At 36.4% G+C, this 121,896-nt stretch overlaps 6 protein-coding genes across 8 annotated transcripts; 4 read left to right on the top strand and 2 right to left on the bottom strand.

Annotated features, from left to right (window-relative positions):
• Positions 1-306: 306 nt before the first annotated feature.
• On the top strand, positions 307-25,673 carry LOC129449895 (immunoglobulin-like and fibronectin type III domain-containing protein 1). Its single transcript, XM_073870961.1, has 23 exons — positions 307-379; positions 7,126-7,201; positions 7,873-7,995; positions 8,702-8,841; positions 8,956-9,055; positions 9,201-9,224; positions 9,613-9,664; positions 9,792-9,981; positions 10,155-10,268; positions 12,273-12,441; positions 13,266-13,603; positions 13,647-13,908; positions 13,987-14,111; positions 14,193-14,334; positions 14,448-14,741; positions 16,063-16,362; positions 16,441-16,620; positions 16,913-17,041; positions 17,122-17,201; positions 18,961-19,153; positions 19,241-19,534; positions 19,612-19,932; positions 25,335-25,673. The coding sequence occupies exons 2-23, from the start codon at positions 7,168-7,170 to the stop codon at positions 25,337-25,339; spliced, it is 3,609 nt and encodes a 1,202-aa protein (XP_073727062.1). The 5' UTR covers positions 307-379; positions 7,126-7,167; the 3' UTR covers positions 25,340-25,673.
• A 5,041-nt stretch (positions 25,674-30,714) lies between these two features.
• Positions 30,715-47,676, top strand: LOC129449894 (immunoglobulin-like and fibronectin type III domain-containing protein 1). Its single transcript, XM_073870420.1, has 24 exons — positions 30,715-30,956; positions 31,348-31,470; positions 31,773-31,912; positions 32,093-32,192; positions 32,313-32,336; positions 33,312-33,357; positions 33,496-33,682; positions 33,792-33,906; positions 35,557-35,724; positions 35,820-36,092; positions 36,294-38,381; positions 38,508-38,632; positions 38,743-38,884; positions 38,964-39,257; positions 40,583-40,879; positions 41,012-41,191; positions 41,276-41,404; positions 41,492-41,799; position 41,838; positions 41,886-41,971; positions 42,831-43,023; positions 44,236-44,532; positions 47,212-47,538; positions 47,654-47,676. The coding sequence occupies exons 1-24, from the start codon at positions 30,929-30,931 to the stop codon at positions 47,656-47,658; spliced, it is 5,676 nt and encodes a 1,891-aa protein (XP_073726521.1). The 5' UTR covers positions 30,715-30,928; the 3' UTR covers positions 47,659-47,676.
• Positions 47,677-48,455: 779 nt separating this feature from the next.
• On the top strand, positions 48,456-54,165 carry LOC129449896 (uncharacterized). Its single transcript, XM_055212196.2, has 4 exons — positions 48,456-48,925; positions 51,316-51,794; positions 52,250-52,397; positions 52,493-54,165. The coding sequence occupies exons 1-4, from the start codon at positions 48,665-48,667 to the stop codon at positions 53,465-53,467; spliced, it is 1,863 nt and encodes a 620-aa protein (XP_055068171.2). The 5' UTR covers positions 48,456-48,664; the 3' UTR covers positions 53,468-54,165.
• A 1,375-nt stretch (positions 54,166-55,540) lies between these two features.
• On the top strand, positions 55,541-59,501 carry tarbp2 (TAR (HIV) RNA binding protein 2). Of its 2 annotated transcripts, XR_012370760.1 has the most exons (8): positions 55,541-55,785; positions 56,648-56,963; positions 57,085-57,150; positions 57,320-57,437; positions 57,539-57,666; positions 57,749-57,950; positions 58,474-58,684; positions 58,761-59,501. XR_012370760.1 is itself a non-coding variant. In XM_073870417.1 (7 exons), exons 1-7 carry the CDS (start codon positions 55,733-55,735, stop codon positions 58,629-58,631), a joined length of 1,041 nt encoding a protein of 346 aa, XP_073726518.1. In that variant the 5' UTR covers positions 55,541-55,732; the 3' UTR covers positions 58,632-59,501. The 2 variants fall into 2 exon arrangements, 1 of the variants encoding a protein (XP_073726518.1); XM_073870417.1 differs by having other exon boundaries at positions 58,474-59,501.
• Positions 59,502-61,978: 2,477 nt separating this feature from the next.
• Positions 61,979-78,263, bottom strand: tespa1 (thymocyte expressed, positive selection associated 1). Of its 2 annotated transcripts, none has more exons than XM_055213342.2 (11): positions 77,343-78,263; positions 76,530-76,673; positions 72,990-73,032; positions 70,640-70,680; positions 69,925-69,978; positions 69,284-69,323; positions 67,074-67,169; positions 66,751-66,959; positions 65,702-66,669; positions 65,071-65,155; positions 61,979-62,203 (listed from the first exon to the last, which is right to left on the bottom strand). In XM_055213342.2, the coding sequence occupies exons 2-11, from the start codon at positions 76,660-76,662 to the stop codon at positions 62,067-62,069; spliced, it is 1,806 nt and encodes a 601-aa protein (XP_055069317.2). In that variant the 5' UTR covers positions 76,663-76,673; positions 77,343-78,263; the 3' UTR covers positions 61,979-62,066. The 2 variants fall into 2 exon arrangements, with proteins under 2 accessions (XP_055069317.2, XP_055069315.2); XM_055213340.2 differs by lacking the exon at positions 77,343-78,263 and adding an exon at positions 76,981-77,155.
• A 3,262-nt stretch (positions 78,264-81,525) lies between these two features.
• oxtrb (oxytocin receptor b) lies at positions 81,526-87,262 on the bottom strand. Its single transcript, XM_055213702.2, has 2 exons — positions 86,207-87,262; positions 81,526-82,864 (listed from the first exon to the last, which is right to left on the bottom strand). The coding sequence occupies exons 1-2, from the start codon at positions 87,123-87,125 to the stop codon at positions 82,638-82,640; spliced, it is 1,146 nt and encodes a 381-aa protein (XP_055069677.2). The 5' UTR covers positions 87,126-87,262; the 3' UTR covers positions 81,526-82,637.
• Between the last annotated feature and the right edge of the window lie 34,634 nt (positions 87,263-121,896).

Raw genomic sequence — 121,896 nt, 5'->3', positions numbered from 1 at the left:
ATTAAATATAATTATAAAAATGAATAATATATGTTAAATAAATCACATCAACATCATCACATGTAATGATCCGTTTTTACACTATATTCATAACTCTATACATGACAGCATCAACTTAACAGATAAATAGGAATTATTATCAAAATTATTTCAGTCCAGAATCGATTTCATCCTACAGTATTTGTAATGACTTACAATTAATAAAATTATGAATATGAAATATGAATATGTGTTTTATGGGCTTGACTCCCTCCCTCGAGCTACCCAAATAAAAGCTATAATGTGACAGCCGATTGATTCGACTGCATTCAGTCCACCAATGTTCTTCAGAGAACAAGCAGGATTGAGACCGAATCCGAAGGTGTGGTTCGATTTAAAGGTGAGTTTCTCTATTTCCTTTGAAAAGCAGAATACAAATTTGAACATAAATAAATAATGATTTTCATTGGACGAGGCTTGATATTGAGCACACAATATTAACACTTAAAACTGAAAAGTCAAGAAGTAAGGGTAGAAAAGGCAAATACACGAATGTGCTATGACACACCTACTAACTAATATGTGACCCTGGACCACAAAACCAGTCATAAGTCGCACAGGTATATGTGTATGGGTCAAAATTATCAATTTTTCTTTTATGCCAAAAATCATTTCCTACTGTAAATAAATAAAAAATGAATTTATTATTTGTAATATGTGTTGGTAAGGACTTAATTTAGACAACTTTAAAGGTGATTTCTCAATATTTTGATTTTTTGCACCCTCAGATTCCAATATTTGTATCACAACCAAATATTGTCCTATCCTAACAAACCATACATCACTACTGATATGAAAGTTTATTTGTTCAGCTTTCAGATTATCTATAAATCTCAATTTCAAAATATTGACCCTTATGACTGGTTTTGTGGTCCAGGGTCACTAGTGCTTCACAATATATTTTTTATTAATATGTGTGTTCCTTGGGTTTGAACCCACGACACACTAGTGCAATACCGCTGTGCTATTTAGGAGCATTTATTGGTTGTAATATATTTCACTCATCACTAAAATATGTTATGAATGAATGTGTTGTTTTTGGCATTTTTAACATTATTTAAAAGTACAGTGGAGAGCTTCAGGAAGCATAAAAGAGAGAAAAGAACAAGCTTGACCTCACTGCCCTACTAATAGCAGCAATAAATTGATGTTTTTTAGATAAATAAGTATTTTTGTCTTGTTTATTAAGTAAAAACATCTTTGAAACAACATTTAGCAAAACATGCTTTCGGAGATTACAAATTAAGGTTATTGTTCTTAGCCCACCGGCAATTTGTTTTTCTTGTTTTCAGCATAAATCTAAAGAACATCTCGTGCGATTTATCATTAAGACAAACCTTCTTCTCAATGAGGTGAGAAAGATAAACAACTTAAGATAACATTCTCTTTTAAAACAAGCAATTTTGCCATGTTTTAAAGATGTTTAGATATTTTTACTAAAGAAACAAGACCAAATCAACATAATGAATAATAAAATGTGACCCTGCCTGAAAGCCTTTGTAATTGACTTCTACATAAACTCATCCTATATAATGTAAAGAACATTTTGTAAAAATATAACTTTGAAATCATTGATTGAAATCAAACTTTGTTGATCCTAATCTCATGGTAAGATTATGCAACACTATCTCGTGGCAATTTGTAAGTATACGACCACATTCTTTGCCTTGACCCCTGTGATGTTGGGGTTAAGGGTGGGGTTTCATTATTGTTTCTTTATGATAATAAGTGATGCACCGATGTATCGGACGATTTTGATGAATTTGAAGCCATTGGCATATCGGCAATAGCACGACAAGGGCCGATACCGATTATTTATTAATGAACTGCGTGAAGGCAATAAATTGCATGTCTGTTGCATAATCCAGCATTTAAAAAATAATAATTATCAAAATAATTAAATACCTCCCAAAACAAAATAAAATCTGTACAAATTATTATTTGTCAGATGTGCGATGGAAGGGGGTAAATTCCGTAGTTAATCACGTGAGAGATTATTCATTCATGTGAGCCATGTTTGCGGTCTGGACTTTTTTCAAAATCTCAGAAAAAGACCAAAAATGGCCAAAATTTTATCTTACTTTGTGCCTCTCTTAATGTGTTGGTCAGTTGAATGTTAAATAGATCCAATCCATGTTCAGTAAATATAATTTGATGCAGAAATAAACTAGCTAATAGGCCAACTGTATAGTATTGCATAGAAGTGATTAAAGGGATAGTTCACCCAAAAATGAAAATAATGTCATTAATGACTCACCCTCATGTCGTTCCAAACTCGTAAGATCTCCATTCATCTTTTGAACACAGTTTATGTTTTATATTTAGTCCGAGAGCTTGTTGACCCTTCATTGAAAATCTACGTACGGTTTACTGTCCATGTCCAGAAAGGTAATAAAACATCATCAATGCTGAATAAAGTCGTAATTTTTGTAATTTTTGTACCAAAATGTATTTTCAATGCTTCAACACATTCTAACTGACCCACTGATGTCACATGGACTACTTTGATGATGTTTTTATTACCTTTCTGGACATGGACAGTATACTGTGCATAGATTTTCAATGAAGGGTCAACAAGCTCTCGGACTAAATATAAAACATCTCTGTGTTTCAAAGATGAACGGAGATCTTACGAGTTTGGAACGACATGAGGGTGAGTCATTTATGACATTATATTCATTTTTGGGTGAACTATCCCTTTAACCTCTAAGACCTACTTTTTTATGTTTGCACCATAATACTTAATTCTGTGTAATTGGATCTTGTTGTACACAAACATGGACAAATACACTGCTTCATGTTCTTAGAAAAATATTTGGTTATTATATTTATTGGTTGTTCCTAACCACAAAATAGCTGGAAGAAATCTGAAAAAAGATCAACCAAATCCCAGGTATTAGGAGGTTAATATCGGTATCGGCCAATAGTTGTCCGTTTAAATCTGTGTTTGTATCGCACCCCCCCCCCAAAAAAATATCATATCGGTGCATCCCTAATGATAATCGTATTTTTTTTTCAAGATTAACTTTGTATGAATTCATACGTATTAGCCAATAAGTAAAATATCTACAAATTCTCGTGAGATCAGGCTTGATTATGAGACCTGTATTTCACAGACAGGGTTATATATTATTTTATTACACGGCTCTCTGGAATGCTTGATTCTGATTGGTCAATTGAGACATTTGCAGGTTCGTTCTTTTCAAATAATAACCGCTCCAAGTAATAACGCATAGCCGGACTACACGTAAGTTTAAAATCCCTCCGCGCCAACAAAGATTACTGTTTGGCGCCATCTTGTGACAAACACTGGACAACCACAATTTAGAATGGAACATTTTGACATTAATTTTAACATGTACGGAAAAAACAAAACATTTAAACAGTGGATAGAAGAACGAACAACGACAAGACACAGAGAGCTTACTGAGACTGAACTTGACAAAAATCCTGGACAAAAAAAGCCCCTTCAATGTGATACAAGACCCTCCGCTTCGCGTCGGATCCTGATCACACTGTCGGGGCTTATTTCCCAATAACTACCGGCTGCCTCTACATTATCCCTTACTTGTAGTGTCCTAATGTAAGCTGGCCTTAACCTTTTGTATAGCTAAAATGTGGTGAAAGAGTAAAAGAGCAAGACAGATCAAGAGAAGATTTTGAAAAGACTTTTGTATGGATTGACTTTGAATCTCTCAAGATCAATTGACAAATGTCCAGGAAAAAAAGAGCAATCTTAAAGGAGGAATGAGAGACGCATCATAGCAGGCTTTTACTGGAGGGCCATCGCTCGAGCCGATGAAGGTTGTTTCAAATATTTTTCAGCAAAACACATTTACTAAGCATAAGAACGAACGTGTCAGATCTTTCCGGTATTGATGTATACGGCTGACGGATTATTACAAGTATTCAGGCTCACAAGCAATCTAAATAGAAGAGTTGCCATGGCAATCACATAATGTTGTTTTGTTCGTCTGCGATCTGTCAAACGTTGGATAACAGTTTCTTTCCCCTTTGGCCTTGTAAAAGCATTACTGAGGAGCCTGCGAATCTAAGAATGTCATTAAGACTTTTACTGCCAGTCTAGTGTTACTCCATGGGTGATATGTATCAAATCCAATTCTTAATATATCTTTATTGGCTAACTTTTTGAAGGTCACAATCACACGTGTCTTTTCCCATTAACAGAGTTCATTAAGAGCGAGACAGATGAGTTTAGGAACACCTTTAATTACACTTCAGGAGAGGTGAATATTTTGCACCCGCTCTTTGTGATTTGAGATCTCGTCTAACCTGATTGAAAGTCAAGATTATTCGAGAAATGTAGGCAGTTATATCGCACTGAATGATGAAGGGCACATCAAGTGCTTTATCGATAATAATCAGTTACAGCACGATCTCTGTAAATGTAACACTTACCCTTAATACTCGAGAGACATCAGACATTTAGAGATACTGCCATTCATACGGTGCTCTTTACATTGGCAAGAAATCCTGGCTGTTGATCTGCTCCGATACGTAATGTGCTATATGTAATTCATTATTCCAACACCAAATATTATGATTGTTGTATTTAGTCTATTAGTTGATGCATTGTTTAATTGTAACACTTTACAGTAAGGTTGTATTTGTTAATGCATTTATAAGTTCATGGTAATTTCAGACAATACTACACTCTCAAATAATGGTACAAATTCTGTCACTGGGATGGTACCTTTTAAAAAGGTCCTAATATGTATCATTTTGGAACAGAATTGTACCTTTCAAGTACTAGGATGTACCTCTAAAGTACCAATATGTACATTTGATGTACCAATATGTACCTTTTAGGTAAAACAGTGTACTTTTTGAAAAGTTACCAACCCAATGACAACTTTTGTACCTTCTTATACCTTTTTTCTGAGAGTGTTATACTTTTTTAAAATTTTAAGATGTAACTGTTAATATTAGTTATTACAATGCACTCTAAAATGCTTGATTCCGACTGAATAATAATGCAGGCAGCCTGTTTTTATCACAAAATAAAAGCCTTTGCTTCGTGTCCTCATCACACTGGCTTATTTCTGCAATAACAACCGGCAGGGGCGTCATGCACCAATTTTTTTAAGGGGGCACAGTGTGCACAGCTCACAGAAATTTGTGCATACACAGACATCAAACGAAATATTATAGAGCTTTCAGTCTTTTCCATGACACTTACATTTCTAACAATCTGAGCGCCACAGCCTTCATGCAAAAACCTCCAAAATAAAAGTGTGGACTAACTTATCAAATACTATTCAATTGGAATAATTACATATTGGCATCATATTTACATCTGAAAGGCATGTTTTGTTTATTTACGTTTTGTTTAATGACTTGTTTAATTGTGTCATGATAATGCACAACAACTGCATTATCCTATGAAATTAATGTAATTTTAAATCTATAAAGTATATAAACAACGAAAATGACATAAGCTATAGCCACGTGATTGAGTTTAATGTTCATAATGATTAAAAAAATATGTTTAGATAAAATTATTAGAGGAACGGATTTTTGCATCAAATTTTCCCTCATATGTGAGCATGTGTGATTCCGCGCCCCCGTGAACTCTGGCGAACTTTGGCGTTGTACAGTACCAAGATGAATCTAGAAATCTCTACTAATATAACGTCGAGACTGTCACATTTTAAACCATACATTTTGGAAATGTTGTGAGCGTTTCGTACACGTTTTAATTCCTCAGATAGCAAAATGCAGCAGCAACAGCAAAGAGCTTGTGAGCACGCTCAGATGCTGATGACGTCTGCGACTGCGCTGAGTCTGACTGCAGCGCCTAGCTGCCGCCAGAATAAAGTAATGTAACACGATTAAAACACTATCAAAATCTCTGAAAAGTGACAAGAATGCAGCACAGAATTAATTATATTTTGCATATTAAACAGATTTAAAGACAAGTAACAGATTAATGGACGCTTCTTTGATTTTGAGGTTGCATGCAAAATCAATTTGGCTAAAAAAAAAACAGTTTGAATGGGCATGACGCCTCTGACAACCGGCTGCCTATACATTATCCTTTATTTAATCCATGAAACTAACATTAACAAATGTATTGGCATTAACAAAAATTAGTAATGCAGCAATGTTAATGAATGCATTTACTAATGTTAACAAATACAACCTTATTGTAAATATAAATGCAATATGATCTCATAGTCACAAAAATTTATTAATTTATTTGTGTCCATGGCACAAAATTGAGCTTTTTTCATGCCTCCAGCACAAATGTCTTTTTCATATTAAATAGTTTCTATAAATGAAGAGTTTCGTTGCAAAACGAGATAACCACCGTTTTTTTAATTGTTCAGAAATCTTGTTTTTTGGTTGTGCATTCCAATTAATATCAATTCAACTGCAGTTGGTTTGTTTTGATTTAAACCTTCATAACTTAAAAAATACAGCTAAGTAGCACCATAAAACAAAATAATAACATGATAACATAATAATAAACATGTTTTGACAAAAATGTTAAAAAATGGATTTATCTCGTTTTGCAACGAAACTCTTCAAATAGTTTTTCGTGTCCCTGGCACGACTTTCTTTTTTGTGTCATTTTATATATTGTTTTCTCATTTCCCCCCTATTTTTAAATCATTGTCGCTTGGGGTTGTGGTTAGATTTGGGGTTTGGATTAGGATGTACTTTTATGTATTAGTTTCTACATGTTTTTCATCCGCTTTTAAAACTATTCTTGCCTGGAGTTGGGGTTAGAGTTGGGGTTTGGGTAAGGATGACTAAAAGTGTAACAGAAAGTGATTTTAACCCCAACCCCAAGCGACAATGGCAAGAAAGTGGGAAAAATCTATGAGAAAACAATACATAAAATTACACGAAACAGAAAGTCGTGCAACGGACATGAAAAACTATTTATAGAAATTTGTGAGTGACATGAAAAGGGCTGAGTTTTGTGCCATGGACACAAATAAATTAATCAAATTTTGCGTGTCTATAACACGACTTTCTGTGAGATCAAGTCTGGATAAATGACACCTTATATCAAAAATAAGTTTGTCTGTATTGTTTACTAAACTTTGTTTTTCACAGACATCTTCTTGACTACTGGAAGAAAGGTAAAAAATCCTCAAGATGCCTCGAGTTCCAGTGATTCCTACTGAGCAGGGTGAGCTGTGTTTGCATCAAAACATATACTGTCGCTTGCAATGACTAACATGCAATGTCAAACGTGACCCTGTCTGTGAAATCCAGTTTAAAATCTCATAATCTAATAATGTGATTAGAAGCACAATGTTCTTTACATTATTTAGGATGGGTTTATGTAAAAAAAACATTTAATTACAAAAAAATTGGGTTTTCACAGACTGAGTCACATTTACATTTAAATCTATGCTCGAAGTCAAATACATTTACAGACAAGTGGATAGCCCCATACTGTGTTTGTTTACATAGCTAAAATGCAAGTAAATCAGGCCTTGAATCCATTTAGTTATAATTATAAAGCAGATTTAACCCTTTAAGTGTCCAAGACACCACTCTCAGTTTACATGCATAAATAATATCCTCTTACAGTTACACCAGCAAAGCACCTTCACACACTACACAAGGTGTTTAAACCGTTATTACCTTACACTTACTCTACATCTCTTTATTTCTTGGTTGCAACTTTCAAGGGAACAGCACCCTCATGTGACCAAATCGAACAAATCTTTTGTAAAAAAAAAATGTTTTTTGATGATTGTTATACTATGGCCATATAAGTGGGCTGTTATACACAAAATAAATTCAGTATTCAATCAAAAATACTGTGTATATATATATTTTTTTTCTTTTAAGTGGAGATCAAGAAAAGATCTAAAATGCCTGGTGTTATGATCACCCAATATGTGAAGGAACTGCCGCGTGGAAAAAATACACCTGATTTCAACAGGAAACCAATGGCATTGTCAGTTCAAGAAGGTATTTTATACTAGTTAAATAAATCAAAAGTCAAATCAATTTCATATACTGTCAAAAAAAGGTCATAATATGTACCATTTAGGTACAGATATGTATACATTTGGTATCAATGTGTACTAATATGAAGTATTTAGGTGCAAATGCATACTTTTTGAAAAGGTAATGCCCCAGTGACAGCTAGTGACCATTTGCACTTAATTTTTTTTTAAGTTTAATCAACTTGAAATTATAATTAAATAATTAAAATAATAATTAAAAAGCTGAAATTATTTGTAAATTACAGTTAATTTTTACAGTGTATTTATATTTATCATGAGGAAGCTGTAGATCAGTGGTTCTCAAACTTTTTCAGCGTGCGGCCCCCCTTTTGTATGGCGCATTCCTTTGCGCCCCCCAAAGAAAATTTATGACAAGAAACTGTTTTAAAACTCAACTTTTGATTAAACAAAACATATTAAATGATACGAAGTAGGGCTGTTGGTTATTAGTCTTATTTTTATTGCACAGAATTCATGATAAATTAATTATATAAATTAAAATTATTTTATAAAATGTCATAAAACTGGGGCCCCCCTGGCACCATCTCGCGGTCCCCCTGGGGGCCCCGACCCCCAGTTTGAGAACCACTGCTGTAGATAACAGATGTTGATGTTTATAAACCCATGAATTAACAGTAAACATGGTAAAGTTTTTTCCTCTTCTGCAGGTAAAGTGGCCATTTTTAGAGCAGTGGTGTGTGGAGATCCAGCGCCGACTGTAACTTGGGCTCGCATCAAGGGTGACACATCCGATCCAGAATTATATAAGACAAGATTTGATCAAAGATCTAGAGAGCATATTCTGGAGGTATAATACAAAGTATACAAGTTCTGAATTTAAATTCTGAAGAAATGACAACATATTATGATGACAGATCCCTCCACAGTCACCTTTAATTTGTCGCATTGCAAACCACAACAGATACCTAATGTGAAAGCAGACCAAGCGGACACATACAAATGTTTTGCTACAAATGAGTTTGGGAAAGCCGTGTGCACGGCTACATTGAGTGTCACGTCAGGTAGGCAATACATATTTATCTGACAAAGCTTGTTAAATATTGCCACATCCAAATGTTTTTAAAAGTAGAGATCTAGGATCTGTGGAATAATGCATACTCACATCAATGCAGTCTTAGTGTGCTAATTCCTTGCTTTTTCTTTTAGCTGGATTAAAAAAACCACAAGCCGGTATGTATTGTTAAGCAATTTTTTCGAAATACAATGTAAAAATGTAAGTTTTTTTTGGAAAACACCACACTTCCATTGGAAGCAATTAAAAAACATATGCCGGCTGCCAGCTTAAAAGCTTCGATGTGCCCGCTACCTTAGTCCTTGGAACGTGTTTCAGCAAAGCATCTAACATTTATAATGTACTAGAAACAACTCTATGAAAAGACTTTACAAGGACTTTTACAAAAAAATGTATCATTATATGATATTAATGAATTAGCTAAAGGTGTTGATTTGAAGCCAATGTCCACATACTGTAGTATTTGCTATATGATTTCTGATATTGTGGTTTATTTTGATTTCATAAAAATAATAATAACATAATTATGTTTTTTTTTCTCTTAAGAAAGCCAAACAAATGATCCTGAGGACTTCAGAAAAATGCTTAAGAAAACAACGTAACTGTTTTAACTTAAGTATTTAAATACTGCTTTAATATTTATAGAAAAGTAATAAATTATGCTTGCAGAGTTTCTTTCCTCAAAAATATATAGTAAGTGATGAACTGAGGTGTGTTTTGTCTAGAATTGTCAAAAAGAGGAAAGAGAAACCGAAGAAAGAGGGAGAGATTGATCCAAAATTCTGGGAGGTGATGCTAAGTGCCAAAAAGTCAAATTATGAGCGAATATGTCGGCAGTTTGGAGTCACTGATTATCGCTGGATGCTAAAACAGCTTAACCTGAAGAAAAAGGAGAGAGAGGACGAACAAGCTAAGGTATCTCTTAAAATTACAGACAGAGCATTTTACACTTTTCCATTTATGCATTATTGCTTTTTTAATATAAGGTTTAGTTTGCTCAATTTTTATAAAGAATTTACAAATACTTTACTGCTTTTAAAAAACATCCAGTTATGTATAAGATGTAAGATTTTCTTCTTCTGTGTCAGGTGGTTGAGAAAGTTGACAACATGAAACAAATGGAAGTGAAAACGAGTGGCAGGGCTGAATTTGAGTTTGAAATGAAGCTTACCGACCCAAACAGCAAACTGTATGTCTACAAAGTAAGTTCAGCAAGTACATTTACAATACAACACAACACATTAATATTATTGAAAGATATCAAGGTTATATTTTCACAGAATGTTTTTACATCATATCAGCATTTTTATCAGTAAGGGGATTTCTAAGTGGGCAATTGACACAAAATTTCAGATGCAGCCATCAAGCCAAATATTGAATTCATACAAAGAAATCAGAACATTTAAGTATACAAGTTGAGTCATAATAAATAAAGTGAAATGACACAGGGAATAAGTATTGAACACATGAACAGAACAAGGTGCAAAATGGCATAGAAAGAAAAGGAGATCACCTGAAATCTGTTAGTACTGATTAGGGCTGTCACTTTTGTGAAAAAATCATTTTCGATTTTTAATATATAAGTGTTCATTGAATCGATTGTAAAATCGATTTTCCATGTCTAAAAAAGACGTTTCCATTTAACGCCAAATAACAGACAAATGTAAAGAGAGCGCCTGAAACGCACACGTCAGCAATATTTCTTATTCATTGTCATTAAGTTTCGTGCAGAATAAAAAACAGCAACAGTAGTGCAACATTCTCTAAAAAAATATGCAGAGTGGACTGCTGCCATAAATGAAAAACATTACTGCAGGTTCAACCGGCTGCTTTTATGATTTAGGCAATTCAAAAATTATTTTAAATAATGATTCGATCCATTTCAAACAACTGTTCAAAAATGAAACTTTAAATAGACTTACTTGAAGTTGAGAACATGCTGTGTATTTTTTTATTAAACGTAACCGACACTTAGGCGGCACTAGGCAGGCATAATGAAATGCGCAAAAAGACTAGGGCCATTACAAATTATTGGTCTGGAAAACAAGTCGATCAACATTTTAGGGGTCAAGAGCAGAGCGCTTTTCATTCACTATATGTCCATCTGTTGAGAAGACGCACTCCGACCGCACTGATGTCCCAGAGAAACTCGGGTACTTCGTTGCCAGCTGCGTATTTCGTACTGCCAATCTTCCATGTCAATAGCGGGTCCTTGTAAGCTCGCAAGGGTGGATCTGTGTCATAACTCATCATCTCCTGTAAGGTCACAATTTCGACGCTGTCTCGTGTTGCACAGGTTTATTGACGTTGTCCTCCATTTTCTTTGCAAAACACTAGATGCAGCGATTGAAAGCGTGAAACTATAGGTGCGTAAAATTGCTGGGTATTTTCTGTCTAGCTTTCGCACACCTACTGCACTTTCGGAATTCTTTATTTTCTTTTTCTGCTTGTTTGTGAGTTTTGTTACATCTTTATTTTAACTGTTTAATTCTTTTAAAATTAATAGTGTACATATTTGGTTAAAATCGATTGCCTATTTTCGTTTTCGAAACTTTTTTTGGTTGGTCCGATCGATTGTGCAATCAATTTTCGAACGAAAAGTGACAGCCCTAGTACTGATAGAGAAACCCTGCCCCCTATCAGTACTAATTGATATCAGCTGCTTTAGTGCTAATTGATGGCCTATAAAGGCTTGTCATTACCCAGGAGGCACACAGGAAATACTTCATGATTGGTAAAAGCAAAGAACTCTCTCTAGAACCGTTTCTCAATATGCGTTCTTGTCTGTACTTGCGTTCTTGTGGACTTGTGAAACGTCATCAGTCGCGGCCCAAGTACTGTTCCAATTCAAAGTTCGCATCAAGCCCAAGTTCACATAAAATCCCCGGATGTGTTCTTGATCCGCCCATTTTATCGAGGATGCATCAGAGGAGACTTGTGTGGACAGCGAAGTTTCTCATAATGCATTTCGCGTAAGGAGTTCGTTCTTCCGAGTCTGAACTTGCAAGTTCGAACTACGAAGGACACAAGTCCGAGTTTGGCGTACTTGGTATTGAGAAACGGCTTAGATCTTTGTGATCATTGTATGTGTCAAATACTTATTTTCCCCGCTGTACATTTTTACTATTCAACTTATAAGTTGCATTATATAAAGGATTTGGTTTAATAACAGGTACATTTAATCTTAAATGTTTCCCTGTTTTTAGAATGGAGATATGCTTGACTTTGGAGATGGAACTGATGATTCCTGTAAACACAATATGAAGAAATCTGATGATAAGTACTTGTTTAGCATCAACAATCCTACTCTGAACGACAGTGGATTATACCAAGTTGATGTTGAGGATGTGAACATTTTCTCAACAAACTTTACAAGTAATACAGCGTTTGCATAAAAAATTGATACTTTTCTTACTAAACTCTCAGAATTAAAGGTACATGAAGGTACAAAAGTTGTCACTGGGGTGGTACATTTTCAAAGAGTTCACTTCTGTACCTAATAGGCCAATATTGGTACCTCTTAAACCCTTCAAACCTCTTAAAATGGATCTAGTACCATTTACGGAACACATCATGTGTCAACAAGAGGCAGAAACAATGTCGTAAGGGGTGCGCCATGGACTCGAGTGTCATTGCAACAAGAAGTTATAGTTCAGCTCTTTGACTCAGGGATTTAAACCCAGATCAACTCATGACAAGAAATGTCGTCAAACTGAACTGATGCACAGATCAGGGAGCTCGTCATTATCAGCGCTGAAGCTGAGATCTTTCACCAGCATGACAGAACATCGCATCACACACTCCTTATGATCTCGTCATAAACAAAAATGCATACGCGTAGTTTCTCAGATACCTTTAAATATGTCACGTGTCTTCACGGGATCTATTTATGGTATGTGTGTGAATGCATGCACAGATTCCGTAAAATCATTAGTACTGTGAATGAACCAAAAATCCCGGACGCAACTTCCATGTATTTTCCGTAATCTCTGTGTGAAAAGGGCTTTGGGTACATGCTGGTACCTTAGGGGTACATACTAGTACCTCAAAGGTACATATCTGTACTCAAGTGGTACATATTGGGACCTTTATAAAAGGTACCATCCCAGTGAAGAAAAGCCTAATTATTTCTGAAAGTGTACAGTATGTATTTGAAACAAAGTTTTTTTATAAACATCTGCTTTATTTTAACCCTGCAGTTCCTGATGTTGAATTTAATGGGATGCTAAAGGATGCTAAAGCGGTTGAGGGACACGATGCAGTGTTCGAGTGTGTTTTATCCGGACCTGTACCGCAGATCACCTGGTGCGCCAATGACGTCTCCGTTGAACATGGAGACAAGTATAACATCACAGTATCTGAGGACAACCTCACCCACAGATTAGAAGTGAAGAACTGTAAACCAGAAGACAAAGGCGTGTACACGGCTATTGCTGGGATTAAATCCTCCAGGGCCACGCTTGCTATCAATGGTAGTTTTATTTCTTTGTTGTTTCTTGGGGATATATATACCACAATATTCTTTTGCAAGTGCTGTGTATAATAATTAAGCGAATGGTATATTGTGTGTTGTACTACTGTATATCAATGAAGATCCTAATGCTAGGGGGAAAGGTCGAGGTGGTTCAAGTGACAATGCAGATGAGGTGGGTAGGAAAGCCAAGGGGGCTGATGGGAGAGGTGATGGAAGTAAAGGTTCTGGGTCGGGAGATGGACACGGAGGAGATGCAAGAGGAAAGCATGGATTGATAGGTGATGATACGGACCATGATGAAAGTGGGCAGCATGGAAGAGGAGGACTGGGATCGGCTGTGATTGGATCTAGTGGAACGGCTGGAGATGGTATTGGTTTGTTTCTGAAAAGTCAACACTTTACCATGGTACAAATTATCGTAATGCTTGAATATGTTTTGCTTCCAGATGATAAAGTGAACTTTGGAAATGGGTTATCAGACATAAACGCCCTCCGTGGCAAGTCTGCAGAACTTGTGTGCACGCTAAATACTGACAATGCTGATGGTGTGTGGTATAAAAATGGGGTGAAGGTACAGTATGTTTGCGTATCGTAGCTATGCGTATATCTGGTTTGCTTTGAACAGATCAACATTTTTATTTCTGTTCATCAGCTGACTTCCAAAGATGGAGTGACAATCCTGAAAGATGGCTGTACACATAAGCTTATATTCCAAAGTTGCAATGATGCAGATGAAGGTTTATATGAGTTTGAAGTGAATGGATGCAGAACACAGGCCATGGTTAAAGTTGGAGGTATTTACATTGCTTTTTTCATATCTCAAAAGTATGCATGCCATTTAAAGAAAAAAAAGAGTAATTGCTAATATTATTAAAAATCCTTTTTTGCATAATGTTGTTTTTTCTAGATCTTCCAGAATTCGATCCTGATGCCTTGCAAACGTTTTCCAACCCTGTGATTGTGAAAGCAGGTCAGAGTGCTTCTTTTAAGATGCCATTTCCACCACAAGCATCTCTGGAGGTCAAATGGTTTAACAAAGGCTTGGAGCTTAATGATGGTGGTTCAGTAAAAGTGATGAAGGAATCAAATCTCAGTCGTCTTCAAATTAAAGACTGTCTACGATCAGATACGGGAGAAATCAAAATACAGCTTAAAAACCATTTTGGGTCGATCGAAGCTGCATCAAGTCTTATTGTACTAGGTGATTAATATCTGCATTATAATACAACTGTTGATATCCAGCATATACTATACTTGAAATATACTTTCTGCATTTCTGCTAGAGGTCTTCTCGGGTCCAGAAAGGTACCTGACTCAAAATTACTTGAATTACTTTTTGAACCCGATGTGCACATTTTTATTTTTTTTTAAAGAGAGACATGACCCGAGACAAACCCGAGAAAATTAGCAGTGTTGGGGAAAGTTACTTTTAAAAGTAATGCATTACAATATTAAGTTGCTCCCCAAAAAAGTAACTAAATGTGTTAGTTAGTTACTTTTCATGTAAAGTAATACATGCGTTATTAAAAGTTACTTTTGCGTTACTTTTTCTTACTTGGCTGAGGCTTGATCTCTTTCAGTTTTATGACTGAGAAGTACTGCATTCCGAAATTGCATATTTTCATCGCAAAAACGTCCTGCCATCTCTGTTTTCTGACTCAAACTGTTCCTCAAACGTGACTACATTCAGTTTAATTCAGTGCATTATTTTTTAATTAATAATTTTTTATCGAATTAATTAAACTAAAAAGTAACTTACATTACTTTTTTTTAAAGTAACTCAAATATTACTGTGTACATTTATAAAGTAATGCGTTACTTTACTCGTTACTTTAGAAAAGTAATATTATTACGTAATGCACGTTACTTGTAATGCGTTACCCCCAACACTGAAAATTAGACCTTAGTCTGACCAGACCCAGTTGCATTTTTTCGCAACTGGACCCGAATGTAAACGGCACTGACGTGTGTTCAGTCTGCATCCCCACATTCACCAGTCAAACATAAAGAAACCCCAGTGCTCTCGCAACCAATTTGGCCCGGTGTTCCATTTATTGGTATCTAAAGATGAAACCAAGGTAGCCGCTAATTTAAAATTGATTGACAGGTCTGGCTCAACTAAAATTAACCTACCGCCAGCCACACAATGTCACAAGTGCTCTTAGCAAACAAAGGAGGGGTTGGGAAAGGACTCGATGCACACACGCAAGATAGTTCCTTCTTGGTTTCGTTCGCCAAAAACACATTCAATTTAAATTACCCAAGGCCCCTTATATTATACCCTGCCCGTGTCCGAGGCACACGTGAAAATTGGGTTTTGGATTTAAGTGGACTCATAAAGACCTCTAATTTCTATTTTATCCAAAGTGACTTACAGTGCATTGCAAGTCTGTGTTCCCTGGGATTAAACCCACAATCTTGTGTGCTGCTAACGCAATGCTCTACCTGTTGAGCCGCAGAAACACTAATCTTAAACTAGATTACAGTATATTTTAAGCAAAACATATTTCTGGCCCTCACAGACAAGCCAGGTCCACCGCAAGGCCCACTGGAAGTGAATGGAAGTACATCTTCGGTCCTTGAATTGAAATGGAATCCTCCAAAGGATGATGGTGGCTCAGAAGTGACAAACTACATCATTGAGCGGCAACAAGTCGGGCAGAATACATGGGAAAAGATTGGGGATATTTCAGCTAACCATCTTACCTTCAGAGACAGAAATGTGTCCCGTGGCAAGAGATACATCTATCGCATCTATGCAGAAAATCTTGAGGGCATCAGTGAGCCGATGGAGACCGAGAAAATCATGGCTGGTGCTTTAGGTAAGAAATTACACTACACACCTTTTTTATTTTTGAGGGGTATTGAACTCAACTAATATTAAAAGTATGTATTTGCAGTCTTCCCTGGCCCACCAGCTCCTCCCAAGGTGGTCAGTGCTTCCAAAAACTGTATCAACCTGACATGGAGTCCACCAGAGAACGATGGAGGGACTCAAATTTTGGGCTACCAGCTGGAGAAACGCAAGAAAGATACTAACCAATGGGTGAATTTGAACCCGGTCAATGAACCTATTCAAGGTACTTAAACAAGATGGTTTCTGGATTATTTAAGAGAAACTAAAAGCTAAAATTTTGCAAAGTGCTAAACAAACAATGTAGTTATTTATGATAGTCAGGGCAATAAAACCAGCCTGGGTTACATTAATGCCAAGTTTAAAGAGCTGAACTTAATTACAGACATTTAATTCCAGCTTTATGTTGGGAAAGAGTCTGGAATTTTAAAACAATTAATGGGACAATTATTTAGATAACTTGGACATTACCACATATTATTTGTTTAAAAGGCGATCTCACAGGTACCCTATTCAAGGTCTGAAGTATGCAGTAAGGGATGTGTCTGAAGGGTCAGAGTATGAGTTCAGGCTATCGGCTATTAATATGTCTGGAGCTGGAGAACCAAGTGCTCCATCTGTGATGGCCTGTGCTAAAAACCCTAACAGTAAGTTGCAGGTGCATTATAAAATGTGAATAATCAAGACTCATTATTTCAATATGTTGTTATTTTCGCTGCTTTTCCAGTGAAGCCATATTTTAAAGATCCTGAAGACTTCATGGTTGTTAGGTCAGGAAATTCCATCAGAATCAAAATTAATTACGAGGTGAGGGTATGCATCTTTACACCCATACATAGGACATTTTTATTCCTCTTTCACAGGTCACAATATTTGATGGAGTTTTGAGTGTTCCATTTAAGTATAATTTTTTTATTTATTTAGGAGAAATTAAAAACAAATAAGATAATTGGTAAAAGTTATTAAGGGTAAAGAGATGTAAATTAATGTAGATTGTACACGTAAAATAAAAATTTGGATTTCGATCCATATAATAAATAATGTACTGTATGAGATCATATTGAAATATTCAATAATTTTGGGTCTCTTTCACTATGTTTGCACTGTAAAACAAATGCAGCATGAAGTTAAAACTTGGTTATGCAAGTCAATTTAACCTATTTAAAGATTTGACTTAAAGTTGACATAACTTATAAAAACAAGTTGAAATTGTTGATATAATTCTTTACAGTGTGCGTATGCACCAATTTGAGAGTGAAATGTACGCATGGGTTGTGATTTAGGTGATTTTTTTTGTGAGAAGTTCAAATGTGCATACAAATACGAAAAACGTATGAAACCCATTGACTTTTGATTACAGACTTACAGACAGTAAATCTGAGCTTAGTTTCTAACAGTAGTTGTGCTTCCAATAAACTTCAAATTGCGCAAATTGAAATTTCGCAAATTGAAAATACGAAAACATGTCAATTAAAAAAAAATCCCATATACGCAGAACATTTTTATTCCGAGCCCTTTAGGTTACATTGGAGTAAAAAAAAATCTAAAGTTTAGTTTCATGTGCTCACGTGAAACTTTCGCGTGCTCTCGTGAAACTTTCGCGTGCTCTCTTGTGAAACTTTAGCGTGCGCGCGTGAAACTTTAGCGTGCTCTTTCATGTGCTCATGCGAAACCTTCATGTGCAGATTTTTTTTAAAGTTTAGTTTCATGTGCTCACGTGACACTTTCGCGTGCTCACGTGAAACTTTCGTGTGAAACATTCATGTGCTCGTGCGAAACCTTCATGTGCATTTTTTTTAAGGTTTAGTTTTGCGTGCGTACGTGAAACTTTCACGTGTGCATGTGAAACTTTCGCTTTCACGTGCGTACGCGATAGTTTCACGTGCGCATGCAAAACTAATGCAAAACTCGCATTTGTTTTTGTTTCGCTCAAATTTTTTTTTTTTTTTTTTTTTTGCTTTTACAGGTTACTTGACGTGCATAAAAGTCACATGATCATTCTTAACATGCTTGCTTCTTTTATAAAAATAAAAGCAAAATAAAATAATGGCTAGTGCGGCAGCTGCGATATATAGTAAACCTACCAACATCCATCTATAAAGGAAATTCTGTAAAGAAAATCAGGCTACTGTTGAGATCTCTTCTTCATCTCAGGAGAAATATCTGAGACTTATTAAATAGTTTACCCAAAAATGAAAATCTTGTCATCAAGCTCGAGTTGTTTCAAACCTGTAAAAATGTTTTTGTACTGCAGAACACAAAGTAAGTTCATTTGGAAAATGTTTGTAACACAGCAGATCTGGGGCTCCATTGACTTCTATAGTTTTGTTATAACATTGTTTAAAATATCTTTTAAAATATACATTTATACAGATGTGAAACAACTTGAGATTGAGTAAATGGTGGCCGAATTTTCAATTTTGGTAAACTATCCTTTATAGCAACAGTTTCCATTTGCTCACAGAAATATCATCTGCTATTTTTCTGTGCTATATTGCCTAATCTTACTCTTCGCATCTATCTAGTCAAATATCTTCGATGCAAAATCTTGCTATTCTGCTTTCAGGCCTCCCCACAACCAGAGATCAGATGGCTTAAAAACGGTGAACCTGTATCTCCGTGGAACCAGATCTTTAATACTGACGGCACATCCACACTGGTCATACCCTCATCCAAGTACTCAGACTCTGGTGTTTACACCATTGTGGCTAAAAACTCAAGTGGGCAAACCAGCTTTGACGTAGAGGTCAGAGTAGCAGGTACAGTCAAGTGAATTGTATAGACCACTTATGGACATCATCACATTTCCCCTTTTAATGCACTGCTTCTTCACAACATGTCTACAGATGAACCCAAACCTCCAGGCCCAGTGGAGCTGGAGCAGGTGGTTTATGGTAAAGTCATTATCTCATGGGCTCCATCTCCAGACCAGAAGAAAGACGACCGACTGCACTACATGGTCGCAGAATACAACTCCAACACTCGGATTTGGCGTACGATAGCCGACCACCTTTTCTGTGCTACGTACACTACCAACATTCAACCAGGTCAAGAATATCACTTCAGAATCTATGCAAAAAATGATCTGGGACTTTCCAACCCTTCAGATTCACCAACATGGGGCGTCAACAGCAATAGAGGTAGGTAGCAGGACTATCACGAATTTAGTCTATTCTGCACACTGGTTATTTTCTCCTCAATTCATGGTTTTATAGAGTTTCAGTAACCTCGAACGTCTCAGCCGTGATAACTTTGGAAAGGCCACCATCTATCCTGGTTCCACTGAAACTCCACTCTCCACCAAAAGGATATCAGTGCTTCATGACCTGCGCTGTTCGCGGCTACCCCACGCCAAATATCGGATGGTATCATAATGGGATTTGCATCGATTCGAACCACAACTACAACATCACAAATGCATCTGGCATCTGCTCCATGTACATCCTTAGGGTTGGGCACGAAGACGATGGCGAGTACAAAGTGGTGGCGGTCAACCCGCTTGGAAGGGCAGAATGTTCTACCGTATTAAAAGTAAAAGGTGCAGTATGACAGTTGCAGTAAACATATCAAGTCATGTGATATGTATACCACAGCAAACTGATTTATTCACATCATGATTTGTCCTTTATGAACGAGTCACTCGGATGATCATTTTGAATGCGGTCACTTAATACGAATGACCGGTTTGATCTATAGCCTGTGCCAGGGCTTGTCAACAAGTGGGCCAACTCTGGGCAGTCAATCATTTTTATGCAGCCACAAGATTGATTGAGATCACCGCACACTGCCATGTCAAACCCATCTGACGTATTTATGTAAATAACTTAGCGACGGACAAATCTTCATACACACGAGAGACCAGTGGTGTCAAAAGTACTCATATTCATTACTCAAGTAAAAGTATAGATACTAGAGTTTAAAAAGACTTTTGTAGAAGTTGAAGTATCAACTCAAGCTTTTTACTCAAGTAAAAGTGAAAAAGTTCTGGTTTCAAAACTACTTAAAGTATAAAAGTAAAAGTAATGTAAGGAAAAAAATGTCATTACGGAAAAAAGCCTAGGCCACACCACAGGGGCCTATTGTGCACTACCCTATCTCCTCTAAAAAATGTTTCTTAAGGCCATAATAACTATAGTGTCATATTAAAATGTTAATGTTAAAAAATGTGGGATGCACTAGGGCCAGGGGTATGCAATGTCAGTCCTGGAGTGCCTATGTCCTGCAAATTTTAGCTCCAACCCTTACAAAACCTTGGCTACCTGTAGTTTCAGGTGACTTTTTCAGGGGCTTTTGATTAGACCTGGAGCTAAACTCTGCAGGACATCGGAACTCCATGTTGCCTACCCCTGCACTAGGCTATATCTGTTTCAACTGCATACGGTATATGCCCATTAAAAATGAACGCATTTTAGTACAATGCAAACAAGTACATTAAAGCAGTGGTTCTCAAACTGGGGGCCGCGAGATGGTGCCAGGGGCCCCAGTTTTATAATATTTCATGAAATACATTACTTTATTATAAATTCTGTGTAATTAAACCTCAGAAAAATAAGGCTACTAAACAAAATCAATACATTTGTATAATTTAACATGTTTTGTTTAATTCAAAATTTATGTTTTAGAATGATTTATGTCATACATTTTTTGGGGGGGGCTGTGAAGGAATCCACTGTACACAAGGGAGGCCGCAAAAAAAATGGTTTCATAACCACTGCATTAAAGAACTTTATATGTGTACTACTGAGCATTATATATAAATATTCAAATATTATAATGGTGCAAAAAGTCAAAATTCAGAGCAGGGCCGCTGCTGGCCAAACTTTTACAGTGGTGCCCTCTTTAGTTAAAAAACAACAAACTATAGTATGTGTGAGGATAGAAATATGCTATTGTTATCATTTATAATTGTATTTTGACAGCAACACAATCTACAATTACACACATATGCAATTATATATTAAAGCCTATATTTCTGCATCTGTACCAGTGTAGCTAATGGACTTCAGCTTAATCTAATGTGACAAAGCTGATCTTACATGTCAGTGTAAATCCAAGTAATTTTGAAGACTGTCTTTCTTGTAAGTAAATTAAAAGTCAGGTTTAAGGAAACAGCTGATGTCTATTAACAAAAGCAAAAGTTGGTATGTATGGGTATGTGTTTGATTGATTTAACACTCAAGCATTTAGCTAAGTAGGTTTTGTTAATGCAAATAAAATTTAGGCCAGTTAGTACAAAACAACAGATGTCTTTAGCATAGATATCTTTGCCATGCTTCAAAACTCAACGCAGCACAATGTCATTTAAGTTGAACAACTGAAGTTACATGATTTAAATTGGTACATTGTTATACTATTTAAATCACACAGATGCGTTGGTGTCAGCAGCCAGCTATATATTTACACAGGCTTGTGAATGTGAACTGACCTGAAAGTGATCCGCGAGTTTTATTTCGTCCTTTTCCATTTGAAGGCAGAATGCCGCGTTCTGTTACTGTACAAACGGATGGCGGATGATATCAAAGCATCGCGAGAGCAAACTGCTCCAACTGCTTCGCATGCTTTCTAATCGCTCTCGCGGTTCTAGTTTATCTTTGCAGCGCTATCGAACAAACTTTTGATCATCTGCAGTCAGCTGGGGGGGCGGGGGTTGCGTACGGCGGGGATTGCGTACAAACCAATAGGATGTCGGAATGGTGTATGTTTATACTTCTCATCCAACCACATTCGCATTCATCCGGATGATGCAATTTATCAAGATAGTTTTTTTAACGATGACAAGCCGGAATGTAAAAAAAGAAAACAAGCCGAAATTAAAAGAAGTAACGAGGCGATTTTTAAAATGTAAGGAGTAGAAAGTACAGATAATTGCGTGAAAATGTAAGGAGTAGAAGTAAAAAGTCGTCTGAAAAATAATTACTCAAGTAAAGTATAGATACCCAAAATATCTACTTAAGTATTGTAACGAAGTATTTGTACTTCACCTCTGCGAGAGACACAGCACATGAGTATCGAGTTATCCATACAGAAAATGTAACATTTAGAGATTAATCTTATCTTATTTTTCCTGATAAACCAGTGTCTCAGCAAGCTTAATATGAAATGCTGATGTGCAGGCGCGCCATGCACCAATTTTTTTTTGAGGGGGCACAGTGTGGGCAGCTCACAGAAATTTGTGCATACACAGACATTAAAAGAAATATTATAGAGCTTTCACAGTCTTTTCCATGGCACTCTCATTTCATTTCTAACAGTCTGAGTTTTCTTGCCTTCATGTAAAAACCACCAAAATAAATGTGTTTACTAGCTTTCATATCAAATACTTTTTTACAAATCATTCATTCAGAATATATATATATATATATATATATATATATATATATATATATATATATATATATATATATATATATATATATATATTTATTTATACAACAGTTCTTTCTGGTTCTCGAATCTGATTGGCTAAGAGCTATGCGATATTGTGCTAATATCGGCACTGTAACCGCTTCACCTTTCGTATCATTCCGCCACCTAGTGAATGGAGGTCCTAAGCAGGCTCATCTCTGAATGGAAAAACACAGACGCCCTGTTTGGATCACTCTCCGTGTATCTCATTTGTTTACTAGCTCATAAATCAGTCTGTGAATCCCCAATCGGAAGTTATTATTGGATGTTACGTTAAAGTTAATGGGATTAATGTCTTGTCACATCGTGTGGACGATTAACACTTGGAAAGAGGAATATAAACACTCGTTTTTTTCTGGAGCTATATTTCTTATCAGAACGCGAAAACACCGTGGAACTGCAGGTAAGCACCGCAGCTTTTAAATGTGGACATTGATCATTAACTTTATCCTGACGTGACTATTAAAACATGTTATGAGATATCGCCACTGGTATATTTATAAGCAGCATGCAAAAACATCTCTCTGACACTTATAAAAAACCGTTTTATATAGTACTGACAAGAACAAAGTTTAATAATAATAATCGAGTGCTCGTATCACGTTAAGAATAAATGAGAAAGCAATAGTAACGTTATACAAGTAGTTTTATTAACTTTTACTTCGCGCCAAAACAATAACAACACAAAAGACACTAAATATGAATTAAAAAACATTTAATAGTTTGATCATGACACCAAATAATGCTGATTTGATCTCATTTTGACGATCATAAACAAACAAGGCCAACATGAGAGCCATGGTATCTCTTTCAGAGATTTGGCCCAGAGAGGGCGGTGGTCAGCGGGGCGAGTGAACACTGAAGTCCGCTCATGCTTTGGTTCTCATTCGTACCGAATCTCACTAAGCAAACGTTCAAACAGGCGCTATCTTTACTAATCGACTGCAGATTTAAATGTAATACATATACATTCTCGACTGAACTAATCTTAAAACTACACTTTGTGACCAAGAAACCGTAATATAAAGTAACGGCTTTTCCGTCCATTGAGTTGTTATGAGCTTCAAAGCAGCCGAAAGTTTTACCTGTCATTCTGGCCGCCCTCAAATCCGTGGCGGAAGAAGTAGTTCTCAAACAAAGAGGCTTTTAAAATAACTCCGTTGTTGTTTTCTAGTTTTCGTTTTTCAAACGTGTGCCGTCGAACTGTTGTATAAAAGCAATATCGCTCTCGGAGTCGTGTGATATAGCCTACGGCCTCGTGCCTCTGGCCTAATCACAGCCGTGATGATATAGAGCTATATCACACTCCTACTCGAGCGATATTGCTTAAATATATATATATATATATATATATATATATATATATATATATATATATATATATATATACATATATATATATATATATATATACATATATACATATATACATATATATATACATATATATTTTTATATATATATATATATATATATATATATATATATATATATAATTTGAAATCCATAAAGCATATAAACAATGAAAATGACATAAGCAACAGTCACATGTTTGATTTTAATGTTTGATAATGATTTTAAAAAAAAATATATATATATATATATATATGTTGATATTAAATTATTAGAGGACCTTAATTTTACCTCATATGTGAGCGTGTGATTTCGTGCCTTGGGTCATTCAGAAATACCGCTTTTTGGCAGAATTTATTAAGAAATAATAAAAAATTATCATTTACAAGAAAACATGTCAGACGCACTTAGAGGGCTTTGCATCTGAGCCCTTCATATGTAAGGAATAATTGACTCCAGGCCGTTGAATTATAAAAAAAATGCACACCCGAGGTGGTGATGCGGCCACGACCTTTAAATTCATTTTCAATAATTTTCAATAATTCAACGGCCTGGAGTCAATTATTCCCCTTATACTACGGTAACCACACCTCAAGACATCGATCACATGATATATGTAAAGGGATTTGTCCGGTTTTTGTACTTAAATCTCTATTGTGAGTAGGACTATTTGTTCCGCGTCTTATCCACCGGCTCTTTTGCTTGTTACTAAATGTCATTTTAAAGCTGGCAATGGAGGCTTGAGCCGTTGATAACAATATAATGCAGTTATTAATGAAGTTATTAGAAAGAGAGCGACAGAGACACAGAAAGAGAAAGAAAGAAAGAGAGCGAGAGAGAGAGAGGGCGAGCGAGAGACAGAGAGATTGTGTGAATGAGGCTACCTCTGTGCGTTTCTAAACAGCGCTGTTATTTCCTCAGAAAATCGTCTGTCATGTTGTTTTTGTTAGTCTGTTATTACAGTTAACTAGGCGAAGTGATATGGAACTGTAATGCGGTCAAGAGAGCTGCCTGGAACTACGTTCGCCACGCGTTTCCCAGAAAATAATTGCACACCTCATAACATTCATCAGCCAATCAGATTCAAGCATTCAATGGATCCGTAGTATAACTTTATTTAAAAAACGCCTACAGATTCCCTCATGAGTTAATAACTTACATTTTCTATTCTCTTTATTTCAGATTAATCTTCAGCCACCTGGATACTTCCGATTTGATTTCATGCATAAATATATATGAAGCTAGTACTAGTGAATGCAAATATGTGACATTGTCTAAGACATCCTGGCTAAAGTCTCATAATCTAATGATGAGATTTGGAGCATCAAAGTTTGATTTCAGTCATTGATTTCACATTAATGTTAATCTTTGACATGACCTTACTCAGTCAATATTAAAAATATAAAGGACATATTTCTATTGGTTAATGCAGTACTGTGTAGTGAGTCCTACTATAAATACTGGAGTGCATGCATACAGAGTGTATGTGTATATGGAAAAAATGCAAATAAAGTTTTTCTGCTCGTCATACTTGGTCTTACTTGGGTTAAACAAGAATTGATACAATGTTATTCTGTTAATTCGTCAGAAGGTCATGAAGTAGTAACCTCTGCTGGACGAGCTTTCTTGAGTTATATATATTCAGTTATATTTAATATTGTACACATAAATGTCAAGATATTTCTTCACATCATACCTCTCTTTGAATTTACAGTTCCATTTCAAGACATTCAAAACTCAGCCATGGTGTGATATATGAGTCAGTGACAGAATGTGAAGATGGGTCTCAGCATGGTTCCTGCCATAAACAACTCGGATATCGACAGGCATTTCAAACTTGCTATCAGTTATGTAGCAAGTAAACACTGCATGACACCAAAAATAATGAAACCTTGGCGAAATAAACATACAATATTATATTTCTGCAACATATTGTATAGTGAACAAAGCAAAGATATCATTATTGTCACATGTTCATATTAGGTGATTCATTTTAGTAAATAGTAAGAGGGGCTGTGAGTATAAATATTCAAATATATTTAGTAGATAAGGAAGCCTTCTTAACAAGAATTCATTCATATATATATTCAAATATATATGAATGAATTCAGATATCAGTTAACAGTATTAAGACACGACTACCACTAACAATGTCCGCTCACCTGATATTAATATCGTATTACTGTCATGAACCCATAAACATTTACATCTGTAATCCTTCATACATGCACAGAATGTTCTCGAGGTAAAGTGTCAGCACATTACCACCCTTTTGGATTTATCTTGACTTCTCGTCACCCCAGACATCACCAATTTTTGGTTGTAACATTTTCTTTTCTAAAGTCCACTTTTGACATTACTAGTTTGCAACTTCTTGTTAACTAACGAATGTGTTAAAAACAACACATGAGTGTTGTGTTGATTCTTGGACAACACACTAAATGCATTGTCCCAGAATCCACATGTCTCTGTGTTATTATTGAAACAACACATTTTGTGTTGTTTTTAAAACAATTTTAACACAAAATTAACACAAAATGACACATAATGTGTTAAAAGCTTAAGATAAATCCTTTCTAAGAGTGTACCAGTCATTAAAGCTTTTACAGTTGTGATGTTTCCTCAACAGACTGACTATGTGTTAACTTATTTTACTAACTTTAACCTCTTAATTATACACCTCTACTAATACACTCTTTAGAGCTAGTTGACATGTTGCAAAGTAGTTAGTAAAATCGATCAAAGTGTAACTCTTTGTTCATTTAACACATCTGTTTTCTAATTGGGTTTTTGGTTATTTGTTTATTTGCATTGATTTAAATGTGTTAATATGGACTATACAGCATCATCAAACACAGAGACATTTTGACTACAATATAGTCAGAAGAGAATATGTACATTTTATATATTAGGTTATATATATAAATATATATATATATATATATATATATATATATATATATATATATATATATATAGTGGCCAATGATGAAATATTTATACATTATTTGCTTCAAATGGTTCAAGTAAAGCATTGAAATAGTAGGATAGCACAAAATAGAGCGAAAACACTAAACCTGGTTTATTTGACAAAATTTGAGAAAATGGCAAACTATAGTGAATAAGGAAAATTTGTTATATTCTAATAAGTAAAAAAATTTTAAAATATACATACAGTACTGTGCAAAAGTCTTAGGCCACCACCACCAGACACCACCAAGTTTTAATGTCCATCCATATTTATTTTTTAATCTATTTTATTAAGATACAAACAGAAAATACAGGAAATATGTACAAAAAAAATTAATTAATCAATTAATTTTCAGGACTAAATGTCTTCTTTAGGCATCGTCGGTGTTTAGTGTGACCTCTCTTTGCTCTAAATACATCTTGAGTGTTTTTGAGCAGAATGAAGTAAAAAGACTAATTTCTTTAAAATGTTTTAAATTTTTAATACTATATACACATTTCCTGTGTTTTCTGGATGTATTCTATTAAAGAGACTGAGAAACAATTATATATGATCACTATAACATTGCAAAAACAACAAATCTAAATGTGGCATGGTGGCCTAAGGCATTTGCACAGTAGTTATGTTAGCTATTACCTGAGGGACTGTAGAAAAAAAATTAGCCTTTGGCTAAATTCGGTACAATGCAAACAATGGAAACATTTATGTTTAAAATTGTACATGGTCCCTTTTAAAATAAATAAAATAAAATAAAATAAAATAAAATAAAATAAAATAAAATAAAATAAAATAAAATAAAATAAAATAAAATAAAAAAAATAAAATAAGAAAAATGTAAGCAATTATTAATATTTGTTAGTGACCTAAATGCATTTTATTCCAGATGCTCAGCTCGGGTGCTGAGGAACAACGTTTCAAGTCCTGGAGTTATATATGTTTTTATTGGGTACAAATAATGTTAACACTTGCTTGTGAGATCTGCTAAGCTGCCTGGGCATGTAAAACATGGTCAGCTCTTGTGAATGTCAAATGGCACCTATCATCTGATGCCGTATATATACACATAAGTCATAAGATGGAATTATCTGTTCATTATGTCCTTACGTGATTATGAATCAGTGACAGAGTAATGAAATAGTAGCATGCGGTAACACTCTGGTTTAGTGTTTACTGCATCCTATTGTTAACAGCACAGAATATAAAACATAGGCTAATACATTATATAATTTTCCAAATGTTGTATTGTAGGCCATCTCCTATGCACATTGAATATTACTATACTATTACTGTATTCTTTACATACCCAGACACTTGCATTTATGCTACTGTATGACGTGCAAGCACAGATTAAAGCATAATATGCAATGCAAAATAATCAGAAAATACCTTTTAGTTGTCCAATGAACTTGATGCATGACCGCTACCAGTGAGACAACATTATGATATAAATAGCACAAGAATTTACTACAGTAGCTTGGTCTCGAGGACCAGACAACATAATTTGTGATGTGTGTTACTCAAATGGTGTGATACAGTGTTAACGTGATCCATTTTATTTTATGGCAAAGGTGAGATCACGTCTTGTCCCTGGCAGTGGTGAATGAACAGTCACAAAAGGAACTTGAATGTCACTGATACAATTTACAGAAAAAGTGTGACCACGGGTCACAGACAGAGCCGCAGTCACACCGCTACCATAAACCTTACCCGAATAACAATTTAATGTGACAGCTAATAAGAGTCAACAGCTTGAGAGCTTTCAAAATTGTCCCACTACTGTTTTATAGCTGAACATAAAGGAACTGCAGCTTTAAATTTTGGGAGTCAAAGACAGTTGTGTTGATCGAGGCAGCTGGACTTGAAGGTGAGTTCTTTATCTTTGTTTTTCAAGTAAGAACAGCTTTAAATTTATTACATACAAGTAAATATTGAAAATTAATTCTTAAAAAAAAAATACAGATAGTTTATGGGTTTAAATCTTAATTTGGGCAAAATGATGAAAAGTAAGTTCCCATGTTGTTTAGAGTCTCTTAAGGTGTTGCACTGTACTACAGGAAAAATTGTGTGAATGATCTTGCTTTTTTCTAATGCTTACAAATATAGGCCTAATACATCATTGTCAAAGTCAGAATATATTAATAAATCTTAATAATAATAATAAATATTTTAATATTAAAATATAGCAATAATATAACATTAATATGTATATTGTAATGCTAATCAAAATGCAATAATAAATATAATATTTTAATAACAATATTTTAATATTAAATATAGCATATTTTCTTGTTTTCACACACTGAAAAAAATTAATCAATTTTTTTTAAGGTAAGTGGTTGCAATCAATTTATTTAAGCTATATTTAAACAAAAAAAGATTAGTAAAGTAAAATAAAATATAAAACTTTTTTTAAATGTAGCTTAAATAAATTGATTGCAACCACTTACCTTAAAAAAATTGATTAAATTCAATGAATAATTTTTTTCAGTGCATATCTAAAGTTATTGAAGACACAAAAATGTACAACCTCTCGTTGTCTTTTTTTCATTATTTTATTGTATTTAAAAATTATTTTATTGTATTTTATTTGATTTTAACACCGTTTGCACTATAAAAAAGGAAGAGTTTGTAACTTTCCATCAATTGGTAACTTCTAAAAGAAAAAGTATTATTTTTTACAAAAATTTCCTCATTTTAAGTGAAAATTTTAAATTGATAAACTTACATTTTTAGGTGTTATCAGTTAAAGTAATTTTTACACTTAAAGTGAGAGCATTTAATTTAATAAACCTATAGTAATTTTTTAAGTGTTCCCAACTAAAGTATTTTTTTTAAGTACATCCAACTTTCACTTTTTAAAATGCGCTGTTCTTTCTAAGTAAATAATTTCTAAAACTTCTACTCAAATTCTTGAAGAGAACATCATAAAACAGACATTGTAAAATGTGTTCCTCTGCTATTACGATCTGTTATTAAGTTGATCTTTCAATTTCAATTGGTGTAAAATTTCACACCTAAAAAGAGTTGGGGTGCTCAAGTGTAATAACTTTTATGAGGTATGTGACCTATCAAAGCAGATGGGGTCAAGTCAATCCCCTGTGGCTCACAGTCATTAAGGATCCTGTGAAGTTTAATATGCTGTAATATAAACTTATGTCAGCCAGTTTACTCGCAATATATATAATATCAAGCTCCTAATATATCTTTATAGCTTAATTTTCTAAAGGTCAATGACTCGTAAGTACAATTTCTGTCAGTAACCAAGTAGGTATTCTTATTGTAGTGTAGCCTATAATATATGAGGAGTTGATAAACCAAATGGTTTCGCCTGTTTTTATTCCTGATTCATATATGGTCTATTTTCAAAAAATATGACATTGTCTGTCACAGATTACAGATTATATTTTGTTATATTTTATTATCTGGGTAATAGGTGCAGACATTTGATGGCACGGCAAGTGGCGTCGATAGAGAAATATGTCTGTCAGATGAAGTTTCATATTTCTTATTTACACTTATAAACCTTTCGGCAGTGGTACAGTCCATCTTCTCAAAGGTTTATAAGTCTGAAGAGTTCATCACTCTGAAGAACATTTAAAAAACTTTTAATGCCTGAACAACTTATATTACCATAATGGTCTGCTTTTGAGGAACGCATGTACTGTATCTTATAGATTTGCTTTATAAATGGTCAGAGAAAAAAAGTAACCGAAATTGATTAGTACATATTAAATGTTAAATAATAATAATTTATTTTCATTTTTAGTAATAATTTTGAAAAAAAGGAAGAGCTAGTGCTTTGAAAATGAAGAAACCAGCAGAAGGAACAGGGGGTAAGTTCAAATCCTTATTTTGTGCAATTGCTATAAGTGTATTTATTTCACATTGTTTAAAAAAGACCTAAATGACGATCCAGCTTATATGATGTTTGATTTAAAAAATAATTTATCCTACCTTTTTCTTTGCTGGTGTCATACGTGACTAAAGCATTTATGTTTGAATTCTGAATTATTGTTTTTTTCTTTGGATCATTTATCAGCCAAGGACCACAGTCTTTATTACTCAGTTTAATATTCACTCTTTTTAATATTTACATATTTTCTGTGATAAAACTTGCCCTCATGCATCTATTTTCTGCATGTTATCTAAATTTGTCTGTATAGGTAATTCATATAAACAATGTACATCATTTATCTTTTAATTCTTTACTGATATATATTACAGTGGCCATTAGGAAGAGATCTAAGTTGCCTGGAGTTATGATCACTCAATACGTTGAGGAACTGCCGCCTGGAATGACTACTCCAGATTTTACTAGAAAACCTATACCCTTAACTATTCAGGAAGGTAATAGATTACTGTAACTCATTTTTACCACTAATGCTTTCATATTATGGCCCTGATTGAGCAGGGTACATAGGTGGAGTTGTGCTTGGGGGGCACCTACAGGCAAACAAGGGTACTGCAATACTTCAGAGAGTGCGACTTTATGTTTTAAAATATGGTTTAAATTAATTACAATTAATTAAGCTTTAAGTTACTTAATCTACCTATTAGTGCCCCTATATCTAAGGCATTTTTTTATTCTGTTGTTGTTGAACAATTTGAGGTATCTCCTAATCGTACTTTGTGTTTTGCTCTGTTTGCAGGCAAGCAGGCCCTTTTCACAGCTATTGTAAATGGAGATCCAGTACCGGAGGTCTCGTGGGGATGTAACAAGGGAGATATCTCTGATACAGAAAAATATATAACAAGATTTGATCAAAGAAATGGAGAATATATACTGGAGGTGAAATGCAATTTTTAGCCCATATTGGCTACGCTGTGCTAAGTGTCATATGTCTTCTTTTATTTGTTTTCATCTTCTGCATCTTTAATAGCCATGTTGACGTAAAAAAAAAAATGATTTGTTTATGCATTGTTTCCCCCACATAAACATTTGCTCTAAAAAGGATTTTTTTCTTCTCAGTTACCGCATGTGTCTTCAGAACAAGCAGACACTTATAAATGTCTTGCCATAAATCCATTCGGAAGAGCTGTTTGTACCGCTGCGCTGAATGTTATTGAGGGTACTTTAACAAACTGACAGTTTATTCGAAAATAAAAGTGTACTTCAATGTTATTCTTCAATAACTCATAACGTGATAAAATAACATATAACATAAACAATTTCTTTCTTTTCCTTCCAGTTGGGTTCAAAAAGAGAAAGCCAGGTAGGCTATGTGTGCTTGTATGTAACCGTACTTGAAATGCCAAGAAGTTAAAGTCAGTGTAAAGTCAGATAATAAATGTGTTCTCAGATTGTGACACCACAGAAATTTTTTTTATATTAAACGTCAAATTAAAGGGGACATTTCTAAGACTTTTTTAAAATGTCAAATGCATTTTTGGTGTCCCCAGAGTGCATATGTGAAGTTTTAGCTCAAAATATTATATAGATATTTTTTATAGCATGTTAAAATTGCCACTTTGTAGGTACCACATATTTATGTACCGTTTTGGGTGTGTCCCTTTAAATGCAAATGAGCTGATCTCTGCACTAAATGGCAGTGTCGTGGTTGGATAGTGCAGATTAAGGGGCGATATTATCCCCTTCTGACATCACAAGGGTAGACAAATTTCAGTAACCTATTTTTTCACATTCTTTCAGAGAATTGTTTACCAAAACTTGTTACTGGGTTGATATTTTTCATATTTTCTAGGTTGATAGAAGCACTGGGGATTCATAGCACTTAAACATGGAAAAAGTCACATTTTCATAATATGTCCCCTTTAAAATCTTGGAAAAATAGGCAGGATACTCTGCTCTCAAGTGCTGGGGGCATGTCCACTGTTGGCACTGAAAGATTTCGGGAAAGTGCTACCTCCTCTTTTAACTTTCAAATACAGCTCCAACCTGAATGGATGCTTGCGATTGTGTTAGGGGCGGGGCCATGCTTGTTGGCTCCAGTGTGTCATTGAGCCACCGTTTAGCCCCACCCAAATAATCCTGAACCCAGAACTGTGGGAAAACTTTTTAATGTGTAACTCCACAATTCAGTACTACATAGTTCACAGTCCTTGTAACATGTTTCAGAAAAACATCTAACAATTCTGTGATATGACTCTACACAGACTTCAATATTAGAAAATGCACTGATTCATAAATACAGTTTACAAAATAAAAGTAAAATCTGTCTATTTTGCAGCTCCTAAAAATGACCCTGAGGATTTCAGAAAAATGTTGAAGAAAAAGTAATGTACCACTGCTTTCTGTTTTCATTTAATGACTCATTTATCTTTTTGTGTAATGTATTTATTATGTGAGGAGTGACAAAAATAAAGTAATACATTTTTTCAGTAACCAAAACAAACACTTTAAACTCTATTCAGAGTTGTTATGAGAAAAGAAAAGCCATGTAAGGAGGGAGAAATTGATCCAAGGTTCTGGGAGGTGTTACTGAGTGCACACAGGAAAGATTACGAGCGCATCTGTCATGAATATGGAGTCACTGACTTTCGCTGGATGCTGAGAAAACTCAACCAAATGAAGATGGAAAGAGAAGCGGAGCAGTCCAAGGTTTTGCGTGTAGTGTTTGTCATTTGTGCCAGTTATAGTACTGAAGAAGACATTTTAGCTAAACTGTACATATCAATTTCTAATAACTGTCAACTCTTTTCCGTTTCAGTATGTTGAGAAAGTCGACAGCATGAAACAGATAGAGGTAATAACTGATGGAACAGCTAAATTTGAGCTCGACATGAAGTTGAAGGATCCCAGCAATAAAATCTTGCTTTACAAAGTAAGTACCTCATCCTGTAGCTTAAAAGATATTGCGCTAGCACAAAAGGACATCGGTTTGATCCATAGACTGTAAAAAATGTGGACGTAGTGTTCGTGACGTCACTCATAGGTTTGTGAAGAGCTTTTTTGAAGCCAAAAGTAGGCGGGGCCTACCGTCACCATCTTGGCATCTCGTCACCGCGCATCACTTGCGGATAATCGAAAATGGGTAAAGAGGTTGGTGAAGCTGAAGTGACTGGTTGTTGAAACCACGGCAGTTCACCTGTCACTCAAGTGACCACGCCCTTAATTATGCAGAACTTTAAGGCTTAAAGGAATATTCCATTTTCTTAAAAGAAAAATCCAGATAATTTACTCACCACCATGTCATCCAAAATGTTGATGTCTTTCTTTGTTCAGTCGAGAAGAAATTATGTTTTTTGAGAAAAACATTGCAGGATTTTTTTCATTTTAATGGACTTTAAACGATCCCAAACGAGGCATTAGGGTCTTATCTAGCGAAACGATTTTCATTTTTGACAATAAAAATAAAAATATGCTCTTTTAAACCACAACTTTTCGTCTAGGTCCGGTCCAGCGCAACCTAACGTAAATGCGTAGTGACGTAGGGAGGTCACGTGTTACATATAAAACGCAAATTTGCGGACCATTGTAAACAATAAACTGACACAAAGACAAAAATTAGTATCAGTTGACATATAACAATGTAGGAACGGTCCTCTTTCAACACATTTGTAAACACTGGGGCGGAGTTTCTCTGTGACCTCTTGACGTCATGATGTATTGCGTGGGGTCACGCTGGCGCATCACGACTGGATCTAGACGAGAAGTTGTGGTTTAAAAGTGGATATTTTTTATTTTTCTTGTCAAAAATGACAATCGTTTCGCTAGATAAGACCATTATGCCTCGTTTGGGATCATTTATAGTCATTTGAAACTCAGTTGAAAAAAACTGTTACAAAATGTCATAAAGGGCTCACAAATGTCATAAAGGGCAAGCTAGCTATACTGACCAAAAACACTTTTTGAACCAGGCTGTAACATATTTATTTCTGCTGTAAAGTTGGGCGTTTTAACATGGGGGTCTATGGGATTGAATCCCTTTTGAGCCAGTCTATAGCGGCCAGTCAATGAATTGCAACAACAACAACAGTTCTTTTAGCGAAGTCGTGCCACTAGGCGGCCATGTTTGCAATGCCTCCAGGCAATTATTTTGGTCATGCAAGACCTATCAGCAGTGTGCTTGAATAGGGAAAGACAGATATTTCTTAAATCACAATTAAACTACATACTGTATATCTGAACAACAATTAAACCTGACATTAACTGTTATATAACCTTTGTTTTGTAAGCTCAAACTGAGCTAAAACAAACTTTCGGGGTTGCATCTCACGCAACTCTGTTTAAAGCCCCTTCCCCAAACAATCGGCAGTCGTTATCGATTGATGATTGGTTCTTTTAACTGAAAGGTGGGACATACATTGCCAGATAGACCATATTGAGCCTCTATTTATAGTTAAAGGAGTGCTCAATCTAATTATTTTTAGTATCTTTGTTCTAATGTCCTGTAAGTTGCTTTGGAAAAAAGCATCTGCCAAATGCATGAATGGAATGTAAAAGGAAATTTATTGTACTTTATCTATACAAAGATGGGAAACTGCTCGACTATGGGGATGGATCTGATGACTCCAAAAGACATAATATGAAACAATTTGGTGAAACATACTTGTTCAGCATTAGGGATCTTGTCCCAGAAGATGCTGGATTATACCAAGTGGATGTTGAGGATGCAAACATGTTCTCAACTTCCTTAAGCTGTAAGAAGTTGTAATACAAATCTTTTTTTGCATAGTGCAAAACTTATTCCTTATTGTTTGTGAGGTTATTTTATTACATGTACTTATGCTTTCAGTACCTGATGTGCATTTTGAAAGTGCTTTGAAGGACACTACAGTGGTTCAGGGTCAGGATGCAGTGTTTGAGTGTTCCCTATCGAAACCTCTTCCACAAATCACCTGGTCCGCCAATGACATCACTGTTGAGCCGGGAGAAAAATATGATATCACAGTCTCCAAAAATAAGCACTCTCACAAACTGGCAGTTAAAAACTGTAAAGCAGAGGATAAGGGAGTCTACTCGGCTATTGTGGGACTCAAGTCAAGCCAGGGGACTTTAGTTGTTGAAGGTAGGTTTATTGATTTGCATTAACGTAATAGTGCAGTTACCATATGATTCCTTTTAATTGAAACTCAATAAATCCAATTTGAATTTAAATTTAACATTATGTGGTTTGTCACCAAATTCAGTTCAAGTTCCAAGTCATCAATGTGTCAACACTGATCACTGTATTTCGGTAATAGTTTTATAATATGTATGCTGTTTACAGAAGATAATGCCCATGGGAAAGCTGACGAAGTGGACGAACTTGCTGGACGTCTAGTTGAGGAGCAAGCCAGACTGCAAAGAGAAAAGGACGAGTTGGAAAGAAAAGCCCAGGAAGAAAGAGATGAAGCAGCTAGGAAAGCCCAGGCAGAAAAAGATGAGGCAACGAGGAAAGCCCAGGCTGAACGAGATGAACCGGCCAGGAGAAAAGCCCAGGAAGAAAAAGATGAAGCTGCAAGGAAAGCCCAGGCTGATCGGGATGAGGCGGCCAGGAGAAAATCCCAGGATGAGCGAGATGAGGCAGCGAGGAAAGCCCAGGAAGAAAGAGATGAAGCAGCAAGGAAAGCCCAGGCTGAACAAGATGGGGCAGCCAGGAGGAAAGCCCAGGCAGAAAAAGATGAGGCGGCCAGGAGGAAAGCCCAGGAAGAAGGAGATGAGGCGGCTAGGAGGAAAGCCCAGGCTGAACAAGATGAGGCGGCCAGGAGGAAAGCCCAGGCTGAACGAGATGAGGCGGCCAGGAGGAAAGCCCAGGCTGAACAAGATGAAGCAACGAGGAAAGCCCAGAAAGAAAGAGATGAGGCAGCAAGGAAAGCTCAGGCTGAACGAGATGAGGCGGCTAGGAGAAAAGCCCAGGAAGAAAGAGATGAGGCGGCTAGGAGGAAAGCCCAGGCAGAAAAAGATGAGGCGGCCAGGAGGAAAGCTCAGGCTGAACGAGATGAGGCGACCAGGAGGAAAGCCCAGGAAGAAAGAGATGAGGCGGCCAGGAGGAAAGCCCAGGCTGAACAAGATGAGGCGGCCAGGAGGAAAGCCCAGGCTGAACGAGATGAGGCGGCCAGGAGGAAAGCCCAGGCAGAAAGAGATGAGGCAACAAGGAAAGCCCAGAAAGAAAGAGATGAGGCAGCGAGGAAAGCCCAGGCTGAACAAGATGAGGCATCCAGGAGGAAAGCCCAGGAAGAAAGAGATGAGGCGGCCAGGAGGAAAGCCCAGGAAGAAAGAGATGAGACGGCCAGGAGAAAAGCCCAAGAAGAAGGAGATGAGGCGGCCAGGAGGAAAGCCCAGGCTGAACAAGATGAGGAGGCCAGGAGGAAAGCTCAGGAAGAAAGAGATGATGCGGCAGCGAGGAAAGCCCAGGCTGAACAAGATGAGGAGGCCAGGAGGAAAGCCCAGGAAGAAAGAGATGAGGCGGCCAGAAGGAAAGCACAGGCTGAACGAGATGAGGCGGCCAGGAGGAAAGCACAGGCTGAACGAGATGAGGCAACAACGAAAGCCCAGAAAGAAAGAGATGAGGCAGCGAGGAAAGCCCAGGGTGAACAAGAAGAGGCAGCCAGGAGAAAAGCCCAGGAAGAAAGAGATGAGGCAGCCAGGAGAAAAGCCCAGGAAGAAAGAGATGAGGCAGCCAGGAGGAAAGCCCAGGCTGAACAAGATGAGGCGGCCAGGAGAAAAGCCCAGGAAGAAAGAGATGAGGCGGCCAGGAGGAAAGCCCAGGAAGAAAGAGATGAGGCGGCCAGGAGGAAATCCCAGGCAGAAAAAGATGAGGCAGCGAGGAAAGCCCAGGCTGAACGAGATGAGGCAGCCAGGAGGAAAGGCCAGGAAGAAAAAGATGAGGCAGCGAGGAAAGCTCAGGCTGAACGAGATGAGGCTGCCAAGAGGAAAGCCCAGGCTGAACGGGATGAGGCAGCCAGGAGGAAAGGCCAGGCAGAAAAAGATGAGGCAGCGAGGAAAGCCCAGGCTGAACGAGATGAGGCAGCCAGGAGGAAAGGCCAGGAAGAAAAAGATGAGGCAGCGAGGAAAGCTCAGGCTGAACGAGATGAGGCAGCCAGGAGGAAAGCCCAGGAAGAAAAAGATGAGGCAGCGAGGAAAGCCCAGGCTGAACGAGATGAAGCAGCAAGGAGGGCACAGGCGGAAAGAGAAGAGGCAGCGAGAAAAGCGCAGGCCAAGCAAGATGCTGCCAATAGGATGGCAGCCATGGCGGCAAGGAATGGAGAAGTCAATATTGGATCTACTCTGGGAGAAACAGGGAAGGATGAAAAAGGAATTGGAGATAAAAAACGTAAGAAGCGAGTTGGTGAACTAGTTCCTGACACCCTTATAGGTACGTACACATCTGTTCTTTTAGTTTTTCATCTAAGCTCAGTGACATGACATAACTGTTAATAATCTATCAGTGATAGATAATAATAGATGGATAATGTCTTGTTTTCTATGTGCTTTTATCCAGACCACAGAGTTCACTTCTTGAGCGGTTTGTCTAATACTGCAGCCAAAGTCGGAGAACGAGCAGAATTGTCCTGCAAGCTTAGCAGTGAAGATAGCACTGGGATGTGGTACAAAGATGGCAAAGAGGTTAAACAATATACAGTACTTTTAGTACATATACAGTTCTGTTGTGAAAATGATTAGAAACCTTGACTGGATGAAATTCAGATTAAACAAATATCTTCCCTATGTATCAGTTGGAGCCTAAGGACACAATTACGGTGGTCAAAGATGGGGCTCAACACAAACTCATCATCAACAACTGCCATGATAAAGATTCAGGGAAATACAAGTTTGAGGCAGAAGGATGTAAATCAGAGGCTACATTAACCATTGAAGGTAAGGATGGCTAACACTGAGTTTACTTCTGTATGTCAAAACAAAACCACCTTAATATTTATGATTAATCTCCATTCAGATCCTCCTAAAATTGATGCAGATGCCCTGAGTAAATTCTCAGAGCCTGTTAATGTGAAAACTGGAGAGAGCGCTTCCTTCAAGCTGCCGTTCTCAGGGAAAGATCCCATTAGGATTCAGTGGTTTCAAGATGACGAGGAGCTGCAAGAGGGTCACGGTGTCAAAATCGAGAAGTCTTCAACTCACAGCCGCCTCCGTCTCGCTAAATGCCAGCGCAAAGATACGAGCGAGATTAAAGTCAAAATTAAGAATGAGTTTGCCACCGTGGAGGCATCGTCAAAACTTATTGTGCTTGGTATGTGTTGAAATTTAATATAAAAGGGACAAAAAGTAAAAAAAAATACAGGTCATGTATTAGGTGCTTGTTTTCGGTAAAAATATAAAAAAAATCTTAAATTAAGATGCTTTTTCTTGATGAGCAAAACGACCCAAGAAAATAAGTCTAGTTTTTAGACCAAACATATAAAATTTAAGTGATTTTGTGCATAAAACAAGCAAATAATCTGACAATGGGGTGGTCAAATTTTTCTTGAATTTTTTTCTTGAATTAAGTGTTTAGGAAAAATGTTCAAGATTCTTTTTTTTGCTCACCCCATTGGCAGATTTTTTTGCTTGTTTTACGCACAAAATCACTTCAATTTGATATTTTTAGTCTAATAACTAGACTTATTTTCTTGGGTCATTTTGCTCATTAAGAAAAAGCATCTTAATTTAAGAATTTTTTATATTTTTACTGAAAACGAGACAAAAACACTAAGAAATTTTTCTTGAAAATCATTTTTTGCAGTGTGAGAGTCTAGTTTTATTTTGGATTTACATTTTAATATATGTTTCAATTGAAAAGCGGACATGTGTTTTTTTTTGTTGTTGTTGTTGCCAGGACTGTGTTTTACCCAAATATAAGTCATGGTTACTATGAATTTTCATTGTATGGAAAATATTGCTTAAAAAACTTCCACATTCATATTCAACTGAAAAAAATAACGCACTGCAAAAAATTACATTCTTCTTAGTATTTTTGTCTTGTTTTAAGTACAAATATCTAAAGTTATTAAATCAAGATGCATATTCTTGATGAGCAAATTATCTAAAAATATATATAAAATATAAAAATTAAGTGAATATGTGCTTAAAATGAGCAAGGAGGTCTTGTAAATGGGGTAAGCAAATTTTTCTTGAATTTTTCTTATCTTTAAGAAAAAAAATTTTTTTTGCTTATCAGATTTTTTTAGGTCGTTTTATGCACAAATCTTTATACATGTCTTTGTTCTGAAGAACACGAAGAAAGATATTTTGAGGAATGTTCGTAATCAAACCGTTTTGTGAGCCCCATTTACTTCCATAGTATTTTTTTCCTACTATGGAAGTGAATGGGGCTCACGAAAGTTTTTTCCTCAAAATATCTTTCTTCGTGTTAATCAGAACAAAGAAATTTATACAGGTTTGTAACAACATGAGAGTGAGTAAATGATGACAGAATTTGAATTTTTGGGTGAACTATCCCTTTAAGAATTTTTAGATATTTGTACTTTGTACAAAAATATTAAATAAGAGTGTCATTTTTTGCTGTGAACACTTTACACATTTTACTTAAATACCCTCTACATTTCTGTTCACCAGATAAACCAACTCCCCCTCAAGGGCCTGTTGAAACTGTTGAAAGCTCCCTGTCTGCCGTCGAGTTTAAATGGAAGCCCCCAAAAGACGATGGCGGCTGCAAAGTGACTAATTACAACCTGGAACGACAGCAGGTGGGACGAAACACCTGGACTAAAATCGGAGACATTCCCGAACAGCCTACCTACAGAGACACAGATGTCGAACGCGGTCGAAAGTACTGCTACAAGATACGGGCGAAAAACTCTGAAGGCCTCAGCGATAACTTGACAAGTGAGGTTATTGCTGCAGGCAGTTTGGGTGAGTTTGCTCTCTTCCTCTCTTGGCTGTCTTATATTTCTGTCAATGTTTCGATGTAAAATACAGTATAGATAATGATCAGCTGTTAGCCTTCGTATAAACATGGCAAAAATGTCTTCTGTCTATTTCCAGCATTTCCCGGTTCTCCTGCTCCTCCAAAAATAGCCAGTGCCTTCAAAGACTGCATTAACCTGGCATGGCTCCCTCCATCGAACACCGGAGGTGGCAGCATTATCGGCTACAATGTGGAAAAACGCAAAAAGGGCAGCAATATATGGAGTCAAGTGAACCCAAAAGATGAGCCAATCAGAGGTCTTGACATATTAATCTATGTGGCATTAATTTAAAAGAAATCTTATTGTAAGTACAACTCTAACTTGTTTTTATTGTCTGTAGAGAAAAAATACGCTGTAAAAGATATCATAGAGGGAGCGGAGTATGAATTCAGGGTGAATGCTATTAACACATGTGGCCCTGGGGAACCAAGTTGGCCCTCTGAATGTGCATTCGCAAGAGACCCCAAAAGTAAGACACATTGAACAAATGTCAATATCTTACACCCAGTGCCACTTGAAATTATATATAATAATTTTCATGTAAAAATCGGTCTAGAGCCTCCTGGTCAAGTCAAAGATCTCAAAATAACTGGATCCAGCTACACCAATCTATCCCTATCATGGACTAAACCAACAGAGGTGAAAGGTGTGGAAGATGAAGCAAAAGGCTATTTTTTGGAAATCAGACCCACAGATCAACTTGATTGGAGTCGATGCAATACAAATGCGGTGATTCAGACTTCCTTTACTATCGTGGGCCTGAAGTCAATGGCCAGTTATTGGGTAAGAGTAATTGCGACCAATGAAGGAGGGGAGGGGCTTCCACAAGGCTTGGACAATTACATCATCGCCATGCCCCCACCAGTTAAATGCATACAGCTTTTTTTTCTTTTTTTTTGCAGGGTTAGTTACACAAAAAATATTTTGATTTGGTTTTTGTTTTCTTGCAGTTAAACCAAAGTTCACTGACAGTAAAATGAAGAGCTTTATGGTTGTTAAGGCCGGAAACACTGTGCGTGTCAGCGTCAGTTTTGAGGTACGATATCAAACAAACACAAGAAATATCCATTTAATGGTCCACTGTGTAGATTTTTGTGGCATCTAGTGGTGAGATTGTGAACTGCAACCAACGTCCACAGTTCACCCCTTCCTTTCAAAACGCATAGGGAAGCTACAGTAGCGGCCACCGGACAAACAGAGGCTAAGTTCACACTGCAGGTCTTAATGCTCATTTCAGATTTTTTGCAGAAATCAATGTTCACTTTATCATTTAAATGTGACTGCCATCAATCTTATGTGTGAACAGTATAGGGCCTTGAAGTGATCCGCATGCGCAGAACAAGACATGACGTCAGACGCAGCACACTGTGTTTGCGAAAATAAACAGGGATGCTGCTCGTAAAAGTTGGATGAAATGTGACATGACTGTTCAGACTGAAGTCGCATTGCAATACATCAGTTATTTTTCCGATGTAGGACCACATATAAAAGTGTTCTGGGTCTGATTAGAAAAAATTGGATTTGTGCTGTTTAGATAAGAAAATCATGGATATGGATCACATTTTTCCATTTTTCCACTTTCACCTGCAGTATATATGTAGCTAAAGTGATAATACGTGCTGTATTGAACCGTTTGTGCATTTAGGGCAACTGTAGGAACATGGCAGTGCGAAATGGTGTATGTACTGTACATTTTGTCAGGTTTTTATACACTACTGATTATTTAGTTATGTATATTGCATTTGAAAAGATCCTCCTAAAAGTTAAAAAAAAATTTACCTAAAAAAAACTTACTGTAATATTGTAAAACTAATACTAAAAATAGCAGTCAACATAAAAATGTGTTTTTTTGTATGATGTATCAGCGCTATATATTTGTTATATTTTATTCATAGGCCTCTCCTTTACCCGACATCACATGGCTAAAAGACGGTTTTCCTGTAGGCAAACATGTGACGATTACTAATTTTGACAAAGGCTCTCAACTATTTATTTACACATCAGAGCTGTGTGACACTGGCATCTATACGGTCACTATCAAGAATGTGGTGGGCCAGGACACTTTCAGTATTGAAATTAAAGTCACTGGTAATGTATTTCAATATTCTGTTTTTACCCGTTATTTACTTTTTTATTCTTGCTTCATTTGGGAAAGATGAAACAAATTGCGTTAAGGGAAAGTTCACAAACAATTTTAAAACATAATGGTAGAACCTTTATTTTGGGTAAACTGTTGTGGACCTGTTTATATTTTTAATAGCATTTTTATCCTGTAGCTAAGCTGGTAAAAAGTTTTGTGCTAGCAACGCAAATGTCATGGGTTCATTTCCCAGGGATACCATCAAAAATATGTATAGCAAAATGCATAAATGAGCAATGTAAAAAATCTTTTTTTGTATTTTTTTGCCTTGTTTTCAGTAAAAATATCTAAAAAAAAAAAAAATTCTTAAATTAAGATGTATAAAATTACCTATAAAATAATTCTAGTTTTTAGACAAAAAAAACCCATAAAATTTAAGTGAATTTGTGCTTAAAACAAGCAAAAATATCTGCCAATGGGGTGAGAAAATTATGCTTGAACTTATTTCAATATTTTTTTCTCACCCCATTGGCAGATATTTTTGCTTGTTTTTAGCTCAAATTTACAGAGCCCCTAAGGGGACATGGAGCAAAAATTAAATAAAGTTTAGTTTCGCGTGTGCAAGTGAAACTATCGCATGCTCACTTCAAACTATCGCATGCTCACGTGAAACTTTCGCTTGCGCACGTGAAACTTTCGCGTGCGCAAGTGAAACTATTGTGTGCGCACGTGCAACTACCGCATTTAGTTTCGCTTCCTCACGTGAAACTTTCGCGTGCTAACCTGAAACTATTGCGTGCGCACGTGAAACTGTCGCTTTTATGTGCACACGTGATAGTTTCACGTGCGCGCGCAAAACTAAACTTCAAAAAAAATCGGCACATTAAGGTTTGCGTGAGCACATGAAAGTATCACGTGAGCACATGAAACTAAACTTTAGATTTTTTACTCCAATGTCACCTTAGGGGCTCAGTACAAATTCACTTAAATTTTATGTTTTTTTTTTTTTGTCTAAAAACTAGACTTATTTTCTTAGGTCATTTTGCTCATCAAGAAAATACATCTAGATTTAAGAATTTTTAGATATTTCTACTGAAAACAAGACAAAAATACTAAGTAAGAAAGTAATTTTTTGCAATGTAAATATAAATCTCTCTCAGATGTGGCTTCAACTGTAAACGACTAATATACCAATGGTGCCTACATGGTTTGTTTTCTAGATGATCCCAAACCTCCAGGTCCAGTAGAACTGGAGCAGAATGTCCAAGGCACCGTAACAATTACATGGGCTCCATCTCCTGACGAGAAACGGGACGACCGTCTGCATTACATGGTCATGCAGAGGGACTCGATTAAGGGGACATGGTGCACCATCGCTGACCGTTTGTTCAACAACAAATTCACTGTCATCAACATCTTGCCTGGAAGAGAATACAACTTCAGAGTTTTTGCAAAGAACGACTTAAGCCTTTCAGAGCCATCACTGTCTCCGGTTTGGGGAACCACAAAGAAAAAAGGTTTGTGGATTCATTTGTTAACAGGGTTTCCCTGAATAATAGTTGTATAGCATATTAGACTTTTAAAAAGTAAGAAAGAAATGGTACCATCTTTTAAGATGAACGTATAATATGTGCCGAGAGCATTTGGTTAATATCATTATCTCATTTTTTTTTATTAAGGTAGTGTTTAGGGCTTTTGCATCTGAGTTCCTCGCGCCATTTCTTTTACATTAATATAAATTCAAATGTAAACTGTAGTTTTTTATTTTTATGAGGCTATTTGTAACTACATGCGTTTTGGTCTATCGGATTACAAGTGGACAGGAGAGACACATCATCGTTCAAACCTGGTATTTTAAAGGTATAGCGCAAGATTTTCACAAATTTTTTAAAAGAACCGCCCCTCCACTTTAAAAAAAATGCACATGCACAACCCTTTACCTCCTTCCAAGAGGGAACGCCTATTAACGTGTGCACGAGAGAGCATAGCTGGCGTGGCTCATACATTGAGATGTTTACTGTGTCTGCGTGGTTCGTGACTTGTGCCAGGGCTAGCATCGCTAATAATAGCTTACATCAACTTTTACTAGCAGTGATTTTAAATGGATTTCTCCAAATAGCATGACAATATTTACTTGTTGAGTAGAAACTTCACGACTGAACATCAGTGGGAAGCCCAACCTGTGTGAAGTATTCTCCCAAAAACACTCTGGTCTTGTTTCTTTCTTCAGAGCCCTTTCTCTACTTGTCATGCAATTTGTAAACATTTTTTCTCTTGCGACCCTCAGACATTTTGAAAAATGAATGGAAACCGTAGCCCACCACACATATACACCTGAAAGTGCCCATGCGCAAAAAGCGGACGAGCACGTAAGACGGCCTTATGTAAACATATTATCAGAATGATTGACAACTGGGATGACCAATATTCTAGATGATCCAGCCGGAAAAAGAAAATCTTCCACTATACCTTTAACTAGGGCTGTCAAAAGATTAATAGCGATTAATCACATACAAAATAAAAGTTTGTGTTTGCATAATAATATATATGTGTGTGTGTACTGTGTGTATATATTATGTTTATATAAATACACAGATACATAATGTGTTTTTAGGTATTTTTTATTTATATTTATAATATAAAATTTATCAAAATATATATAAATATACATGTAAATGTTTCTTAAATACAAACATTAATGTTTATGTATATATATATATATATATATATATATATGTATATATATATGTATATGTATATATATATATATATATGTATATGTATATAAATATGTATATGTATATATATATATATGTATATGTATATATATATGTATATGTATATATATATATGTATATGTGTATATATATATATATATATATATATATATATATATATATATATATATATATATATAAAATAATTACACACATTGCACACACATAAATTATGCAAATCACTTTAATTTTGTATGCAATTAATCGCAAATAATCTTTTGACAGACCTAATTTTACTTCATCTCTTTTGTCCACTTTTGACCGCTTCTGTCCTCTGTTGCCAAAATGAGGCTGTGAGGGATGGACGTCCAGAGCGGTCACTTTAAACCTATTGTTTTATACCAGGATGCTGGTCATTCAGCCATCAAAACACGTTGTATTTTCTGTGTTTTAATGACTGAATGACCAGCATCCAGCATTCATGTGCGTTTTGTCAAAACGGGAGCTGGAAGGGTAAAGTTAAAGCGCTGTAATATTATGTCAGAGTACAGCTGCATGTGTTGTTGTAAACATGCTGCACCATGTTTTGTAAAATGAAACAGAACAGAAAGATGCAGAGAGCGGCTTTGCCTTGAAGTCGGGACTGGTGGAAAAATATTACTGATGATCAATGGCTTGAACATTTTCGAATGCGAGATGCACATTTACTATTCTGTGCGAGAAATTGCGGCCACTGTTGAACCGACAGCAAAGCCATTTACGTCAGGCTGTTCCTGTAGAGTTGAGAATTGCAGCTGCTCTGTGGACTTCTAAACATTGGCTAAGTTGTTTGGCCTGGGAAAAGCAACTGTGCATTGCATTGTTTGGGAGATGTAGCTGTCGCACACTCCAACGTTTTTTTATTTATTTGTCAAAAGGAAAGAAGGTCCAGGAAATTATTGAAGGCTTTAAAGAGAGATGGGGTTTTCCTCAATTGATGGATCCCATACATCTGTTGCGCCACCATGCTACAGTATGCTTCATCTACTAAACCCTGAAAACAAATTATGTTTTGCCCCGTCAATGGGCACTTGTCATTTAACAGACACCATTTCTAAAAGCAATTTACAGAAGACTAATTGCACGGAAAGATCTCTGGAGAAACCTGAGATAAGTGCTTTGCTCAAGGGCACAGTGACGATTGGATGGATCTGTGAATCTGTGTCTCTTTATGGGTCACCTCTGTTGAGGTTTATACCTGTGGGGTTTGGGCTGTCAGCTATAAAACAACCGTTAAACTATATCTGCTTTATCTTGTTCTGTAAATGTTGGCCCTTTAAGGTTGACAGCTGTGGGGCAGTGTAATATAATTGTTTAATCATCTGGACCTATCCGCTGCCATGTTTACAGTTCTTTCATTTAGTCAATATTTCCCATATACTTACATAAGTCACCAAAAATGTATTAAATCAATACATGCTTTTTACTTTTCATTTTCAGAAAAATTCACGTGTGAGTTGCCCAAACCAAAGACCATCGACTTCCAGGTGGCCCCTAAATTTATTGTCCCTTTGAAACTTCATGCAGCTCCACCGGGTTATGAGTGCTACATGAGCTGTGCTGTTATCGGCAACCCGACTCCACATATCACCTGGTACCATGACAACGTCAGCCTCAACACAAACGCCGACTACTACATCACAAATGTGTGTGGCATTTGTTCATTGCTCATTCTGAGGGTTGGACCCAAAGATATGGGAGAGTACAAGGTTGTGGCTGAAAGCCCCCTAGGACAGGCTGAGTGCTCCACCAAACTTGTAGTTAGAGGTATTGGTCCGAGTGGCTGTTTATAATTATTACACTGTATTTGTTGAGCGTTGAAAACTTGTTTATAATCCATATGATTTAAACTTTGACATCTAAAAAAAAATTTGTCTTACAGAGTAAATGAAGAAAAACAGTGTCTTGCAAGTCAAATTGATAATGTACAAATTATATATTATGATTCGATAAATAAATAAAATAATTTTCCATGGCATTGTTGTTTTTTATTGATATTACAGTTTTTCTCAGTCAGCATTTCTAAATTTTTCAAAACACTTTGTTCAACGTCCACATCATCAAGTCAGTTGTGCACAACATAAAAGCAAATTCTCATTGTTTTAAATTGCAAATGCTTTGATACAATCATGCAGATGATTATGTACAATTGTCTGCTGTTTGCTACATTTTTAACTGCTTGTGTCATTTTCATCAAAAAACATTACACTGCTTTCTGTTGAATAGTCTACACCTCAAAACATCTAGGAATTAGTTCAGCAAAATTATACTGATGTGAAATATAAAGAAATCAGAAGAGCTTGATTATGAACCCACCAATCTCATCTTCCATGGTGTATCCAAACAGTGCATTCCAAACCCGCTGAAGATCCTTCTGCCGTCTGATCACAGTTGAATGATCTCATCCGTTCTGACAGCTTATGAGGGTCTGCAAAGCAGACAGGAAACATAACATGCAAAATAATTTAGCTGTATAAAGCTAACTGTTTTTATATGACAAAAATTACACCACTTGTTATTGCTGCTAAATGATAGATTTTGTTGCATGCTTCATAAAATCTAAGACATCCAAAGCTGTAAAAATCCATGTTATAATTTAGTGACCAAAAATAGCTATTTTTACAACAATATATTAATATACTGCAGTAGCTTTGGCTGATCAACCTAACTTTAGGTAGGTAGGCAGTAACTTTAGATTGTACGTGCCGCGCAGCGCCATGCAACTTTGAGACGCCCCCCATACGCGCACTCGCGCTTGAAGTTGACTTTTGATTGTTCCCCGTCGTCCATGTGGACCAATTACGACTGAGGGTCGGGTCCAGCGGTAACCAAACCGAGAAAGGAGCGTTGCGGTCAGCAGTGCATTTGGCAAGCAACGTTACGCGCAACCATTATGACCAAGCGCAAAGGAAAAAGTAACAACAAACTGGACGACAGTTTGGTACTTTTGGAGCCGTCTGTTGCGCAACCGAGAGCACTTAAAGAATATGCCGTTCCTGCTGCTCTTTTCTTTATTTTTGTTGTCGGTGGATCAACAGCAGTTTGGTTCTGCAGTCAGCAACAGCAAACCATCGACAGCCTTACGGAGTCGCTCAATGCAATGCAGCTTAGGATAACCAAGTTCCAGCAGCAGTTGGGGATTGGAAATGCACAGGTATTTAATATTGTACTTAAATAGCTACTCTATTATTGGTTACAGACTGATCTAGATTTGATAGAAATTCATTGTCGTTCTTATAGATGGGGAGTAATCACAGTTTCCTCAGTTTTACGCATTTAAAACTCGTGCGCCATTGTGTACTAAGTGAAAAGTGTACGTGCTGTAGCTTATAAAGTGTTGATACTATTTTGGAAAACACTTGAAAGCACGACTTGTGTGCCCTTTGAATTTAGCATTTGCCACATTGTGTCATGTGGTACATGCATGGGCCATTAATAGTGTGCGGAGAGCAGGATCGTGTTTCATTTTGCTTTGCAGGCTTGTTTAAAGGGCATGGCAGTCTCATTATATGTAAAGTGAAAATATCTACAAGCATAACTTTTTCCATAAATGGTTGTTAGTTATACTGATATGCATTAATTATCAGAAATTCAATGTGCTCATGTATTATTCGTTCATTTACAATTGTCAATTTGCCTTTCATTGACATTCATTGATAAAGGAAATTACGTAAGATACTGGCTTTAATAAAGCTTATTTTAACGTGAATAATTATATGTTGGTGTAAAATAAGTATAAACTTGCTTTCAAGAAACGGTTTCTATAAAATTAGGTAAATGATATAAATTGTAGCTAAAATATGCAGTCTTTAACATAGTTTATTTGTTAAATCTTCACATTAACTCGAGAGGTTTGTAAAAAAAAGAAAACGTTTTTTTGTGAGGTTAAAGGTTATTTGATGTTAAGGGTTAATCACATCCACATGTTGAAGGCACACATGTTTGCTTTCTTTGAAAACCTTTTGAATGGTAAAATGGCATGTGGTGTTTTAATTAAATTATTTGTTTCAAAGATCAACTAAAAACATTTTTAACTAATTCATAAGGAGCAATTGTAAATTAAATGTATTTTTTATCTCAATTTTAAAATTTACTTAAAGGAATATTCCACTTTCATAAAAAAATCTGATAATTTACTCACCCCCATGTCATCCAAGATTTTTATGTCGTTCTTTGTTCAGTCGAAAATAAATACTTTTTTTGTGGAAAACATTTCAGGATTTTCTTCATATAGAAATATTAAGTGGACCTCAATGGTTTACAGTTTCAATTAGGGATGTAACGATTCAATCACGATTCAATCGCGGTCCTCATTAAAAATGCCTGTCTGAAATCGATTCTGAATCGCAAGGCTGCGATTCTTTGTTTTATGCACAGCTTGTGCCTGTATTACGGCATTTGGTCAGTAGGAAGTCCTTATCAATCTAAAATCATTATGAGTCGGAGTCGTTTATACTGTGCATTTAAAAAAGCAACACTCGTTAAACAAAATCATTAAAAATATTCTTTATTATCATGAAAATACCTGAAACAATTTGAAGAACAGCGTATAAATATTCATGTGTAGACATTTCCTGGAATAGCGTTTGTAATGCTACTTCTCGTGTGGCACAAAGGGAGTTTCTGCATGGGAGCGCCCCCTGGTGTTCGGATGTGCCTGGATTTCACCGTAATTCATTCAAATTCATTCAAATTCATTCATTGAGAAAACGCGCATTTGCACGATGAATCGTTACACCCCTAGTTTCAATGCAGTTTAAAATTTCAGTTTCAATGCGGCTTCAAAGAACTGTAAATGATCCCAATATCTAGCAAAACAACCGTTAATTTGGCCAAAAAAAAAAGTACTTTATGATCACATTTTCACGTCTTGCACTTGGCAAAAAATAAAAAGTTTACTTGGACCGCGATTTCTTGTCTTGCACTGGGCGTGTGATGCGCCAGCTTGATCTTATGTGTTAGGTAAACAAGTCAAATGGTCACACATGACGTATGCGAAACTACCACTCCAGTGTTTACAAGTGTAGAGGAAGAGGACCGTTCTGACGTTTTGGTATGTGGAATGATACCAATCAATGTCTTTGTGTGAGTTTATTGTTTAAAATGTGCGTTTCACATACTGTATGTAACGCTTGACCTTTAAATGTGATTACGTAGTACATGGGTTTGCGCTGGCGCATTACACGCCTGGTTCTGGACGGGAAGTTGTGGTTTAAGTACATTTTTATTTTTTGCCGAAAATGGCGATTGTTTTGCTGGATAAAACCCTTATGCCTCAGTTGGGATCGTTTAGAGCCCTTTGAAGCTGCATTGAAACTGCAAATCGTTGAGGTCCACTATATGGAGAAAACTCCTGGAAAAAAAATATAAACATCTTGGATGGCATAGGGAGTGATTATTGGGATTTTTCATGAAAGTGCAGTTTAGTAGCCTAATCCTTTAAATGAAATTACAGAAGAAGGTCAGGCCAGTAAAATGTAGCTTTTTTGAATGAATAAATTCTTAAACTTCATTGCTCTTGGATTATGTTGTGCATGTATCTAGGGCACCAGTATGGGTGTTTTTGAGGAGCGCCTACAAGCACTAGAAGAGGCTTACACACGTGCTCAAGAAAAGGCGGATGTTGGCCTGGCCACCTCGGAAAAAATCCATTCCACAGATCTTAACAGTCAAGTGTGGGCTCTTCAGTCGGAGATGAACGCCAAACTTTCTGAACTCCAGCAGACGACGGTTTCCACTGCGACTCTGAATGCCGTGCTCAAGAATAAGACTGAAGAATTGGAGAAACTGAAGCAAAGGATTAAGTCTGTCCTCAGTGCTAACTCTGAAGTAGCGGTTAGCATTTCTGGGCTAACAGACACTGTTTTAATCACCACATCACGTCTTGATGAGCAGATATCCACCGTGGAGAGTCTCACCTCTCGGTTGGAGCTGCAGAAAACTGAGCTTGCTAGCCTGAAGGAGTCTTTTGCAGCCAACCAGAAGGCTCTGGAAAGAAACAGACAGGAAGTGATTGACATCAAGTGAGTGAAATGCAGTCCTCTTCAACTCCTTAAGAGCTTTGTGGGCACATGCATTTGAGGAGTTCAGATACAAAACCTTCAGTGCGTCTGACATGTTTATTTTATTTATCAGGTTCTTATGTTTAGGTTTAGTAATTTAATGACGATGAAAACGTATTAGTCAGTAATTAAAATGCCTTATTTTCACAAATGTCACTTGCCAACAAAGAGATGTATTTGTGAATGACCCGAGGCAGGGAATAAGCCTTTCATATTTAAGGAGGCGGCGTTTAACAGCTTTTGCATCTGAGCTCCTCATTTAAAAATCTCTAAAAACTAGCAGATTGGTGGTTTGATGTTCCTAATGGTTCCTAGTGGTTTGGTTAAAAGTTACTAACGTTCCTAATGGATTTTGGTGTATAAGTTGTTGAAAGTAGTGATGTTCCTAATGGATCTTGTGTTGGTCTTTCTGCCAGGGACCTGCTGGAGATGGAACAAATAAGAAGAACCCAAGCACTGGAGGATCAGCTTATGTCTGTCCGTAGAAGTCTGGAGGACCATCAGAAGAGCACTCATAGCCTTCACTCGCACCTTGCTGCTCAGCTTGAGATCGTCCAGAGTCAGGTATAGTTTTGGCAAATTGCTAAAGTACATATTTTGTTGGTTTTTGCCACATTCTGGCTTTTAGTTACACAGAATTGCACATCCATATATTTCAGATGTCATCTCAAAGCCAGCAATCTAGTCCTGCAGAGGAAGTGATTCAAATAAAGGAGCAGCATGCAGCAACTGAGGAAGAGCTGGTTCCAGTTAAGGATGAAGAAATTAATGAAGTTGAGAATCAGACCGTAACTGAAGAGGAAGCAAATGCTGGGGATGTTCATGGTGTAGAGGAAGAAGCTGTAGAAGAGCATGTGATAACTGAGAAGGAAAAACCTGCTGAGGATGTCCTTGAGGAAGGTGGTAAAGAGCAAGCTGAGGAGGATGAAATGGCTGAGGAACAGGATAAGGAAGCTGTAACTGATGAGAATGAACAAGCTGATGAGGTCCAGGTCAAGGAAGATGTTACTGAAGTAACCGGGCATGAGGAAATACCTGAGGAGCTGGAGGTCAGAGATGATGTTGTTGAGGACCAGATGGTATCTGAGGAGGAAGAACCAGCTAAGGAACTGGAGGTCAAAGAAGATGCTGAAGACCAGGTGGGATCTGAGGAGGAAGAAGCAGCTGAGGAACTGGGAGTCAAAGAAGATGCTGAAGACCAGGTTGGATCTGAGGAGGAAGAACCAGCTGAGGACCTTCAGGTCCAGGGGAAGGAAAATGTCAAAGATCATTCAGTAATTGAAGAGGATGTTATACCCGAGGAAGATCAGGTCAAGGATGGAGATGTAGCTAAGAAGCAGGATGAAGCACTTGATGGAGAAGAAGCTGGTGAGGAGCAAACAGAAGAGGCTTATGCCAAGGAGGACCTGACAACCACAGAGAAATCTGAAAGCAACGCAGTGAATGCTGCTGTTCCTTCAGAAGATCAGTTAGTGGGCGATAACAGCCAAGAGGAGAGTCAGCAAGATTCATTTGAAGAACCAGTGGAAGAAATTGGAGATCAGATAGACTTAGAAAAATTGGAACATGTGTATGACTCTGAGGAGGAAGACGAAGAACCTGCTGAGGAGCTTGTGGAAGAGCTAGATGAATAAGACATTTCAACCAACATTGCTTGAGTTACTATGAGGATATGGGTTGAAAATAAGACTTTTCTTGAGGACTTAAAGGAGGTTTTCCCACCGAATTATGTAAAACATGACTGCCTCACACTTGCTGTAATGTTCCTCAGTCTTACGTCATACTGGAACGTGAACTTTTAATTCTAGTGAAGATTTTCAGATTCACTGAAGAATTTGTTCTTCGAGTGCATTCTCTGCAAATGGTGAATTGCTCTGTTTACACAGAAATGTAAAAATGTTGTTGCACTGGGTTATGCATTAAACAGATTGTAGCATTTTTCATACCGTGGTCTGCCAGCTGAATAACCTCAGGAGTGTCACTTGAATAAATAGATTTTTATGTTTTTTTTTACTTCACCGTTCTAACCTCTCCTGTTGTCTTTGGTCTCATGTAATTGGACACGTGTTGTGTGTGTGTGTGTATATATTTGGAGCTCTTAGGTCAGGGTCTCTGGAATGTGGCACTGCCCATGGACACTGGGGACGTGTACCATTTGTAGCTAAAGTGCTGATTGGAGCTCATCAAATCCCTGAAAGACGAGATGTACTTCTCAACCAAACCTAATTTTATGTTTCATAAAATTTCCAGTAGTGCTATTTTTAGGCAACATAACTCGGTGTGATGATTTTTTTTCTTAAATGATACTTCAATAAAAGTGGACATGGATGGGGTAATGAATGGAAATAAGGCCACCGAAAGCTTTTAAAGGTATTGACCCCATTGGGCTGATCAATGATCCAGCTTTGGACATACAGTAGTTTCTTTAAACATGATATAATAATAACAAAAGCTATAAAATGTGCCACTGGACCACAAAACCAGTCTTAAAGGGATAGTTCACCCAAAAATGAAAATTATGTCATCATTTACTCACTCTCATATTGTTACAATCCTGTATAAATTTATTTTTTCTGATGAACACAAGGGAAGATATTTTGAGAAATGTTTGTAACCAAACCATTCATGAGCCCCATTCACTTCCATAGTATTCATTTTTCCTACTATGGAAGTGAATGGGGCTCATCGGTTTAGTTACAAACATTACTTAAATATCTTCTTTCGTGTTTATTTATACAGGTTTGTAACAACATGAGGGAGGGTAAGTAAATGATGACAGAATTTTCATTTTTGGGGTGGACTATACCTTTAAAGTAGCATGGATATATTTGTAGCACAAGCCAAAAGTACATTGTATGGGTTGAAATTATGGAATTCTTTATGCCAAAAGTCTTTAGGATATTATGTAATGATCATGTTCCATAAGGATTTTTATAAAAATTCCTAACGTAATTATATCAAAACATTTTGTGAGTGGATGCATTTGCTAATAACTTTATTTGGACAACTTTAAAGGTGATTCTCTCTTTATTTAGATTTTTTTTGTATCTTCAGATTTTCCACATAGTTGTATAGTGGCCTATCCTATCCTAAAGCTTATTTATTTAGCCTTCAGATGATTGTTTTAAATGTCTGGGTCATCTTTCAGTTTAAAATTAAATCTGATGTGTTTCGCATAGAGCCTATTTTAAGAGCATTAAGTATTTTTTGCACAGTGAAATGACGACAATAATACCGTCTATTGAGTACAACAAATATTTAAGTGAATTATCTTTAAGTTAATAATTTTAATTTAATTAAATATATCTTTGTTTTTGTAGTTTTATAAATAGCAGGTTTGGTTAATTTACATAAATTATTACAATGCTAAAAAGTAGTAACGTAGGTTTTTTATTTATAAAGAGTATTTTTATTAATATATTTTTAACTTAGCAGTAAAATGTGGTCCTAACAAGTTTGTGAAAGAGTCATTCGTTAAGACTTTTATTTTACAGTCCTACAATAACATTGCATGAAAGAAGTATTAGCCTGTATAATCACGTTTTAACATTAGCTACCAGTAAATCTGTGTTTTTAAATTGTTGGTTTTTTTAGTTTGTTTAACTGGTTCATGTGTAATTTATAACGTTTATAAAATGTGAAAAGTTGGACTGCGACGAGACTCGGGAAGACTTTTATTATGAAAGTGTTGCCGGCTCCTGTCGCAGGTTCATAGTTCATAACTGCGCTTGTGTTGTCGTGTGATGCAGGACGGTGAGAGAGGGACTTTGCCGTCTCCTCGTGCCTCAGTCCTGAAACCTCCCCGCACGGAATCATATTAATGATATCAGGGGGGTTACAGTCACCTCGGGGGGTTTCTGCAGTCCAAAACAAGCCAGCAATCTATCTGTTATTGTGGAATGAACGACGAGCAAAGCCCGGATAACGGCAAGAGAAACTCTGGGTGTACCAGGTATGAACCGATAGCGTCAGCTAAGTGGTAACATAGAATTGCTACCGTTAATAGAATTAACTTTATATAGAATTTACCTTAAATGAGGAGAAGACAAAACTATTTGGCTGTTTTAAGAGGCTAACGATCTGCATATCAAGGAATGTTTAATCGAATCTTTGTATCACGCTCCCTCAATTGAATGTTCGAATCGAGTCATATAAAGTGTTCGATTCACTGCTCTTTTCTCGCGTCGCTCTTTATTATGTTCGAATCGAATACAAAAATCGCTGTTTAATTTGAACGTTTGAATCAGATTTTAAATCCCTGTCTCAAATAATTCACAGTACGTCGAAGAAAGACAACTTAAAGGGATAGTTCACTTAAAAAAGAAAATTCTGGCATCATTTGCTGAACCTTATGTTGTTACAAACCTGTAATTATTATTATTATTATTATTATTATTATTATTATTATTATTATTATTATTATGCTTAAAACAAAAGTAAGATTTTTGAGATTTTTTTCTAATCAAATTGACTTACATAGCAGTATTTTTCTTACAATGGAAGTCAATGGTGCTTCAGTTTTCTGCTTCATTACAAACATCTTCCATCCTTCAGCTGAACAAAGAATTTATACAGGTTTGTAATGACATGTGGGTGAGTAAATGATTACAGAATTTTTTTTGTGAACTATCCCTTTAAGTTGCCTAAGCTTCGACTTGTACTGTTAATTTTTTAACACAAGGTGGCATCCCTGCTTTTATCTTTTTTTTTTTTTTGCACAAAATTTATCTGAAATAATACAAATTAATCATCTGCTATAAATACTTAATCTTTCTCTTTCAAAATCCTTTATCATTTTGTGTCTCTTTCCATAGTATTGAGCAAATGCTGGCTGTGAATCACGGGAAGACGCCCATCAGTCTGCTGCAGGAATATGGAACGCGGATAGGCAAGACCCCAGTGTACGACCTGCTGAAGGCTGAGGGTCAGGCCCACCAGCCCAACTTCACCTTCCGTGTGTCGGTGGGGGAAATCAGCTGCACCGGACAGGGCCCCAGTAAGAAAGCTGCCAAGCACAAAGCCGCAGAGGCCGCCCTGAAAATGCTGAAAGGAGGAATGCTGGGAGGAATCGGAGGAAATGGGATCGAGGGAGAGGGGTTTGCTGGAATCGATATGGAGGGAGAATGTGTTAGCATCCTTTTTAAGTAAAGGTGCAATGAGATGTAATTAAAATGCATCGTTTGGAAACATCGTTTGCTATTGTTTGTTGTGATTTTTCATTGTTGTGTTTGTGTTCATTTGTCTTAGTGTTCAGTCAGAGATGAAATCTTCCAGTTCAACACAGCAAGCTGAGTGCAATCCAGTTGGAGCTTTGCAGGTGAGAGAACATGGCAATATGCAATGTCCAGAGATGGATTTTGGGTCCATGTTCTTCAAAATAGGCAAAAACTATTCATATAAATATAACACTGGTATTAGCCTGAACCAAAAATGCATATCTCATATTAGTCATGTGGCTCATGAGTATAAAAATTACGTTTCTACAGGAACTAGTAGTACAGAAAGGCTGGCGTTTACCCGAGTACACCGTGACTCAAGAGTCTGGACCTGCACACCGCAAAGAGTTCACAATGACCTGCAGGGTGGAGAGGTTTATGGAGATAGGTAAACCGTGACTTTTGTGCTATAGGTTTTTTTTTTCTTAATGTCTAGTCCATTCAAGGGCTTTAATAATCTTGTGTAGCTGACAATTTTGAACTTTATAGGTAGCGGTACATCAAAAAAGCTTGCAAAGAGAAACGCAGCCGCAAAGATGCTCTCTCGTATACATGATGTACCAGTGGACATGCGCAATAGCCATGAAGCCGAGGCTGAAGATGACACCTTCGGCATGGTAAGAATGACATGGTAATTTCGAAGATTTTAGTGCTGAAGAGCCTTTCCATTTTTTTTTAAATGCATCTCATTTCCAAAAGCACACGGGTGGCAGAATCGAAGTAGGAAAGTCGAAAGGTCTCGGCTGCACGTGGGATTCTTTGCGAAACTCGGCCGGGGAGAAGATCCTGCAGTTGCGTTGCCATCCTCTGGGCCAGCCCGATTCCAATGACTTAAATTTCTGTTCCCTACTTCATGAACTTTCCGAGGAACAACGCTTTGATGTCAGCTACCTGGACATAGGTAAAGTATTTACATGGCTATGCTAACAAGCCCTTTTAGTTGGATAATATCGCAAGCTATACTGATGCCAGTTTATTGGTAGCCTAAGGCCCGGTTTCGCAGACAAGTCTTAGATTAAGCCAGGAGTAAGTCTTAGTTAAAAATCAGGACATTTAAGTAGCTTTTGTAAATGTTGTTTTCCGTTAGGACAACTCAAACATGCATTTTAGCCTAGGACTAGTCTTAAATCCTTGTCTGTGAAATTGGGCCCAAGTCTCTTGTCAATCCTGCAGATGCTATTTTAAGGAATAGTTCACCTGAAATCTAAAATTGTCATCTTATATTCACCTTATTTCTAAAACCTCTTGACTTTATTTTATGGTTGCATAAATAAACGGCTCACCGTAGGGACTGTACTGTCCCTTTAAAATGATTATCAAGTTGATAAAGTTAATTACTTTGCTTTTTTAAAACTAGACAAAAAATTGGATTTTGCTCTCATCTGAATATCCAGAAAAGTCACATAAAATTGTTCGTTGTATAGAGAAGCGCAGTCTGAGCGGCCTTTTCCAGTGTCTGGTGGAGTTGTCCACTCAGCCGATCACCGTCTGCCACGGATTTGCCCCCTCTTTGGATGCAGCACGTGCCAGCGCTGCACACAACGCCCTCCAGTATCTCAAGATTATGGCAGGGGGAAAGTAAGACCCTGTATTGCCTCACCTGTAACTTCGTCCTCTCCGCCCCCCCAAGACAATGTAAGAAAATCAGGTGAATTTAAAGTACCTCTACTACCCTCGGTTCTGTGAATTTAGTCATGGTTTCATTCAGCAGATGTACTGTGGTGGTCTGCAGAAGGCCTCACTGCTACCCAACGTGAGCGCTGTAAGAGGAACTGATGCCTTTAATTTTGCAATTTAATGGGTGACATCCAAAGGGTCAATGGTGTTCCCCATTTATCCCACTGCCTCCAAAGGAAACACTTTTGATATTTATATTATTTGAAAGTGCCATTTTATTTCTCTGCTAATATCGTGGCTACTACTATTTGTTTGAAATATTTTGCCTTTTAGCTATCACTTTCAATAAATGTTGCCATTTTTATCCTATTTTTTTATATTTAAATTGCGACATCTGATAGGTACTCTATTCTCTGGACCTAATGAATTAAATCCACAAAGGTATAATGCATGTGACCAATTTTTTCGTTTATTTTTAATCACTTGTAAATATTTTAACTTTGTATTTCCTGACAGTGATTTCCCATCTTAAATGTATTTGTAAAATAAAGTACTTCTCTCAGCCATTAAAACTAAATAATGGCCTTTTTAAGAAGCTGACGGTGGAAATTAATGGTCAATATCTACCTCTGTGAAAAACTTCATCTTGATTCATTGTTAAAGTAGGCCTGGCATTTACCTCAGTCACCATGCAATGGTCATGTTCATTGTTCAATATCTATAACTTACAAGACCACCAATAACGGTATACACAATATGATTGTGTGCTAGCATTTGGCCTTTGTACTGTATACATGTTTTTTTCATAGACAATAAACTTGAAAGCTGCAAGGAATTCTGATCTGTTGATAATATATACAGTACTGAATGAAATTTCTTCAATTTGAGGAACATTAGACCAAGAACATACAATGAAGTTTGATAAACCAGATATTATTCAGATGGCAACCAATACACTTTAAATGTTTTTAAAGTCGTATTTTGGGACAGACTCGAGCATCACGCCAGAAATAGGAAGAGAAGTTGCCCATCAGTGTAAACTCCTCCCATCTGTCCTCTGATTCGTCTGATTGCTCTCTCGCTAGGACTTCAGGGTTGTAAATTGCATTTTTGCACTCCGAGGTGTGCTCATCGGCGCTCCCTTTGCATCCTTAATGCGGGCTTCGCCGAGGACCGTATCGGGGATGCGGAGGGGGTGCTGATGTGCACACTCCGGAGTGTAAAAATCACAGGTTGGACAGCCTAGGGCAGGGTTCCCCAAATCTAATCAAGGTCTTCATGATCACTAGAAAATCAGAGGTGGGTAAGTTTGATTAGTGTTGGACCTAAACTCTGTAGTGTTCCGGCCCTCCAGGGTAAGATTTGGGGAACCCTGCCCTAGGGACTCGTAGACTAACCGAGCACTCGAAATTTAAGGCCACGAGACCGAAAGTCCGCATGAAGTGCGCAATTTGGGACAGGCCCTTAGTCGTTAACTGGAATGACATTAAACTACCGAAATTTAACCATAAGGGACAGCTGTTTAATATATGTATTTGCCTTTGAATAGAGCTGCGTTACCGCTTTTGGACATTTTTAAATAAAACAACACCCCTCCGTCTTCTTCGTTGGATAACTCCTCTCAGGGCTCATCGAATGAGCACTTCGCGATCTCCCCAGAAGTAGGTCATTCGGGTTCTTTTCGCCTACTGTTTTTGGAATACTATGAATTTGGACACACTACTCACCTCGCCTACTATATAGTATGGAAGTAGGCGGTTTCGGACGCAGCCATGCTCTCGATTGTGTTAGGGGCCATGCTTGAGCCAGCATTTTAGCCCCGCCCAAATAATTCTGAACACAGAAATGTTGAAAATCTGTTTAACGGTGTAACTCCACAATTCAGTACTACATAGTTCACAGTCTTTGCAATATGTTTCAATACATTTCAACGACTTGTAATAAATTATTTATTAACGTTATGAAATTACAAATATCGCTGCTTTGTAAGTATAAGACCAAAAAGTGCACTCGACATTTTCACACAATATTTACACCAGCTGGTTCACACCATAGACCGTAAAAACTGGTACACACACACAAAAGTGCACTTGACTTTACAGCACGGAGAAGGCTAATTCCAGCAAACAAAACTAGAGGTTTATCATTTTTTACACAATATTTTACACCAGCTGGTTCACACCATAGACCGACTTTACAGCAGGGAGAAGTCTAATTCCAGTAAACAAAACCAGAGGTTCATCATTTTCACACAATATTTTACACCAGTTCGTTCACACACAAGTCACACATCTCGATCATCACATTTGCTTGAAGGACAAGTTTGGTATTTTACACCCAAATCCCTGCTTTCAGACCGTCCATGATGAAATTGAACGGCCTTGACCGAAATCCGGACACACGATGCTGGCCCGAGAGTCTTCTACAATGGGTGTATAGGTGCACTGGAACAATCCCTCCCAAAATGCACCAAACCCTCGCCCACAAAGACGTGAAACTCACCGAGTGGTCAGGGGTGCCCACTTTTGCCCACACAAAAATCGCTGCAAAAGACGCTTTCCAACAGCTGTTTTAGCATTTGTTGTAAACTTGTGGACCTATTTTTCCAAACGCCTCACACCCGTATATTCTTCCGCTGAGAGCTTGAATAATAGACACTCCAGCCCAGTTGGTGGCGATAATCCGCCTTTGCCAATTGCAAGAATACAAACAAGGTTCCCGGCGCGTAGTAATACTGTACCTCACAGCACATCTAATACAAGTCAATGGAGTTTGACAAAACTACGATAAAACCTGTTGAAAAGCGTCTTTTGCAGTGATTTCCGTGCGAGCATATCAGTGAACACCCCTGACCACCCGGCGAGCCCCACGTCCTTGCAAACGAAAGTTTAATGCATTTTAGAAAGGATTGTTCCAGTGCACCTATACACCCGTTGTAGAAGTGGTAGGTGATAGAACAAACACCCGAAAATTCTCGGGACAGCATCATATGTCCAAATTTCAGTCAAAACCGTTCCATTTCATCACAAACAATCCGAAAACAGGACTCCAAGTGTAAAACACCGAACCTGTCCTTTAAAAAAAAAACACTGCTCGAATCATCCGTGATCATTATTCCAACGTCCTCTTATTTTTCAGGACCTTCCCTCCAGCAGCCTGGTTTCCAGTCTACTTTTCCCGCAGCATATCCCGTTTTACTCAAATGGCACAAAACACAGAAGTAAAACAGCTTGTTGATACAGTTACTAGTGTATCGGTAGATGTGTTTGTGGGTGTGGTCATCAAACAATGATGTCAACAACAGACTCAAAACCATATGAAAATAACATTCAAGTCAACAGCTAATACAAGGTCCGACAAAAGTCATTGTGCTTCTGCGATGAAGATCAAAGGAGGAAATTTACTCTTGGTCTTGCTGAGCGTCTGACGTTACTTTAGTGACAATACGTTTTTCAGGTACGGACAGGCAATGAGGAAAATCCTCTTCAGCAAATCCACTGCTGTCTGACTGGAAACTGTCTCCTCGTAAGGGTGAAGCTGTCAGGGATAGACAAAGTCGAACTGTTGTTTAGCTTAAATGGTAGAGCATTGCATTAGCAGCACAAAGGTCATGAGTTCAATCACATCCTGAGAAATGTATAGCTTTTAATCCACTGCAAGTGGATTTGGATAAAAGTGTCTGCCAAATGCATAAATGTAAGCAAAGTGAGTTGATGTGTTAAGGCAGACAAGAAACGCATATCTGTTTCTGACATTTGGACAAAATGTTGGTATGTCTTTTTTACGGTAACTTTAAATGTTGTTTCCCTTAATTTTTTTGTAAGAAAGAGCAGACAAGATATGCAGGCTAAAATTTGTGCTTTATGCGTGATGTGTTAATAACAGTTCAGCAAAACACCTCCCTTTTTTTAAGAAGCCCTCACATCAACACATGCTGACTCTCAACACATGCTCTCACACATGCTGGTTTTTGTGAACTTGCAAGGCTATGCTTATTTTTTAAGTTAATTTTGTAAGCTTTTTGAAAGGACAATAGAAAGAGGCCGGGAGTAATTAAGGAGAGACAGGCTGCCCAATGGCCACACATCCAATAAGCTTGCTTGATGACAATACAGCATGGGGGATATTAAAGGGGACATTTCACAATACTTTTTTTTTAAGTTGTCAAATAAATCTTTGGTGTCGCCAGAGTACATAAGTGAAGCTCAAAATACCATACAGATCATTTATTATAGCATGTTAAAATTGTCACTTGGGTGTAAGCAAAAATTTGCCATTTTGGGTGTGACCTTTTAAATGTAAATGAGTTGATTTCTGCACTAAATGGCAGTGCTGTTGTTGGATAGTGCAGATTAAGGAGCAGTATTATCCCCTTCTGACATCACAAGGGGAGCCAAATTTCAATGAACTCTTTTGACATGCTTGCAGAGAATGGTTTACCAAAACTAAGTTACTAGGTTAAACTTTTCATATTTTCTAGGTTGATAGAAGCACTGGGGACCCAATTATAGCATTTAAACATGGGAAAAGTTAGATTTTCATGATATGTCCCCTTTAAGCAATCGCAGGTTGATACATGGTATAGATAATAACATTATATATACATATATAGTGATCCTGGACCACAATACCAGTCATAAGGGGGAATTTTTTTAATTGAGATTTATACATTAACTGAATGCTGAATAAATAAGCTTTCGATGTATGGTTTGTTCTGTTTTATGTACGGTTTGATAGGATAGTACGATGTTTGTCCGAGATACAACTATTTGAAAGTCAAAATATTGGTAAATCGCCTTTAAAGTTGTCTAAATGAAGTCCTTAGCAACACATATTACTAATGATCAGTGTTGGGGAAAGTTACTTTTAAAAGTAATGCATTACAATATCAAGTTACTCCCCAAAAAAGTAACTAAATGCGTTACTTAGTTACTTTTCATGGAAAGTAATGCTTAAGTTACTTTTGCGTTACTTTTTTTACTTTGCAGGTGTTTTTTATGACAGAGAAGTTCTGCATTCAGAAATTGCATATTTCCATCGCAAAAATTGCTCTGGTCTGCCATCTCCATTTCTGACTGAAACTGTTCACGCATAGAGTGTGTAATTCTACGTTAAAGGATTAGTCCATTTTCCCAAAAGAAAAATCCAGATAATCTACTCACCACCATGTCATCCAAAATGTCGATGTCTTTCTTTGTTCAGTCGAGAAGAAATTATGTTTTTTTGAGAAAAACATTGCAGGATTTTTCTAATTTTAATGGACTCTAATAGAGCCCAACATTTAATACTTAACTCAACACTTATCAGTTTTTTCAACGGAGTTTCAAAGGTCTATAAACAATCCCAAACGAGGCATAAGGGTCTTATCTAGCAAAACGATTGTCATTTTTGACAATAAAAATAACAAATATACACGTTTAAAGCACAACTTCTCGTCATGTAGATCCCGTCATGACGTCAAGAGGTCACTGAGGACGAATGCGAAACTCCGCCCCAGTGTTTACAAGCGTCTTGAAAGAGGACCGTTCCTACGTTGTTGTATGTCAACTGATACAAATTAATGTCTTTGTGTCAGTTTATTGTTTACAAAGGTCCGCAAATGTGCGTTTTATATATGTAACACGTGACCTCCCTACGTCACCACGCATTTAGGTTAGGTCGCACTGGACCGGACCTAGATGAAAAGTTGTGGTTTAAAAGTACATATTTGTTATTTTTCTTGTCAAAAATGACAATCTTTTCGCTAGATAAGACCATTATGCCTCGTTTGGGATTGTTTATAGTCCTTTGAAACTCCGTTGAAAAAAACTGTTAAGTGTTGAGTTAAGTATTAAATGTTGGGCTCTATTAAAGTCCATTAAAATGAGAAAAATCCTGCAATGTTTTCCTCAAAAAACATAATTTCTTCTCGACTGAACAAAGAAAGACATCAACATTTTGGATGACATGGTGGTGAGTAAATTATCTGGATTTTTCTTTTAAGAAAATGGACTAATCCTTTAATACATTGTTTTTTAAAAAAAGTAACTCAAATATTAATGTGTACATTTATAAACTAATGCGTTACTTTACTCATTACTTTAGAAAAGTAATATTATTACGTAATGGGCGTTACTTGTAATGCCTTACCCCCAACACTGCTAATGATAAATGCATATTTAATATACAGTAGGAAATTTATAAAATATCTTCATAAAACATGATCTTTACTTAATATCCTAATAGTTTTTGGCATTAAAAAAATATAATTTTGACCCATAAATTTTGTATTGTTGCCTATTTTTACAAATATACTTATGGTTTTGTGGTCCAGAGTCACATATAATACATCATCACTAAACTAAGCATTAGTCAAATTCATACCAAATTAAGTACAACTACTAATCATAGTACTAGTTACTCACATTTTTGGTGATGTGTTGAAACACACAATGTGACTGTGGGACTGAGTTCTGATGAAGTTGCTTCCTCTTCTTCTGCGCTGTGTACCTGAATTGAAACCTTAAACTTACTGACCGCAACAAACAATACAACAATATGCAAATGGAATATGTGGGACTGATGTAAAAGATTTGTAAAAGTGACATTTAGATGAAATATAATGGCAGTGGGAAACTTTGTCTGTACTAAAGTCTCATAATCTAAAATAAGATTACGAGCATCAAAGTTTGATTTTAATCATTGATTTCAATCTTTGACTTGATCTTACTCAGTCAATATTAAGGATATCAAGATTATATTTCCACACAATGTTCTTTACATTATGTAGGATGATTTTGTGTAGTAAATAAACAAAAAAAGTTATTTAAAACAGTATGCAAATCTAAATACATTTAAAAAAAATTTGCCCAAATGTTAAATCTCCTTATAAGGGGTCTGAATCATAATACATCAGAGGAACACAAAGAGGATGTTTGTGGGTGGTATGAATCAACACTAGAAGTTTGCAATCAAATGAACATAAAGCTCTAAATGTGTGGGCATGAGATGTAATGATGTGCCACAAGAAAGCATTAAAATAAAGAGATAAAATACCTCCTCCAGCTCAAAAGAGTTTCCTTGTTTTGGGCATTGACTTAACCTGCTCAGGTTAAGTAGTTTCATTGGGCTTAACTGCTTTTGGACGTGGAATGAACACATCTCCTGTGCGTCTCTGTTGGGAAGGATGGCATCGCCTTCCCATCCGGTGACTGTTATCTGACATAATGAGTTTTGTGGGGCGACTGCATGCTCGGATGAAAGGTCACCGGTACGATTCTCAGAAAGTGCATCGTGTGGAGCGCCAGCCTGGTCATCTTGTGATGTGATGGTTAAATTCATTAAGTTAGACTGTTTAAGGGAAGGTTGTGAGTCTCTGACATCTGTGCAGTGATAAGGTGCTTGATTCACATATTCAATGACCTGAGGGTGTATGACGTCATGGGTAACGACAGGAACGGGTACCATGGTAACACTCGTGTTCTTTAAACAAACTGAAGGCAGATTGGAACCATCACACTCCATTTCATTGTCACTTTGTGTGCAGTCTGATATTGTAGCCAGTGTTACTTTTTCCTTTTCTCCTGAATCTAGTAAAGGTACATCTTCGGTGTCAGCACCCCTCAGTTCAAACGTCTCTGTATACCAGTCCATATCTTTTTCCAAATCATCTACTTCCATATCAAGGTCTGGAATTGTACCCTGATCATCAGCATTGACGTTCCAGCTCTCGGTTTTATCCGACAAGCTTTTACGCTTTCGCGGTGAACCGTTCGGAGAAGCCGAATCTGAGCCGCGGGAACCGGTGTACAAACACATCTTTGAGATGGTGTCTTTCAGTCTTTCGACGGGGGATCGCGGTTCGCTGCGGACGCTGGATCGAAACATGGTCCTCTCTGTGATTGGTGAGGTGAGGGTCAACTGGGGCGGGGCGAGCTTCTGAAGCGGCGTTCGAGATACGTGCGAGTACAACGAATAAAAAGCGTTGGCCATTGCCGTCAACGCCTCTACTTGTCGAAAGCGACCTGCAGAGAAAAGATAGGTGATGCGGTGAATGATGTTAAAAGGACTTTATTCGTTGATAGATATTGTAAATCGTTTCTTACTTGCTAATGAGAGACAGGGATCTTCCTGGTGTATCCTGGAGAGCTGGGACTCGAGGAAGAGGCGGAAATTGATGCCTCGGAGCTGGGATGGGAAGTTAAAGAATCGGAGGGGGATGCGGGCGGTCACCTGCGGTTCCTCGCAACCGAAGCCCAGCTGATAGAGAGTATCTTCTGCATCTTCAGCCCGCATCTGAAGAACATCGTTCACGCTGCATGCAAGAAGAAAGATAAAATACAAACTATATCCAGCAACAGAGACAGCTACTTCAAAAACCTTTTTTATCTTTGCCAAAAGATTAAATCTTCTGCTACACTTCTCTTACCTGGAAACAGTCCTGCTGGTAGCGGCCGAGAGGGCACTGGATGCGACGCTTTGGCCCATGTTAAGCAACGGCAGGCTGAGTTTCTGTTGACGTGTGCTGTCGGTACACAAACACTGCATGTCAAAATACAACTCTCATATGCACTTATTCACTTCATGCATTTTGTCGTCTTTAGTTTTATATTTAGTGCTTTTATAATTACTTTTGTATGCATTTTTATTGTGACTGCATGTGTTAGCTGGTACACCACTGCATAAGGAAAAAGAAATCAGGGGTTTAATAACCAAAGAACATACTGATAAAAGTAATGTAATGTATAGTGTAGTTTGATGCACTGTAGGATAAAAGCGTCAGCAAATGCATAAATGTGAAATTATGTGTAATGTATGCGTAAATGTGTCATTTTGACATATCATCAAAATTATATGTTTCTGGATCACACAAACCAGTCCAATTGTAATTGAGTTTTATAAGTTGAGTAAGTTTATAAGTTTTCCATTGATGTATGGTTTGTTAGGATAGGACAATATTTGGCCGAGATACAACTATTTTAAAATCTGGAAAATTATAGATAAAATTGCTTGTAAAGTTGCCCAAATTAAGTTCTTATCAACTGCATCCACTCATAAAAATAAAGTTTATTTTTTCGGTAGGACATTTATGAAAACATTTATGAAACACGATCGTTACTTAATATCGTAATGATTTTATGCATAAAAGAAAAATCAATCATTTTGACCCACACTGAAAAAATAAGCTATTTTTTTCTCTTGCCATTTTTTGCACTCAGGCTTTTAAAGTAAATTTTACACTTGTGAAATTAAGTAAAATTTACTTAGAAAAGCTAAGTTAAATTAACAAAAAAAGTAGAATTTACTTAAGTTTACTAAGTAAAGTTATAGTACACTGTAAAAAATATGTGGTTTTTGATTATGTATTGTTACCAAAACATTTTTAAGTATTTTTAAAGGGTTACTCCTTTTATGGAATCTTCCTGATTTAATCACCTAAAATTTCTTATATTCTTTATGTTGTATTACATACCACGTTGAGCAAGTAAGAAGAGACCGATCATGTCTATACACAAGCTGAATGATGGTAACCACAAAACTCAAAGAAAAAAACAGAAACTACTAAATCTCTAAGATAAATGAACATTAAACACTAACGGCACATTCACACGGGCGTCAGCGCGTCCCATTCACTTTTAATGGGTGACGTCATGCGTTGCCGAACTGAATTGTGGATCCATCTGTGCCGCGTCAGTGCCGTTGCTCACGGCAGAAGTTGAACATTTCTCAACTTTTTAAGCGGCAACGTGTGCGTCACCCAATCAGATCGCCTTTTGCAAATTACCTAGACAGAGCCAGCCAATTACGTTTATGGAAGAACGGAGCATGTGTAGCGGCCACTGTGATTGGCCACGCTTCAGACAAGCCTTCCGTTAAGCGTTAACGCTTACGCCCCGTAATAAGTCTTTCTTTTTTTTGGCCCATTTTGCCTTTATTTGATAGACAGTAATTAGAGAGATGACAGGAAAGTACAGGGTGGAGAGAGGGGTACGGGATCGGCAAAGGACCTCGAGCCGGGATTCGAACTCGGGTTGTCGGAAGTGCGTCTACACCATATGTCGGAGCACTGTCCACTACACCATCGGCTCCGACACAAGTCTTTTTTTTTAGTTAAAAACACATAAAATAGTGTTTAATTTCAAATTTCAAAACTAAAATAATTTAAGTAGTTTCTTCTTACAAATTTAAGTGGATTTTACATGATAAAACTAAGTTAAACTTACTCAATAATATATTCAGAATTACTTAAATTACTCACATTTTTTGTGTTATTTTTTACTCAAAATATTGGTTATAAAACAAGAATTATTTTTTGTTTAAGTAAAATGTACTAATTTTAATTAGTTAAATTTACTAAGGCACATAATCAATTTTACAGTGCATACGATGTATTCTTGGCTATTGCTACAAATACCTGTACTTCTTAAGACTGGTTTTGTGGTCGAGGGTCACAAATGTAAATATGTACAGTATATGTTTTCTGTAAAGCATGCTGTAAAGGCTGTTTTAAAGGGTGCTGCTGCATAAAATAATCTATATAATTATAGAATCAAAAGTGGTGATTTACTGGCACATATACAGTACATGACACTGTTAAAATAAGGAACTGTTCAAATTAGACATTTGAAAACATCTTACCTAAACTGTGACACATTTGATGCAGTGTACAGTGCAGTAGCTGTTGAAAAAATAATAGCAGGTATAAACAAAATGACTAAAAACTACACTTTTATCTCATTTTTAAACACAATTTATGTTTAAAACATGTTTATTGAATCAAAATGCATGTGTTTTCAGTAATGAGGATGTTGTTGTGGTGCGTTGTACGTTCAGAAAGATGCGCTATGAGCCATGACAGGTGCGATACAATTATGCATCATATAAAATCACAATCATCAGACTGATTATGAGACCTTTACTGTCAAGCACACAATGTAAAAAGTGAAAGTTGGATCATGTTTTAAATACATGTTTTGACGAGCTTCGCGTCGTGTACCCATGAAAAAGAAGTCACCAGCCACCACTGGTTTACAATACAATTCAGTGCTGTTGACTGGCATTGTAAAATATCAACTTATTGCTAGTAAATATATTGTGCCAACCAGTAATGCAATATTTGGGGGTTGTCGACCAGATTTTGTCTGTCTATGAATCGAGAAAGAAAACAATAGTCTGCCATGTGACATTTAAAACTCTTGTGAGAACATTGGCTGTAACCACATGATCCAATTAGTTCATAATAACCGAGTTACTGTTGCTATAGAGAAGTTTCTGCTCACCCTCGGCTCCCAGACTCAGATCATCCTCAAAGCTGGCACCTGTCCTCAAAGGACCTGTAGGGTTTAGTTAAATTATCATTTTAATTGGATTTACAAACATACAAATGGGAAAAGAAAAGTTTGATCTAGATGCATTATCCTGGAGAAATGTCTCATTTATACACTGTAAAAACTGTATTGTACTTGTGCATTTTTATGTTTACGCTATATTTTAGCTAACTTGACAATGCTTTCATACTTTATGTAAATATAGTGTAACTTTGTTTTATTATATTTAGAGGAAGTGTATTTAACTAATTTGGAAGAGGCAATGAGCATGATGATGTAATCTAACCAATCGGCACAGAGAAGTCTCTATATATAGCCGTCCCTCAACTCTGCCCGTGACAGTTTTTTGCAGTGTCCCTCCCTCCTCCACCCAATCGCCCCGTTAAGGGGGGGGGGGGGTACTCTGAATTTGGGCTAATATCCCAAACCTCTCTGACAGTACATATAAGTATGCTATCTGATTACATGTTAAATACATTCTAGTGAGTCTAGTTACCCTATCACCAGTGCAGAAAATATGTAAAAGTATATGCATACTCATTGGATATGCAAATGTGATATTTGTTTAATTCCGCTTGGAGTGTTGCAGGCTACCAGATAATGCCATTTATGCATTTTCATGCTGGCAAAACACCCAGAAATTTACTGCACAGTTTATTCAACCTACCTACTGTCTGGTGACTGTTTTTCGCCTGACTGGCGTCATTCCTATGCAGATAAGATGCAGAACAGTAAAACAAAAATGTAAAAAAATTCAGCTTTAATCAACTCTGAATCAGCAAAAGTCTGTGGGCGAGTTGCATGCAGTGAAAACTATACAAAAATAGAAGCGCACGCAAGCAAACACATGCAGGACAAATCCATTTTCAGTAGCCCTTATTGTCAAAGGCTCTTAAAAGAACACTGAAAAAAAATTATTCATTCAATTTACTCAATTTTTTAAGGTAAGTGGTTGCAATTAATTTATTTAAGCTATATTTAACAGGGTTCCCACACCTTAGTTAACTTCAAATTCAAGGACCTTTCAAGGACTTTCCAGGTCCAATACCCTCAAATTTAAGGAGTAAATGTGGGGACACATTTCAAGTGAGAGCACGGTTACATCGTGTTACATTGTTACAGTTCCCTTTCGAGGGACCTCGCGCTGCATCACTGTGGTGACACTTTAGGGGTAATTGCGTCTAAATGTGTATATCAAATTCGATGGTGAGGCTTAACGACAAAGACAGGGTGATGCGTGAGCCAGGAAGTATATCGCTATCTGAAACATTGCCGTAGATGGTGTTACAGGGATGCAGGAAGTATGGCAAGGGAAACACAGCGTCTTGTTCACTTCCCAGGGAACAACAGTTACATACGTAACCCGAGACATTTTCAACTATGCAAAAAAGCATTTTGGTATGATTCGCATACAGAAGATATACGCATTTAAAGTGAACAGTTTAGCACGTGTGCGTAAAAAGTCTTGAAGTTGTATGATATTATCCTACACTCAACAGGAAATACTATGGATTTTTTTCCAGAAAACGTCTTGCATAAAATAGATTCAAGCACTTTCAATGACCTGTATCTATGTATGTATATTTTCAAAAACTTCCAAGGGCCTTGAATTTTTTCCCCCAGATTCACAACTTTCAAGGATTAAAGAAAATAAATCAAAGAAAAAATCTTTAAAAAAATTATTCATTCAATTTACTAAATTTCCCAAGGTAAGCGGTCGCAATCAATCTATTTAAGCTACTTAAAAAAATAGAAAAACAAAAAACTTTTAAATGTTTAAATAAATGTAGCTTAAATAAATTGATTGCAACCACCCACCTCAAAAAAATCAGTAAACCGAATGAATCATTTTTTTAAGTGAACCTATTTTTCTTACATTTTATGGTCTGTAAAATCTTTTTTCAATCTACAAATAACCTTATGTGCAACAGAAAGGTAATGGATGTTCTGGAACCACACAGCCCAACAAGGAACATTTTATACACTGAAAAAAAATGATTCATTCAATTTACTAATTTTTTTAAGGTAAGTGGTTACAATCAATTTATTTAAGCTACATTTATTTAAACATTTAAAAGTTTTTTTGGGTTTTTTACTATTTTTTTATGTAGCTTAAATAAATTGATTGCAACCACTTACCTTAAAAAAAAATAGTAAATTGATTGAATCATTTTTTTAAGTGAACCTATTTTTCTTACATTTTATGGTCTGTAAAATCTTTTTTCAATCTACAAATAACCTTATGTGCAACAGAAAGGTTATGGATGTTCTGGAACCACACAGCCCAACAAGGAACATTTTATGAACCTTTATACACTGAAAAAAATGATTAATTTAATTTACTCATTTTTTTGAGGTGGGTGGTTACAATCAATTTATTTAAGCTACATTTATTTAAACATTTTAAAGTTTTTTTTTTCTATTTTTTATGTAGCTTAAATAAATTGATTGCGACCACTTACCTTAAAAATTGAGCAAATTAAATGAATAATTTTTTTCAGTGTATTTAAGAGTTAAAACTTTAAGGGTTCTGCCCTTGTGATTATGATTGAGGCATACAACACCAATTGTCATTTGGTGTTCAACCGAATATCAAATTGATTCAAACAAATGTGTGCTGCTCTTTTGTCGTAAAGATACCTCTAAAAGCATTTATTTTTGTTTTTTTAGTACTTGTTGAAACACGTCAAGCCTAAACTGAGAAACGATGACAGTATAGTCAAGTTTTTCTGCTATTCCCTGATCCAGCAAAGCAATAAACAAGAAAAACATTGAAACCAGAATCGTCCCCAGAACAAATCTATAAATAGAGCAAGGTGATGTAAGTGTTAAACTGAAAGCTGTCAGGTGAAGCTGCATTTCGATTGGTCCTCTGCCCTATTTTAGGTTACTGGTATGTTTTTAACCTCAGTGCCCTACAAAAATGACGTGTTGTGGTTTTCTACATACTTGTTGTTGTATTACAACTGATACAACCCCTTTGTTTGTCTTTTATATAAAGAAACACAAACACTCACCCACAACCTTGAAGCCAGGTTTCAATCTTTCCTGCAGAGCATCCTGTGGAAACAAAATTAAGAGTCCGATGGTGATCTTAAGAGTCTGTCTAAGAATGGGTGTGTGTGACAGAGAGAGAGCGAGAAGAGATAAAGAGATAAAAAGAGAGAGAGAGAGAGGTGTAAATGAGCTTTGTGTTTTGGAAGGGACTTTGTGGTCTGTCATTTATCAGTTTCACAGATACAAACTGCAGTAAGTTTTATTTAGACTGACCTGATTTAAGAGAACAACACGATCGTTTGATTAAAATCGTGTGGCCAAAATATACCAACTATGCCTGTCACATACATGCAGTACACAGCTGCTTCGCATTGTGAGAAGTATCTGGACTCTTTAGTCAAAATGTTTAAATGGCATTGAATTGTGTAAGAAATGCATGCACATGGCATTTATTCTGAAGAAATTAAATAATATATTATAAGCGTGAATAAACTCTATGGGGTCACTTTATGAAGTAAAACACGGCATGCATTGCATTGTGTGAGAAAATTTTAAAGCATGCAGCATTTATTCTAATAAAGACATACTTTATTACAGTATACTTTATGCCAATGGTTCTCAAACTTTTTGGCATGCGCTCCCCACCCTTGTGTAGGCTGCCTCCCTTACACTGAAAAAAAATGATTCATTTAATTTACTCTTTTTTTTAAGGTAAGTGGTTGCAATCAATTTATTTAAAGGGGCCATGGCATGAAAATCTGACTTTTTCCATGTTTAAGTGCTATGATTGGGTCCCCAGTGTACAAAATAAATCCAAACGGCTCCAGGATGATAAATAAAGGTCTTCTGAGAGTAATCCGCGGGGTGCTGTTGTAGAAATATTCATATTTAAAACTTTATAAACCAAAATAACTACCTTCTTAGTGACGTATGACAAATTCGGAGGGCGGGGGCATACAGCAGCAGCAGAGTAGCCTCCGTAAGCTGCGTAAAGCTCTGATCTTGAATGCGGACACGACTAAGATGGCGGCATTACTGGATGGGAGTTATTTTGGTTTATAAAGTTTTAAATGTGGATATTTCTACAACGCAACTGCGCGGATTAGCCTCAGAACAGAGCCGGCGCCAGACCATAACTAACAGGGGGGCACTCGACTTCCAACGGGGGGCACGCAATAGCAACAATAACTTGCAAAAACAAGACATTAAAACAACAAATACAGCAAGCACACACTCCTACAACTAGTACAGACTGTCAGCTCATTTCCCGTATAAAGTGCAAAAGACCACAAACTATGCGCAAAACTATTGAATTCGACCGCGGCTTGAGCGCAAGCTGAGCTCCGCTGCGCTCGCGCTTGGCTCGACGCTACAACAAACCGCCCTCGCGCGGCGCAAGCCATTGAAATGAATGGGTTTCATAGCGCAGCGCACACCGCGTCCTAGCTTTAAAAAAGCCGCTTTACCATAATCACGTCGTAATGCTGTTAACGGTCTATAGCCACACTTCACATTTAAGCTTACGTAATTTAAAACAACGCTAACTTACCTTTAATATAGCTGAAGACGGCGTGTAAGAACATTAAACTTCCTTAAAACAGTTTCCTGTAGATTTGTAAATTCCACCTCGACCTCTAATCTCTGAGTTTGAGCCCGTCTGTGTTTGCATGAAGATGAAGCAGGCGGTGCTGGTTCTTTCTAAATGTTCTAATATCCATATTTTACACGATCCATAAAATGCCGCGAAAAAACACGTTGCTAGTATCAAGTCACAAATATGCTAAAGACGTAAGACGGGTGAGACGCGGCAATACATCCAATCAGAGAAACTGGTCTATTTTAATTAAAGAAAACATATATCAACTATATTTTCCTCATTTGATTACATTACAAGTCATGAAACATTCAATGTTTAATTTATTTTAATTATTCTTGATATATATTAAAGTAATAAAAAACTTTGTAGGGGGGGCACAACACCTTGTTCGGGGGGGGGGGGGGGGCACTGCCCGCGAATGCCCCCCCTTGGCGCCGGCCCTGCCTCAGAAGGACCTTGTTTATCATCATGGAGCCGTTTGGATTTATTTTGTGAAGGATGGATGCACACTTTTTGGACTTGAAGGTCATGGACCCCATAACTTCACATTTAATTAACTGAAAGATCTAAAACATTTTCTTAAATAACTGAAAATGTCATCGTCTGAAAAATGATGGACATATGCATCTCGGACGGCTTCGGGGTGAGTAAATCATGGGTTTAATATCATTTTTGGCCACACTATCCCTTTAAATGTAGCTTAAATAAATTGATTGCAACCACTTACCTTAAAAAATTTAGTAAATTGAATGAATCATTTTTTTTCAGTGTAGCGGCACCTCAAAAGAAAAATCCTAGATTTTAAACTTAGAATTTGAAAGTAGTGTTGGTTAGACTTATTTTTCTCTAATTGCACAGAATTCATGATAAATTAATGTATTTTACAAAATGTCATAAAACTGGGCCCCTGCACCATCTCGCACCCAACAGTTTGAGAACCACTGTTTTATGGGTTTGCTTTATAAACTATAAAACTCAAAAATGCATGAATGCCATTGCGTTGAGAAATTATTACGTTAACCATTCGGCCTTCATTATAAAAAATTATTACTTTAACTTGCTTATAATATACTTTATAGCAGGGCTATTCAAATCTTACCCTGGAGGGCCGGAGCACTGCAGAGTTTAGCTCCAACCCGGATCAAACACACCTGAGCAAGCTAATTAAGGTCTTTATGATCACTAGACAATCACAGGTGGTTAAGTTTGATTAGGGTTGGAGCTAAACTCTGTAGTGCTCGGACCTCCAGGGTAAGATTTGAATAGACCGGCTTTATAGGCTCGCTTTATGAATTAAAACACTTAAAATTGTATGAATGTCATTGCAGCACGAGAAAATATAAAACCATGTATTCAGTATAAAATTTAATTCATGAACTTTGGGTGTCGATGCACTTTATGGCCTTACTTTATGAACTAAAACATAAATGAATGTGATTGCATTAGGTAACAACCTCAAATCATGTGGCTTTTATTCTAAATAAAATTTGAAATTGTTATACTTTCCTGGTTTCTTTGTTTTGATAAGTTGTGTCAAGTCAAGTGTCAATACGCCATCGGTGTATTAATGAGTGAGTGAATGGGTTTATGTGAGGCAACATGTAAAGGGCTTTAAATGGCAATTGATCTGTTGAAAGTCCATTTACCATTTATCACATGTCAAAACTTAAAATAGCAGGTTAAATTGATATGCAAAACCAAGTTTTTGAACTTCTTGAACTTCCTTTTTTTAAAACAAAAAATGTATGCCACTGCACCGCGTGAGAAAATAACAACACTTGTGGGATTTATTACTATAATAAAAACAAAATCAAATGAACATAGGCTACTTTAAGTGTCAACATACTTTACCCTGTATGAGCTAAAAAACTCAATGATGTGCCTTTTCTAAGGAAAAATGAAATCAGATATGCAGCTTTATCCATATCATAAACCTAAAGTTAAACATTAACCTAATGCTCACCATCCATAAAGACGTCATCCTGAAGGGACGCATGAAGATGAGGATCAAGGTTTTCCGTTTCTCTTACGGTAAACTTGCGGCGGGTGCTGCGCGCCCACGCCTGCCGCCTCTCAATCTTCGACGGACTCTCCATCACTGAAAGTGCTGTGTAAAGCAAACCGAAACTTGTGCTTTTAGTTCTGTTTAGACACTTTTATAAAACATTTATTATTATGAAGTTGAAGGACGGTATCTCATGCGTAAAAAACAATTCACATTAAGTATATTTGTATAGCGCAGTTTAAGCTTTACAAAAGAAAAATTGCACATATTGCTTAATGTTTTCAACTAAAATCACAGGATGCAAATGTAAACTTGGTTTGTGACAAAATATTAATGATTTAAAAAAACAACTAAATGCGCCCATGAACCCTGTATGAATAACGGCATGCATGAGATGCGCTTTAAATACCTAAAGGTGCATGTCGTTTAGGCATTCATCACTTCCACAATTTGAATGGTTAACCCCCCTCTTAGCACCCATTTTCAACAAGTGTGTCCGCATCATGCATCTGCTGTCATCCATGCACCTAAGTGCTGTACACGAATACGTCGCTTTTTAAAGGAAATAGATTGCAGGCAGCCATTACCGCTCTAGTTACTCGTCATTTACTTGACTAAAATAAACCACACACCCGAGTTATTGTTAAAATGCGTTTAATGCGGAGCAGAAAGTAACCAAACAATATAAAACAATACAAAACGCAGCGTGAACTGAACCGAAACATCTAGTGGAGGTTTCCATTGCGCACCGGGTAGCATCACGTTACCTACCTTAAAATGCGCCCAGATCACTCCATTCTCATGGCAGTTCACCCTCCTGGTGTGAATTTACATTTTCTGTGGTGTCTGTCACACAACTAAAAACATTGCATGTGAGATTCACAGCCATGGTCGATTTTTGTGCCGCCAACGCAAACTTTGCTGCCGAGTCATGACGCGCAGTTAACTGGCGGAAGCGGTAAGAGGAAGATGTGCTACTCTCTGTGTGTTTGTGTGTGTGTAATGGGAACTTTACAGTACAGTCACATACCGTTGTGTTGTACTGAAGACTGTTACACACCACTGACATTGGCAGTTATGCTGACAGCGTAAAATGATTAGATATAATGATATGAGCGTTTTAAAACCTTGCGCCAGTGGTCAGTGTGGTACGAGATTTGTGGTTATATATTTATCTTTAAGGTTTGCATTATAAATATAACTGTCTAATGAATATTCTGGGTTTGTTCAACCCATGGTTGGGTCAAATATGGACATTTACTAGTTTAGTTTCTAGTTTAATTTAATTTAATTTACCTAGCATTTTTAAAGTGTATGAAACAGTTTACCATTAAAATCATTACAAAATGCCTTTATGTAGTGTGTTTCAGGCCTCATTCCAGTATAGGTTATATTGGGTCCCATTTGCCAGATAACATCTCACCAATAGAAGCCAACACAATGCCAGTAAGAGACCAATGTGCAGTTTCCATTCAAACCAGTACAATAACCGTTCAATCAAAATTTTATGATTTCTATTGATTTATTTCAGCAGGGATAGGATATATATAGAAAGTTATAATGTTTAAGTTTCTTAAATAGTCATTTACAGTGTTTTTGTTCAAAGGTAAGTGTAATGAAATCCTAAGATTGCTTAAAGCCTTTTCAGTAATAATTTGGCAGTTAAATGCGCTATGCAATTTGCTTACCATTATGCAAATGATCTACTGCAGATGAAACGAAATGTTAAAGTGTTCATAAGACTGCAGTGTAACTGTACAATATGTATGTATTTGCTCTGTTTTTAACAATTGTATATATAAAAGTATTTTTCCACAGTGAAAAAATACATTTTGGGTGGACTGGCCTATTAGCGGACTTACCGGCATTGCAGGTTTCGCATGTCTGACTTTTTAACACCAAATTAAACTAACAGCTCATTATTGCAGATATTCATGAACTGGGTGTGACAGATAAGAGAGACACAAAATGTACGACAAAAGTCAGACCTGGCCCTATTTTGTTATATCAGGGCAAAATCTAAGCTGAATTCCTACTAATGTTTGTTTACACCGAGATATAATTAAAAGTGTCTGTTATAAAGTTATAAGTTTATGTTTATACCAGAGTTGAGAACCTCTGGTCTAACAGATTACTTATCAAGTGGAAAGTTTTTGTTGTTATGTTGGCTATAATGTGTGACATTGGTTTGCTTTTCCTGTAAAAGGAAAAGATGTTCGATTTCAAGATATTGTTGCAAGTGTGTGCGGTAAAACAGCAACTGGCATCATATCCTCTGTGTGTGGACCATACTGTTGACAAACTCATTAGGCAACTTTTAAAATAGTGACACGTCTTTTACCCTTAAAACCAGTTCCATTTTATCACTCTGAGCCACTTTGGATTTCACTAGAGATAACTTGCACCACAGTGTTATATTTTAGTTAGAAATTGTATAACTGATACCACACATTGCACAAACATACTATCTTTAACAAAAGGGGCTACAATAACAAACACTATATGGGGCAGTTTCCCAGACAGGGTATAGATTAATCCAGGACTAGGCCTGAGTTATATTAGGACATTTGAGTAGTTTTTACAAAGAAACCTTACAAAAAACATTACTGGTGTGCATCTTGAAACAAATCAATGGCAATGATATATGTTAAGACAGGGGTCTCCAACCTTATGTGAGCAAGGGCTACCACGATGGATAAAACAATCTGGAGGGCTACTCAAAAAAAAAACAAAATTCTTTACTTTTTTATTTTATTTTATTTTACCTGTTGATATGTTTTAGTATTGTTTAAGCTAATATAAAAATATGTAATAAGTAAATATTACAATTTGGAGACCACGTTGGAGACCCCTGTGTAAAGATATGTCAGTGCAAGTTGATTTTAAAATATGTTCATTTAAACATGCATTTTAGTCTGGGACCCTGTCTGGGAAACCGTCCCTAAGTGTTCCTGTATGTTAATTTGATCAGCTTTACAGTATGTTAGCATGTGGAAAAGGTTATGGGTTCGATTCTAGGGGGCACACATACTGATAAAATGTATTGAATTCACTGTAAGTAGTTTTTTTTAACTAAAATTATGCTAAAAAAATGTTTTGTAAATCAGAAAAGAAAGCAAAGTAGATGCAACAGCTCAGTGTACTGTGTGAAGAAAAAGAGCAGCACCTTTTTGTTGCAACGTTGTTTTGAAACGCTAGGTGTCAGTATGTGAACAGTAATATAATTTACATAATAAAAGCATTCGGTAAAGGGTTCTGTGGTGTTTTATTAAAATAGTGTTTGTTTAAGATATGGGATAAATGATTTATTGACAACATTTCCTTGAATTAAATTGTATACACATTTCTAGACAGAATTTTTTAGGCACACCTGCCAAACAGCATTTTAAAACATACGAATGAGGACAATTAAAATAAATAATTGACCAGTTATCTACAACACACATAAAAGGTAATGTCCAACTCATTTGTCAACTACAATATGCATTCATCCAGTGCTATCTAAATGACATTTCGTACAATGCTTGTTCAGTGAGATTGTATAAACTCTTATAATTTGGCGTAGGAGTCTAATTAACTGTCAAATCATTTACACCATTGCTTACAACGATTCAAGACAAGTAGTCAGCACTTTCTCAGATGAAGTGCACTCGATTTAAAGTCCTTTTATTCTTTATTCAACATTGATGACAGTTGTATAATGAGCTTTTAATTAAATGTCTATGTGCTTTTGTCCCCAACAACTTTTAAGATATGACTGATAAAACTGATTTATGAAAGTGAACCGGAGGTGGTTTTAGCTTTTTGTCAATACTTGGACACTTATAAAACTGTACTGTAACTTTATTTTTAAACAGCATTAAAGCATGCAACTCTGATGACTTCAAAAGCACACATTTTCTTTAATATTTCTGCTTACATGAATTGAATGTGATTACCGTATAACTGTAAAATAAGCAATTACCTTCATCTTAAAAAAAACTTGATTCATGGTCAGATATTAATATTAGCTCACTTCTCAAAGGTAAGGGAGAAAGCTTTGGCATTACCCTGTTGGTTTTGGACTTCCAAATCAATTTGTAGCATTGTGTGATGTTCAAATTCAATAATCATATGAAAAACAATGGGATAAGTTTTTCATCAGGAATGAATCACATGCATTCATATTCACATACAGTACTTCAAATGCATTCATTAGAACACATTTGAATAAGATTACATTCATTTTAAGTGAATCAAAGTGACACCCTTACTGAACCGCTGTGTACAATATTTTACAAAGAACTGGTGTTAAAAAAAACAACTATATTAGAAAGTCATGCTAAATAAGTTATGCTAAAATAAAAATGCATTACAATTGACTTACCCTAATGTTAATTCCTCAAGTATTTCGAGAAATGTTTTTTAACCAATGAGAGCGCTTTATGATGCCCTGTTTGGACCTTGAAAGTCTGTCAATGTGCTTTCATACAGAGAAAAGTGCTGATTCTGACTATATGATATTTGTACTTACATTTGTATTTATAGTGTCTTTCATTACTTCATATAATACAAGCTTGGATAGTCATTATTAATGGTAATATAAATACAGTATATAAAATTACAGTAGATTTACAAGGCATTTCAAATTACTAATATTTATCTTGACAAGAGATAAGTTGCTACAACTTATAAAATGAAGTTGACATATTTCAGCTTATATTTTATAAGAGTTAAAAAAAGTAAAAAAAAAATACTCATCGCTAGTCAAGATAAATAATATTAAGAAGGCATGGGCCGGTTACCGGTTTCAAGGTTTTAAACAGTCAAGGTTTCAAAACCACTAAAATTTTCTGTGATACCGTCTCCAAGGTATAAGCCGTGTATATAGAAAAGTCATATGGTTGATTTGATGTTTACATTTAATTACGGAAATATTATATATATATATATATATATATATATATATATATATATATATTTAAGCATATTATAATTTAAAGTCTTTATTTTTACCTGGCATTTGAAAATAACACATATTAGTGTTGCAATAGTAATACCACAACGCCGTGAAATGTATTCACGGTATTTTTGCTAAAGGTTATAATACTGCCAGAATCTTATACCGGCCCATGCCTAATAGTACGTGGAAATGCCTTATAAATCTGAGTTGATTAAACAAAAAAAACTTGGTAAAAACTTAAATACATTTTTTACAGTGTACCTGCTGTCTACCTTAAAGGGGCCATGGCATGGCTATGATTGGGTCCCCAGTGCTTCTATCAACCTAGAAAATGTGAAAAAGATCAACCCAGTAACTTAGTTTTGGTAAACCATTCTCCATGAGCACATGAAAAAATAGGTCGTTGAAATTTGGCTCTCCTTATGATGTCATAAGGAGCTCTTATTATAATAATACCACCCCTTAATCTGCACTATCCAATCACAGCACTGCCATTTAGTGCAGAGAAAAGCACAATTGAGTTTTAATTGCAACAAACCACCATCATTGTGATCAGTGTATGAATTTCATCAGCTCATTTGCATTTTAAAGGACACACCCAAAACGGCACATTTTAGCACACACCTACAAAGTGGCAATTTTAACATATTATAATAAATGATTTATATGGTATTTTGAGCTAAAACTTCACATATGTGCTCTGGGGACACCAAAGATTCACTTGACATCTTAAAAAAAAAATTGTGCCATGGCCCCTTTAACCATCCTGATCATAATGTTCGTGTTACAGTAGCTTAAGTGTCAAATACTTTATCATCAAACAGCCACTTTCTGGAACGCTTAGATATAAAACCTTACAAGAATCTGAAATTGAACTGTCTCTGGTAGATGTCAAAGCATATATTAACTATGCAAATGTGAAGCAGAGCCCATGTACCAAAAATGTCACATGTTGTTGTACTCGAGCATTCGTGTACAGTGAGTAAATTAAGATCAAGAGGACAGAAGATTCTCCATTGCTTAGGTTTGCCCATTATAATACCTGTAACAATGATGTGATTTCTTAGCATATATTATCTTGTGGTTCTGGCCTCTATAAGGTTACATATACTTCAGGTATTGTATCATGTGGTAGAGGTTTGTGTCACACTCTTCTGGCTGCTTGTGCTGCGCATCACACCCGTGCCCGAATGGTTCCTGGCTCTCCATTGTCTCTTACAGCCACACTGAGATGTCACGATACAGTGCTGCATTAGATCCCGAAAGAGATGACCTGCGAAAAACATGTAGATCCAGGGGTTGCAGCAGCTATTAAGGCTGGCCAGAAGCATGGCGATGATAAACGCCAGGGCTATAAAAGACAAGATACAAAATATCACTATACAGTCCTTAGATAATAATGTTAAAACAAAGGATTATACTAACTATTAACAAAGATTAACAACTGTATATTAATACACTGTAAAAAAGTCCGTAAAAATTTCAATGTTATTGCAGCTGGGTTGCCGGTAATTTACCGCAGATTCACATTTATGTTATCCACTGGCAAGAGGTTGTTCAAAGTTAAATACATTTTAAACATCAACAAGTCGCTATCTTTACAGAACAAAACTATACAATAACAGCCTCATGCAAAGCATTCTGGGAACCAGAAATCATCATCAACCTTTTTCTGTTTTTTGCTTCAGATTTTGTTTCCCAGAATGTTTTGCTTGATGCTGTTTTTTAGTTTTGCTATGTAAAGACAAAGACTTGTAAATGTTTAATGTTCATTTAACTTTGAACAAAATGTTGCCAGTAAATAACATAAATTTAAATCTACGGTAAATTACCGGCAACTCAGCTGCAATTTCTACGGATTTTTTTTACAGTATACCCCAACCTTATATTTATTAAAAAACACAGACAGAGGAAATGCCACATGGGGCATGTTGTCACACTATACTGTATAAATTGGCACAAGGAGGCACTGGCACATTATATAGAATTAAACATGATGCTCAGTTTGAATGTCTAGATGCCAGTAATGGAGTAGCAGGCACAGTCTGAATTTGGGCAGATTTTCCCCCTTACGAAAATCAATTCCTGATCGACTTTGTGGTTGAACCAATTATCTTATCAGAATTTTCTGTGGATGTGCGATGTGTTAAGAGCGTCTGAACCTGCAGTTTGGGGCCGTTCCAATCGCAAATCATAAATATTCAACGTCATCTTGTTCACCGTGTTTGTTTAGAAACATTGCGAGGTTTCCTGTGTTCTCAGTCTTTATTCACCTAGACATGTGCTCAAAATTGGGTATTGACGTAAAAATCTAAACGTTGGCCTGATGTAAAAATCAAACATCAGCACTGATCCGACGTCAAAATTTAACGTTGACCCAACGTCAGGATCCAACGCTGACCCGAGGTCAAGATCCAACGTTGACCCGACGCCAGGATGCCACGTTGACCCGACGTCAGGATCCAACGTTGACCCGACGCCAGGATCCAAAGTTGATCCGATGTCAGGATCCAACTTGGCCCGACGCCTGGATCCAACGTTGACCCGACGCCTGTATCCAATGTTGACTCGACGCCAGGATCCATCGTAGAACCGACATCAAAATTTAATGTTGACGCCAGGATCCAACATTGACCAGACGTCAGGGTCCAACGTGAGCCATCGTCAGGATCCAACATTGACCCGACGCCAACATTTTAACATTGATCCAACGTCAGGATCCAACGTTGACCCGAAGTCAGGATCCAACGTTGACCCGACGTCTGGATCCAACGTTGACCCGACGTCAGGATCCAACGTTGACCCGACGCCAGGATGCAACTTTGACCCGACGTCAGGATCCAAAGTTGATCCGACGCCAGGATCCAAAGTTGATCCGATGTCAGGATCCAACTTGGCCCGACGCCTGGATCCAACGTTGACCCGATGCCTGTATCTAACGTTGACCCGACGCCAAAATTTTAATGTTGATCCAACGTCAGGATCGTTGATCCTGTTGATCTATCGTAGAACCGACATCAAAATTTAATGTTGACGCCAGGATCCAACGTTGACCCGACGTCAGGGTCCAACGTGACCCGTCGTCAGGATCCAACGTTGACCCGACGCCAAAATTTTAACGTTGATCCAACGTCAGGATCCAATGTTGGGGCAACGTTGGATCCTGACGTCGGGTCAACGTTGGATCCTGACGTTGGATCAATGTTAAAATTTTGGGGTCGGGTCAACTGGATCCAACGTTGACCCGACGCAAAAAATTAACGTTGACTCGACGCCAGGATCCAACATTGACCCGACGCCTGGATCCAACGTTGACCCGACGACAGGATCCATCGTAGAACCGACATCAAAATTTAATGTTGATCTGATGTCGGTTCACACTGGATTCTGGTGTCGGTTCAACATTGGATCCAGCCGTCAGGAGGACTTCTTCAATATTTCTATATGACATCTTTTAGGAAACGTCTCAGAGACGTATTGCAGATGAGCAAACAATCAAAAAACAACATCTTGCAGATGTAAATGCAGACATCAAATAGATATCTCCCAGATGTAGATATCAGTAACAACAAAATATTCACATTCTTAGAATTACAATGCTTATCTTATCAAATTAAAATACCCAATCATAAATATCACCAAATTTGTGATTGTTGGCACAATTTGTAGACAAAAAAACTAAAAACAATGCCTTCACAAGAAAGAAGACAGAGTGGAAAAGCAGGCTGCTAAAGGCAGTTCAACATTGCAAACATGGATTCAAAGCTCCAGCAGGTAAATCATATAGAAAATGTAGCAGTTTGTCAGACTTTAATACTTGTTATTAAGTATATTATAATCACGTGTCTTAGTTGCTACTAGTAATCTATAGTAATAATCATATTTTATTAAACCATATTTATAGTACCACCTCCCTTAGTGACCCTTTTTTATTGGGGCCACTGCCCCTCAAAATGTCTCTGCACGGCCCTGGTGAAGGGTATTTGATGATGTGGTGTGTTGTGATGATGAAATAGTGGCAATCCACACACATATAGCAACAAAATTGGTAAATCGCAGATTTTTTATCATGTTTGCGGTCTCTCACATTTTAAAAATCTGATAAGATCATTTGGCCCCTATTGCTTAAATGCATTGAGTTGCCTGTTGATTGAACCCATTTTCTCCATTTCAACCATAGAGGAGTAATAGAAGAAAAACACTTGTAGTAAATGGTCTTTGTTTGGGCCTGGAAGGTTTGGTAGCAGAGGACATCCAGTCTAACAAATGAAACGATGTTATGAAATTACAGGACAATTGCACTCCTCTGGGTCAGGATATAAAGCCGCTTTGATGTCACACTATTTACTTTTACGCTAAAAACAACCTGAGGGCCCTTGAACTGTTATTTTGAGACTTTGAGACAAAAAATGAAAACAAGTGGAACCTGCAAACAGGAATTTTTTTACAAGTAACTTTACCGAACCATTTTGCAGTGACATTTAACAGTTGATTTCCAGTTCTCCTATGTTTTCAGGTGTCATTTTACATATGCATTTGGCAGACGCTTTTATCCAAAGCGACTTTTTAAAAGTGGCCTATGTGTTTTCCCTGGGAATCAAACCCATGACATTTGCTAACTTAATTCTCTTCCAATTAGACTACAGAAAGACAACAACATTTCATTGCTTATTGATTTTCACCCTTCTATTACCTTCTCTTGGAGCCATTGGATCCCAAGCAGACCACATCTGAACGAAGAAAAACGGAGTCCAGCAGACAATATAAGCCAAGACGATCACAAATGTCATTTTCACAGTCCTGATCTTGGCCTTGGAAATCAGTTTGACGCTGCTGACGCGAGAGAGCGCAGCGCCTTTACCTGGGCGCGGGGTCAGAGACAGGCACTGTTGCCGCCGGGTCTTCAGTTTAAAATTTTGCCAAATTTTAAAACTTATCAGGCCATAACACACACTTAGGATGGCCACGGGAATGACATAGATGGTGAGACTTATCCACGTGACGTACGCCTTCGCGCCCCAGGGCTGAACGAAATCCCCCCAGCAGTCGTACACTCCGTCAGCCACCTCGCGGATCGAGAATATGTACACCTGTGGCGCGCTGAAAATCAAGCTCATAATCCACGATGCGATCACGTAAAAACGGTCCTTTCGACGGCGCAGGGACCGAAGGGGTTGGCATATAGCCAAACACCTGTCCACGGACATCAGCACCAACATATAGGTGGACGCAAACATGCCGACCACCTGCAAGTACTTCACCAGGCGGCACAAAAAGTCCGGACCATAAAAGCGAAAAGTAATGTCCCAAATAAGTTGAGGGAGCACTTGAAAAATAGCCACCACCAGATCAGCAATGCTCAGGTGTTTCATGAAATAATACATCCGCGACTGACCGTGTTTACTTGTCTGGATAGCCAAAAGCACGCACAGGTTGCCAGCGAGCGCGCACACTAGGATCAAAACCAGCACCGTTACTTCGACTTTAGCCACTTCTTCGTTACGCTTCAGAGGGTTTGTCGTTTGATTCAATTTTGTGCTGTCGTTTTCCCTGCTGGAATTCACCCACGAGGCGTTGAAGGGCCAGAAAACGTTTTTCTGCAGACTCTCCATCGTGCGTAAAATGCGCCCCGTGCGCGCCGCTCCCACGGGCCAAGTGCGGCTCTTGAAGCGCTATATGCTTTTACGCATTTGTTGAGGGATGTTCTTGTGCTCTACAATTAACACCATATGATGATGGTCAAAAAATAAATCACAGAAAGTCCTGTTTAAAAAAAATGTGATTTAGGTGCAGATGTAATGGAGCATGTCATCAGATATATGGGTGCTTTTAATTACTTGCAGTTTGTACTTTTTACATGAAATATGAGATACAGTATAAAATGTAAAATGTATTAATTTCCTACAAAATCGCAGTTTGTTGTCTTTCTCAAAGGAAAAGTAAAACATTAATTCATATTAATTGTATTAACATTACATTCAGTGTATTTTTAAACGATCCAAGACTATTTAGACTATTGGAAGAATTGGAACTAAAAAGCACCCACCTTAAATATCCTTCATGAGCAGTCCATTTTATATGTCTTGGTTTTGGAATGCATACAGTTTTCATTGATGTATAACAAACATAGAGTTTATTTAATCCTATAGGTGCTGGTGCACAGTAGCTGCGTCTCCAAACGCACAAAGCGGAGTGCAGTTTTATAAGTGTACTGGGCTGGATTTTTCTGTGTCGTTGCACTTACACATTTCTGCCACTGAGAGCCATTGTGCTGCCCTGGAATATTTCAATCCATTTTTGCCATATTTATTATTGCAACAATAATGTGTTTACAGTTTGTCAGTTAGTTAACAGTATAGAGTGTGTCACAACAAGCATTATTTTACAGTAAGTATAAGGTTCCAATTGTGACAAGAATTGTATTCATCTATTAAAACATGCCTGCAAAAGGTAAGTTTTTGTTAAAAGAACTGACATTTTTCATCCGAGGAATACTAATGGAAATATTCAGTATTTGGTCCCCTGTGTTTACTGTATGGCTAATGAATTGTCAGGCGCAGTACGCAGTCTGGTAGTTGAATATAAATATGTTTTGGAGGTCATGGATAGTGATAAGAGAATGGGGATGCTACCCAAAACTCACATACTGTTTACTCGGGTCAGCGCCACTGCCACAGCCTGTTTGGCCAGTAAGATGCATATCAGTTCATGCATATTGTTCAATATACAGTCAGTGGTTTAAAAAAGTCTAAGGTCCCATTCACAATCTGGGATTAAAATCTAATTAAAATTTTGAAATAAAGTTTAAGGATTTGAAAAAGTTAATATTTTTGTTTGATTTATTTGTTCGGTTCTGTAGTTCAATTGGTAGAGCATTGCATTAGCAGCGCAAAGTCATGGTTTTGATTCCCAGCATATATGCGGTGCATTTAATGTATAACGTTTTGTCATTATTATCATGTTGTGGTAATAGGTTGAGAATTGGTTGCAAAATTGATCAATATCGAACTTATTTGTACAGAATGTTCATTGACAGCTTTCTGTAGCTACATACTGCACAAACCCCAGCCTGAGTATATCTTCTTATTACAGCAAAGGGGGGGGGGGCATAAAATTATGCAAAAATTAAATGAATGCTTTTGCAAGTCAATTTAACCTATTTTTTTAAGTTTTGGATGTGAAAAGTTGACATAACTTATAAAATCAATTTGAAATTGTTTAACTTAATTTTTTAAGTTAAAGTAACATAAAACAGAGTAAGTTATCTCAACTTTTAAAACTTATAATAATAGTATGTTAAACTGACTTGCCCAAGTTGTTTTAACTTCATGCATTTTTTAACAGTGTACAGTCCAATTATAAAAATTTTTTAGTCTCATCTCCATTGAGTTTTTGGACATAAAGACTGAATTTAAACCAGTTTGAAAAGTAAACAAGAATCGGTGTTAGCCAGCTGTAACAGCTCTCCAATTATTTTTCAGGCCAAACAATTTTCACATCTGTTTTGTATTTAACCTAGTCTTGTTTGACAGCAACACCATTTCAGACGAGACAAAGGTTGTTCTCTGACACAGGTAATCACCCCAATACCACGTACCATGCATTCACCCTCTGTATGTGCTTTTTGTAATTACATTTCAAGAGTAAAATTACAATGACACATATCAGAACCTCAGGTTATTTCAGTTCTTTGGAGTTATGCCACTAATAGCCATAATTGTGATGCGACTCATGCCTCCACAGGTACAACACGTACATTTAAAATCACTGTGTAGCACTACAAAATACTGCATCACCATCCTGAGTTTTATCAAAATACAGGTAAAGAGATGTGACGCTAACAATGGCCATATAAATCTAGGTGTGCACTAAAATATGGACCATTGTTCAAAATTAGGGTATATGTATCAATTAAACATGTAAACAGTTGCTTTCTGAGATTCTGTTGCTTTCAACAAAAAATCTCATGTAGTGACAAAATAAGTGCACAATAGTAATAAATCAGAAATAATGTAAATATAAAACAAATCATGCATGAGGCAAACAGGGACATACTGGCACAAAATAAAGTTTTGTTTTTATTGTTGGAACTTGGATTTAGTGACAATACAATTGTGTGTAGATTTTCACCACAGTCGCTATTTGTGGCACTGCAATTTTTCACCAAATTACTTCCCAAAGAAAGAGTTCATTTCCACTGTATTGATTGTAGTTAAGGATGCCTTGACAACATGCTTGACAATACCTGCTGTAGCAAGTGATAAATGTTGTGCACAAAATGATTTAAGTTTGGTTGGAGTTATATTTTAGCTAGAGTCAACTGACAGTATCTTGTTTGTTAGCAATATTGTAGCCATGACGTTAAAGTTATCAGCATAACTATATCTTTTAATAAAAAGCAGAACAATGGGTAATAATAAATCCTTGGAGAACAAATTAAGACCAATTTAAGCCCTAACATCTGATTTTGATTTCAAACCGATGGGAAAACTTACTTGGGTTAAATCACCGGTCAACAATATTAACAATAACTGTTCAAGTTTTAGTCCAAATTTCCATGCAAATTAGATGCTGCATAGCTGCGGGATGAAATGTACTGTAGTCCAGTTTTTAGCCGTAGGGGACAGCGGTTTGGGAACAGCTCGCATCTCAAAGGATTTTTCCTGTCAGATTTAAAGATACAATAGTCCAGAAGTTGTGGGAATGATTTATTTTTTCTCCCATGCACTTATTTCCCGTGCTGCTAAATGTTTTTATACCCTTCGCATTTTAAACAGAAAGAAAAGAAAGCTTCTTTTCATGAATGCAAGATTTGTCCATTGGAGTACTTTGGGCATAAACGCTGTGCCTGCTAACGCATACAAATCATTATGCCTCAGAAATAGAGAAGTGATTTTCTTGTATATTATTGTGTAGTGTAATGTGCAAGAAGGCCATAACTGAAAGCCGTTTTCCATTTTAGAAAGTGAGTGCTAATCAATGTTATGCTGAAAAAACACTCTGGGTTTTATTTGTTACGTCAATGCAAAGAAAATAAACATAGGACCAACATGGCAGAAATATGAAGAAAAAATTATGCTTGTCGATGTAATCTGCAGAGCCCTTTTTTGCTGGACCGGAAATGGTAGGAAAACTCAATATATAGCAAGAAAATGCATTTTATGAAACGCAAATTTCGGGATTTCTGTAAACTTTAATGCAGTTCTAATCACAGTTAATGAATCCATAACTCATGACCGTCTGGTACAGCGCATGCATCATATAGACTTCAAAGCATTACAGAAAACTCCTTGGCTGGAGGCTGTTATCCTTATGGGAACACCACATTCTGGTCTCCACATTTTTCAATTATCACCTTCCAACATGTGATAAAAAAACTTTCAAAAAAAGTTTTGTGGCCTTATCAACTGAACTATACGGCTGCAAAAAACAGCTGCACTTTGATCATATAACTACAGTGCACATTTACCATTTACTTTGATCCGGTCATTTTACAGAACACTCCATGTATCTGGATTTTAATTCTGATTGATAATATTCACTCTTTAATCAGATACACAACACGCAAGCCATGCACATGCATACAGTGGCCACATTGAATACAGTATACCAGTGGTTCTCAAACTTTTTTTGCATGCGGCCCCCCTTGTGTACGGTGCATCCCTTCATGGCCCCCCAAAGAAAATTTTGTGACACAAAATATTCCAAAACGTAAAATTTTAATTAAACAAAATAACATTTATGATAAATTAATGTATTTTATAAATTTTTATTAAACTGGGGCCCCCCTGGCACCATCTCAGGGCCCCCAGTTTGAGAACCACTGGTCTATACTACATTCTTAAAAAAACAGGTCGGGTCAGAAAGGGATAAACACAGCCGTTGGGATAAATGAACCCAGAACATGCTCACAATTGACCCAACAATGAGTTGAAACAACCTAATTATATTCTGATCAGTTATCATTTCAGATGCATGCAATTGATACAAATTTGCTCCTGTGGTTTGTATCCAGCTATAACATTTACCGTCAAAAATCTAATGTATTATTAAGCAATGTGCTTTACAGCCAGGCACATCATACAGCATTCCTAATAATACTTTTGTAAAAAAAAAACAAAAAAACGGGAAATTTGCCATTGAAAGATTTTTGCTTTTTATCACGGTAGCCTACTTCCTTTAGCCTGGCTTGCACCAGACCCGTCTCATAAAGAATGAGACGTGGTCTGGGAACCACATGCTCATTTTCTCGTATTTGAGGCGTGGTTTATGGATGCCCAGAGCCATTTATTGGGCGCTACGAATGTCTATCAATGCGTTTGTATGTAGCTCATTTTAATTATACAAGATGACGTATGTAGAGCTAGGGTTAGATTTACATACATCTAGGGTTAGATTTACATAAAATGACATCCCTAACCAAACCCAACTCTAACCCTAACGTCAGGCAACATATAAAAAAATAAATCAGAAAAAAAATAGTATAAACCAATATATAAAGTGACATTCTAATGCAAGCACCAAATCTAACCCTAAACCGAAGCGACAATGGTTTAAAAATAGGAAAAAGCAGTTGAGTAACCAATACGTGATAATCACACGAAAACAGGAATTTGTTATACAATCACGAAAAAACGCGAAAATTCGTGATAATAGCACAAAAAAAGATACGTGACTATATCACGAAACTTTGTGAGACTGGGTAGGGCTATCATGTCTTGCCATATACAAACATCCTTCTTGGATATGAAATTGTTTAACGCCAAAAGTTGCTCTTTTTTAAATAAACTTGCGTTAAAAACACTGTCTAAGGCTTCATTGAAAAGTAACTTCGCATCTGCTGCCATGTTGGATAGACAAAACTGCTTCGGTGTGTCGCATAGACTTCGTCATCGTCTTGCTGCCCCCTCCCTGTTCTGTGATTGGTTCCCTATTTCAGGGGAAAAAATGGTTCATGGTTTCCATGCTAGACTTGCAGCGTGAATAAATTTTCGCGCAATGCAGCATGGGGAAACCCAGGCTATACTTCCTTTGTAATCTAACCAAAATTGGTGATAATGTTTGATAGCCCTTGGGTATAACTGACTTTTAGAAACACCTAAGTATAGGCACATCAGACATCCATCTGGTGTACAATAGCCTACAGTCACATTGTCAGAAAACAATGGTCAAAAATATAAGCTGTCAGTACCTTTTAGAAAGGTCCTAAATATATGTTATACATTTGGTACCTTTGAGGTATACTTATACGCAGGTGCGTCACTAAGGGGGCCCAAAAAATTGGTCCAATTTTTATAGGGGCAAAAAGTGCTAGTATACTACAAAAAATTATTTTCAAGAAAAAATGTTCTTAGTATTTTTGTCTTGTTTTCAGTAAAAATATCAAAAAATTCTTACATTAAGATGCTTTATCGTGATGAGCAAAACGACCCAAGAAAGTAATCTAGTTTTTAGACCAAAAATATCAAATTTAAGTGATTTTGTGCATGAAACAAAAAAGTCTGCCAATGGGGTAAGCAAATTTTTCTTGAATTTTTCTTGAATTTTTTTGCTTACCCCATTGGCAGATTTTTTTGCTTGTTTTATGCATAAAATCACTTAAATTTGGTATTTTTGGTCTAAGGGCTAGACTTATTTTCTTGGGTCGTTTTGCTCGTCAGGAGGAAGCATCTTAATGTGGGAATTTTTAGATGTTTTTACTGAAAACAAGACAAAAAATGTTTGCAGTGTAGAGCCAAATTTTGCAGGGTAGAGCCAAAAATTGCTAGTAGTGCCTCTGCTTATATGCACACCTTAGGTGCAAAGATGTAAGCTACTTTTTAAAGAGAACCACTGTACCACCCCAGTGACATTTTTGACCATCTCTACATTGGACAGACTTAAACATTTCAATAGTAGCAGAAAGCCTACCTACAGTAACTGAGATCATAGTGATTATTCATAATTCAGCTTAAACAGAAAGATTAATGGGAAGATGAGCCTACTGTATAATATACAATTTCCAAGCAGAAATGTAATGTAATCGTATATTGTCAATGTTGAATGTCAGAATAAGATTAATTCATTAAAGTTTTATGACACACCATTGGATTTTGGAATTAAGATAATAAATCCCTTGATACTGCACATGTGTGTTAATGTGATACAGACACTCACATTTGACTGAATCAGCTTCGGGAATGATAAACGTCCATAATAGAATGAGGAATGAAATGAATTTGACCTTCCTTGATGTGTTTCACATTTGCTGGCTGCCCAGCCGATAGTTCTGATGGCTTCAAGCTGTTTCATGCATCACTCGTACAGTCCGTAAGATAACTTAAAAACTGTTAGCAAGAAACAACAGTAAAGAGGAACCCCTAGATGACATTATGTTTAGCTTGTAATTTTGGTTTCACATTTTGACAAATGCTAACAGTAGCCACCTAGCAATGAAATCACGATCCCACCCTCAAGTCAAATCACCATCCAAAGTCACGCCTCTTTCAAAACACATGAACACGCACAGATCAGACGGTCACATCTCATGTCTCATTCACAAGTGAGAAAACTTAGCAGTACAAAGTGAATAACATTTCCAAAATAACCAACATAAACAACGTGTTTACATCAGAATTTGTTAAAGCACACTTTCGGTTGTGTAGACGTAGTAACTATATCGCTACGCTAATCCGTAAACAAACACAAATTTCATAAGCAACACAATGTTTCATCAAAGTAGAATATCTAAATCCATCTCAATACAAACATATCGCGTACCTACCTTACCAAAATAAACCCCTTTCAGACCCTTTGCCTCCTGCAGCTGTTTGCATCTCGTGGTAAAGCAGTAAAGTTACCGATGTTAATATTGGTTTTTGCTCTTTGCTGATCCAGGCAGTTTTTGCTGTTGTTGTTATTAAAGAGGCCTTTCGTTTTGTGACTCCTGTGTAGGTTGTCAATTCAGCAGAAAAGTTTGCTGTTCTCGCTGTTTACAAACAGGAGGTGAGCGCACGTGAACGCGCCGATGACGTATGGTGTATGCGTGGACTCGCTGCGCGGTGGGCATTCAAATTACGCTTACGTATGAGGGACAAAAAAGGAAACATCCGTTCGGACCGAAATCTATGATTGGTTGAAATTTTTTTGGTCCTACGCCTTTCACAGATGACATAAATTTATACAAATACATTTAAACAACTTAACAAAGTCATTACTATCAGGATGTGAGGAGACTTTTAACCAGCATAACTAAAAATGTTTCAGGATCAAATATGTTAAAAAAAACTTCTGTAGTTACATCGTGTACTAAGACTGACAGAAAATTAAAAGTTGTGATTTGCTAGGCAGATATTGTTAGGAACTATACTCTCATTCTGGTGTAATAATCAAGGACTTTGCTGTCGTAACATGGCTGCAGGAGGCGCAATGATATTACGCAGCAGCCGAAAATAGTCCCCTTGGTAACTTTCAATAGCAGGGGACTGTTTTCAGGCATTGAATTGTTTAAAATAGGAAATACTGTATATCAAAACTCTTTGGTTATTTTTTGCGTGATGCTAATGGTCTAATCAGATTCAATGGATTATGCTAAGCTATGCTAAAAGTGGTACCGTCAGACCCGGGGGTCGGATGAATGGATTCCAAAACGGTAAAAATCTAATGTTTAACTCTAGAGGAGCTGGAAAATTAGTATATTAAAGTGTCCCTTTAAAGGGAATGTTCACCCAAAAATGAAAATTCTGTCATTATTTACTCACCCTCATGTTGTTACAAACCTGTATAAATTTCTTTGTTCTGATGAACACAAAAGATGATATTTCGAGGAAGGTTTGTAATTAAACCGATCAGAGGCCCCATTGACTCCCATAATATTCTTTTATCCTTCAAGTCAATAGGTTTAAACATTCCTCAAAATATCTTCCGTCGTGATTATCAGAACAAAGAGATTCATACAGGTTTGTAACAACATGAGAGTGAGTAAATGATGACAGAATTTTCATTTTCGAGTGAACTATACCATTTTATCAGCATGTGTGTTCCTGCTTCAAACCCATAACTTTTTGCACTGCTATGCTTTGTTTTACCATCTGAGCTACAGTTAAATAAAAAATAAACACAAATGATCTGGCCTATAATATTTTTCCCAATTACAAACATTTACAGCAGCCATCAAATATGCACGTGTGGGCTGAAATTTAGCTCTGATGACGTGCGAGTGAGTATTAAAAGCAGTAGATGGTGTCCACGTGCAGACTTTCACATAGACAATTATCTTTCTTCCAGGGACAGGACAATCAGTGTCCATTTATCTATAATGAACATCCAATTGGATCCCTAACCCCCCACCTACTTGAAAAACTCAATGCCCCTTGCAAATGTCAAATACAAGTCAAATCTAATCACCGAATGATTCGCCTTTTACAATTGTGTTCTTGCACTCTTGGGGGAAAACATGTTTGCTTAATTAAAATGCAGTTTTTGGGTGACTCATACATAATCAAAGGTTTCAATCTATTTTTCGTTTTTGGTACAAATACAAATCGCAGCCCTGTAGGTGGCTGGCGAGTCTAAACGCATAGTTTATGTGATTTAAGCCTTAAGAGTGTTACTGCTGTGAGGAAAATGTCACAAAACAGTTCAATACCAAACTTCTTTTCCCTTAAACTTTTAGTAATTCGATTACTGACTTTTTCTTTCTTTTTGTAAGTAAAGCATCTGCTAAATGCTATTAAAAAAAAATCAATAAATATATGTAATAATATTCAATCTTTAGGTGCAAAGGGTTACACCCCAGTGACAGCTTTTGTACTTCTATTTGAGAGTGCATGTGACGCCAAACCCCCTCACAATAAGTTGGCAAAGATCTCACTACACTTTGAAAATGAGAAAACTATTATGCTCTTTTAGAAGCGATTCAACATTTGGCTTCCAATTTATCTATCAGGTTCGTTTTACAATAACGGTAAGATGCCTAACCATCCACTATATTTCCTGCCGACTACCTCAACTGAAAATCGATACTGACCCTCTCATACTTTCCGGCAGAGATATTTGATGAATCTTCTTGAAAACTGGCAATCTATTGAGAGCAGAATCACTCATTCTCGGGCAGCGGTGCTTTCCCCTCATGAGGTAGATTTAATGGAGAAGAAAATAAAGAAGTGTGTATTTCATTCAGAGTTACATCGATGACAGGGGTGATATATCTTCAGAATGTGGAGTGGCAGATGTGAATTGATGACGCCGTAGTGCCGTGAATGGGGTAAGATGAATTGCGAACATTAGAGCCATACAGTGGTAGAGTAAAATGTAATGAAAAGTGGAATTTGTTTGAAGAAGCTATCAAATGAACAGCATATATATACACTCAAATGATAATATAACTAATGTATAAACAAGATAATTAAGTAATCATTACGGTCGCTCAAGCAATCCTGCTGTAGGGTTGCTAAAGTTTCTTCAAGAAACCATTTAGCCAAAAATGATTCTTCTATGTAAAGCACCTTAATTTTTAAAGGTGCAATGTGGGACTTTTAAAAGTATCTCTTGACAGAAATGAAATATAATATGTATAACTATGTTATCAGTGGTGTATAAAGACCTTACATGATAAACTGTATTGTTTTTATCACGTAAGAAGGAGCCGTTTTAATCTACATACACCGCAGGTCCCCTTATGCTGCGTTCACACCAGCTGCGGAAGAGGCGTCAAGCGCGAGTGATTTAAATGTTAAGTAAATGTGAAGACACGTTGACGCGCGTCTGGAGGTTGAATTAGGCATTTAGCGCAACGCGATAGACACAATTCCGCCTCATTTGCGAGTTGAAAAAGTTTTAACTTTGGTGGAAAAGCGCACCGCGTTATCCAATCAGGAGCTTGCTCTAGTAGTGACGTGACTACAGAAAGCGAGCAGAGTCGCAGAAGCCCCTCCCATGATGGACATTTCTGCATGAATTTCTCGATGACAAGAATTTCACGCATGGCTTTCACGCGCGAATGAAGCGAGTAAACTCAAACTGTTCAAGAGGCAAACTAGGTGCTGTAGACGCAAATTTGACGCCTCAAACGCGGCTGGTGTGAACCCATGGTTATGCTGCGTTCAGACCAGGTGTGGTAAAGGCGTCAAGCACGAGTGATTTCAATGTTAAGTAAATGTAAAAACACGTTGACGCATGTCTGGAGGTCTCGTGGCGCGAATGAGGCGCTTAGCGCGGCACGGTAGATCCGTTTCTGCCCCATTCGTGCGTCTAGTTTGCGCGAATGGCGTGAATTGAGTGTTGCTGTGGCAAAGCCGCGAGTTGAAAAATGTGATATTTGGCGGATCAGGAGCTTGCTCTAGTAGTGACGTGATTACAGGAAGCAAGCGGAGTTTCAGAAGCTCCTCCCATGAAGCGAATTTCCGCGCGAATGTCTCGATGACTAGAATTTCACGTGCGAATGAAGCGAGTAAACTCAAACTGTTCAAGCGGCAAACTAGGCGCGGTAGACGTGAATTTGAAGTCTCAAACGCGTCTGGTGTGAACTCACGGTTACTGTGGGGGTTTACACCAGACGCGGGTTCAACGATTTGCGCGAGTAGATTACATACTAGGTCAATGCAAAGATGAGATCAGATGCGTTCTCGCGTGAGCCGATGCGAATGACATGAAAACACCCGCTATTCACTCAAACGCATCTTCACCCAAGTTGAAAATATTCAACTCGAGCGAAAAATGTGCATGACACATGACAGTTAAATCCCGCGAGTAATCTAGAGCGAGTAAAGGAATGCCCCGCATTTGGTGTGTACGTAGCATTACATTGAAGCCGGCGTCATGTTTCTACAGTAGCCCTAAATGGACAAACTGTTCTACAGAGCAAGTTTTGTCACTACGCTGTCTCAGACAATGACATGTTTGTCCTGGGGTGGCTACCGTAGCTTTACTTTGCGTTTCGAAAGGGAGGGGTTAGCTGTCTAGACTAAATCACGAAGTATGTAGTCTGTTTTTACGTGTACGCGAACATACGGATGCACGTACAATGTACTGATCTGATGACGAAAACTGTACACGGACCCTCACATACATGTACAAAATTGACTTTACTTCAGCCTTAAAGGTCACATTCTTTCTGATCCCATTTTTTAAACCCTAGTTAGTGTGTAATGTTGCTATAATAGCATAAATAATACCTGTAAAATGATAAAAGCTCAAAGTTCACTGCGAGGCGATATATTTTCTTAACAGAATCCGCCTTTTAAAGCCTAGAGCGAACATCCAGTTTGGACCACAGCCCTCTACTTCCTGCTTTAATGACATTAGTAGAGTAGTTTTTGACTAAACTCCACCCACAGGAATACGTCAGTCGCCAGCTAAGCTAACGGCAAGCTAAGCTGCTATCGAATCACAACACATTAAACAAACTACACAATCAGAACTCGATACGTATTTCTGAAGGAGGGACTTCATGGAACAAGGAAGACATCAGCACGTTTTGAGGACAGTGAAAACAGCGCTATACAGATAAAGTAAATTGTGTAAAAAATGACACGTTTTTTACACGTGAAAATTGAACATGTGTTATATTGCGCACTGTAAACACAATCAAAGCTTCAAAAACACAGAAAGAACGGGACCTTTAAAGGAATAGTCTAAAGGAACTCGTCTTAAATAGGAAAAACGTTGATGTGTTTGGTCACTTCTAACTTTATCTCTGTTTGGTACCATTGAATGAATGGGGCTAAGCTAAATGCTATCGAAGCGTTGCAGCGCGCTCCAGCGCTTACGTGCAGGCACACAGATGATAGAGGGATGTATCAACAATTCTTAGTTAAGGTAATAACATATTTTAATATTGAAAATGAGTATACTATTCCTTTAAGTCTTTTTAAAATTTACAGTCTCACCACTAGATGCCGCTAAAAATCTACATACTGGTCATTTAAAAGCGTGCTTACGAAATAAAGTACACATATACACCTAATTCTTAGAAAATAAATCATGGAAGAAAAATAACCAAGCACAACACTTTGATTCACTGTTTACCATCACATTTCCCTGTTTCACTTCTTAAAATATCTGTGTGTTGTTCACCTCCTTTTACAAACCTGCCACATGCAAAGAACACCACTGATTGAGCTTTGATCACAAAGTACAGACCGGTCCATTGATTTAAGACCTAAAAGCAAAGTCAGCTATATGTTTAGATCAAGATGGAAAATGCAATTAATCCTGCCACGAATAGATCGTTCCTGTGAATTTTCTCCCCTTAAAGTCTTTCTAATTTCCAAACAGAGAGTTTTGAAGGTGCTTTGGAAATTTGCTTCATTTGCAGAAACCTGATATACAGGCATGCGAGTTGAGTTTAAGTTCAAAACTCATCTTGAAAACTTTTTTATTGACTGCTCTGTTCTTCAAAGGTTTGATAAGGTTGGCCAGTATCAGACACTTCATCGTGATCACAAGTGCTTTGGCAAATGATCTCTTCTGCATTCAAACTTGAGATGCCTAACCTGACAAAGAGCAATGTACCTTTCCCATTAACTTCAAGTAGGACCCTGATCTATCTGTGATTCCTTGGCAACCAGTTTTGAGCCACAGAGATAAAATGCAAAATCCAGCCTACTGCTAAATCCAATAATAAACAGCCGAGATGAGAATAACAATAAGATGAAGGGAGATAACAGCATACTTTTTGTTGTACAAGAAATGAAATGAGAACTGTGATATTATATCACATCATCACGAAATAGTAAGTTGGGATATGAAGCTAAAGCGATAATGGAGGGGTAGTATTTGGGTTTAAAAGCACCCCTATTAGTTAATTTTGTGAATGGGGAATTATTTTGAAAGAATTAGTCAATTTTCTTTAAAAAAAAAATCCAGATAATTTACTCACCACCATGCCATTCAAAATGTTGATGTCTTTCTTTGTTCAGTCGAGAAGAAATTGTGTTTTTTGAGGAAAACATTCCAGGACTTTAATGGACCCCAACACTTAACAGTTTTAATGTAGTTTAAAATTGCAGTTTCAAAGGACTCTAAACAATCTCAAACAAGGCATAAGGGCCTTATCTAGCGAAACCTCATTTTTGGCAAGAAAAATAAAAAGTATGCACTTTTATACCACAACTTCTCATCATCCTCCGGCTGTGTGACACGTCAGCGCGACCTCACGTAATTGCGTAGTGACGTCAAAAGGTCACGTGGTACATATATGAAACGCACATTTGCGGACCATATTAAACAATAAACTGACACAAAGACATTAATTAGTATCATTCGACATACAAGAACGTCGGAACGGTCCTCTTTCTTCACACTTGTAAACACTGGGGCGTAGTTTCGCATACGTCATACGTGACCTCTTGACGTGATGACGTATTACATGAGGTCGCGCTGGACCGTCACAGGACCAGAGGAAGACGAGATGTTGTGGTTTAAAAGTGTATTTTTTTTCTTGCCAAAAATGACAATCGTTTCGCTAGATAAGACCATTATGCCTCGTTTGAGCTTATTTAGAGTCCTTTAAAACTGCTATTTGAAATTGCATTAAAACTGTTAAGTGTTGGGGTCCATTAAAGTCCATTAAAATGAGAAAAATCCTGGAATGTTTTCCTCAAAAAACACAATTTCTTCTCGACTGAACAAAGAAAGACATCAACATTTTGGGTGACATTGTGGGTTTTTTTTTTTTTTTTTTGAGAAAATTGACTAATCCTTTTTTATTTAAAACTTTTATTTACAACAAAAAAATAGTCTAAACAACTTGTAGTCTATATAATAAGAAATGTGAGATACTACAAAAGAGAGTCCTAACACAGGGCATGTGACAGAAATCACCTTCTGATATTGAATATTTAAGGATTTTTTCGGTGTTAATGAAGCCATATGCCCATTTTCTTGTTGTTTTAAGCAGCAAATACATTACACACAAAAGTAACATTTACATAATGTAATTTTTATTCTTCAGAAATATTATTTTCTGTAACTACAGTATATCTGTTAATGTTTCACTGTTTTCTGGTATTAATAATGTTATGTAAAGATGAGGACACAAATAAACCATCCAGAACAAGTCATAACAGCTATAAGGATTATAATAGCAGCCAAAAGTTATGTAACTTTAACTATGATCATTGACGTCTCATGTAAACTTAAACCATCAGCGTCATGAACAAGCCCGTGCAGTCAAACTCGGAAAAAACTATGCATCATTTTTTCCCACCAACTCTTTCCATCACACGACTTGAATGTTGTAATTGACCTTCCCTAGACCAATGACTAGATCTGTATTAAGCAATACAGTAATGCACTATACTATTCACAGTTTCACTTAAGCGTGCTTAGTTTGCAGTTTTGTTTGCATTAAACAGAAATCAAATAATTCATGAATACTTTTTCCCACGTCTCTCAGTGAGGCAGCAGTACCCTTTAAAAATATCATAATATATACCATTTAGGTACAAATATGTATACATTTGATTACCAATATGTGTTTTTAAGGAACTAATATGCACAATATCATTTACCTCTGAGGTACAAAGATGTACTTTTTGAAAGTAAGAGTATGGTGTGAAAAAAACATTTTAATGTATTCTATTAAATAATAATTACAATTATATCAAGGACAATAAAATTAACTTGTTTTAATCTTGCTGTAATGAGCACCTTGAGTGTTTTTTATATTTATAGCATCTGCCACTTCAGTGTCAACACTTCAGATGCTGATTCGCTAATTGTTTTACTTTATGCATTTAATATTACATTCATTTCATAACTTCATGCAGTTGTTATTACAAATATATTATAAACACATTGGTGGAATGTTTGAGCAGCATTAAACCGTGTGTAAATAAATATAAACACCCTATCAGATGCAAAGATACTTGTTAATGTTGATAACATTTTATTGGTAACAGCCTATGCCATTATTCTGACTGGTTGTATTAAACTTTGACATAAAATTCAATGCTTTTTAAGCTAATTATAAAGCTATAATTCCATGGGGGGAAATATTGTGGATTAATTGAAAACTTGTTTGACCCTGCACAGGTATATGCTAATTTAGAAGATGCTACTAGCAAAAAAATCCTCCTTTGTAGTAGCCTTGTCTGGCTCAAGGATATAATGATAGGCAGAAAAACAAACACACATACCAGCGCATGTACCGTGAGGTGCACACTAATTCATTCGATGTATTTTCCAGGATGCTTGTCCCTTGTAGGTAAAGCAACCCACACAAATCGACACAATGCCTGTACCGCATTTCCTCACTAATTGGTCTCTGCTGCTTGTGCTATCGTAAGATATTCGGATGTCAGCAACTGGAGTTGAATTTTAATAAAACAACCTCGATGACCAAGGTTGAAATAAAGTTTAATTATATGCAACACCACATTTACCATAATTTGCATTTACTAAACTATTTGCTTATTATTGTATTCAAATAAGAAGCTTTCAGCATAATGAAGTCTAATAAAAAAGTACAGTGCTGTTAAAAATATTCCCTTTGACAATTAATTATTTTCATAACTTTTCTGCCAAGGTAGTTGTTATTTTTAGATACTGTACTATTTTTTGTGGTAGGTTTGTGGACTTATAAAGAATATGTGGGAGTTTTTATTTGAAAGTATTGATAATGATCTGTTTATAAAAGCATTATAAATCATAAAGTTTTTTTAAAGTTATTAGTAAAAGTGTTGGGAACACTTTACAATAAGGTTGCATTGGTTAACATTAGTTTTGCATTAACTAACATCAACTAACAATTAATAATACTGCAACAGCATTCATTAATTTATTCATGTTAACTTATACTATGCATACATATAAAATTAAAAGTTATATCTGTTAACATTAGTGAATGCACAATGAACTAACATGAACAATTGTATTGGCATTAACTAACTAAAAGGGGCCATATAGCACTTTTTTAAGATGTCAAATAAATCTTTGGTGTCCCCAGAACACATATGTGAAGTTTTAGCTCAAAATACCATACAAATAATTTATTATAGCATGTTAAAATTGCCACTTTGTAGGTGTGTGTGTGCGGTGTGGTTTTATAATAATAAGAGCTCCATATGACATCATAAGGAGAGCCAAATTTCAACGACCAATATGCTTGTAGAGAATGGTTTACCGAAATAAAATTACTGGGTTGATCTTTTTCAAATTTTCTAGGTTGATAGAAGCACTGGGGACCCAATCATATCACTTAAACATGGAAAAAGTCAGATTTTCATGTCATGGCCCCTTTAAGATTAATACATGCTAAAAAAATACTGCTCATTGTTAGTTAATTTTAGCTAATGTTATTAAATACAACCTTACTGCTACCCAATTATTTTATAATGTTAGCACTTTTTAAAATCAAGCTTGAAATAATATTAAGGGTCTCTGGGTTGGATTAGGTGGATGAAAGTGTAAAATGTGTGTCTAATTTTGTAAAACCTTTCCTCTAGAGGTAAAAACAGATAAATAACCATGATATTTGTTATGCATAAAAGCTATTACCATTAAATCAAAGCTGCTCTTTTAATCTGTCATGATGGCTTTTATGGTTTGGGGCTATGGGGATACACGATGCCCGGGGTCTCACATCCAGCTGTGATGATACATGACACTATTATTGACAACAGTGCCTAAAGGAAAAATTTTAATGTTAATGAATTGAAGCCAGGCATCGTGATCATCATCCCTAACTGCATAAATATGATTTATTTAGTTTTTAAAAGTATTTCAATTTTAGTTTGAGTTCATTTGACTTCCCTCTTAAAGGGGACATTTCACAAGAATTTTTAAAAATGTAAAATCTTTGGTGTCCCCAGAGTATGTATGTGAAGTTTTAGCTCAATATACTATATAGATAATTTATTATAGCATGTTAAAATTGCCACTTTGTAGGTGTGAGCAAAAATGTGCCATTTTGTGTCCTTTTAAATGCAAATGAGCTGATCACTGCACTAAATGACATTGTCGTGGTTAGATAGGCGGTATTATCCCCTTCTGACATCACAAGGGGAGCCAAATTTCAATGACCTATTGTTTCACATGCTTGCAGAGAATGGTTTACCAAAACTAAGTTACTGGGTTGATCTTTTTCATATTTTCTTTGTTGATAGAAGCACTGGGGATCCAATTATAGCACTTAAACATGGAAAAAGTCAGATTTTCATGATATTTAAAGGCAAGACAAAGAGATGCTTCAAACAGAGAGATGGTGATAGAGAGACAAAAGTTACACATCGCAGCTTCCATTAAGTTACGTTTGGTGCCCTATAAACAATATTGCATTTCTGAATATAAAGCAGCTGTTTCCTATCTTCTATGTTTATGTTTTTGTATCTCTTTATCTCACTGAGACAATTGTGCATTGAATAATAACAATCATATATATATAAAGACCTGTTAAAATGTTTGGACCATCTGTTTTCCACCTGTTTGCATAGCCAATAATGAAATCCTGAACAAATGCCATATGTTATTAATTTTTGCTGATTTATTTAATTAAATAACTTTGCTCTGTTCAAAGTAATTTCCATACTGGTCCAATTAGTTAAGAAGCCGGGTGAGGACGTCAGCACACCAGCATCCAAAACACAACATGGTGACCAACAATGCTTGTATTTTGATAATGGACTGACATGTTGAGTATGTATAAAACTGACAGGCTCATCATTTCATTCATTGAATAGAGGATTGTTTTAATGGATGAGAGAACATTAGGGATGAGAGAGAAAAACAGGATATACAATGAAACCCACTTCTATCAACACAAACACATGCAGATTTTAAGGATCCTACTTATCCCTGTATGGAAGTGGCATCTAAATGCTAATGTAGCACTCGTCCTCCATTTTCACCTGTAATTTAACATTCCATGCACATAATAATCCTAAACGTGAAATAGCTGCATGGTGCGTTTACAGGATCACAAGAAAACATCACATAGAGCCAAACAACAAAGCAAACTTCAAGATAAACTTGTAACCTGAAGACGTTTTAGATCGGTCAAATGAGATTTTACTTTACATCTATTACCTAAATAATGTCCACATTTGTCAACAGTGTGAAGGGTGTGTTTGTGTGTAAAAAACAGCAGTATAAAAGTATAAAAACAATATAAGTCTACAGAGATGTCCTCATTAAATATTGTGAAGTAAACTTGTTTATGTGCCTCATCTTGGGTTTTTCTCAGGACTGTGCAGAGGAAAATATTGTTTTCACACAAAGTATTTGCATCTTTTTATGCTCATCGAAAATTATTTTATTTATTTCATGATTTTATATTTGAGCCGTAAAATACAGATATGCATAAAAATTATCCTGAGATACAGTAAGTGTTCCCCAGGCATCATCTTTAAATGTCAAAGCTGGTAATAACCTACGTCAAACAGAACCTTCAAATGTTTATCAAAGCGAGACTCACGTGTTTTTTCTAAAGGTTTTCTTTGTAATCTGCATATCCTACTTTCTCCTTCATGTTATTATCTTGTCAGCTACTGTAATTCTACCATGTTGAAAACAAATGTGGTGAAGTTCATGAGGTTCATTAAAAACCAATATAGCTGATGAAAAATATGTAACACGGGTAACACGTGCACATTAATAAATTTACAGCTAAAAAAAGTGTTTTTTTATGGCTCTCACCTTAAATTCAAGCATAAGGTCATCAGTTCATTTTTATCATACACTGTCAGAAAAAAAAGGGTCAAAATATGTACCCAGCTGTTCCTTGGGCTGTATGCTTTAAAATAAAATAGCATGCAGAGTTCATATTGGTAGGGGTGCGCGGGGCAAAAAGTAACACAGGGGTAGTTGTAACACGGACCTGTTTACATTGTTGCACGAGGTTGAGCGTTTTGTTTTTCCGGTATTTTTTCACGCTGCCAAAAGACGATCTACCGCAAATTATTGGAAATGTAATGTTTTTCCAGAGAGTTATTGATGAACGAGTGTTTTGGTGGCATGTAAGTACATTTTTTCATCATTTGGTTTCTAAGTTGGGTGTGTAAGACACCAAATCCAATGCTATGTCATATAAATCAGTGTCTTGTTGACTAAAACATAGCATCGTTTTGAAATATGTCTGCAGCTCTTAGCAACTTTTTTGTGGGCTTGAAAATATTTTGACCCTGCGGGGTTAATTGTAACCCCTCAGCACTTACGATATGAATACCGCTAACGTTAGCGTAATTCTTGCTGTTGTTTTAAATAGGCTACACACAAATGATTGCTGGCTGCCAACCAAATAAATGTGCCTGTCTTATTAAAAATTGTGTGTCAAAATGTATTTTTGTTCATATCTTTAATATTGATTGAATAAGGTCACGTCAAAGATTAAAATCATAATGAAATGAATGGCTAAAATCAGACTTTGAAGCTCATTATCTCAGAATTTGATTTTGAAACTTTGCAGACTGGGTCACTTATAATTTAGGGTTTTTTTTGTCATAATTGTGTGTAATTTGTATCCATTTATAATTGAACTATTGTTAGAAGAGGGATGAATACAGTGTGAATACCTGTCTATTATAGACAGATATATAAACAATATCCACTTCAAGACAAAATAGTATTGACATTTTGCCTGCAAACTTAATTTTTAGCAATTGTTACAACTAACCCCCTGCCTGATACAATTAACCCTACATATTATGGAGGACCACAAGAGTCATGCAAAATGTAATCACTTCAATATTTAATACCTACCTGGACAATAAAAATAGCAATTAATAGCTTTAGCTTTTCCGTGACTCTTTGGGTCCTCATCCGAGATCTATAAATCTGCGCATGACGTACAATCAGAGCCAATCAGCGAGATTGTTACATCCACCTGGCCATAGCTAATTTGCATTTCTCATTTGACATTTGCAAGGACCCAAAGAGTCATGGAAAAGCTAAATAGAGAGGCTAAAATGAAAAGCAAATCGGATAGCGGAAAGAATAAGTAGAACCATCGGGAAAATGAAAACAGAAATGTTAAACGGAAATGCCCTTTTAAAAAACCTGTATTTGTAGTTCAATTTATAAATCCAGTTATTTATTTCTCTTTTTAAATTGCTTTTTTAAAAATACATTTTGAAATTCCATTATTTAATTAAGAATTTGTAAATGCAATTTAAAATGATGAACTTATTGAGTGTTTTATGTTGTTTTTGTAAATTGTTATATTAATTTGAATTATTTATTAATGAATTAATATTTCATTTCTACATTATTTTTATAATCTCACCTTTTATTGCCTAATAAAATGTTACATAATGATTTTTTTGTAACTTTGTCTATTTATTTATAGATTAATTAATGAATTTTTAAACAAATCTATTAATTGCTATTTTTATTGTCCAGGTAGGTATTAAATATTGAAGTTCTTTATTACATTTTGCATGACTCTTGTGGTCCTCCATAACATATGGGGTAAGTTGTAACGTTTGCAAAAAACTTTAGTAACAACAAGAAAAATGAAAAATGCTTTTCATCTTTCAATGACCTTTGCAAAGCAAACATCGATAATAGATTTAAATGGCAGTATATGATCAATTTAGGTGAGGTACAGTAAGTATTTTGTCTGGGAAATCACATTTATATTAAATTTTCAAGGTGAAGTGGTCCTGTGGCAAAGACAGTCATGCATGCGGGGGATTTTTCAATTATTTTTTAAATCCCTCTTGAGCTTATCATCCTATTGGCAGTTTCAGATCTACGTCTTTTTGTCGATTGCTCCTGTTACTGCATCACATAACCTATAGGTAAAAGGTTTAAATCTGTTTTAAATAGAGGTGAGAAAAACTAAGTCCGAAATTTACATGAATAAATTACTCTTCTAATCCTAATAAAATTCCATGACTATTATGCAAATTTCAAGATAAAAGAGCTTGATGTGTTATAAACAATACAGTTGCTATATCTAATATGCTATATGGCTGTTTCCTGAGGTCTCTCAAAATTATAATAAAAATAATTGTGGTCTGAATGAGTTCCCTGATTTAGAATGAAAAGAAAATCTGACTCAGTTTAAGTTCAATTTGTGTTTAGTGCATTAACCCGAGAAAGCGTTCACCGGTCATTATCTTTAAATGTCAAACGCCTGTCTTTTATCTTCAGTCCATACTCTACATAAAGAGTAACCTTCGGGTGTATTTTAAAGTTAGACTCACGTGTCTCTCTAAAGCTTTTAATAATGTAATGTCCTCTCCAGGCTGAACAGAGAAAAAAAGACATGACTGTGATTTTATGAGGTGATTTTATCCAAAGCAACCTGCAGAGTCAAAAACATACTTTGAAAATCCTGACAAATGAAACAAAATAACTGTTATTTGGTAGAGTTATGTTGGTATCTGTGTATTAAAGAAACCTGCTTGCTAACTTTATTGTTTTACATTCAAACTGGGGTCCCTTGTGAGTATTTGGACCTAATTACAATTGCAGCCACAGGGATCACAGCGCCCCCTGCTCTGTGGTTCAATTAAAAGTTGTGTTTTATTATAAACAATCTACGTACACATGTATACATTTGTTGAATACATTTTTGTGAATAGGTGAACTATCCCATTAATTCCCGTATAAAAACAGCTCAAACAATCCAAAACTTAGGCAGAGTTGGTTCCCCCCAGGGCCGGGTCAGGCATGCTTTCGTGTAATTGGGATAAACGTGAAGCAGTGAAAACTCATCAGTCTTCGTCAACTTGTGTCGCCCGCCCTGATAGGAAGCCAATAGTGCGCCTTAAGAGCCAAACCACAGGAATGAGGGGGGATTTAATATCCATAATCACAGCCTCCTGTCTGCTAGGACTGGAGACATGCTAAGACCCAGACACACTAAAGTAATGCAAATCACCACACAGTACGGAGTTTGATAGATATGCATTCATGTCTCATTGATGTCTTAAAATGTGAAATTATCCTCAATGTTATGATGCTTTCTCCAAGCCCTAGACAGCTGTATAAGTAAGGGTTAGGCCTTTAATGGCATAGACTTCAAAAGATAAAAAGCTTTATGCTTGAAAAAATATATAAAGGTCTCACCATCAGGTGCATAATGCAGATGGTGTTTGATCAGCACCTATACTACAGCAGTGTTTAGTTGTAGTAATAGTAATAGTTTAGGCAAAATAAAATCTGTGTTATTTTCAATCCAGCTTTGGGTCAAAAAAGGGAGAAACCTAGCTGCTGGGTTAAATTACCCCAGAAATGTTTTATTTTTGACGCAATAATGGGTTAAAACAACCCAGCATAGGTACATTTTTTGTGTTATAATCCCTCTTTGGTAAAACAGACTGAATTTGACAGTGAAAAATGAGAACGACTGTGAAAGTGACTTAAAAATCAGATTAAAAATGAATGTAACAGCAGCATCTTACATAAAATACAACAGCAAGGGCAAAGTATGGAAATGCAGTATGTGATAGCACTTTCGATTTTACATCCGCTGTATTTTGCATATTTGTGCCTGGAAATTTTCACTTACTGTATGTACTGTATAATCACAGACATCCAAAAAATGCTGATGGTGATGATTTCAATTGTATGGATTTAGGATTAGATTTTTTTTACCATTTTAATCGGTTTTGAATAAATTACATGCATACAATGATACCAATAATGCCATTTATTTTTTTGTATATAAATCCAGACTAAAGTTTCATCATCTAATTAGGAGCATCAAAGTTTGATCTTATTCACTGATTTTACATTAATTTCGATCTTTGGGATGACCTTCACTGTAAAAAGTAAGAAATTGGATCAACTTAAAATGTAGGAGCCATGTTCAGTGTCATGTGACCGTGGGAGACTAGGGGCGTCATTAATTGTGTAAGGTTAAAACACCTATATGTAACTTTGGGGGAGTACAGGAGCACATATTTTTTGGTTAATCAGGTTAACATTCAGACGCAGTATTGTTGACTTTGAGCAATCACTTTTATACTTTGCTATATTAAAACAACCTTCAAATGGATGAAGAATAAACAGCAAACTGCAAGGATGATTTACGTGTCATGGTTTTATTGCTTCCCACTCAGCTCCTTAGCGGTTTCAAACAGGTTATTGTGCCACTACATAAAAAATAATTTCAATTGGCAACACCTAAAACATTTTTTCAACTTAAATTTTTTAACCCTGTAAAACCCTCGGCTGTAATATTACAACATCAATTTAAAGTCCTATTGTTTAACCCTGCAATGATTTTGAATGGTAGACTTTGTAAATAGGTTTGTTTCCTGGCCGTGAACTTACAAAACCTGCAAACCTGCTTTGAAGAACATAACCTTTTTTACTGGACTAAATAAATCAATAATCATGTAAGTAAAATACCTAAAATATTTTTTTCTGTGATTAGTTATTTGTCTAGATCATGCAGATTTGAAGATACAGCTGAATGTTTTGAATGTTGTAATTTTACAACGTTGGGTCTGAAGAGTAGGAAATTTACCTGTGCACCTTGCACATTACATGAAATAACTGTCCTTCTAAACTATTAAAAATGTACTTTTTTAATCATTTCTTGTATCAACAAAATATAATATTTGATTTGAAATGTCTTTGATATTGATTCAAAGTTTTAAGATTATTAAATACGTTTTTAGGAAATTAATTATTTATTTGAGAAGTTGAAAGTATTTATGTAGCAATATTTTAAACTATCTGTATCTTATTGTTTATAAAATATACTTGGTCCTGTTTTCTTTTCTGGGCTTTGTTTGCCAAAATATCTGTTTGCTGCATGAGGGCCAGGTTATAATGTTCTGGAATAAAGTTGTAGTATAACAAGAATAAAGTCATAATATAACGAGAATAAGGTCGTAATATAACGAGAATAAAGTTGTAATATAACGAGAATAAAGTTGTAATGTAACAGAATAAAGTCGTAATGTAATGAGAATAAAGTCGTAATGTAACGAGAATAGGTCGTAATGTAACGAGAATAAAGTCGTAATATAACAAGAATAAAGTTGTAATATAACGAGAATAAAGTTGTAATATAACAAGAATAAAGTTGTAATATAACGAGAATAAAGTTGTAATATAATGGTAATAAAGTCGTAATATAATGAAAATAAAGTCGTAGTATAACAAGAATAAAGTCATAATATAACAAGAATAAAGTCATAATATACCGAGAATAAAGTTGCAATATAACGAGAATATAGTCGTAATATAACGAGAATAAAGTCGTAATATAACGAGAATAAAGTCGTAATATAACAAGAATAAAGTTGTCATGTAACAAGAATAAAGTCGTAATGTAATAAGAACAAAGTTGTAATGTAACGAGAATAAAGTCGTAATATAACAATAATAAAGTTGTAATGTAACGAGAATAAAGTCGTCATGTAACGAGAATAAAGTCGTAATGTATACGAGAACAAAGTCGTAATGTATACGAGAACAAAGTCGTAATGTAACGAGAATAAAGTCGTAATATAACGATAATAAAGTCGTAATATAACGAGAATAAAGTCGCAATATAAGGGTAATAAAGTCGCAATATAACTAAAATAAAGTCGTAGTATAACAAGAATAAAGTCATAATATAACAAGAATAAAGTCGTAATATAACAAGAATAATGTCGCAATATAACAAGAATAAAGTCGTAATATAACGAGAATAAAGTCGTCATGTAACGAGAATAAAGTCGTAATGTAACGAGAACAAAGTTGTAATGTAACGAGAATAAAGTCCTAATATAACGATAATAAAGTCGTAATATAACGAGAATAAAGTCGCAATATAACGAGAATAAAGTCACAATATAACGAGAATAAAGTCGCAATATAACGAGAATAAAGTCTCAATATAATGAGAATAAAGTCGCAAAATAACGAGAATAAAGTCGCAAAGTAACGAGAATAAAGTCTTATATAACGAGAATAAAGTCGTAATATAACAAGAATAAAGTCGTTAAATTTAGAGAAAAAAGTCAATATATAATGATCAAGTTTATTCGGAATTCAGGTCACCTGATACAAGTCACGTCACATAATTATTTTAAGATGAAGCTTTTAGTATGTACTAAAACCTCCCAAAAACACCTCAATAAGTTTCTGGTCTTATATAAGAGGCTTTCATTACCAATAATGTTTGGGTAACACTCCTACATCTCTTTTCATTTAAAATAATGTACTATTAATACCTCCAAGAAACACCTCATACGTTGCGGCTCCTATTAGTAAGGGGCTTTCCTTGGCATTAATGTTTGGATAATACTCTTCCGGTTAAAAATAATGCCTGGTGCGGTGAATGTGATATATTAGTAAACTTAGTACCAACATCAGTCAACGTGATGTAGAATGACTTATCGCGAGAGGAAAAAATATGTTTTAGTCGCATATCATTGGTTAATAAAAACGCCGTCATTTTACAATATAGTCTTTTGTCGACATTTAAAAAATAACGCTAAAGTTTGCGCAAATATGTAATGAAAATGCAGCTAGTGTTAAATATGAAGATTATATTTTCACAGAGCAAACATTATGTTGTACATCAAAAAAATGACTTTAGGCATGGTCCCATTTATTAACATATAAATGCATTAACTGTCGTAATCATGATCTTACAATGAGAAATATAGTTTATACTTTTTAATATAGTTAATACTTTTGACTTTGTTCTCTAACAAACTGTTTAGCAATGAACAAGCAACACAGTTTGACAAAGTTTTCAGCTGCTCAAAGAATTTGTTTACATACCTATTTATTAGACCATTTTGTCCGCATCACATAAATCAATACTGACTTAACTGATCAATCTTCCCCTGCAGAGAGCGACTCAAAGTTCTTCAGCATTCAGATAAGATTCTGAGACTCAACCATTAGGCACAAAACACCATTATACAATCTCGTACTAATGCAAAGGTATTACGTGTAAATGCATGACATGGGGAAGTTAAATAAAGCCCACAAACTATTGTAATACATCATCCAAACTCCTGCCCCAAATAGCCATAAGGGTTGTTTGTCAATTTAACAATGTTGACATCTCATTAAGTCTTTTTAAATACAAGGGGGGATGTCACTGGATAAACATTTCAAAGGGGTGTGTACCACACACGAGATCCTGTCTACCACAAAAACACCCAGCCCTGTTTAAAATGCAAGACGTATTGAAGGAGCCAATAACAAAGATATTACCATCCGCCCGTATCTTTAAAAAACAATTTCCATGGGCACTTCACACCATGAGGCTTCTACTCAGAGGAAATGGAGGGGGTTTACAGAGTTTGACCCCACATTGTGACCCGTTCAATTTCTCTTTTAAATTGTTTTCATCATTGATTCGTAATTCCATAAGGAAAACAATAGGGGGCATGGAAAAAGGGATTGTTTACTTGCAGCATGCATTTGGAAATTGTCATGCATGTGAAATACCCACATGTGCAGTTTTCACCTTTATTTTAAATCTTTGTAACACTTTACTTGAAGGGGTGTTCATAAGACTGACACGACACCTTCATAAACATGAAGGAGATTTTATGCACGTCTATGACAACTGTCATTAAGTGTCATTTGTTCAATTATGTCAAAGATGACATTGTTGGAGGTGTCTTTGTTATGACAACTTGACATTAACCAACATATCATAACTTGACATTATCAAGACATCATTTTTAACTGACAATTTTTTTACCTGTGATACAAATTAAATTTGTCATTAAATTAATACTCTCTCATCTAGTTTTATAACAGCATCATGGATATGTTTCTTGACCTCAATTACAGTGCTTTAAATATAATTTGTCATTTAAATGTCATTAAGTGTTAATACTCTGTCAAATAGTTTTATAAAGGCATCATGAATATTCTTTAGTTCATAATGTTTTTTTTAAGTTTTCCCCTTCGAGAAATAAAATTAATCATCCAATAATAATAACAATTATTATTCTTATTGTTATTATTATAATTATTATTATTATTATTATTATTATTATAAAATAATGATAATTATTATTATTATATTATTGCATAAAAAATAAAAAATATGATGAAATTTAATGGGTACTATCAACTGTGTGCTTACCATCATTTATCAAAATATTTTCTTTATAACTTATCACACGAAATTTTGTTATATAGTCACATAATTTTTTTATTCTTTTTTCGTGGTATTATCACAAATTTCCGTGTTTTTTCGTGATCGTATGGCGAATTCCTGTTTTCGTGTGGTTATCACGTATTGGTAACTGTTTTGTCCTATTTTCTTACCATTGTCGCTTCGGTTTAGGGTTAGATTTACATAAAATGACATCCCTACCCAAACCCAACTCTAACCCCAACGCCAGGCGACATATAAAAAATAAATCTGAAATTTTTTTATAAACCAATGTATAAAGTGACATTCTAATGCAAGCACCAAATCTAACCCTAAACCGAAGCGACAATGGTTTAAAAATAGGAAAAAGCAGTTCAGTAACCAATACGTGATAATCACACAAAAACAGGAATTCTTTATACGATCACGAAAAAACGCGGAAATTCGTGATAATATCACAAAAAAAGAATCAAAAAATATGTGACTATATCACGAAACTTTGTGAGACTGGGTAGGTTCCAACTATGAAAGTCAATGGTCACTTACTGTGCTGTGTGTTTTTACCATCATTTCTCAAAATATCTTCTTTTGTGTTCATCAGAAAAAAGAAATTAATGCAGGTTTAGAACAACATGAGAATGAGTAAACGATGACAGAATCATTTTAAGGTAAACTATCCCTTTAAAGGTAATGCAAGACTTTACAACAAATCTATATTTATTAAACTTACTAGGAAACTGTTATGGTCATGCTTTTAAAATATTATTTTTTTAAGTCAATGCATTGCCAGCCCTAAACTTATTACTTCTGACTAATCTAATAAAAACAGAATTATGATTGAGTTTTTAATTTTAATTTTTTAAAAGCAAACATCATTCTTAAACAACCTAAAAATGGTTGACCGTGTTAATAAATTGTGATACAAGCAGCACTGTGAGAAAGAGTGAGACGTGATGATGATGAGTCATCATGCACCTGACACGATCACCCGGGGCAACAGCGATCGACCAATTATATGTTCAAGAGTTGGACTGAAGTGACAGCAAAACATTTGTATCTGTCAGTTTTCCTAATATGATTAAAAACTGGAAGGAAATCTGAATTAAAGCAAACTATAAGACAGGAAATTAGATCTCTTTATTCTTTCTCCTATATGAGCTGTATAACGAAAAGTAGATAGAGAATTTCTTTTTAAAAAATCAATCCAAAATTATCATAATTGGTTCTAAGAAACATATTTGAGATCTCTTCCGCAACTCTGAAACAAAGCAAGTCATGAGATTTCAAACCTTTTTATCATATTTTTCCAAGAGAAAATTATTTAAAGTCTCCCTGTAGTCAAGAATTTTATCAGTTAAAACTCATCTTTGTGCATCATAAATAAAAGTTTTATCTGTCACAGTAATTTCTTCATGCTTTAAAACAGCTTGAATGCAACTCTACACCCTTGCCTCATTTAGTATATGTGGATTATGAATATGCAAATTAGTCCCCGCCTCCACTCTTTAGCACCAACTCAGACCATAGATATATTTAAATAGATGCTACATCCGGCAGTTTAAGACAAGTTCGATTTCACAAAATACATATGTGAACTGTGGGTTTGCAGCACTAATCTTTAACGGTACATTCACACGGGGCGTTAACGCTTAATTGGCGGAGGGCGTGTCTAAAGCGTGGCCAGCAGCAAATCACGGTGGCCACAACAAAGCTCCTCTGTTCTCTGGTAAGAGACGGAGACTCTTTGGACACTTTGCCCATGGCTTGACTTTTTTAAGATGTCAAATAAATAATTGGTGTCTCCAGAGTACGTATGTAAAGTTCTAGCTCAAAATACAATATAGATAATTTATTATAACATGTTAAAATTGCCACTTTGTAGGTGTGAGCAAAAATGTGCAGTTTTGAATGTGTCCTTTAAAATCCAAATGAGCTGAACTCTACACTAAATGGCAGTGCTGTGGTTGGATTGTGCAGTTTATGTGGCTGTATTATCCGCTTTTGACATCACAAGGGGAGCCAAATTTCAATTACTTATTTTTTTCGTATGAATGCATTGAATGGTTTACCAAAAACAAAGTTAATGGGTTGATCTTTTTTTACATTTTCTAGGTTGATGGGGACCCAATTATAGCACTTACACATGGAAAAAATCCAATTTTCATAAAATGTCCCCTTTAAAAGAGAAAATACGATGGTGTGATATAAGAAAACCCCTTCCATTTAAAAGTTCATATAAGATTGAAATGACCACTGATTGTTGTTTAAAACCAAGATAACCTATTATGCCATTTGTTGTAGTGTAGTTGTAAATTGTTTAAGTGAGTTTTATTTAAAAGCTTAACTAATGGTTAATTGGTGTTAATTGTATAATTACCCTGATAAAACACTTACTGTAATTCTCTCTCCTTTTGAAGCCAATCGATTCAATAAAAGCGAATAATGGTCCTTCCCTACCAAATGAATATTCTGTACCGTAGTGACACTGTTCCTTTTAATATATTTTTCCATCATGCAGCCAACAATTATCATATATATGTTGCTTTATTCACTGTTTTTACAGCAGCAAAATGCCAAGTGCTCATATAACAGAGTTTGTCACAGCATGCACTGTGCACAGAATGTGGCGAGATGCAGACGATGAAGGTAAACTGTACTTTATGCTGTCAGGCTGCTCAGCTAATGGTCTCTCACAGCATCTGCCTTTATATTCTGTTTGTCCATATACTGGCTCAATGAAACATGCTGTTTACTTCTCAATCATGTACAGTTTCAATCAATCACTGCCCTACATGGATGCTGAAGGCAACATGCTGTGTTCTGGATGTCTGATGTCTATTCACACACTCAGGAAGCTTTAGTATTATAATATAACGTGTATAAAACTGTACTTTAATACATCATCCATGGATATGATTGATGAGTCCTGTGATATCGATTCCTTTTGACAGTGAAGGTGAAGATCCCATCATCCCACGCTCTTTCACAGCATCATTAAACTATGCCGTTGTTGCTTAGCGATCCCTAGCGGAAAAAATGACAGCATATGCCTTTAACCAATGCCAAAGAGGTTGTTGGGAGCTGTTTTGATAAAAAACTAAGACAGGTAAGTCTACACATGTGTGTACATATATAAACTTTAAATGTCATTTTGTTATTTGTTTGCAAGATGCTCCAAGATATCTGCTCAGTTACTGGGATTTTTACACACAACCCTTTTTAGGGTTTACAAAGAATGGTGTAAAAAGGGAAAAACATCCAGTATGAAGCAGTCCTGTGGGCAAAAATGCCTTGTTGATGCTAGAGGTCAGATGAGAATGGGCCGACTGATTCAAGCTGATAGAAGAGCAACTTTGACTGAAATAACCACTCGTTACAACCGAGGTATGCAGCAAAGCATCTGTGAAGCCACAACACGCACAACCTTGATGCGGATGGGCTACAACAGCAGAACACCCCACCGGGTACCACTCATCTCCACTACAAATAGGACAAAGAGGCTACAATTTGCACAAGCTCACCAAAATTGGACAATTGAAGACTGGAAAAATGTTGCCTGGTCTGATGAGTCTCGATTTCTGTTGAGACATTCAGATGGTAGAGTCAGAATTTGGCGTAAACAGAATGAGAACATGGATCCATCATGCCTTGTTAACACTGTGCAGGCTGGTGGTATAATGGGGTGGGGGATGTTTTCTTGGCACACTTTAGACCCCTTAGTGCCGATTGGGCATCGTTTAAATGCCACGGCCTACCTGAGCATTGTTTCTGACCATGTCCATCTCTTTATGACCACCATCCTCTGATGGCTACTTCCAGCAGGATAATGCCGCATGTCACAAAGCTCAAATCATTTCAAATTGGTTTCTGAACATGTTAATGAGTTCACTGTACTAAAATGGCCCCCACAGTCACCAGATCTCAACCCAATAGAGCATCTTTGGGATGTGGTGGAACTGGAGCTTCGTGCTCAGGATGTGCATCACACCAATCTCCTTCAACTGCAAGATGCGATCCTATCAATATGTGCCAACATTTCTAAAGAATGATTTTAGCACCTTTTTGAAGTAATGCCACGTCGAATTAAGGCAGTTCTGAAGGCGAAAGATGGTCAAACACAGTATAAGTATGGTGTTAATCCTTTAGGTGAGTGTATATAACATGGACAGTAGAGCTTACTAAAACTAGCATGTCATATGAAGACAAATGCATACGAAGATCAACTCTACGCCAGACCTCCACACAAAACCCATCTGACATTTGACTTCTTTGATTTATGACAAACAAGTAGCACCTGTGGCATCATTTGACCTTTTTTAATCAAGTTACTTGATAAAGGATTTTCTTCCCTGAAACCAAATGAGTTACAGGATTGGGCCATATCATGCTATTGCAAATGACAACATCAGCACAATGTGGAAAATCAATATGCACTTGAATTGAAGAGAATGCAGTTTTAACTAATGTCAATATTATTACTGCAGTAAGGCAATAAAATGTAAATGTTGTTATAATTTACTATAATTTTTTTTCAATCTCCAACCAGTCCATGTGACTCATGCATTAAATTCCAAGTCCACTGAAGTCATTTGATAGCATTATATGAATAAAAATGTAAGCCATTATTTTGAAAATCTCATTCACTGTATGGAGAAGCGCTGCTTGTGCATCTTTTGTGCATCTTCATCACCTTTTTCTTTGTTAATTGTCTTCCCAAGTCTATTGAGTTTCTATCTCATTACTCTCCTAGTTGTGTACTGTAAGCAGTTAAGTCCTAGTATAGACTTCCATTCCATTGTTACATTGTGGTTCCTTTATCTATTTATGTCCTTGTTTGCTTTATCATGAATAATTACACTTGGTCTTTGAGTCCTTGCTTTGCCATCATGAATAATAAATGCTGAATTTGAGTTTATATTATTTCAATACAAAATCATTGTTACATTGACATTCTGTTATGAACTCATTTCAAGGTCCACAGAAGTAAGTCAAAGATTTCAAAAGAAATTAGATTTTTTATTTAACACAGGTAACACGGGCAAATTTTATCTGCCCATGCTGAGCACTTTGTGATCCCAGTGTCATTTTTCCTGCTGATTTTAATGTAAGATCTTGCAATTCTCATCATACTTTACCTGAAAAGTTAATAAAACTGCACAGAAAAGACAGATGAACAGTTAGCAAAAAAGAAAAACCGAAGGCAAGAACTGTTAAGAACAGAAAAAGGTTACTTTAGAACAAAATAGTAATGAGTGAAGATGCTCGAAAGGTCAGTAAAAAAATACATTTCCAAAACATAAAAATATCACACGCTCATTAATACAAATGTGAAGCAAAAAGGGCAGTGGACCATCCTCAAGGAAAGATGGACTAAAAATGTCAGTTGGGTTTGTTCTAATCCCCCAAACTAAAGCGTTTTAAGCATACTGTAAATCCACAATCATTGTATTTTCTATGCTCAGTGGCGGCCGGTGACGTATTTATTCGAAGGCACTCGATGCGAAATTCGTCACAACATATACGTAGCCCGTAATGTGTGTGGTTTGTAATTTCAAAATATGTGTTCTGCGCATCAAGTGAACCCATATGCATCACGTGTCTTGTCAAAACAAGTGCCTGCTGCAGACACGTCTAAATGGTTTATGATAAAAGATACGCTCGTGTTTGCCAGATACTCGCATAATCTCATGCGTAATCATAGTATGCTGTTAAGGGAGTGTCTTGCGTGTATTTTGTGAACGTGAGCTTTTTAGATACGGTGTTGCTTTTCTATATGACTGGATTTGTAAAATTCAGCTAGTGGACAATAAAATTGTTCAAAATAATAATAAGCAAAAGTGTTTAACAGGACTGAATGTTTATGCTTCTCCAGAAACTACGTTTCAAGACGTATAAGATATTTGAAATGGAAGAATTCACATTAAACAAGCGTCTCGACACAAGATGGGGCACGTAGCGCTATAGGTGCTTAGTGTTTGAATTCACTTACCCATTTTCATTTACTTATTCAAGTGGACTATATTAGCAAACTAGTATAGGCTATATTTCGGACACAACCAAAGTCAGGCATGTGATTGCATAATCTGTAAATCACAATTAGAGAAATTCTCAAAACTGTTAAGACTGCTCATTTTCCATACAGTGTAAGTCACTTGCATTTTGCCTAACTTTTGTGTTCCACAATAAAATACAGAAATATAGATCTGGAACAACACATGGACAACAGAAGTAACATTTTAAATGATCTCTTTTAATTTTGGGAACAAATCTTAACAAACATTATGTTCACAGCAGTTTATGAGGGACAAACTCTATAGATCATTTTGAGTGTTTATCCATTCATTTGCATCTGATGTGCCGAGGTCAACCATCTCCAGACCTCTCGGGAGAAAAGCAGCAAAACAGATTTCTTGCTGAACACGTCAGGTCAGATTTATTGCACCATTCCTTCTGTCCACTCATTTAATTAGCAGGATCAAAAGAGCAGCACTCTATTCTTTCACCCTCCGGCAGATTTCGTACACTTACACCTAATGAGAAAATGTTCGTCCATGCCCATTGAGGACCAGGTGTTTACATGGCATTTGTTGTGTGCTCTTATGCAATGTGCTTTTTATAGATAACTCATGGGGATGTCAATCAAATAAAAAACGTTCAAAAAAAGAAAACAAATTATGTCAAACCAAATGTCAATCTGATGTCACAACCCAATATCAATCTGACGTCACTACCCAAGTCGGAGTGACATCACTACCTAATGTTAGAGTGACGTCACTTCTACGTTGGGTAGTGACGTCACTCCAACATAAGGTAGTGACGTCAGATTGACATTGGGTTGTGACATCAGCCAACATCATGTTGATGTCAAAACCCTGCGTCAATATGACATCAAAACCCTGCGTCAATCTGACGTCAAAACCCTATGTCAATATGAAGTCAAAACCCAACGTCTATCTGACATCAAAACCCAACGTCTATCTGACATCAAAACCCAACGTCAATATGATGTCAAAACCCAATGTCAATCTGACGTCAAAACCCAACATCAATATGACATCAAAACCCAACATCAATCTTACGTCAAAACCCAACGTCAATCTGACGTCAAAACCCAACGTCAATCTGACATCAAAACCCAACGTCAATCTTACGTCAAAACCCAACGTCAATCTGACGTCAAAACCCAACGTCAATTTAACGTCTAAACCCAACGTCTAGCTGACGTCAAAACCCAACGTCTATTTGACGTCTAAACCGAACGTTTATCTGACATCAAAACCCAACGTCAATATGACGTCAAAACCCAACATCAATCTTACGTGAAACACCAACGTCAATCTGACGTCAAAACCCAACGTCAATTTGATGTCTAAACCCAACGTTTATCT

The sequence above is a fragment of the Misgurnus anguillicaudatus genome, chromosome 8 (assembly GCF_027580225.2).
Source record: "Misgurnus anguillicaudatus chromosome 8, ASM2758022v2, whole genome shotgun sequence".
Taxonomy (NCBI): Eukaryota; Metazoa; Chordata; class Actinopteri; order Cypriniformes; family Cobitidae; genus Misgurnus; species Misgurnus anguillicaudatus.
The sequence above is the reverse complement of the archived record's forward strand: the minus strand, read 5'-3'. Positions and strand labels throughout refer to the sequence as shown.

Excerpts from the sequence above, each read along its gene's own strand:
- LOC129449896 (XM_055212196.2), top strand. The coding sequence starts at position 48,665 with ATGACCAAGCGCAAAGGAAAAAGTAACAACAAACTGGACGACAGTTTG. Across the intron at positions 48,926-51,315 it reads TGGGGATTGGAAATGCACAG|GGCACCAGTATGGGTGTTTT; the intron begins GTATTTAATATT and ends GCATGTATCTAG. Across the intron at positions 51,795-52,249 it reads CAGGAAGTGATTGACATCAA|GGACCTGCTGGAGATGGAAC; the intron begins GTGAGTGAAATG and ends TCTTTCTGCCAG.
- tarbp2 (XM_073870417.1), top strand. The coding sequence starts at position 55,733 with ATGAACGACGAGCAAAGCCCGGATAACGGCAAGAGAAACTCTGGGTGT. Across the intron at positions 56,964-57,084 it reads ATATGGAGGGAGAATGTGTT|CAGTCAGAGATGAAATCTTC; the intron begins AGCATCCTTTTT and ends TGTCTTAGTGTT. Across the intron at positions 57,151-57,319 it reads ATCCAGTTGGAGCTTTGCAG|GAACTAGTAGTACAGAAAGG; the intron begins GTGAGAGAACAT and ends ACGTTTCTACAG.
- LOC129449894 (XM_073870420.1), top strand. The coding sequence starts at position 30,929 with ATGAAGAAACCAGCAGAAGGAACAGGGG. Across the intron at positions 33,683-33,791 it reads GAGAAGCGGAGCAGTCCAAG|TATGTTGAGAAAGTCGACAG; the intron begins GTTTTGCGTGTA and ends TTTCCGTTTCAG. Across the intron at positions 36,093-36,293 it reads GGGGACTTTAGTTGTTGAAG|AAGATAATGCCCATGGGAAA; the intron begins GTAGGTTTATTG and ends TGCTGTTTACAG.
- oxtrb (XM_055213702.2), bottom strand. The coding sequence starts at position 87,125 with ATGGAGAGTCTGCAGAAAAACGTTTTCTGGCCCTTCAACGCCTCGTGG. Across the intron at positions 82,865-86,206 it reads TCCAATGGCTCCAAGAGAAG|CCCTGGCGTTTATCATCGCC; the intron begins GTAATAGAAGGG and ends TGTCTTTTATAG.
- tespa1 (XM_055213340.2), bottom strand. The coding sequence starts at position 77,005 with ATGCCTAAACGACATGCACCTTTAG. Across the intron at positions 69,324-69,924 it reads TCTGAGTCTGGGAGCCGAGG|CTACTGCACTGTACACTGCA; the intron begins GTGAGCAGAAAC and ends TTTTTTCAACAG. Across the intron at positions 65,156-65,701 it reads ACTCTTTTGAGCTGGAGGAG|GTACACAGCGCAGAAGAAGA; the intron begins GTATTTTATCTC and ends GTTTCAATTCAG.
- LOC129449895 (XM_073870961.1), top strand. The coding sequence starts at position 7,168 with ATGCCTCGAGTTCCAGTGATTCCTACTGAGCAGG. Across the intron at positions 13,909-13,986 it reads TAGTGGAACGGCTGGAGATG|ATGATAAAGTGAACTTTGGA; the intron begins GTATTGGTTTGT and ends TTTTGCTTCCAG. Across the intron at positions 17,202-18,960 it reads GAATCAAAATTAATTACGAG|GCCTCCCCACAACCAGAGAT; the intron begins GTGAGGGTATGC and ends TTCTGCTTTCAG.